This window comes from Orbicella faveolata, unplaced genomic scaffold (genome assembly GCF_042242905.1).
Source record: "Orbicella faveolata isolate gen_17 unplaced genomic scaffold, um_ofav_v1 contig_35, whole genome shotgun sequence".
NCBI lineage: Eukaryota > Metazoa > Cnidaria > Anthozoa > Scleractinia > Merulinidae > Orbicella > Orbicella faveolata.
The window spans coordinates 5,292,407-5,436,585 of record NW_028301564.1 but is presented as its reverse complement, the minus strand read 5'-3'; the positions used below and the strand labels follow the sequence as shown (position 1 = coordinate 5,436,585).

At 39.0% G+C, this 144,179-nt stretch overlaps 5 protein-coding genes, 3 long non-coding RNA genes and 2 pseudogenes across 11 annotated transcripts; 3 read left to right on the top strand and 7 right to left on the bottom strand.

Moving 5' to 3' along the window:
* Window positions 1-5,662: 5,662 nt before the first annotated feature.
* On the top strand, window positions 5,663-21,035 carry LOC110066600 (inosine-5'-monophosphate dehydrogenase 1b-like). The gene is made up of 15 exons (XM_020773828.2): window positions 5,663-6,077; window positions 8,710-8,758; window positions 9,356-9,431; window positions 10,157-10,182; window positions 10,917-11,103; window positions 11,507-11,601; window positions 12,762-12,849; window positions 13,655-13,771; window positions 14,595-14,721; window positions 14,989-15,275; window positions 16,170-16,256; window positions 16,792-16,846; window positions 17,766-17,909; window positions 18,875-18,958; window positions 19,453-21,035. The coding sequence occupies exons 1-15, from the start codon at window positions 5,980-5,982 to the stop codon at window positions 19,472-19,474; spliced, it is 1,542 nt and encodes a 513-aa protein (XP_020629487.2). The 5' UTR covers window positions 5,663-5,979; the 3' UTR covers window positions 19,475-21,035.
* A 5,168-nt stretch (window positions 21,036-26,203) lies between these two features.
* On the bottom strand, window positions 26,204-34,651 carry LOC149102744 (uncharacterized). Its single transcript, XR_016201871.1, has 4 exons — window positions 33,535-34,651; window positions 31,388-31,460; window positions 28,765-28,864; window positions 26,204-27,132 (listed from the first exon to the last, which is right to left on the bottom strand). It is a non-coding gene; the product is annotated as an uncharacterized LOC149102744 (long non-coding RNA).
* Window positions 34,652-36,745: 2,094 nt separating this feature from the next.
* On the bottom strand, window positions 36,746-53,347 carry LOC110066585 (guanine nucleotide-binding protein G(i) subunit alpha). Its single transcript, XM_089273757.1, has 9 exons — window positions 52,951-53,347; window positions 44,793-44,835; window positions 44,052-44,193; window positions 42,278-42,435; window positions 41,820-41,948; window positions 40,370-40,499; window positions 39,699-39,852; window positions 38,893-39,105; window positions 36,746-37,578 (listed from the first exon to the last, which is right to left on the bottom strand). Exons 1-8 carry the CDS (start codon window positions 53,066-53,068, stop codon window positions 38,915-38,917), a joined length of 1,065 nt encoding a protein of 354 aa, XP_089129883.1. The 5' UTR covers window positions 53,069-53,347; the 3' UTR covers window positions 36,746-37,578; window positions 38,893-38,914.
* A 1,590-nt stretch (window positions 53,348-54,937) lies between these two features.
* On the bottom strand, window positions 54,938-59,239 carry LOC149102743 (uncharacterized). Its single transcript, XR_016202071.1, has 2 exons — window positions 58,897-59,239; window positions 54,938-56,483 (listed from the first exon to the last, which is right to left on the bottom strand). It is a non-coding gene; the product is annotated as an uncharacterized LOC149102743 (long non-coding RNA).
* A 2,341-nt stretch (window positions 59,240-61,580) lies between these two features.
* Window positions 61,581-72,584, bottom strand: LOC110066580 (telomerase reverse transcriptase-like). Its single transcript, XM_020773808.2, has 6 exons — window positions 70,434-72,584; window positions 69,081-69,964; window positions 67,998-68,212; window positions 67,056-67,418; window positions 66,137-66,349; window positions 61,581-62,234 (listed from the first exon to the last, which is right to left on the bottom strand). Exons 1-6 carry the CDS (start codon window positions 72,552-72,554, stop codon window positions 61,918-61,920), a joined length of 4,113 nt encoding a protein of 1,370 aa, XP_020629467.1. The 5' UTR covers window positions 72,555-72,584; the 3' UTR covers window positions 61,581-61,917.
* Window positions 72,585-72,620: 36 nt separating this feature from the next.
* On the top strand, window positions 72,621-104,643 carry LOC110066581 (beta-mannosidase-like). Of its 2 annotated transcripts, none has more exons than XM_020773810.2 (22): window positions 72,621-72,930; window positions 75,834-76,147; window positions 77,164-77,198; window positions 78,514-78,581; window positions 79,308-79,546; window positions 79,854-79,956; window positions 80,584-80,652; window positions 81,438-81,579; window positions 82,451-82,544; window positions 83,563-83,642; window positions 83,996-84,044; window positions 84,494-84,635; window positions 85,425-85,604; window positions 86,234-86,331; window positions 86,599-86,667; window positions 88,100-88,134; window positions 95,949-96,009; window positions 96,595-96,696; window positions 97,420-97,521; window positions 97,615-97,797; window positions 101,752-101,901; window positions 102,911-104,643. In XM_020773810.2, exons 1-22 carry the CDS (start codon window positions 72,657-72,659, stop codon window positions 102,995-102,997), a joined length of 2,676 nt encoding a protein of 891 aa, XP_020629469.2. In that variant the 5' UTR covers window positions 72,621-72,656; the 3' UTR covers window positions 102,998-104,643. The 2 variants fall into 2 exon arrangements, with proteins under 2 accessions (XP_020629469.2, XP_020629468.2); XM_020773809.2 differs by having other exon boundaries at window positions 80,572-80,652.
* LOC110066616 (uncharacterized) lies at window positions 87,307-91,271 on the bottom strand (annotated as a pseudogene). Its single transcript, XR_016202070.1, has 3 exons — window positions 90,403-91,271; window positions 89,941-90,146; window positions 87,307-88,862 (listed from the first exon to the last, which is right to left on the bottom strand). The product of XR_016202070.1 is annotated as an uncharacterized LOC110066616 (transcript).
* LOC110066575 (uncharacterized) lies at window positions 104,374-115,812 on the bottom strand. Its single transcript, XM_020773805.2, has 5 exons — window positions 115,725-115,812; window positions 108,183-108,357; window positions 107,370-107,671; window positions 104,739-105,004; window positions 104,374-104,605 (listed from the first exon to the last, which is right to left on the bottom strand). Exons 2-5 carry the CDS (start codon window positions 108,337-108,339, stop codon window positions 104,560-104,562), a joined length of 771 nt encoding a protein of 256 aa, XP_020629464.2. The 5' UTR covers window positions 108,340-108,357; window positions 115,725-115,812; the 3' UTR covers window positions 104,374-104,559.
* A 3,252-nt stretch (window positions 115,813-119,064) lies between these two features.
* Window positions 119,065-132,757, bottom strand: LOC110066569 (uncharacterized; annotated as a pseudogene). The gene is made up of 5 exons (XR_016201915.1): window positions 132,311-132,757; window positions 130,793-130,824; window positions 124,521-124,671; window positions 123,837-124,138; window positions 119,065-119,334 (listed from the first exon to the last, which is right to left on the bottom strand). The product of XR_016201915.1 is annotated as an uncharacterized LOC110066569 (transcript).
* Window positions 132,758-136,441: 3,684 nt separating this feature from the next.
* LOC149102742 (uncharacterized) lies at window positions 136,442-139,274 on the top strand. Its single transcript, XR_016201916.1, has 2 exons — window positions 136,442-136,694; window positions 136,871-139,274. It is a non-coding gene; the product is annotated as an uncharacterized LOC149102742 (long non-coding RNA).
* Window positions 139,275-144,179: the final 4,905 nt, after the last annotated feature.

Below are 144,179 nucleotides of genomic sequence, written 5' to 3'. Positions count from 1 at the left end.
TATGAAGCAGTTTATTTGTAGGAATTGAAACTGAGTGATGGGTTATTTGTTCTGCTAGTCTTAATGTGTATTGTTGATCTGGTAGTTTAAATAAATATTTTTTCTTTGATACAGGTTTACCTTCTCCTGTTGTGCGCCAAAGAAATTCAAAACACTGCATAGTAATTAACTAGAACTTAAGACAGTTATCAACAGGTTTAATGACGCTAATTGCCCTAATTAGCGCACTAATTGTTTAGCTAAGCCACAAATAAACAAGAGTTGGCATGTTAGCGGTCGTTTTTATCCGTTTTGCTCAGTTGCCTTCTGTCACTGAACTTGAAAGGTAGGTTCGTGTAATGTGTTAACAGTCTTTGTCATTTTTGTGGTCAATTTCCTCAGAAATTGTGCGAGAATTACATCGCAACAGCAAAATTGTTTTTTTATTGCTTCTAACAACCAGTTTGTATCTGTACACACTTGGAAAGAAGAGAATTTTTTCTGCTCTGCGGTGACGTGGTAAATTTTGAAAGGTACGTTCAAATTTTTCTCCATTACAATTCAATTTTATCTAATGTCTAATCATAATCTATTGTTATTTGTTTTCGCGTAAACTTAACTGGGCCGTTGCCAGAAAAAGTTGTGACTGAGGCAATATGTATGAAAAAATTATGGCTGAGGCAATGTCCATGAAAAAATTATGACTGAGGCAATGTCCATGAAAAAATTATGACTGAGGCAATTTCAGTGAAAAAATTTATGACTGGGCCCATGTCCACGAAAAAATTATGCCTGAGGCAATGTCCATGAAAAAATTTATGACTGCATGAGGCAATGTCAATGAAAATATTTATGACTGGGCCATGTCCATAAAAAGATTATGACCGAGGCAATGTCCACCAAAAAATTATGGCTGAGGCAATGTCCATGAAAAAATTTATGACTGGGGTAAATTCAAGTGCCTCAGTTTTCCTGTTACAAGCTACGGCCCTGCTTGATTTCGCGAAAATGTGTCAAACAGGTAGTCTCTGCAGAATAGGAGCGAGAGGTATTCGACGTGACCATAAGAAACAAAATTCGCAACAAGTTGACAGGTTTTCAAGTGATAAAGCACGACTCGACACCACACTTTACTACTAAGGTCAACTGTTACGATGTGCATTAACGGTTAATTTCCTGCGCTCAAAGGAGGTTCAAAGGCTCGAAACGAAGCTTCAAGCTTTTAAAAATACAAGATGAGAACAAACACTACATATGTAAAGATACGTTAAGAAAATAAGAAAAGGTTTATGCCCGCGAATTAAATCTCTCGTCGTTAATTTTGCGATAGCTTGTTTTCGCGGGGACTTTTAATATCGTGATTTTTTTCTATCATCGCGAAAATCGGGGGAATTTGGTGCTGTTGTCTCTAAGAAAATTCAGGCAGTACTTACAAAAATTGATAATTGTATTCTGTAACATTTTTTACTCTCCTAGACAAAAATTTATCTAGTATCTATTAGTCGGAACACCCGAAAAAACAAAATACAAGGTGCTGATAGCATTTTTTAGTCAATGGATTCTCTATTGCATCTTCTGTACCAAGATTCTTACATCGTCGAAACGGAGAGTTCTTTCCTTGCAGGAGGAAACAACATATTAGAAATCTGAAGTTATTTGCTGAAGGACCAAGCCTGATCCTTCTACCATTTCATTTTTTTTGACAATGCTTTAATTGTTGATTTAGGTAGGGATAGCATTCGATAGACGTTGGAAGCTAAGTTCCCTCTAATCAAAGCGAAATGGAACAAAGACAAGAATAAAATGTGCAAAGTGACCATGACTTTTAAGACAAAGCAGTAGAATGTGGAACTCAATAAATTTATTGTGCGCCAAACAGAATATATATTTTAATCCGGTTGGATTGAGCAAAATAAATGAAATTCGTTTGTTCTACCTCCCAACTCAAATACGTTTTCCGATCGGAGGAGAACGTGTCACGTGTCGTGGGTCGTGGAAAAAATATGAACTTTCGACTTGCACGTGATCAGGTCGTGCTCCTTGAAACCACGGCAAATTTGTGAGCCAGCCGGCGTAAAGTAAACGATTTCTTCGCAGTTTTTTTCTACTTTTGAGTTGGGAGGTATAACAAAACAGTTCATGTCTGGCCCCGTATAAAACAGTGAGTTTTGTTTCCCGTCGACCTCAATGTTCCTCAATGAACATTGAGGGTCTCGGGGAAACAAAACTCACTATTTCCCTTGGGGCCAGTCATTAAGTGCTTAATATCGGAGTTCAAAATCAAATTGGTATATCGGTTCATGAATCTTTACTATCTGGTTTCGGTGTTTATTCACTCGGCGTCTAAACAAGAAAATATAGTTTTCATCAAAACGATTGCAGCCGGTACGAATTTACAACCTGTGTATTTGGATCAACAAAGTTGTTTTTGCTCTTTAACAATGGCCTTTGCGCCTTGTTTTCGCTTTCTTCTTTATTTGTTGTTAATTGGGTGTAATGACATTTCACCTTGTTATCCTAATTGGCATAATCACCTAATTACCCACCTTAGGGCTACAAAACGTCCTGAATATCGGCAGCGGATCTGTAGTATTTTTTTTTTCTACATTGGTTGCTCTGCTCTTGACGCTAAAATTAAGGTACAGGTAACTTCATCTTGTACATTGTACTTACTGGTCACTTTTAATTTTGTAAGAGTCTTATCGTATCGGCATCATTTTCTCGAAGGACAAAGTATTTTATCTTATTTTGGCTTTTACGACCTTTTATGCTTAGAGCGAAAACGGCAGAAATTTGTCAGTAGTACTAATAATCGCACTCAAGTATAGGTTCTTTCAATGATCGATCTAACTTCAGATTACAGTTTTGGTATTCTGGGACATTTTCACGGCGGCTATAGAGCGATCGCTGCTATCGCTGCTAAGGTCATGGTTTACGTTTTTCCTTCTTAACACGCTGTGAAGGCATCATGACCTCTGACATTTAAAGAGCGTGTGAAACTTAGTAATTGTTGAAATGTTTGGCTCTTTGGGTGTGATATTGAAATCAATATTGGCTTTTAAAAACTGCGAAATTTCCGGGTGGCAAAAGCGCTAATGGCCGGTATGTTTTTTTGGAAAATTTTTGAACCCGCGTCGCACAGCAAATATTCAATGCATCGGGCTCAAATTACTTGCGACAGTGTGTACCATGTCCTAGCCTTCAATATTCAGAACTGTTATTTTGTAGTTTGATTTAAAACTCTATGGCGTATGCTTCTACATCCTAACGCGGCAAATATTGGAAACAACGATAATTCCCCTGCACCGATTTTCTGGGGCAATGGAAACGTTTTGCACTAGAAAAGAAATATTCCTATCTATTACGTATGGGTTATTGACCAAGCTTGTTCGGTCAAGATGGCTGGATATTGGCCAAGTTCTTTTTTTGCGTGTTTATGGACCGAGACGGAGTCGAGGTCCATAAACTGGCAAGAAAAGAACGAGACCAATATCCAGCCATCTTGACCGAACAAGCTTGGTTAATAAAGGATTTATTATATAGCTTTCAGCGAAATTTTTCTTGCGGGACACGGCGGGTAGTCCCTAGCGGGCAAGATAGCTCTATCTTGCCCGCTCGGGTAGCCAATCACAGCGCAGGATTTGACTCATCTTGCCCGCTCACGGAGCCAGCCATATAATAAACTGGAATAAAGCGAAGAACGCTCTGTATTTAGAAAAAGAAGGAAAACACTGATTTCACGTGTGTCTATGTAGAAACACGAGTAGAGGTTTGACAGAAGGGGAAATGCTGTGGAAACATGAGCCATGCGCCAATGGCCAATGTTTCCTATACTGGGAGCAGTCTCTCTTTTGCTCGGAAATCCGTGGGGAGGAACGCAGAACAAGTGATCGTCCAAGCGTGACTGCGAGCGTGACGTGCGAGTGGCGAGCGGCGAAGCCTCGAGCCGTGAGTAGCGCGGGCATCGGAAGACGAGCGAAGTCGCGGACCTTAAGAGTCGAACAGCAAGAGACAAACTTTACAACAATTCGCTTCATGTCACTTATAAAAGTTACTGACAGATATGCGTCATAACTTCGTAGACCAACCAATGGTATTACTCCGTCACGAGAGTGCCGGGCCTCCTATTAAAATGTTGTATGAAACCATTGCAGCCTCTCTTTTCGCTCGTCTTCAAACGCCCGCGCTACTTGCGGCTCGCGGCTTCGCATATCGCGCTCGCACGCTGACGGCTGCTCACTTGTGTTGCGTTCTTCTTTGCGTTATTTGCCAAGTATTAGAGACCAAAGTTATTTCTACTTTTAAAAGATATTCTTTATATAGGAATCAAGAATCCAGTTCACAAAGAAGATAAGAGAGAGCTATGTACATACCAAGCTTTTTATTTTGGGGTCCTATCCGGCGCTACTTTGGGAAACTAAAGGTGGCTCTGAACCCCCTCCGGGAATTTTTTTTTTATAAGCTGCAAAACGTTGCATCTTAACTTGCTTAGCACATATATCGATAAGCGCTTAAAGCTGAAGTTAAGGGTATTTTAACAAACAATGATGTTGTGGTGACCAGTCATATGAAAAAAAAAAAAAAGATGGCCCCAACTTGAACTCGAATGGTTAGGCATTGGTGTGGTGCCGGTGTGGTGCCATTAATTGTAGTATTTAACACTTCAACATTGTTACAGTGCCCCCCCCCCCCCCGTGCGGTGCCCGCAGTTCGCACGTTACGTCTAACGCCCCATTTGCCAGTGCCCCGCATTACCAATATTTCCTTTATTATGATCCATTTGCTTAGACTTTCAAATAGTCCCCAATAGAGATTGCGTGATCAACAATAGCAGAAGCGTGACCTACCTGAGTGAGCGCTTTGAAATGCTCAGCCTTTCTGCCGATGCAGTCGTCGATTCATTTTACCATTGTAAAAGGCATCACAGGTCCCAGCAACTAGCTTTGCATTCTATCTCAGATTTTGAGAGCGATTGAAACGGGAAAAAAAAAATTAATCTGGCAAGTGTTCTGAAAATAAGGCAATTAAATTGCTTGGTTTCTTTTTAGATGTTGTTCTTAGTGTTTCACAAAATTCAAATTAAATGCAGCAACAAATAAGAATAAAACCAAAAAACAACCGCAAAAGAAAAGCAAAAACTACCTTCGTGTGGTTTTCGTGAGGTTTCGTGTTTGCTGGTCGAGTGAACTGCACAAGCGCATACAGAGCAGCTTCCGATGGACGTCCGGTGCCGCTTCCGGTAGCTACCGGAAGCTACTCTATCGAGGACACTTCTGGTATTTTTTTTAAACACAACAGAAGCTTTTAAGAATGCTGAAGGGAAAGCGATTTCTCATCAAATGCAACATTCTTTGACGAACTACGATTTAACCCAAGGGTGGAAACAGAGCTATGCATTCCTGTTGTGAAACCATGCCATTTCTCAAAATCTGACTTTTTAGAAATGAAATCAAATCTATGCACAGAGAAGCGCGGATTTAAATCAAAATATCAAATCAATGAAAAAAAAAATTGCATTAAGAACTCAGTAATAGACTCTAGGGTGGGGAATTTTGGATTTTTTTTTTTTGCGTGACTCCTGACGTCATCGTACGTAAAATAAAAAAATGACGATGTTACATGACGTTGTTAAGTGACAGTACATTTTCCTTAGCAACGTCTTAAAAAGATCAGTAAATGGATCATAAAAAAAAAAATACAGGAATAGTAGGAAATTAAGTAAAGATTCAGGTAAGAAAAGTGTCATATAACAACTTTTTGTGGCTACTGTCAGTTAGGCACTACTAGCCAAAAGGTTGCTTCCCGTGAAAAACAAAAGACGGAAACTACCCAGTCCTCTCCCACCAGGGATATTTTGGCGCACGTGCGCATTTTGCATGACAACTGTTTAGTTCAATGCCACACGAATTTGATTTTCGTTTTGTAGCTGCGCCTGACCGACATTTACCCTCTTGTATCGTTGATATTTAAGGTTCAAGCTTTCAGTGGCCCAGCAACAATATGGCTGACTATTTGATAGCTGGCGGGACAGGTTACGTGCCTCAAGACGGAATGACGGCCATGCAGTTATTTGGTGGTGGCGAAGGTTTGACCTACAAGTAAGTTTACTGAAATGTTCTTTTTGCTTTCTTAGTCCTTCGTGGAAATTCAAGGTCAGGCAATGTTTATTAAATTTTCTGAAGGTAAAGAACGGGCTTGAATTGCTGCAGTTAAGTCGCTGCTCACAAAAAGAACGCTCGCATGTTTGGCTTCAACAAGGAACCAAAAACGTGGTCTTCTATCCGTACGTGGCACGAAATAAATTTGGCTTCTTTCAATAAAGTTTCATGTATGGCCTCAGCGTCAGGTTTCAACGACCAGGGGCCGATGCAGTACTTATCTAGTTCTTTTCCGAGACCTCTGCACTGGCAAAGTGTCATATAACTTATAACCTTTAAAAATAGACAAATACACAGCTTGTAATTCGTATTTTTTTATGCTGAAAATTCGTGCGTGTTAGTCACGGAGGATGCCTTTTATTTGTGTGTTAAAGATCAATCATGCGCGAGATTTGAAACCAGTGTCGTCACTGAGTATATTTAGAGTCGCTCACCGCCAAATTTACACAATGACCGCAATGTTACACCGTTGATAAACACTGTGTAAACAAGCTGGCTCCTTCTGTTCAATCTTTAGATTTCCAGCAGTAATACCACCAAATTATCATGAAACGTTCTCCAGACTCTGCTTGATTACTTCATGCTCTGTTCTGCAAAAAGTAAATGTAAGATTGCACAAGAGGTCTGTTATGTACTTTTCCCATCTTTCCAGGCCAGTTTCATGGCTTCTTTCCTGAAAATAAATTTACCATCAAAATATAAGGTGCTTTCCCAAACTGATGGAAATAACAGCTTCGTAACTTACTGGCCGGGGCTGTTCCAAAGGTGGATAACGCTATCCACTGGATAAATCACTATCCAGTGATAGAGTAGTTTGTTTTGTGAACACTTATCCACTGGATAGCAATTTATCCGGTGGATTGCGCTATCCAGCCTTCGAACAACTGGGGTAAGAAGTGAGATGGTTCCGAGTTCCCCTTTCGTTGGTTTTTTTTTGCAGTGTTGAAATAATTCCGAAACAGCATATAGGTCAGCACACACGAGGGGACAAGTCCCTGCGACTAGGCCTTGCAACAAGTCGCGGGGACAAGTCCCATCGGGTGAACTGGCCATTTTTGTGTCAAAATCTAGTCCAACTTTCCTGCGACTAGTCCCACAAATTCAAACCAGTTTAAATTTTTGGGACAAGTACCTGCTACTTGTTCCTGACAAAACGCTTCGTGTAAACTGTTCGTGGGATAAGTCCCTGCGACCAGTTCCTTTGTGTAAACTCTTCAGGGGACTAGTCGCAGGGACTATTCCTTTTGTGTGCACCGACCTTATTCCAACATAAGCTAACATGCAGCATATACTAAAACTTGGACAATGGATGATGGACTCTGAATGATGGCAGATGGGTGTCGCAAAGTGATTAATAATTTGCGTGACACAACTGCAATATAAAATAGACAGCTTGTTACAGATTCTGTGACTAGGAAGTCACAAAGTGATTAATTGCTTACCATGGTATAGTCCATTGTCCATTGATTCAACAACCAAGGCATTCATATGCACCCAAACCATCGGCAACAGGTCCAGTGTGCCTGAAGAAAACTCCAGCAAGGAACCCATCATGATCACCATTCTGTTTAAAAACCGACGATTGGCTGACAACACAAGGAGTCAGCTACAGTCCTTGAGCTGCAAAATTGGCATGTGCATACAACCAGTGTTCACAAGCTGAAAAATCGGAGACTTTCAAAAACCAGGGAACAGAAACCAAAAACACTGAACAATGCATTGTGTACCATTGTAAATGTGGTCTGTGTGATATGGACTATGTTGGATACACCAGCCGACACTTACATCAACCTATTGTTGAACACAGTACCCTAAATTCGTCGATTCAAAAGCACATGTTTAACATGCACAGAATCTCAAAAGCAGTTTTAATTAATAACTTTTTAGTGTTGAAAAATGCCACAACAAATTTGATTGTCTTATCCACGAAACATAAATTATTCAAGATCTCAAGCCAACTTTGAACGTGCAAACTGACTCTATCCGCGCAGAACTATTTACATACTGTAATGTCTATTATACTACAGTCGAGCCTCTCTAATACGGACACCAAACGGATAGAGCGAAGTGTCCGTATAAGCTAGAGAGGTGTCCGTATTCAGGAGAGGCCACTATGATGTCACTTTAAGTCTCCACTGACAGTTTAGAGTGTTTAGTAACTAAAATCAGGCTTAAAAGTGACTTGTTCTGGTACTGGTATTGCTGAATGATAAAGTGTCAATATTTGTGTAACTGCCGACAGAAAATGGTACACACTGCAAATTATCGACTCTTGGTCCCCGGAGTGTTTATAATAAAGAGGTTAATTTTGCATAAATGTGCTCCTTAGGGCCGAGATTTAGTGTCTGTCGTCCGTTTTAGAGAGGGTCCATATTGTAGAGGTTTTTTTTGAGGAAATGTATGAGGATTTTGTCAGTACATAGGAAACTATCCGTATGGAGAGGTTTGACTGTAGTCCCATTAATTTATATTAACTCCGCAATAAAACTGTCATTTTTACCTTGATAAGGATGTCAGCAACATTGAAACATTTTAATATGGAACATAACTTACAGTCTTTTTTTGTTTTTAGTGACTTCATAATTCTTCCAGGTTTTATCGATTTCAGTGCTGATGAAGTGGTAAGTTTTTGCACGTCACTAATTATAGACTACATACATGTATAAGATAAATTTATACTAAAACAGTTAGACTACTCACCCTCGCTTTCTACGTGGACATTCTATGAGGGATAGTCAACTCGGCTGTGCCTCATTGACTATCAGCTTGTAGAAACTTTGGGCTTGTGGCCTAATAATTGTTAAATTATATAGTTTGCGAGAAATATGAGAACAACTGTCAGTGAGAATTATGCAAACCACAGATGAATGTTTCTATAACTCTGACAATAGAAACACAGACTGAAAGTTTTTGCTATTGCTTTTAGCAAACACAGCAAGAAAAAGAAAGAAAAATCAATCTTTTATCATGGTTATCAAATTGTAAATAATTTCTCCTTGCTTGAGCCATCAGTATGTCAACAGCTTGTGCTAGTTTTGAGTTTCTATCGAGTTACAGAAATAAAGCTTTCAGCATGCATTTTCTTATTTTTGTTTACCAGTGGTTATCTAGTACCATTTTACATGTAGATCTATACATAATGGACTACACCTGGTTTTGGGTGACTGATTTCATGTGATTTCTTTAAAATGATGAAGTTGTTTTTTCTCATGTTACAGGACTTGACTTCAGCTTTGACTAAAAAGATCACTTTAAAGACACCACTTGTCAGTTCTCCAATGGACACTGTCACAGGTATGACACAAATTGCATTGAAGTTGATAAAGGTACAGTAAAGTAACTGCTGTAGTGAGTTAGTGAAGCTGATGTTTTGAGCATCAGAGCCCTGACAAGGCTGTGCAAAGGCCTTACATTTCAAATTGACTAGCTTGCTACATGGTTTATTCATCTTGAGCAACTTCAAGTTGATAAAAAAGCTAAGCATTTACACATGTACATGTAAGTTGGCTGCTGATTCAACCCAGCAGTTTCTTTAGAAACTTAAACCCATAGGGGTGGTGAATGGTCCTTCAAAAGCCATGGGTGTCGTAAAATTTTCATCAAATTTTGTTGGTGTCACAGTCTTGTGTTTTAAGGTTATGTGCATCTTGCAGTCTCTATTTTTTTCACAGAGCTGTTGCGGGGTCTCATTTTTTTGCAAGGCCAAAAAAGTCTCAGAGCCTGTCATGATTTTTTTGTATTTATAAAATAACACATTTAACACTTTGAAGTCTTGGCCTCGGAATTTTAAAAGTCAAATGTCTTGGGATTGCAAACAAAAAATGCTTTTAAGTCTCACCCTCTCACAAAGTCTCCTAATCACCATTTCCTGCCCCTACCTATGGTAGCCTAATGGTTGTGCAACACTGTACTTCACTACCAGTGACTTATGAGCAAAATCATACATATGACAAGGTCATCCTAGTTTTCAATAATTCTATCATTGGTTTACAATCATAATGATGTCTATCTGTCCACAGAATCATCCATGGCGATAGCAATGGCTGTAAGTACACAGTGTTGATCAAATCTCTTTTGATTCCATATAACTTGAGTAACATAAAAAGGTTTGGCATTAAAAGGACTGAATTATAGTCAGAGAAATCAGCAAAAATAGTTGACAAATGCTAGGATTCTTTGAAACCTGGCTCGCAAACAGTCCCATCTGGTTGACAGGGATTCCTTGCACTTGCTCAATGGGCAAGGACCAAAACAGACCAAAAATAAAACAAAAAAGTAAACATAACTGCCCCAGGGTAAGAAAAATATTATTTGATCAGTTACTTGTCTGAAAGGGCAAGACAGAATTCAGACACTTTTTTGCAACCCCTTCTTGGCAATCAAAATCAAAACTTGTTGGCTGTGACAGATTATCACCTGTTATATTGAGGGAAAACCTGTCAAGTCATCGCCATCATCATTGTCAGTTCTTGTTGCATCTGTTAAAAACCCAGCAGCTAAAACTAGCAACATTTAGTCCTTATGCTACTTGTATGCCGAGAATGGGGTGGTCCCGCCAGATTCAGTTCTTGTGACAGACAGACAGACAGCCAGACAGACAGACAGGTCTGTCAGACCTGGTCAAGTGCTAAATACGTGTTTGTGTTCAGTAAGTAGAGGTTTTCAAACGTGTATCCAAATACATGTAGCCATACAGTGTAGACGAGTAAGTTTGTTAAGTACATGACTCATATTTATTGGCAAAAATCTTACTAACAATAAAATAACTTTTTTCTTCAGCTGAATGGTGGAATTGGTATCATCCATCATAATTGCTCAGTGGAGTTCCAAGCTAATGAAGTCAGGAAAGTAAAGAAGTTTGAACAGGGTTTCATTCTGGACCCATTGGTTCTGAGTCCAGATAACTGTGTTGGTGATGTGGTGGCTGCAAAGTCCAAACATGGCTTCTCTGGGATACCCATTACAGGTACATGTAACTGAATACTGTTGAAGCATCTGAGTTTCTTACACTTATTATCTTTACAGCTATGAAGATGATGTTCACTTGTGTATCAAGTTTGCAAAGAAGGATTTGTCTTCCTGTTAGATCTCCCTGTTGTGCAAATGGATGCTTTTACATGTATTGCTTGCCTAATGGGCAATTAGTGACATTATTTTTTAGGTTTAATTTTAAACAGGCATGTGAAGTAACAGACACTGTCAATGATTCAAAGTTACCTGATAATGAAATGAGAAAAAAAAAAATCAATTTCTCTGCACCTTGTCATTCATTTTGTGAACAGATTTACATTTGTATTTTATTTCAATTGGAAAAGGGGATTTCTGTACACTGATTGTTTTTTTAATTTTTTACCTTCCACTTTTACTAGAAAATGGCCGGATGGGAGGGATTTTAGTGGGCATTGTTACATCACGGGACATTGACTTTGCACATGAACCTGACATGTCCAGGCCCATCAAGGAGGTAAGAAGAATGTAACAAGCTTTCCCTTTAAACACCATAAATTATCATAATTTGATTACTTTGAGATAACTACAGTACCGGTCAAAGGGACTGCAGCATTACACGCGCATAAAGCGTGTGTAATACACACACATTACACGCAGTGTCCACACACCTTACGTGCAAATGCACGAAAATGCATGTAATTGCATGTGTGTAATTTCACGCAGTAAATGTAACATTGCACGTAAAATTACACACAGTCATTCAACTGGAACTCATTAAGTGTGGGCTGCTACAGACTAAGAAATAGTATTTGTTTGATAGGTGCTCAAGCTAGTCCACTAATTTAGCAATGCTTGTTGGCTTTTAAATTACTTTTTGTTGTGAACATTGAGTCGCACGTTTCGAATACGAGTTAGTAGTGGCTTTTTGTTATGCAAAATACACGCAACTGCATGTATGAATAACAAAGGTTTCTTCCTCCAATTAAAATACATGCATTTGCGTAAAATTACACGTAAATACGTGTAACTACTAGATCAGTAAATTTTACACCTGGGTAATTATATGCACCGTTCATGCACTGTCCATGAATACTAAACGCAGACTACTTGCATTTTACATGTGTGTAGGTGCTGCAATCCCTTTGACCAGTACTGTATGTGTTGTCCAAAAGAATATATACATGTAGCAGTTACCCTAGCGAGATTTAAAGTGATCTTGTTAATCTGTTACCATATTGTGGGTTCAAATGTGATAAAATGGCTGAAACACCAAGTGGCTTTAACTTCTAAGTGAACAATAGGGTGAAAGTAAAGATTTCCAACTAGAATTACACTATCAGTATTTCAAGTGTAAATCTGACTCGCCCTCTATCATGATTGGCCTTCTCTGATATGCTACTCGCTATCTATTCTATTGTAGATAGTGAGTAGAGTAGCAGTGAGCACTTGTTAACAAAATGACAGCCTCTTTGTGTTTTCGAAGTGTCTGTGAAGAGGATTTAGATTTAGAATGACCAGTAGATTTATACTAAAAAATTAGATTACTGGTATTCGCTGTTGATTTCTATGCGGGACAGTTGACTTGGGCTGTGCCCTCGTCAACTATCACGTGATAGAAATCTTGAGCTCATAATCTAATTGTTAAATATTATTATGCTGGTTTATCAATAAAAGGTGATGACTTGTCGTGATGACCTGGTTGTTGCTAAAGATGGCGTGACACTTCAAGAGGCCAATAGCATTTTACAAAGGAGCAAGAAAGGTTAGTCTAGAACATACACACTATTTCAGATGAAATTGTTTAACCTATATGACAAGACATTGGGCACTGGACTTAAGTGCAAACAAATTACAAGAAATTTCCCTCGCAAGACCTCTTCCTATCCTATGGCTTTTCCTTCACTGTTACATGGCTTTGAGTTGAAAATTCTTTTTGCTGCATAGTAGCTAAAAGAGACCTAGTATTTCCACAAGTCTGAGGAAAAAAAAAACCTTTGAAATTGCATTTGTCATGTAATTAAATCTCGCTAGAGTATTTGGTAAGTACATACAGCAGCTTTCTACTTGGACTACATGTATCTACACACTGGCTTTTGGTGTTGTTGCACAAGTTAAGGATGCTCTGATCTGACGATGTTATAGCTTATACTGGGAAAGGAGACACAGAGAAGACCAGTTGTATGTGTGAATGATGTGAAAAGAGGTTAAATTACAGAATGTGCAAAAGATCAGCAGTTAGAAAAAGTAATAGAAGTGCTTATATAATATGGGTACTTATTAGTTATATGATGGTGAGGTAACTAGAATAGGGGTGACTATTAAAAAAAATGAACTGTGGACGACAGGGCAGGCAGATTGAAAAGTAAGCCCACAACAGAACCAGATGGTGGACAGCTCCTTGGACCTTTGTTCCAAAGGGAGTGGTAGGGAATAAGTAACCAAGTATTTAATTAGCAAAAATATGTTTCAAGGGGATGAGTATTAGAAAGGGGGCTAACTTATCAGAAGGGGGTGCTAATTCAGTCGTTTAATCATTATGGTATAGGTTTTTCTCCTCTGTGTTTCAGGAAAGCTTCCCATTGTTAATGAAAAGGGAGAGTTAGTTTCGTTGATTGCAAGGACAGACCTCAAGAAGAATAGGAATTTCCCCCTGGCCTCTAAAGATGCTAACAAACAGCTCTTAGGTAATATGCCAGGTATTGAATTTTTATGGGGAGTTGAACTGTGTCTTCACATTGACACAGTGTTGTAAGCCATGTCCCACTTGAGTTGGGTTTTTCAAAAAATTTAATATATTAGATTTAGTTGCACAGTTTAGCAGAGCAGTACATGTATGTAGGAAAATGTGAGTCATTGTTACTTCTTACCTTTACGGGTGGGAAAAAATTTTGTTCTTTTATTTCAGAAAGTTAAAGTCAGCCAGTTTATCTAATGTTTACCTAAAAAATTGATAAAAATCTCAGAAAGCACCCAAGTTATTTACAAAAGCATATTTTAAAATAAAAGTTAATAAAACATAAGGGTGTCATAATCCTGTAAACGGCCAAAACTTCCCAGGATTTTTCACGGCAAATGCGTGTCTTGAAGCTCATACAGTATTGCATGGCCATTTGGTAAAAGCTCTCAGATGGAGAGCACACTGTCATGTGGAATATTCTTTTAGTTATTTTAAAATAGAATAATATTATTAGCTAGAACAGAATAATATTATTAGCTGTAATTACTATACACGTAGTTCTCATTTATACACATTTGTATTTTGAACTAGTTCTTAGCTCCTCAATGAAACTTAAAATAAATGATTGATTGATTGATTGATTAAAGAAAGTCCTTGGACAAAGAAAAAGGAAAAAACAAAACAAAACAAAACAAAAAAAAACAGGCCCATATAAGAAAGTCTGACCAGTCTGTTATACAAGCTACCCAGAGAAAAACTCTTAGTTGTCTTTGTTGTTTTATTTGCTTGGTGACTAAATTGGTGTACATAACATTTTTCATTGTCACCAGTGGGTGCTGCTATAGGTACACGAGAAGATGACAAGCAGAGACTAGAGGCATTGGTTCAGGGTGGATTGGATGTTGTAGTCATTGACTCTTCTCAAGGAAATTCAATCTTCCAGTTGGATCTGATCAGGTAAACAAATTTTATATTCACATACACAAAGAAAAACCTTTTTAATGTCACTAGCTGTATTAGTCAAGTGTTAGCTTAAGTCTAGCTTCTCAAATTAAAAACGTTAGCTGTGCAAACTCGCTACAGTTTGTTAACCCAGTGTTATAGTGTTAGCCATTGGTCAGCTTTACAAACACAAATGTCAACTGCACAAACTTGCTATGGATGTTAATTTATCTTTATCACAAAGAACACAGATAATCCAGATAATCCATGTTACTTCATCAGATTCATAAAGGAGAGGTACCCAGATCTTCAAGTTATTGGCGGTAACGTTGTAACTGCAGCACAAGCAAAGAATCTCATTGATGCTGGAGTTGATGGACTCAGGGTTGGCATGGGGAGTGGCTCTATCTGCATCACTCAGGAGGTCATGGCTGTGGGCAGACCACAAGGCACTGCTGTGTTCAAGGTAGCAGAGTATGCCAGACGGTTTGGAGTGCCTGTTATTGCTGATGGTGGTATTCAGGATGTGGGGCACATCTCAAAGGCTCTTAGTCTGGGAGCTTCAACCGGTAGGATCAGTGTAACCTTTCTTCGTTCTTGGTTAAATGTTTCAGTAGAGTTTTTCTCTATCTACCAGTTTATAATCCATCAAATATTTTGGCTCGAGCGCGATTGGTCTAAATGCATCATGTGACTGAATATGCCACAATTTTCAAAACTGTGCATGTTTTGAAAAATACTTTAAGGATAATAAACAGAACAGCCTCCAAAGCTTGCAGTCTCAAAGCTCACAGTTTTCCTTGGGCTACTCTCTCAGAAAACTGTTTGCATCTTGGAATGGATAATGTCCATGAACAAATATGCGAGCACACTTTGGTGCTAAATTGAGGCTATTGTTAATATATGCAATGTTGCATTGTACATGTCAGGACATCAATACCATGTTAACCCAGAGACTCAAAGGGAAGTAAGCAACCCAATGAACATCAAACCCAAACATCAATAAACTTATATATTTTAATATAAAAGTGTCAGCTTCTCCCCACCCTGACCCAGAAGAAATTACAGCTTGCATGTGTCTGTCTTTACATTTTTCTTTCATGTGTACATTACCAGGCAATAAACAGTTTTAATTCCCAAGTCATTTTTAGACTTGCCCTGTAAGGCTTAAAAAAAGTGGGACTTATGGTACCTCCAGTTTCTGTCACACAAAGCAACTAGAAGTATTGCAACCATTGGAGGCGAACCTCTCTTTTTGTCAGATCACCATAACTACACATTGACAGGCATCCTTTGTGGAGAGAAGCACTGTGAAGGAAAGTTTTTTACCCACGAACAAAACACATTGACCTCATTAGTTACAGCTGGAACTGTGGTGCAATGCACTGACTATTAGACCACATTGTTTTTTACTGAATGACAACTTTTTGCAATAATGAATTCATCATCCTTTTACATTTTAGTCATGATGGGATCGTTGTTAGCTGGGACCACTGAGGCTCCGGGAGAGTACTTCTTTGCTGATGGTGTGAGGCTAAAAAAATACAGAGGTAAGAACCCTAGCTTGCAAGTCCTCTCTATTAATTACATGTACAATGTTGCTACATCGACACTTAAATAAAGTGATTATTATTATGTAAGTGTTAAATAACGGTATTTTCCAACAAACACAGCTAACACGACTGTTAGTTTGTGTTTATTGGTCTTGTTTGGGAGGTTGGGCACTGTAGCTAGCTAGCAAGCCTGCATGCCCATGTCTTGATGGAATGAAGTGAACAGTGAGACAATGGATGTTCGTGTACTTGTTTTGCCAGGTAATGAGCAGTTTGGCAGCTTAGAATTAGGGTCAACCTAACAACAGGAAGGCAAACCTTGCAACTTGTATAGTGTGTACATTCTCAGGAGCCAGGCGGTTAACTGATCTTCTGATGAATTATACATGAGCTTAATCTATATTCCGTATGCCACTGGGCCTAACTGAGCTATTTTTGGATATGTAAAACATTAGACAATGAGACAAGTCAGACTTAGGTGTGCCACCAGTTGGGGTAGTTTATATAGAAGTAATAATCTCACTTGTTCCAGGAATGGGATCATTAAGTGCCATGGAGAATAAAGGTGGAGCACAGAGATATTTCAGGTAATTCATGGTGTTGTGGATATGATTCATAGTCAGGGTTCAATGTCACAGCAGTCACTGTCACTACATGAAACGGATTAAGGTGCTAAACTTTGTCCCCTTTCTATTGGACTCTTTTTTTTTGCACTATTTTACCTTGCGTACAGATGCATAGTGGATGTGCTGTGGCTTAATGGTTAGTACACCAGACTCTGGCCATGGATTGTGCAGTCTGGGTTCAAGCCCTGGCTGGGGTCATTCCGTAGTTTTCCTGGGCAAGGCACTTTATTCTGACATACATCCTCTCCATCCAGGTGTATAAATGGGTAGCGGGGAATTTACTTTTTTTTGGGGGGGGGGGGGGGTGGGTGGGTGTAACCCTGCAATGAACCAGCATCCTATTCAAGGGGGAGCAACAATATTCCTAGTTGCTTCATTCTACAGAAACGGGGTTGGCTATTTAGGCTACTGGCTTGAGGCAGACTAAAGTCGCACACGCTTTTAACTGGTTTCGGATCTTCCGTTAACATAGAAATTTATTTCACCCAATGGTAGATCGAAACACGGGAATGAACATAAAATAACTAACAACGACCGAACATGAAGAATGCAGAAAAGCGGCAAAGCGAAATAAACGAAGAAACTTACAAGACGAATGTGATGAACCAAAGACGAATCGAAAACCAGAGACGCTCACAGAACCCAATGACGCTACTAACTGAAATAAATTACACGCGAACCGAACTTATAGAGTATGCAAATGAACATAACATATACAGAAGGGCACAAAACAAAAGAAACTAATTACGCGAAACTTAAAACCAAACGCGAAGCTAGAAGCACGAACAAATGTCACAAATTCTGGCGCCTACACAGACTTAACCTTCTACAGCTACGTGCAAAAGAAGTTCTAAATGAATGATATTTATCTTATTTGCAGTGAACATGATAAAGTTAAAGTTGCTCAAGGAGTATCAGGATCTGTAGCAGACAAAGGCTCTATTCACAGATTTTCACCGTACCTTTGTACTGGGGTTCAACATAGCTGCCAGGACTTGGGAGCAAAGAGTCTAACTCAACTGAGGTCAGTTTCTGTTTAACAATTAGATTATGAGCTCAAGATTTCTATGAGGTGATAGTTGATGAGGCCGAAGGCCGAAGACCGAATCAACTATCACCTCGTAGAAACTGAGAGCGAATAATCTAATTGTTTTAGAAGAATTCTAACCGAAATAAACGCAAAATACGGTATCCAATGATTTCTCTAAGTGTTATTAAACTTTACGCTTTAACAGAATTGCACGGACTGAATTTTGTAATTGGAAATTTGCAGTTGTTGACGCGCGCGCACCCTTGTTTTCAGTAATTTAAAGTTTTTTATAGTCAAGAAACGGGTAATGTCCATCTTTTAGTCCTCTCAGGAATTTCTTTATCCATTTGCACCTAAATATTTCTTCAAAACTGCGCGAAAACGTAAAGCGGCGCCATTTCGTTGCCGAGTGACAGCCACTACATTCTAATAAACAATTAGATTATGAGCTCGAGATTTCTATGGTGTGGCGCCCTCGTCAACTATCACGCATAGGAATCGAGAGCGAATAATCTAATTGTTTTAGTATAAATCTACTAGTCGTTCAAAACTGTATCTAAAACCTCTTCTCAGACACTTCAAAAATGGCAAGAAGCGACCATCCTTTTGTTAGCAAGGGCACAGTGCTACGCTTCTCACTATCTATCACAGAATAGATAGTGAGTAGCGTAGCCAATCAGAGAACAGCTAAGAGATTTATACTAATAAAACAAAGGTTGCATAGGCCTCCTTGCAAATGCCGGTCTAGTGCTACTTAAATAAAGTTTGACCATCTCATTGAGTCTAGGAATACTTGTGATTTCTATGCATGGTGTAAAACCGGAGTGAAATCAAGCAGTGTAGGCCAGATGGTTATGATTTAGCACTCCGTATGGGTTTTTGCATTATCAGCTGTTGCCATCTTGTTATTTGTGTCATTGCACTTGTCTGGAGTCTAACTTCTTACCTCTTCGGTTTAGATCTATGATGTATTCTGGTGAGCTCAAATTTGAGAAGAGGTCAACCTCAGCACAGATTGAAGGAGGCGTTCATGGACTGCACTCGTAAGAATATACACATCTGTTGCCTCATATGATAGGTTTTACATAATGTAATCAGGTTTTTTCAGTAAAGCACAACTTGAACCTTGTCAGGAAATGGTGTACCAGAGAATACCCACACTTCTCCCCTCGTCTACCGCTATGAAACTAATTCTCGTTTAACTTCATGCTTTCTTTGAAAACTTTGGCTTTTGAAACTCCCCTTCCCCTCGGAATTTTTCAATGGTTTCTATAGCATTAAGCGACTAGGTGCATTTCCACTCCCTCTGGATGGGATGTTACTCCATCGCAGGGTTAGCCCCAGCATTAAATTCACTGGTATCCATGTAGACATCTAGATGGAGAGCAGCACTCAAAATAAAGTATATTTCCCAAGAACACAATATAGTGAGCTCGGCCAAGGCTTGTTGAACGCGGACCACTCAATCCGGAATCATGTGTGCCGATCATTACGCCAACTTGTTGTTAATCAGCCTCTGCATTGCCTTGTTTTTCAGGTATGAGAAGAGGCTGTTCTGAACTACAAAATAGGAACACCACTTATATCAATATATATTACCCCAGACAAGAAGTATCATGTTGATTTAAGATTTGTAAATAGCATACAGTAAAACTGAGAACTTTACAAATATAATATGGTATAGTATTCGATACCTTGGAGGGATTTTCAGTGACTTTCAAAGCTTGAATGCGATTGCCTTGTATAAGATGTGCTTATATACCTTGTGTTTATCTACCCCGACACAAACAAGGGGATGCAATTCATGGTAGAACACACATATGGTTTGCTTTTACTTTACTACCGTTTGCGTGCGGTTAGCATTTATATATTGTGTTTGCTTGCGGTTAGCATTTAAGGAGTGAAGGGGAAGGCGACTAAATGTGTCCTACCATGACTTATATACCCAAACAAGTATCTTATGCTTTCAAGCCAAACTTTGTGATTCCCCATACCTTACTATTAGAAGATCCGCAGGGCCAGGTTGTTCAAATCCCGATTAAGCTAACCCAGGATTAGCGAGAATTTTGATTTCAGTTTTGTACCTTCGCATTGAGGTTTTCTGTTTATATTTTTTGACCTTCAGGTTTGAGTTTGAATAATCTCAAACTACACAAAGCATAAGCAGTGAAAAACATTTTTATTTACGAAAAATGAATACTTCAGTTAACTTTTAATCCTGGAAGGGCATTAAATCTGGATTGCGTTTGACTGCCGTGGACATAAATCACATATACATATTTTTCTACGATATTTATGAATACTATTTTATTTTGAACCCAAAAAGCCCCCGAAAAATCCATACGTATCTATTAAATATTCGATATTCCATTTAATTCTGAAGTTTTCAAAGCTTCAGACGACGTTTTTTGTTCATTAATTGTTTTACTGGCCCGTCGATGCAGCAAAACAGTTTCGTTATAAAGTGTTCAATTTAAAGTCATTTAAAAATTCCTCCAGGTAGCAGATAAAGTGTCCCAGCTTAAAATAAGAACCGCTTGTTTCGTCGCTATAGTAGTCTGTTTAGTATTTAGAGGTATACTTGGTGTAGCAGAGAAATTATTATCATAAAAAGTCTTTAAACCGGTAGATTTTAAGCTGTTTCAACTGACTATAACAGAAAATAGTTGTAGCAAAGTCAGTTGTAGTATTTTATGATACATTTATTTATATGGAACTTAAAGTTTGCCGGAAAATTTAAACTGTATTTCTCTATATTGAACTGAGATAAATCAAGCTAGAAATATTTGACATTAACCCATGTCTACTTAGAACATTTTTTACTGTTACAAACATACAAGTAGCGAAAACGTAGATCCTTAGCTATTTAAGACTTACGTTTTATGTTTGTTTGTTTGTTTGTTTGTTTTTTTACATATTTCCTTCTAAGAAATTTGCTTACTTTCTTCGATTGCTTCTGTTTAAGGTGTCGTTAAGAAACTTGTGGAGAAGTAATGTTGTACCGTAAGTTTTTCCTTTCAAATGCCGAACGAAATTCTTATTCCTTGACACTGAACTTCATTCGTGCACAGCTAATGTAATGTCACAATAAGATGCAAATAAATGCTACATATATGTCAATACCTTGCCATGCTTTTCTTATAAGTTTCGTGGAAAAAGCTGTAAACATTACTTTTAAATGTAGTAGCGCCTTCAGGGAAACCTGTGGTCTACAAGACCAGGTAGTGACTTGATGGAACTGGTTAAATAAAACCGGACCGCTTTAAAAAAAGAGACGAACAGACTGACAGCTTGGCCTGGGTTGTTCGAAAGGCGGACAACGCGGCTATCCACTGGATAAATCACTATCCAGCGGATAGCGTGGTTTGTTTTGTTAACACTTATCCACTGGATGGAGATATAGCCGGTGTATAGCGTTATCCAGCCTTCGAACAACTGGGGCTTGGTTTTTATCCCTTGTAAGAGGGGTCTGATGTGTAAAAACAGCTGCCCAGTTCTAGTTCCCTTTGCGGACCGAAAGCAGTTTTGTTAGGGATGTGCGACGAAATATAGAGGCCTGAGCCTATGTACCATAAATCAGTGAACACGTGATGAGCAAAATGATAGAACTGGTTAAATAAAACCGGACCGCTTTAAAAAAAGAGACGAACAGGCCCAGGTTGTTCGGAGGTTGTTCGAAAGGTGGACAGCGTCCACACTACGCCGGAAAAATTTGAAAACGCAGCTTTATTTCTACGGTCAGGCCTAACGTCCACACTAATCCGGCACGAAAACGGAGCTGTACGAAGACGCACTCTTAAATCCGGAGGAATTTGAAAACGCCGGCTTTTCGTGTTCGTGTGGACGGAAAACATTTTGAAAACGGAGCTTTTTGAAAACGATAACGTCACGAGAATCACGTGATTTCCCTGACCGAGTTTTCCTCAAACACAAATCCAAAATGACCGCTGATTGTTGCGTTTTCAAATTTCTCCGGCGTGGAGTGGACGGAAAATATTTGATGCGTTTTCAGAGTGAAACCTCCTTTTGCAAATTCCTCCGGCGTAGTTTGGGCGGCGCCTTATAACTTCGTATCCAAATGTAATTTAAATATCCCGCACTTATTAGAACTGATGAGAAGACGAACCAATCAAATGGTTGCAATTAATCAGCCATGCGGTGCGTGGTCGCCAAACGTGTGCAAATTTAAATTGCAAATGATACATCCTTGAAGCATTTGCTGCCTTGAATTCCTCGGCCGTACGTCTTCCACAACCTCCAAAAATTCAACTGGCAGAAATTCAACTTCGTTCTCAGCCACTTCTAGGAAAAAAAGTACCAAGCTTTCATTTTGGACTGTCCTTTCGTTTGGAGCCTTTACGAAACACCAACACCTGCAACAAGAATTTACTTCAAGCAAACCTTGCAAATACGTGCTTCGAATTAAGATGGTTTTTGCGCCTTGCCAAGGTAAGAACATAAGTTAAAACCAATGTACTTTGTAGAGGTAACTTAGCCGTTTTCTTCTTCGAACGTTCTTTATGAATAGTTGTAAACATTTCAAAACAATTGGAACATTTCATATGTTACTTGTCCACTCGGTAATGAACATCGACATTTAGAACTTCTGATATCGGTGAATTCATTCGACCGATAGTGATTTATTGCGATGGAAATCTTTCAAAGGCTTGATGCAATTGAGTTCTTGTTCTCTAAAGTTGATTTTGAACAGTAGCTCATTTTACATTGTGCGTTCATTGTTTTTACTCGTTGCAATGCAACGAGATGACATGCTCCAAGTGTTTGTTACTTATTTTCACCAGGCGAGCTTTATTAGAGGAGGCCGAAAGCTCTAGACATCCCTGAAAAGTATAGGAAATAACTCGTGTCATTCTTTTTTAAAAAATTTATCCTTATTCCCAGGACTGAGAAACGACAATGAAACCCACAGACATCCCAGTGCAGTGGTGTTCCATGGGTGACATGCGTCAGGTAGGTCGACCCTTTCAGTCACAAGCTCAAAATTTACATTGTCCTTTTTGACTGTCATACATTTCTTTTAATGCCAGTTTTGAGAATTTAATAGTACAACCAGACGATATGCCCAAGTTTGAGAAACTCGCTTTCTCTCGTCACTAATTCGCTTCATGGCAAAAAACACAAACGCGGCCTTGACTAGGTGGTATCTTGGACACGAAAATGGGAATTGGAATATTTGTCAATTAGTTTCAGAATTTAGGGGGAAGAGATTTTCAGACTTTTTGATCTTTTTTTCCTCCCATGGCATTTGTGAAGTACTTTTTTTTTTTGTTAGTGCATGAATACTTTCTTTGCCTTTGTCCTATTTCCTATTTTTTCCTATTTTTTTCGATGTGCATTTTTTCCACCCTTCTCCCCCGCCCCATCACGTTCCTAATGCTAAATTGTGAGTCTTTAAATCCTATCACAGAAATTTTATTCAATACATCCCGCTAAAATTCCTTGGGACAGTTACTCATGCCATGCCACCTTTATATTCGGCAGTGATATTTTTGTACCTCGATCAGAAAGTGAATCACGTACAGTCAAACCCCTATTTACCCCGTTTAAAAGGGGTAAAGACTATAGAAAAACCCTCGTCGGGACGACCAAAAGGTGGCCGCGGCTGCTTAATAGAGGTGGCCCGGTTAATAGGATTTTATTTACAGTATTTTACGAACAATAATTTCGGGGCTTTGATAACTGGCCGCTTGATAAGGGGTGGCCGCTTAATAGAGGTTCGACTGTATTTACAAATATACATTTGTTTATCTTAACGCAATGTAGAAAAAACTTTGATGTCATAACTTACGTTCCTTTTTGCCTAAAATCGCTTTGTAGATTGGTGTTTCTGTGGCTCCCAGCTCATGCATGGTTTAAGAAAATAAAGCTTTAATGAACTGAAGGCGAAGAATGTCTCTGATTAACAATAATAGCGAGTTTATAAATCTTTATTTACCATAGTCGTATTTATCTCTGGTCAGGCTAAACACACTCCAATAGATGATGATTTGTTGGTTGTTGAGTCGTGATAAAAACCGTGACTATTAAAGCACGGACAACTATTCAGATTTCTGAGAAATTAGTTGAAATTGCCGGAAACCTCCGTCGAATCTCCGTCAACTTGTGTAGCAGCGAATAATCTTTGGTGACCATTTTTCTGCAAAAAGACATGAGCTTGAATAAGGCAACCTGATATTTCCAAGGACCAACTGCGATTCGTTGATTGCTTTTGCACTTAAAAAAATATCCTTTCGAGATTGCTTTGCGAGCCTTTGACAACTTTTACCAGAAAAAAACATAACTGAGATTTTCAAAGTCAATTTTAAACAAAAGAAAGATTTTGAGACAACATATTTGTCATGGACAGATAACTAACTTATCGACCTAAATTTTTTTGGTAGCGGGCCTTCATCATTGCACTAACGAAATCTATCCATATGAGAAAATACTTTCGCTGACCCAGAACTCTGAATTTTATACTCCCATCGGGATTTCAGTGACCTTGAATGACCTTCAAAAGGACGCGGTTTTCATTAAGCTTTATTATAATGCTAATTTATTAATTAATATTAGCAACGCGACTTCCAATCGCGTACTTTTGCAGAAATATAAGGGAAAAATAACTGACTTGGTAGAAGACAGTTCAGAGCTGGTATATAAAGGAATAATTTTTTTTTAACATTGCCTGTTGCTCTCCTAAATATGAAAAGTCGATTTTTTTTCAGAACGACCATTTTGATTCTTGGTGTTTTTGTCTTGTAGAGCGGATTTCAATTGAGTGTCGTAAAACCAAATTTATTATACTTACCAATTAGACTACTCAGCTAATCTTAAACCGTAGTTAAACCAAAACGAAAAGCTAACTAGCTTTATAACATGAAATTATTGCGAATGCATTCTAAGACTATGGAAACAAAATGCAAATTGTTCTGCCACAACAAGTACACGAGTATACTTATAATAATTAAATGACTGTCGATTTCTAGGGTGGAAGCGTTCAGACCTTTATGTGCATATTTACAATTTGTTCAATGGAATAACGATCGTAATTGCAGAAATATTGACCTGGTCTTTTTCTTTTATTTCCTTAGTAACTCTGATGGAATCTCATTGATGGATTTGCATGGACGGTAGATGCCTGCTGACATGAAGGAGGTTATGGATCATGCTTTCGTGATTTCTGATCTTGATGCTTAGTTTGGTAAAAGACAATATTTTAGATTCTTATATCGTAAGAAACCGTCGACAGTCACAATTTCTTTAAAAATCGGAACATTGTCAAGCAGAAGGTGACAAGAAAATCTGCATCTAAATCTATTGTCTTGATGTATCGCCAAATTTTCACCAGTTGCGCTAAAAGATCGTGTAGGAATTAGCAAAGATAATTTACACCTTGAACTCGAGACTAAAAGGATTGAATAAACGCGGATCCATGTTATTGAAACCACAGACTATAACAAATTTCTTGGAAGAAATTGTCGTGTGCTTGTTTACTGTAGTCAACTGAAATTGTCTCGAATCTCGCCACATTCCTCACTCAAATTTTGATTTTTTTTTTTGTCATTTCGATTTATATCCTGGATTTCTTTCGACCATGCAACTAATTTCTTTCTAAGTGGAAGAAATTGCTTGTTTACAGCTAAAATTGTCTTGAATCTCGCAAAATTCCTCTGATTGATTTCAGTTGAAAACTGCACTCGAAATCCTTCAATAAATCAAATTTTGAAAACTTTAAGCTAGTGGATAAAGAATGGTGTATTTCTTACCGTTTCAGTTTGTTACATGGATTTGTTTGGCCGACCATGCAACTTAATATTTTCCTTAGACATTTTCATTCGCTTGTTTACCATGAAGTCAGTTGAAATTGTCTTATATCTCGCCAGATTTTGCTGTTCGATTAGAGTCAAATTCGTTGTGCACTAACCTAATCAGCAAAAATCTTTTCTTTCAGCAACTGTTAAAAGCTAAGTTTGCCTATCAATTGTATTTTCTGTGGTTTTAATTTACAACATGGATCCGCATTTAATTTGCACCTAATGCTTACAAAACCTTCAACAAATATATTTGCGAAAATAACTATCACGGATTAAGTCGACGCAATTTATTTTCAAAACCAGAGCAAATGTTTACTTGAAACTGATGTAAAAAAGAGCTACGAGCCAGGTTGAATTTATTTCAATGTATAAGCAATAACTTCGAATACTCCGTAAAAATAGCAGGATTTTTTCACTTCTTGTACTTAGTTTCGATTACTCTATTTCTTATTTTGCGATTAGATTTTACAAGAATTATTTTTATTTCTGGCGATCCTTGTAATATTTTTTAGATGTTTCAGACTTGCTTTTTCATAGATTAGCTATTTCGTCTTACTATAATTAGTTTCTACAAACAATTTTCAGACTTTGATCTTTTTCAGCTTCTTTAATATGTAAACTTTTTTTTGTACGTAAACAAGTATACCTTAATAAAACTTGTAAATTACATCAGTATGGTTGAACAACAAAATATTTTACAACCATTGTTTGTTTATTTCTCTTTTGTTTTTCATTTTACGAAAGAAATAAAAAAATATTGCGCTTTTAAAAGGGGCCTGGAAACTAGTCGAAATGTAGGCTATCTCTTTTACTATTTTTTGACTATGCAGGGTTGCCAAAAAGAAAAAAAATTCTGCACTCTTGAACAGAGTCTAGCCAGAAATCAAACATACACTTTGACTTTGATGGGTCAAATCGGTTGCACAAGGCAAGATTTTTCCCGCCAAAAGACGTAATATATTTTTGACTCAAAAGCAGACACCATTCGAAAGCGCAGAATTTTTTTCCCAAAGACAATTTTCCCGCCAAAAGACTTAGTTTTTTTCCGACTTTTTTGGCCTCTTTTAAAAGCGCAATATCATTCACCAAGAAGCATTTTCCCGCCAAAAGACTTAGTTTTTTCCGACTGTTTTTCCCCTTCGCCTTGAAAGCGTATTTTTTGAAATCCAAGACAATAATGTCGTCAAAAAAGTTAGTTTTTTCTAACTATTTTCTCCTTCGCTTTTAAAGGAAGCGGAAAATTTTTAATCCAAGACAATTTTGTCGACTTTTTCCTCGGCTACCTTAAAAGTACAACATTTATCCCGTACAATTTCCTGCTAAAAAACATTTTATTACAATCTCCTTTGTCTTGCTTCGCTCCTTGGTGGTTCCACTGAGCTTTCTGATGTTTGTCTTTGAACCTAGAAGGAAAAATCACATATAAAGTGAGTCTTAAAGCATTTTCTGTACATACCGTTTCAAGCCAAAGGGTTACAGTGTATTATTCCCCTAGTTAAACGAAACATGAATCTCAGCTTGGTGAAATTACAACCCATGCGAAGGTTAATATTTTTATTGACTAGAATTGATGCTATTTTTAGCAACCTTCTTGTGTTCTTCAACAGCAAGTTTCAAATTTTACAAAGCAACATCTATTCCTGGCATTTCATATTATCGTAAAGCATCTAAAACAATCTTTTGAGGTTTTGTGCTAAATTAATTTTAAAGCTATTGTATTACAACGTAAACTAGCGCCTAGTTAATTTTGCGAAATTGATAGCTTTTGAATTTGAAAATCCTTTTTGAAATCTCTTCAAATTGACGAAAGAAATTTCGAATTAAATTGGGAGAAATCTTGAAGAACTCAAGTGTTGTCATAGTAACGTTTACTGAACTTTAACAGCAAAACAATGAAAATTGGTGAAAGAATTCTTCAGTATTCGCCAACTTGGAAATATCGCAAATGCGGTAGAGTTTATGAATTTTTCAAACAATTTAAATCGTTCAGCTAAAAAAAATGTATGGTGCCAGTATTTAAAATCTTTGCAAAACAGCTCTCCGAACTACCATGAACTGTCAAAAATTTTAAGGTTGATTTCTTGAATTTTTTTTGGTTTGGAGTAAATCGCCTGGCCTCCAATCACTGAGATGAGAGCGGAATTTGAAAGGATTGTAACTTCTCATTCCAGAGAGAATGTTTTCATTTTGATTCGATTGCCCGCAATATATAGTCTGGAACTATGCCAGTTCCAAGGTCAACGCAAACTTGTGACATGGAACACGAAAATTTCATATTACAATGAAGCAATGAACACAACAACAAAAAAATCCCTCCCATTTTAACAACTCTCTCCAGGGACAGTTTGCAAATGCTAAATGTTGGAGTGCCCTTTGCTGAGCACCACATTATATCCAGAATAAACCAAACTATTAGCCATAAGGATAATTTGTAAAAGAGTTGCATAACCCCAAATAAAAACAAATCACCTCATAAAATTATAAAAATTACAATATTAAAATCTTGCTAAAACTGTAATAATATTTACAATTTTGTTACAAATTTAATAACGACAGCTTTAAAACTTGTCAACACTGCATGCCGAATGGACCTCAAGAGGCAAACTGTAATTCTCATTCCAAAGGTCTTCAGGAGTAAAAGTGAAAGTCAGCGGAGTGAACCTTCTTACTGCCAATTAATTCAGGTGCATGTCAGTTTTTAAGACTATGGATCATTCACAGATCATTTCTGGAAATTATAATCACCAGGAAATCACAAATCCTGTTCCATCACAAACCGTGATTTACTTGCTTACGGTAAAGGTCTGTTCATATGCAGTGAAAGTATGTACGGTAATATTAGAGCTAGCCTTGTATAAGGAAAAAAGATTACTCCTTTGATCACAGGTTCTTGGCCCAATTCATACAGTAAATTTAAATAGTTTCCCAGAAGAATTTAGAAGATGATGGAACATAAAGTCCCCAGAAAAATAAATTTAAAAAAAATGCACTAGAAGATGTACATTTTACTAAAAAGAGAATGAAACTGTACTCACCATTTGCTAAGATAGAGATAAGGTCCTTCCCTGTTCCAATCTTTTTGTTAGTTAACTTTGCCTGACCTGACTGCTGTTAATGGAATCAGTCATCCAGAAACTGTTGGAAAACCCAAAATACAAGTAAATAAATCCTTGCTACACGTAGCCTGTTAAAGGAGATGACAATGGTACACTAAGGAACTGTACAGAATTGTGGTCCAAAACTTCAGGCAGCTGACTCGTATTTTTCTTTTAGATTCTTTTTAAACAATTTCACAATAAAGGCTGCTTCAGTCAACGCGGCTAAAAAGACCAGTTCGCTTTGTTGGGCACATGTCTGCATGCCAAAGTTTGTAAGCCATCTACATAATTGCCTTGCAATACGACAGCAAACAAATTTTAAGGAGAGTCAAATTTCACTGTTCTCAGAAGAAGCACTTGTTCAGCTATTCTCTATTTTTGTTTTTAATAGAAGAATGTTGCCTTTTTTTCAATTACTGGGTTAAGAATGCAGAATAACTGCATTGTAGGTAAAGGGGAAAAATTAATGGGATTTATGTCACTAGGTAGTTTGCTTCTTCTTAATTCCCATGAACAGATTCTTGCAGTGCACATGGGCACCTGGCATATAGTACAGAGGCCTTCCGAGGGTTAAAAGCCACAGGTGACACGACCCCAAAAACCAGCCACACAGGAATTTCTAATCAGCCACAAGGGAATCAAATGCATCACTAAAATTCAACAGCAACACATAGCACTAGAAAAGACAGCAACACTGACCCCTTTGGACTTTTTTTTCCCTACGTAGAAAATGTATTCTCTTATAAAGGCTGTAAATGTCAGAAACTTGATTGCTTTTCCATTGAATACACAGTTCTGATGGTGAAGTAGAGTTGAGTCAAGATGAAAAGGTGTAGTCCAGCTGGGTCGAGCTTAGTAGAGTAGGCTCAAGTTGGGTTGAGCTGAGTGGAGTTGAGCTGAGTTGAGTTGAGTTGAGCTGAGCTGTGATGGTGAAAGTAGAGTTGGGTCGAGTTAGGTTGACTTGAGTAGAGTTGAGATTGTAAAGTAGAGTTGAGTCAAGATGAAAAGGTGTAGTCCAGCTGGGTTGAGTTGGGTTGAGCTTAGTAGAGTAGGCTTGAGTTGGGACGAGCTGAGTGGAGTTGAGTTGAGTTGTGATGGTTTAGTAGAGTTGGGTCAAGTTAAGTTGACTTGAGTAGAGTTGTGATGGTGTAGTAGAGTTAAACAAGATGAAACGGTGTAGTCCAGTTGGACTGAGCTTAGTGGAGTAGGCTCGAGTTGGGTCAAGTCGAGTCCAGTTGAGTTATGTTGGGTCGAGTTGGGTAGGGTTGGGTCTGGTTAAGTTGAGTCGAGATGGTATAGTAGAGTTTAGGAGAGTTGGGTAGACTGCAATAGGGTTGCAACGAGTTTGGTACAGTTGAGTTGACTTGAGAAGGTACAGTAGAGTTGAGTCCGATTAAGTAGAGTTGTGCTGTTGTAGGGTGAGGGTTAGGGTAAGTGATCCCTTGGTGTAGTCTATACACGAAAGGCAATCAAGCTACTTGAGCATAAGAAAAACTGAATTAACTTCTGTGAAAATATTGTTAACTTTGGGTGAAAATGTTGACAAGCTATGTGCTTGTTAGACTAAGAGCAGTCCCTTGTTTTCCTCAGTCCATTGAGTGAAGCGAATAAAATAATATGGCTCCACAAAAATTGGGGCAAAGTGAGTGGAAATGAGTGTAAGCAAAAAGAGTCGTATTTTTGAGGGAACACTTTTGCTGGGCCATATTTTATTAGCTTAAAAGAGGGAGTTGTGTTAGTAAAGTCACCTGAAGCATTGAATAAGAATACAATCGCCACCCTTAATGGTCAAATTTTTAGCTGAAATTTCCAAAACAACAACAATATTATTTTCTTTCGAGATACCAGTATTTATAAACTTATTTAAAGGTGACACATTCCAAAGCAATTCAGTTTTTGATGCGAGTAGCCAATTCCAGCCTACTCAAATTACTTCTCTGTGTCACCCAAAAGGAGTGAAAACAAGCTGCTTTAAGGGAGAGCCTCTAAAGTTTGGTTTTCACTACTGACGCAAGCACAATTGCAAGCACAAGTGAAAGCACAAGTGCAAGCACAAGCACAAGCGCAAGCACAGATGCAAGCAATAGGGATGACCCAGGTGAAAACGAAATTTGACGCAAACACAAGCACAAGCAAAACCATCTGAACCTTCTGCAATTTTGGAAAACTGTTTAGGCACAAGGTAATCTGGATCCAGTATTTTCATTGGCCAAACCATAACCATGTGTGGTAAATATCCTTGTGCTTGTGTTATGCCTGAGTGGTATTTCGTTTTCACTTGTTGCAGTGCAAAGGCAAGCATAAGCGCGAGCACAAGAAAAAGAAAAAAATTTGATCCCTGTGCTTGTGTTTGTACTTGTGTTTGTGCTTATGCCTAGGTCGAGGCCATTTTCACGGTGAAATAAGAATTATTGTGTTTGCAATTATTGTCCTTACGCTTGTGCTTGCGTCGCTAGTGAAAACCGGGCTTAAGACTTCTCAGAACAAGAAAATCCAAAAATTCCACAGTCCCTCAGTTGAAGGAATACTAATTTTACTAACAAAAGAAAACTGTTCTCACCATTTGCTATCATGATGCCGCTAACTTCCTTTCCGATCTTGTTGTAAGTTTTGCCATTGTTAATGAAGTAAAACTGTTGGAGCAAACAAAATATAATTACATTCAATCATTTCAATGATGCTAAGAATTAGACAGGACAAAGATAACCTATGTTTATCAATTGATAAACATAGGAAATGGGACAGAGCCATGCATGTTGGTAGGACCAGAATTTCTGGCAGCTGATGTAACTGCATAAAGTTGCAGGTAACAAAACAATTCTTGATTGTACTTTAAAGATATACTGTAGCCCTTGTTTTCACACTTTAACTTTTCTCATTTGCATTACAATATACATGTATAATCAAGTAGGTGTGCAACTTGGTAATTTTGGGCTATTTGCAGTTTCAGCCTGAAATTGCCTGAAATTCACCTTGGATTACATTGTAATGCAAATGAGAAAAACTAACCGAGACAAGGGTATTTATCTCTGCTCAGTGCTGAAAAATGATGGCGGAAGTTTGATTTATGAAGTTGTACCTGTAGGGTCTGTCTTAGATGGAATAACAATAACAATGTTTTCCTTGAGTATCAAAAGCCTCTCTTATTCCCTGCCTATCTCAAGTTGGAGAATCACCAATTCAACTAAAAGAACATGAAATTGAGAAAACTGGAAAGATTGCAACTGCAGAGTACCTGCTGAAATTCTTGTAATCCACAGTGGCAAATTTCCTCTATGAGATAGGGAATCATGGTAGAGTTGAATCCCTATTAAATGGCTGCACCACTATTAGGTGGTCCTGGAGTAATCAGAGTCCCCATGAGAGCTTTTCTATTGCTTTTACCTACATTAAGCCACCAACCCCTTTAAGCAGTCACTAATCATTTCCCTGATTGTGGCAGTTTGACAGGGGTTGAACTGAAGTTGTATTCATCAAAATAAATATCCAGTCCCAGATGAATACAACTACCATGATTCCCTGGAGGTGCATCTCATAGAAGAAATTAGTCATTCAGAATATTAACTCCACTAAATAGAGCTAAATTATTCGCCACCCTATGTTGTAAGACAAAATAAAAATACTAGATAAAAAAAAAAGAAAACAATGTGTGTGAATAAACTTTATCGCTTTAAAAGTGAAATAATTTTCCAGTATGAACCAACAGATGGGAATGGCATTTGATAAACTGAAATTGGCTCATATAGCGACATATTTGTTCTCTATTGAATATGCAAATGTCAGAACCTCACATCCCTGGGGTTGGGGGAGAGGGGTATAAAACCCCTATGACCCAAGGTTTGCATGTAATAAATCCACAAGGGGGGGGGGGGGGGTACTCCCAGAAAAATCGGGTGGGGGTGTGCGGCCCACTTCATAAAACCCTTACCCTATTTATGACCAAAATCTGCGATATTCCCTACCCTATTTATGACCTGACCAAAAATTCAAAACCCTATTTACGACCTAACCCTTAAACCAAAACCCTGTTTCAGATCTGCGAAATAATAACTTCCCTAGTTCAGACCAATGTTAAATTACCGTAAACATAATTTGTGAAGGCTTTTGCTGATTTTCTTTTCGATAATGACAAAAAAGTGGCTTCTTTTTAAAAACATACCCATATCAAGGCTAGAGTGCAAAAACCATACCCTATTTATGACCAAACTGGCCAAAATCAGCTAAAATCGATACCCTATTTATAACCAAAACAGCTGAAAAACCATACCCTTTGGGGCCGCACATACCTATATGGCCCATATAAGGGAGTAACCCCCCCCCCCCCACCCCCACCGGGAATAAATCCGAGTGCACCCTCTTAAAAACCACAGAATACCTCTAAAAACTTCAAACCTATAATGAACAATGCTGCTTAATAGTACGGGGAAAAACTGGGCAAAAATGAGACTTTCGAATATGCCTAAATTGGCTGCGTTAAGTTCGCAAGGTGTTTATGGTAAAATGTACAGCGGCCATTCTTCTTTCGCATTGTACAGTAGTCCTACACCAAAACAAGTTTCCCACCCTTAATTTTTTAATACGCACAACTGAACGAATAAAAGGTTACATTAAATCAGGCCCAGCACGAGAAAGGAAACCATCCACAAGCTACTAAATTAAACTTTGGCGTTTCTGAGAGTTTGAAGACGATTCGTTTGCCAACCTTACCTCGAGCTTGCTCTTGTAAGCGGCACCGGCATTTCCAGTCGATGCAAATACAAATACAAACTACAATATCGTATTCAAAGCGAAAGGTTCTTCTTGATCTTCTGTAGCTTGTGAATTCCTAAAAATTTCAACTCTACGTGCAACACAAACGCTTTCCTAATCCATCTTATTTTGCTTGGTTTCACGTGTTGCAAATTTTGAATAAATTCATTGCGAGGTCAACGAAGAGCATGCGCGTTTTCAAGTAAACCGTCTGTTGGTTTAGGGTGTTTACCCGCGGGTACTCGTTGTAAGGGTTTTTTCCAAAATCAGCAAACCAACCGTTTGCAATTCGATTTCCCGTTATTGTTTTCTGTCGAATGAGAAATTGCAAACCGGGGAATTTAGCAAATGGTAAGGAAATTTCCGCCATTCCGTTCTGAACGGTAAACGAGGACTACCTCTGAGTAGTCTACATTGTCCGAACTGATTTTCCGGAAAATTACTGTACGTTACATTTGACTCTCAACCGAAATTTGTGGATTTTTTGCTAATTGGTAAGCACCCTCGATTTCCAGAAAAAAAAAAAAAAAAAAAAACAGTGACCAGAGCTAAAACATTCCAACTTTTGAATGCAAAAGGTCCAAAAGAACAAAAAACGCGGAATAAAACCTCGCCCGGGAATCATGTTTGTTAAAGTGACGAATGATCATCGCAGTAAATTTTCCAATTTAAGCAATTGGAAAGAAGAAGCCTGAAAAAAAAAAAAAAAAAAAAAAAAAAAAAAATCAGGGCTTCAACAGGATACGAACCCCTGACCTCCGCGATACCGCTGCGATGCTCTACCAACTGAACTAGGAATCCATACATTGGGACCGAGGTCAATTAAGGACGGTGCCTACTAAATACAAAGGTTTCTGCGCTAGGTTAGGTCCACGCGGAAAAAGTAGATCTTGCAAGGGCTACTGGAATCCCAGAAGAAAAATTGGGGTAGCCATGCATTTTTTCGAGATAATTAGCCTCAAATCTCAACAAAAATGCTGACATCAGCATTTTTCTGAAAAAAGAAGGAAAGGATATTTCTTCACAGATTTCCTTAGAATTCGCCTTTACAGACAGAAAAGCAAACAAATTTATAAAGATCGTAAAACTACATGTTAAATGGTAACATGAAAACCATTTTTGGTATGTTTTTAATAACAAAATCGTTGCAACGGCGCTTTTAGGATCTCTGACAGCCTTCCTCTGCTTCAGCTAAAATAGTCGAAATACCTTTTGCTCACAACCAGAAACTAATCACGTGTACAATAGGCTTGCCACTTCCATTTCACAACATAAAATGTAGGGGTAGCCACGCGTGTTTTAAAGTCATTAGGCTGATTTAGCAAGAGAACGGGAACGTCACTTGACGACGGCGCGCGCAGTACAAATACCCAAATATGGTCAAATTAGAACAGAATCCAGGTTATTCCGCGCGCCCTGCAGTCGTCATCTGACCATATTTGGGTATTTGTACTGCGCGCGCCGTCGTCAAGTGACGTTCCCACTCTCTTGCTAAATCAGCCTATTGATCTTTTTGGAAAACCTTTACGTTGCCCGTTACATATTTTCCTGTCACCTCCCCAGTAAGTAAAACATTTGCGTATCTCGAACTTGTTATGCGCGCGCACTAAGCCATCTGCAGGTACATGTTTACAGTTGGATTTCAGCTTAATTTGCGACAGACAACAGCTAGTTTTTCAGTTGGAAGACGTTAATAGTTAGTGGTCAGCGGTATGCTGTTATTCTGGTGTTCGTGGTTTAAGTGCAGGTTCACTAAACTTGATTTGATCACAGTGGGAAAATATTGCTTTCATTTTAGTCGTGTACTTGGTAGCGTAGTTGATTGCGTCAGTGTCAACCCCAGCGCGCGCGTGGCGCTTAAATCTGCCTTGCGTGATGCGCAGAACGTGTGCGTACTAACAAAAGTAGGCACCGTCCTTAATTGAGTTCATATCTTCCCATGAGGAGTGAAATGATGTGAAGTATATATGAAATAATTCATATTTGAACTGCGATTCAATCTCTAAGCCCTGATTTTTTTTCAGGTTTCTTCTCTCCAATTGCTTAAATTGGAAAATTTACTGCGATGATCATTCTTCACTTTCATCTACAACCGCAGTTCAAATATGAATTATTTCATATATACTTCACATAATCATGTTTGTGTTTAAAACCCTGAATGAACAGTTAAGATAAAGAAGAAAATGATACGAAAAAGTTAAAGGTCCAGGAGAAACTTCGTCCCGAGGGGTACTTCCAGAAAAATTGGGTGGGAGTGTGGGGCCCGCTTTCCAAAACCCTTACCCTATTTTATGACCAAAATCTGCGATTTTCCCTACTATTTGTAACCAAACCGAAAATTTGATACCCTTTTTATGACCTGTCCCTTAATCAATACCCTGTTTCCTGTTTCAGGCCTGCCTTATAATTAGTTACCAGTAGTTATCGCCTACCTTGAAAATTGCAATCAAAGCCAGACAAAAAGCGGGGCAAAGAATCGAAAAGAAGTTCTCTGACATTCCAACATGACAAGAGCTAGCAACGACTACGTACAACAAATGTAGCAATGGCTGCCTTTACTTGAAAACAACCACGCGAAATATTAGTACCCAGTCTACCTCTCAGATTACTCATTTACAATATCCCTTTAAGACAATCGCCGACTATATGGGATTATGCAATAATGGCATAATCCCACAAGAAAGGGAAAAACACAGCCACGATCCCGGACTTGGATTGGGAGCCGTTTAGGCTTATCCTCACGTCTGATGTTAAACCAAACAGAAGGGAAAGAGAGTTAGAAGTAAAAGAAACGAAATCTTTATATTTAAAACAAATCTCGAGTGATCGTACGGGATCATTCGGGAGAGTGCCCGGTCCAATACGGAGAGAGTATTGGACAGGCAATGACGCAATCTGATTGGTTGGTTTTAGTTATTGGCCCTCTGAACTTACTCAGTCGTGTATTAAGGTTGGTTATTAACCGTTATTGCTTACCTTGCAAGGCATTGACTACTCACAGATTACGCTGATTGCCAAAACGACCCGGGGCCTAAAGTCCCTGATTTCTGAAATGGTATCAAAACTCACCCTTCAAGTAATGGCAAGGGTTTCCAAAAGTCCAAATGACGTCTGCGTTAGAGTGCTTGGTCCACACAGTAAATAGTAACAAAGAACAACGACAAAGCAGTCTTTAAAATCATCCTTTTAATAATAGTCTCTTGTCGAATCATTCAAGATCCCTAATATACAGATAAGATCCTTTTGAATTATCACAGCTGCAGGTAAATAACAGTAATATCATTTCATTAAGTTAGAGAGACATTTCAATGGCATAACCTTAGTAACATAAAACATATTTCTCCTTTCTTCTTCCACCTATCTTGGCGCTTTACAGTTCAGTTATTAGTCACTCTCTTCTCACTACAGTAAGAAAAGTCTTTGGAAGCAATCCGACTTTCCATTATCTCTCTGGAGAGGATTTTTTTATCCTGAACGCAAGTGGAACCTCACATGTCTCGCTCATGTTTGAAGGCTGAAACTTCACCCACTTTTATCAAAACCTCGGCAGAAGTTCAAGTAGTTTAAATATTGTTAATTTAGCTTTCTTCATAAAAGTGTAAGTAATAGATCACGGAAATTTTTTTTTTACGACTTTATGCATTATAATATTACGAGCTTAACTAACATACAAAACAATGCTTCCAGTAATTCTAAGATTAACCCTCACAATGCCAATCTTTTAAATTAAATTAGTGGGATTAACTTCTCTTTTTACACTCTGAAATAGTTTTGGGTCCGATTTCATGATTCCTTCTGTTGTCTAGCAACAAGGAAATGGAGTACTGTTGTCCATATCGGATGTGTATGTCAATATTCATTGGTTTGTTTAACAGCACGAGGTCAGCTACTAGATAGAGCAGAGAGAACATCACTGGACATTTTTATAAAAACATCTGCCTAGGTCTGTACACAAAACTAATCTTCAGGACATCTTTTGTACAAATACACAATCCCTCAGACCTGAAATGAAAAGAACTTTGTTAAGATCTCGTGGAAATACTTCACATGACCCTTAGATGATCTGAGAAGAGAAGTGACCCACATTTAATTACCCATAAAATGAAAAATTATAAATTCAGTGCAATCACCAAATGAAGAAATATTTTTGAAATAGAAATAATTTTCAAAGTTTCTGTCAATTTTAGTATAAATCTACTAGTGTTCCATCACGAGTGCCGTCCTCTGATTGGCTACGCTGCTCACTATTTTGTGATAGACAGTGAGCAACGTAGCAGTGTGCCCTTGTTAACAAAATGATGGTTCCTTGGCATTTTCGAAGTGTCTTTGAGCAGGATTTAAATAAAGTTTTGAACAACTAGTAGATTTGTACCAAAACAATTAGATTATTTGCTCTCGATTTCTATGCGTGATAGTTGACTTGGGCTGCACCCTCGTCAGCTATCATGCAATAGAACTCTCAAGCTCATAATCTGATTGTTAAATAGAAACACAGGCTGAAGCTCAAGGCCAGGGTTGTTCAAAGCCTGATTATGCTAACCCAGGATTAGAAAGAATTTTGAAGTCATTTTTGAAACTTTTTGGTGGGGTTTTCTTTTTATATTACTTGTTCCTTTATTTGAGTTTGAATAATCTCAAACTACACAATATATAAGCAGGGAAGAATAGTCTTATACAAGAAATATTGATAGTTTGATTAATTTTCAATTATGGGTTAACATTAACTGTTTTTTGAACAATCTGGCCCAGGAGAATAAGAAATACTGTTGGAACATACTGTAAGCTCCAGGGTAGGTGATTCAAATTTACCCAAGCAAGCTTTCACAAGTGTTTTACATGCATAACTCAATAGACAAACAGCAAATGTTTTCCGTTTAGAAAACATTGCAAGAAAAAGAAATGAAAGTCATTCATTTATTTCGATTATCAAAATATAAGTTCTCTTTACTTGCACCTCAGGAGTCAGGATTCCAATTAAAAGAAAAACGAAACAAAACAAAACAAAACAAAACAAAACAAAACAAAACAAAACAAAAACCAGAACAATATTGTTTACTGCTATTATGGAGAGTTTTCACTCACGTGTCCAGCAGCCATGCAAACATATTGGAACAGAAGAGTGTTTACATAAGAAAACAGTTGAACTCCCACAGGATTGGTTTGGTACACCAACATTGCCACCAATTCATTGTTTTGGGACAAAAATATACATGGCTGCTGTGATGTCAAGTGAAAACACTTTTTTTTCAGAATGCTTCTAAGAAAAAATTAAGCAGATAAATATACAAACAAACAAACAAACAAAAGCTTGCTTACTGTTTACAGAGTATTGTGAAGTTTAAAACAGTCCACAGTCCTTGAGGTTGTTCTTGATAATAACATCTGTGACAGCATCAAACACAAACTGGATGTTGTTTGTGTCTGTGGCACAAGTGAAGTGGGTGTAGATCTCTTTTGTGTCTTTTCTCTTGTTGAGGTTTTCAAACTGGAGCTGAATGTAAGCAGCGGCTTCCTCGTATGTGTTTGAACCTAAGGTTAATTACAGGGATTTGTAAATGATCATTACAACAACTTGACATAATATGCAAGAAACTACATGCACTATATAAAAGCTCTTTAAACATCACAATAAATATAACTAAAACTTTCCTAACTAAAATTTCCAATAGCATTGGATATAAACAGTTCTTAAGAAAAACATAGCAACAGACTTTTACATGTACATGTGGAAAACACAACATGCTTGACAGTGATTGCCTAATATTCTGTAAACAACACCCTGATGGTAAGTGAATTTTTAAAAGATCATATAATTATTTGAAATGCAGAGAAAGATATGAAGGCATCAATGATCATGGCAGTAAAATATACAACTTAAGTAGCTGCGAAATTAAAGCCTAAAAAACATTCAGGCTTGAACAGTATGCAAACCGAAGACCGCTGCATCAGTATTGTAGAGGCCATAGGTTCGAATTCTGTTCAAGCCAGATTTTCTTTCAGGTGCTTCTTAAGTTGTGTACATATACACCGTAACTTGGATGATCACTGACGTCTTCATGACATCCTGATTGTTGTTCCCAATGTTCAAGGAAATGACTGTTTCTTGTTGCCAATATGTTTACCTGTGTATTCAGGGAAGCAGATGGTCAAAGGTGACTTGGTGATTTTCTCTGCAAACAGATCTTTCTTGTTGAGGAAGAGGATAATCGATGTATCTGTAAACCACTTGTTGTTACAGATTGAGTCAAATAGCTTCATGCTCTCCATCATACGGTTCTGGAACAGAAAAAAAAAAGGAATATTATCAAACACGATATTGATCTTCGACACAAGGAAACATATTGAAACATTGGTGACAAAAATAGAAAAGAAAATTACATTTTATGCTGTGGATTATAATGCCCTATAATTTCAAAAAAGTTCCTGAACATTTAAAAAAGAATGAGAAATAGAGAAAACAAAATTTTCAGAATTTTGTGACTTGAGAAGACTTTGCTTACAGTGCCACTACTTTGACCAAGGCCATTTAAGCAAATTCTTTGCAAATTTCCCCCGGGCATTTTAAAAGTTTTAAAATAGTTGCTGATCAAAATGACCACAAATCCGTTGTAATCAGCTTGCTTACAGTGTACACCAATAATTTGTTGGAAAACTATTAATAACCTTCATGATTCTTATTTGATAAATTTCTACAAAATTTTGCCAGGCAGCCTTGGTTAGAGTAGTCGTACTGTAAGCAATCACAAAAGAGAATTGAAGTTGGAGTGGTTAGCAATTTATAACTTAGGCTCACCATTTCCTCATCTTCAGCCAGTACTAAATCATATGCACTGAGTGCTACACAGAAGATAATGGCTGTTACGCCTTCAAAGCAGTGAATCCACTTCTTCCTTTCTGATCTCTGTCCTCCCACATCAAACATTCTGCAAAATGCAAACAAGACAGGAAATTAAAATTGATGAATTTACTGAGAGAAATCCCTGAATGAACATGCTTGTACCTAAAAGTGTCAAAATTCTTTTCTGTTTCAACCAACTGGATATGTACACAGGCATTTAGCCAGATGGGTGTCCAGGCATCCTATGGACACCCACTTTTTAAGGGAGATTGTTTAATCTTTCACATGTTGCTTTATAAATTGTTTGTTGGAGTAAACCCTTAGCACATTTTGGATGCCACTTTTCAAATTGTGGCCAAAAGCCTGTATACATGTATGTACATGGTATCTTTTTTTATGCTTAATATCTTTTGGCAATTCTGATTGGTCTATCATAATATTTAGGATTTACCAATTGGTTAAATGCCAATACCATGACTGAATTTTACTATGGTACTAGATAACTGTAATCCTACAAGGGACACACAGCCACTACACTTTCAACCACTGATCATAAAATGCAAAACATGCAAAGGTCAGGACATTAGCCCACATTTCACTAACACCCCTGGACCTGTACTGTTGTTAACAAGTTTTGCACCTTCTAAAATGTAAATCACAGTTTGGAACACCTTTCCTTTGTATGGATGAGCATGCAAACAACAAAATAATATTTCCAGCAGAGTTCTGTCACAAAATGTACCATAGGACTAGGGGTGTACATTAACGATTCATATTCCTTGCAATTTGATTCAATTTCGATTATTGCCTTTCCATTTCGATTCTTTCGATTCGATTATGTAAAATATTCATGTTTTTTAATTCTTACAATATGGTACACAATGTAAACAACCTACAACCCTAAACCCTCAATTTTAGGATACAATGAGCATGTCGCACATGGTTTGCCATATTTGGAAATTCTCAAGGAGTGTTAGAAGGGCAACATTTTTACCACGCAACACAAAATGGTGCATGAACTGCAAACGTCTTTACTTGTCAATCAAAAGCCAACATTTTAAAGAGTTCTGGATTCTGATTTCACAATATAATAACTCACTGAGGGCACTCTGAGAGAGGTATGCAAAAAATCCAACCAAAATCGAAATGTGGAATCAGAGAATCGTGAACCGAACTGAACAGTCATAATAGCAATCAAGCAAGAATTTGATTAATCATTAAACCACTACATAGGACGAATACCGTTTTGTTGGCTTGCAACTAGAAAGATATTACAAGATGCACTTTCCTCTTTTCTGTATAGAGATTTGTGCTATGCGCAGTGTGAATGCAACCTCTTGAAACGATGCAGAGGGTGATGATCAACAGTGTGCAACTACACTGGTTATACATCAATTCCGCTTACTTGAAGTGAAGATCTTTAAATGTGAAGTGAGTCTCGACAATTCCAGTTGTCTTGACTCTTGTTCTGAGCACATCTTGCTCTGTTGGAACATAATCTGGTGATCCTAGTCTGTCGAGTGCATTCAGGTAACTGGAGTAAAGAAAAATTATACTAACAGTCAAGAGGTGTCCACTATAAAAATACAATTCATAGGATAAAAAAATTGGTGTGCATCAACAGGGTCTCAAAATAGGTTTATCTGAGAGTGCTGATTAGTGCAAAAAATATCCCTTACCAGTCCATGTACTTGTCTATTAGACCTTACCCCCCCCCCCCCACCACCTTGCTAGTTGGCTACAAGACTGCCTGCTTCTAAGATGACACCAGTGCAATAAAATTAGGAAAGAAACACCCACTATTTTCAAATGAAAGACACTATGTTTCATTAATGCATGTTATGACAGTGTTAATCTACTTACTACGCTGCAGAATCATTTAGCTGATATTCTCTTGATCTTGCAAAACAGTTCTGTACTCCTGAATCATTCCATAATCTCTTCATAATAGATACAAGTTCTGGTGTGAACTTAACATCCTCCATGCTACCAGCTAAAGCAAAAAGCTCTCTGGCATCATCCTGCAAAACACCAAAGCTTAAACCCTAAGAAACACTTGTAAAATACAATTAAAAGCCTATAATATCACATTTAGTTACTTATACTTAAATCATTGCTGCTTAAGACTGGTTTCCGCTAGCCTGCGAGTAAGCTCACATTGGAGCACAAGCACACATTGTGCAGTACCAGAAAATATCCATACTCTCTCCACAGAAGAGATTGAAATTTCCTGGGGGGGGGGGGGGTGGGGGGTTCTCTAAGACCAAAAAATTTAAAGAAATGTATCAAGTTTAATTGGAATTTCCAGAGGGGTGGGGGGTCTTGGAAAAAATCCCTTCTGTGGGGGAGGTATGGATATTTTCTGGAACTACACATTGAAGCAGAAGCGCGCGCGGCATAGCTGCAAGCACAAAATCAAGCGGGCAAGAAATTGAGCCTGCTCTGATCTCAGCAAATTTTTCATTTCCACCCCAGAAACCGCAGAAAAATAAGCCAACTAATTTTCACCAGAAGTATGAACTTAGGCAGCTCAGATTTTTCAGGAAAATTGTAAATCTTTTTTATAACAACATGCAGGCGCGATATCCGCTGTTGATAAAGTTTTGCTGAAGAAAAACCGTCAAAGTTTATGTCCAGCAAGGACACACACTTGATTCTAAATGATCTTTCTTTGGCAGTCTGGTCTTTGATGATGCTGGTAAATGGGCAAATAATACCTGTGTGTTGTTTAGTTCCCTCTCTAGTCTGAACGTTAACCAGAACTGGACTGGAACTTTGTTAAAACATCACTAATAGGCGCACTGTGAGAACATTGTGAGAACGTGCGGTAAATTACCAACTCCATAGAGATCTAATCGCTCCTCATCAAACATAACAGATTGACAGTTTCTTGCCTTTCCCACTTTTCGACCAATGGCATTTCACTTCAATCAGGCAAAGCAGAAAAAAATTACAGAGATCAAGGCAGGCTCACTTTCTTGGCACCTCTTCACCAGATTCCTTCCCGCCAGATTGCTTTGCTCTTCACTGCTCGCACTTATGACTCAAAGGTGAGCCATTCAGAGTCTCTAATCAGAAGTGCAGTGCAATTCAATCTAGTGAAAATCAAACCAATGGAGTCAGAAGCAGAGCATCGATTCCGCTTAACAGAAGCAGATGAAACCAATAACAATGCTCAATTCCAGGACTCAAGATTGGTTTGGTCTTCCACTTCCGCTTCTGACTCTGACAAAGTAGTTCTCACTAGAACTGAGTTGTACATGGAATCATAGGAAAATAAAATCATTGTGATTCTTCTGATGCTGATTCCCTTATGCTCATGACTCTGTTATGTTGCTGATTTTCGCTTTTCACTGGGTCATAAGTGCTCTTATGACTGGGACTCAGACTCTAGAGAAAACCAGCCTCGAAGTTTGATGTTAAGTACATCCACATAAAAAGTAAACAAGTAGGTTGTTTTTCCTGCATTAAATTAACATGCAACATTTGAGGTGTCAAAATAAGCTAGGCCACTTGGGCGCTCAACTGATTTGTAACTGACTAATATAACTATGTATGCTTAAAAAGAAAAGCAAAACAAAACAAAACAACAACAACAACAACAACAACAATAAAAACAGGAAACAAATAAACTTACTGCTCTATCAGAGTTTCCAAATTCAACCTTCAGTGTCCCTAATGCTCTGATAATGGCAATCATTGACTGTATTGTGTTGCTATATACAACTTGTCTATACTGGGCACATTCTTCTTGAGTGTAGCCATGTTCATGAATAATCCTATCAGCCAAAAAAGTTGTTTCAAAACAATTTAATGTTAACTTGCTTATTCTATGGTGACTTGACAATTGTGCAACAGGCAATTACATGGGTCTGTGATGTATGATTACAATGTGCACCATAAAATATGTTATGAACATAATATCATGGGTGTCAAATTACTCCTTAATTTTGGCAAGAAATCTCAGCGTTAATTTATAATTTCACATGTGAAATGACAACGTTTTGCATGAAATTTCTTGATACAATAAGCAAGTACAAAAAAATAACCACAATTGTAAGTGCTCTTTGTCACCCACGATATTAACAGGTATCAAAATAGTATATCCATGAAATTAAGAAATAATTTCACTAGCGTTTTGTCAAAATTCAAATAATTTTCCGAGCCTTCAATTATTAGAATTTTGACAAAATACATGTGAAATTATTTCCTAATGTCACTTGTCAGCAATTGATTACCCATACTAATATGGGGAACAATATCACACAAATGGACATCATAACAATCATTCTAATTGTGGGAAAAATTTTACTTGTTTTTCCTCATAAGGAAACAGTAATCTGACATGATTTTTAAAAATTAACTGGACTGTACTCACTTCATCTGTTTCACAATGGTACTTTTCCCAGATTCACCAGCACCTGAAAAAGGAATATTAACCCTTTCAAATCAAGAATGAACACCAACTAAACAGTAGGTAATAGATATGACTATGAAAAGTAAGGGATATTACTCAAAAGCTATGATTAATATACAACTTGAAACATGTAAGTTTCAAGCTGTACAGTGTACACATGTACAGTATATATTACCAACCAGAGATGTGTGGTGCACAGAATTTAACAGTAAAATTTATCACAAACTACATTCCTTCTGGTGAATAATGGACATCATTTGTTTGTAAATGTAGGTGAATGCAAAGCCACAATCTGAAAAAGCACGAGGATAGAATGCAAGCTTGAGGTTTATCAGCCTTAATTTTTCAAATTTGCTATTTGCAATCTGTCTCAATCTCTCCAAATCTTAAGTTTCTTTTTTAAACCAATTTTAGGTATTTCCACCCATGCAAAGTTTATGTGTGATCATTTTTTTTGGTCCCTTGATTTGAAGGTGATTCTTTACATCACAAAAATGAAGCAATTTAAATCATATGATGACCAGGGGCCTGTTTCTTGAAAGCCCCAGAAACTTTGCGGGCCCACAAAGCCAGGTATATGTATACGCCTGAAACTTCTTGTGTGAAGGGAAGTTCTGGTCATATTATGAATATGAAAATAAAACAGCTCTCTAATCATAGGGTTTGAGATTTTGCTACAGCTTCCTGAGTGCGGAAACTTTTCGGGACCTTTGAGAAACGGGTCCCAGATCCTTTCAATATATGTGCCACCCTGCACAGTGCTACAGATGATGACTATCATTACTTCATACACGGTTTTATTTTCCTTCCTAGGGTACTACCAGTCAGGCACTTTCTCATTAGAGAAGCCCTTCAAAACATGCATCTCAATACCAATAGATCCTGGTGGTCAAAGAATTGGAATTCCACTGCTGCTATTTTTGATAGACAATTCCTGAATAACCAATCAGATTGCAAGATTGCGAAAAGTCAGAAACTGGGTTTCACCAACTGCTGTAAGACAACCTATAGCTGCTACAAAATAAGGCTGCTAAACTAGACCTTTGTATTATTCTGCAACGGAGGCACTTAGTCAACTCAGTTGGTTAAGCTTAGAACAATGGAGGTTCTTTCATCATTGCCTGTATGTTTATAAACGTGTTAATGGAATAACTTCCCACAGTATAGAACTACTAAGAAACAGAGATGTACATAGTTACAGTACACGCAACAAAGAAATCTTAGACTTCAATCTGTAAAACGAAATTGGGGACAGCAAAGGACTTGTTACCATGTGCCTTCAAAGATTGGAATAATTTAGATAGAGATTTAAGAAACTTGTGGACCATATCCAATTTTAAAAGTAAATTTTAAATGGAGATTATGTAATTTCTTTTTCTTTCTGCTTAGTTTAGTTTTAGAACATATTTTATTCCTTTAATTTTGTGACTAATGATATATTTAGAACAGGACCTCTCTGTTAATATCACTGGTAGGTGAGAGAGCTTCCTGTAATAAATATTATTAAGAGAGAGATTGCACTTATCCAATAAAATAACAAAATGTCTGTTGCAAACTAAATCCATTCTTATTTCAAAGTGGGCCTGTCAAAGTTTTAAAGTACTACAGGTTGATTTGAATTAAAACTGAATGCCATAATAGCAGAGTACTGTAGTGTGTAGCAAAAAACTGAGACTAACATTTTGAAGTCAACCCAAATCTTGCAGCATAAAATTAATCTTGCAATGAACGCAAAATTAAGACCATACATGTACATCATTTTAAGACATCTCACAAATCGTTAGGTTTATGCAATGACTTGTCAGCTGGCAAATCAATGTCACATTGCTTTTGTAATAACAATCATTTCAATGGCTATTTCATGCATGCATAGTTTCCCAATTTTATGGTTGCCGGGGCTTTAAACTTTTGCTTACTTTAATGAACAATTTAACTCAGGACTGATAAAAGCTGTGATAATTAAATTATGAACTTATCTGTAGAATTGCCGGTATTTTTTCAATTTACAAAATTAAAAGATAAGAAAATACAAAACGTTTTTTAAATATAGCCTATGTCTCTTGGAAATTTATGTAAGATCCCTACGACTATAGTCTCAAGTGTTAAATTATTTTACATAAATTGCAAATGTGACACAGTTGTATTCTTAACGAGAAAATATTGAAATATATATATATTTTTTTGAACAGTTAGAAAACCTTGCCTTGGCAACTTCAACAATTTTTACAAGGTTATTCACATGGTTTGGTCTAAGAAATATACAGTGGGAATTTAACCTGTTTAAGAGCAATAGTTAATCAATTTCCATTCTACATGTAGAGTAGTTTTGCATGCACAGCTGTGAGCTTCTCAAATTCCAATTTTTCTCTTTTAAAGCCACTGTAAAATCTAGTAGTTACTCTCTTGGATGTTTTCATTTCATAATAAAATTGGACCATTCACACTAACACAGGCAAAATCATGTCTTCAAATTTCATCAAGTTTCAATTTTGTGGAACTTAACATGTACACAGTTTAATTTATTTCTTGAAACCAAAATAGTTCAAGATATCAAAAAAAAAAGAAATTTAATCATTCAATTTGGTTTGGAATAATTTTTAGCAAACAAAATCTGCCCATTTTCAGCTTCTGTCTCATTCCCTGTTGATTGACAAATAAGACAAGTCTTTTCTGGAAAACTCATTTGACAGGTTACTTACAACCACACAAATTTTATTTGTTATATTATCTCATAATTATGCCATAGTTTGAACATGCGTATTGTACATAATTTTTAGAGGGCCACTGGTTTGTTAGTATTTTTATACTATTTTAGTGCTACCCTCTTTAAATAAAGTCTTTACTTACTTACTTACTTACTTACTAATTATATAACGCTGCTTTCAAAAGGTGGGAATTTAAAAATGCAGTTCATTAATTACAGCCTAAGATAGATGTACATGTAGAGAGTTTTTTTGCATACATCATTTCTCGAAAATGAAGTGCAAATCAACAAAAGCAATTACGCCACAATGCTTTTCATGTCAAAACAAATCAGTCTGCCAAAAATTAGCTCAATCCTGCAAAAAATAAAAATCAGCCCAAAATGCTATATACACCCTTTTTGTATGAAAGCCTTCACTCGAGATCCACACACAATGTATGTTTTATGGAGTGTGGGTTTCACAGATCATACGTGTGGATAACTAGCTAGTACACGTGTAGATGAGCTCTGCTCTGCAACTGTCAAATAGTAAATGATAAGCTTGCTGGTTCCCATGAAAAAGTGTTTATCTTTGGTACCCAGAAGGACAATAGCAAATCGCACGAGTGATGTTATAACTCAGACAAACTCGGACAAACAAAATGGAACGGTGGAAAATTTGAAGCTTTTTCAAGCGCGTAACCAAGTGTTCCTAAACCAATTTTAAAATGAAAATTTGGCATTCATTTTCCTCTGTATTTCTCTCAGAACACGCTTATGTTGTCTGAATCTCACGGGGTTCCAATAATTTGCATTCTATTTTTAGACTTTGCATGCTTCGTTATTGGGAATGAATAAACTTAGAGCATTGGTTGTTCGAGGAATGAGAACACATCCTAATTTCTTTCTGGTCTCTCAGCAGCCAGGAAAATGTTTGATTTTGGGCGAAGATTGCAAATTGGCCACCCCTGAAGGTTTTTTTTTTTGGATTCTGGTAGATCTACATGTATTGAATTAAAACAAAATCTTGAATGATCCTGACAATTGAATTTCTTTTGTTTTTCCAGTTCTTAAGAAAATCATATTTGTCACTAGTGAGAGCAGTTTGAATTACAAACTATGAAAAACTGTTCTCCTTGAAACTGGTAAACTTGAAATGTTTTGAAGCTGAGAGGCACATGACTGTGGTGTGATTACCATGAAGAGCCACCTGATCATCATACAATCACCCCAATAGTTCACAGTGCTACAGTATTGTACACTGTAGCTTAAATTTTAAAATATGTTGCAAAATTAAAATTTTCCAAATGGTTGTTGCCACTGTGTCTTGTGGTCAAATAGTTTGCTTTTGTTTTTAAAACAATGGTTACAGGATTATACATCTCCTAGTCTAAATCATTGCCATACTAGTATTAACTTTCTCTTGACATCTACCTGATTTCGTCAACCAAAGTAATAAACTGCAGGGCCCGGTTGATCACAGCTCGATTAAGCTAACCCAGGATTAACAAGAATGTCGATTTCAGTTTTGTAACTTTTCAGTGAGTTTTCTGTTTATACTGTTTGTCCTTCAGTTTTGAGCTTGACTAAGCTCAAACTACACAAAACGTGAGCAGTAAAAAACATTTTTATACAAGAAAAATTAATACTTCGGTTGACTTTTAATCCTGAGTTAGCATTAACCAGCTTTTGAACAACCTGGCCCAGATGTTCCAGTTGTAACAGTAATCTACATGTAACAAATTAAGCACTGGATGTTAATTTGCCTAATTTGTCTCGCTAGTATTTAGCTGGTCATTATGTTGAGCCCTTGGTTCAGTCCACATGCAACTCTCGCTTAAATTAATGATTCGGAACTTTAATTTGCCATACCTTGCACAGTTTCCAGACCACTGCTCTTTTTCTTTCATTAAAAAACTTAAGCTGAGGAATCTGTGAGAACATAACTGCAGCTTCAACAGTTTATGCATTACAGATTAAATTCCTCTGACTGGAAATAACACATGAAACCTTTTTGGAGTATGTGACAGTTCATTGCTTCCATTATTTGAGTTTTGTTACATCACCCTTTTAAGGGAGTTTAATACTTCCATGTTTTCTCTTTCCACATGTGTTTCACAATGAGCTTGGCAGGGGTATTCTGAAGAATGCTGAATGCACTGTGTGCTTGCGGTTTAGTAGTTTCACTCGTGTTTGCTTGCTGTTAGCTTTTGTTTGTTAACGACAGCATTATATTGCATATAGCCCTGTCCAACAAATAAAAGCTAACCACAAGCAAATATAAGTGAAACTAACCGCAAGAAAACAGGACATTCGGCATTCTTCAAATTACCCCCGCCACCGTGAGCTATCCCTTATAAACAGTCTTACCAAATGGCTTTGTAGTTCTAACCATAGGACATTTATCAAATTATTACACTAATTGTTATTTATCACAATATATCATCTAATAGAGCAGTTTTCCTTTGAGTGTCAAAAAGTAATTGGTTTCGCATTAACTACGCAACATGATTGGCTTAAAAAATTCGCGCCACAATCTCATCCAATCACAAGTAAAACCAAAACCAATCGCAACTTACGCGCACATGTTTTCCCGTGCTTTGCGTCAGCTACATGTAATTACTTCAGGGTTTGATTGGTTCACTGTATTGCCGGTGTCCTTGGTGATTGGCTAGAGTAATTACTTTGGTTTTACGACACTCAATTGAAAACTGCTGTATATAACATGTTTGATCAGTAAAGAAGCTACACATTTAGGTTGATAGCCAGTGTCATGCCATAATGACTGAACAAGACTAGTTAATAATCCATACTGACTTCAGAGTTGACATATTTTGAGAATGGTAAGAAAATTTGTTGGAATATGTACAGTCGGCTACTGTTACTCTTTGTATTAGAAAGCTTTGAGAGGTAAAAAGTTCTTCACGTAATGTGTTCTGAAGAGATAAGCAAATAAACCAGGAATAATTTCATGTTAAAAAGTAAATACAAATTCATAAAAACGACAAATATGACAGAAACATTGTGTTTGTATTATTTTTAAAATCAGTCATTACTTTTATTGAAATGGATACATCTTATTAACCATCCACAAGGATTGCACTAAAATACTTAAAAAGGATGGACTAAGAACAGTGAGACCTGTGTAGAAGTGATTAAACGTTGAAATTTCCCAATACAGTCCTAAACAAACAATTTATGTCGAAAAAACTGGACTAGCACCAAGGCATACTGGGCCCCTTGAATTGTAGCTGTCTTAGCCATGCAGTAATTAGCATTTAGGTCTACCACAACAAAACAACAAATTTCAAAACCACAAGACTGATAAGAACAAAAATGCTGTAAAACAGACATTGTGCCATTCAAACCTAACATCTAACATGCTATATCCAGTACAGCACACTGAGTGAGGCAAAGTTCCACAACAAAGCTTTACCTTTCCAATGCTTGCTGCACTTTAGAACATTATACAAAGTCAAGAGCTCACTCAGAAAAGTACACGGAGAGTTGACTACTTCCAATGATCACATTACATTGGTTCGGAATTCGATGTCAATTCTTTCTGATTACCAGGAAATGCCAGAAAATCCCACCAAAACAGTGTTTAGACAGTTACATCCCCATGTAAACTTCCTGAAAAAAGATACTTTTTGTAACTTAGCATAAAATTTGACATTGATAGCAGTAAATATTTTTCAAAGTTTTCCCTCTCTGTTTTATCTCCTTAAAGAACTGAATGAGAACAAATCTGTAATTGATTGTTGCTTTTCATAATCACTTGCATAACATATAGAGGTACTACAGTACTTGCACCAATTAAATTCATGTCCATCAAATGTTACTGCATGTGCTAACTTGGGTATATCAGTTGTGTTGAACTAAAACATCAACTAAATCTACTAATGCAACATAACTATACAACAAAACCACAACAAATAGATCATAAGATGACCATGTGGACTTTTCATATTGTCATCATATCATCCTTATCTTTTAAGATACGACAGTTTTTATCAGAGATAAATAAATTCCCGCAAGCAAAAAAACCAGATCTAACAGAGAATAAAAACAGCAAACAGACAAGGAAACGATATAAGGTCATTTACAAATCCAGATCGCAAAACATATTAGCCATGGACTTTATATAGTTAGTCAACACCTGTTTGTGAAAACATCAAACTTCCATGGAGACAGGACTCGAAATAACACGATCAACGCTCGTCACTTCACTTCCCGTTTCTTGTAAAAAAAGAAACACTACATAATAGTAACACTAGCACTTAGCGTTGCTTAAAGAGAAAATTGTCCACAATATTCGGACCTACAAATGACGTAGTTCTGTGATGATTTAAATTTCTAAGGGAAAAGAAGCCACCGAAAGAAATGTATTATTCACTGTCAAGAAAAGTAAAAAGAAAAAAAAAAAATTCGCACCGAAACAAAATTAAAGAATAGGTACAAAATTACTTATAACTACGTAACAAGTAACTTTCATTCTCAATAACTGGAACAAAATTTTCGCCTTCAGCTTTCCCCAGAGTTGAAATCCAACACCTACCATCTCTCCGCCGATCTAATATTCGATTTAAAATTCACACGTTCCAATATAGATACGGAACATTCACAGAGAGAGCAAGCTGAAATCTTTCCTATTACTTTCGCTAAAAGAATACAAAGAAAGTCTATAAGTTAAAACTGATGACGGATGTTATGTAGGATAGGCATTTTGCCAACCTTTTCAGTTTTTTTCAGCATGGGTTTCCCTTTCAAGACGACAATATAAAGTAATCACTGGTTTAGAGAGCGTTCGATCGATCATATGTGCTAGCGAAACTGCACTCAAATGGTTTCCACCCGTTATTGTATCGCAGCTTTCTCACACAATAACACTGAGTTGTTCCAGAAACCTCGCTACCGAAATTTTCCAGAAAAGCGCAAAATCAATTTTTGGAGCTTGATGAGAAAATATTATTCATACGTTCGCTTGTAATGGCGGATTATACTTTTTGCATTTAAGCGTTACATTCTACACGGCGAATCCAAACTACAATTTATCACGGCCACAAACGGCGATAAACTGAATTTTTTTAAGTGTGTAATGATTTATAAACAGAACTGCCATCATGAAATGTTGCTAAGGAAAGAAAACCCGACAGCAAATCCGCGATCTTTTTCAAAGTCGCAAGTAGCGTATTAAAACCCCCAAATGACGAAGCTTTTGTAATCGCACAAAGATTTTTCTTCCTCGTAACTAACCCGGTAAGGCGGCTTAACCATACGGCTGACTGTATTCATAACAAACACAAAGGCTCCGCATAAATATTCGAAAGTTCGTTGCGTTTGAACTATCCTACATATAGGTAAACCTACACACGTTGAGGATCGATCGATGCATCAGCTATGCTTCGACCGAGCGCACAACATCGCACCACTAACCTAAAAGGAGAAGCTTGACCTCTCTGGCTGCTCTTTCTCCGTCAGCTCGAAGGTTTTTATCGATCATCTTGCTCCTTTCCACAGCAGCTTTGTCCTCAGCACTGAGTGTGCAACCCATGTTGATATTTAGAGTTCGAAAATTTGAGTTTCACTCGCTAAGCTTGGCCGTTCGTGAGAACTTTGACAGTCCGGCAGTTGCGTAAACCACAAACAGAAGCCCAACTGTAATGATTGGATGCTCGAGGGGACTCTTACCCGACTAACATGCGTTAAAATATCTTACGACTTCGCCATGCATGAAGGTCGTTATCCGGTTTTCCAAGCAAGTTATGGCGTTCGAAGTTCGCTTTTATTACAACAACCAACCACAACCACGCCCGCACACTGAGCAAACCATGCGCGACACGACTTCTGGGAACGAAAAGTCCCGGATATCAAGCCGAGGGCTGCAATCTGCGCGTTCTCATATCAACATGTTCCATTACTCGCCCGTATCCAAAGCCCAAATTATCTCCCCAAAAAGTTGCTTTGAAATTTTATCGTGCTGATAAGTTGTTACTCAAAAAGCACCCGGCTTTGAATTAAAATGAAGCAATTTAAAAGTTCGGCTAAGTCACGTGATCAAAATATTTGATTCACTAAGTCATCAGAGACTGATATCGAAAAGCTCCGTCTAAATAGAAACCTTTGCAAGACACACATAAAATTAATTACACAAACGCTCGCACGATCTGGTTTTTATCGGAATATATGGATTGAAAGAAGAAAAAGCGACTGTTTTGAATGAAACTTCAGACGACTACGATAACTCCTCTAATATAATGGTTTTTTTTTCTGTCAGAACTTCTTGAGAATGTTCGACTTGCAGGCGGCGAGCTAGACTACGCGATTATATTAAGAAAGGCTATTTATAAACAGCTAAGCCCTATAGAGATCGTCATGTAGATATTCAGCCGGATGAAAGAACTTTTCACCAGTTAAAAGAAGTTGTTCGATCAGTTAGGGCTTGCAAGTCATTTCAAATCAATACAAACCGCGTGCAAAATTTTTGATACAAGAGGCTACAGGAAAAAAATGACGGTAAATTAACTAGGAACAGTCAATTTTGACAATATTGAAGCGATTAAAAACTTTTCGCTAACGGCCGATGGCAAAATAGTTTCTATAACCACGTGGGTGTCAGGATTTCTCTGACTGAAGGTTTCTTTATCTATGAGTGACAAAATAAATTTTTCGCTTTTCATGGTGAATTTTACTGAGTTCAACCTGCGATCAGTTGTTCTTTTATAAGCGTCACAGCTCGCTCTCACAACGGTTTCGAACCGTAGCTGTTGTTCTGACCCATAACTGGCGATTTACAAACAATGGTGCTAAGCTGCGAGTGACCATATGGAGCCGGTACACAGCCATGAGTTACTCGTTTTTGCATGGTTTTATAGGAGATTATTAAGTCTGAAAGTTAATGCAAGAGAACATCTGTTTACTTTATTGCTCAGCGTTTTATCGATGTGTTGATATTATGCAGGCTATAAATATAACTTTTGGTAAATAGTCCGGTAAATAGTTTACGGGATAACCCAGTGTTTAGGAAAGCGATGGTCATGTCGTTTGGCCAACTACAATTCGGTTACGAAGCAAAGGAAAACTTCTCTCTTTTTCTTCTCCATCGACACCTCTAACCTAACAATTTTCAAAATTCAATTTTACATTGGGCATTTTTTCGTTTGCTTTTGTTCCCTGACAATAAAAGAAAGCTCGGTAAATTTTTTTCGCTCTTCTGAACGTTTCTTAGTTCCTGCTAGCGTAGATACGTCAAATTCTGAAGCTGACAGGAAGGGAACACTCGAAACGGAAAATCGAGCATTTAACTAACTTTTATTTTTATCAGCTTTACTATATTTTCGATTCTTATATCCAGTCATGTTCCTATATATGCAAATATTTTCAAGTGTTAATTTTAATACGAAGTCGACATTTAAAACATGAGAACAATGCAACAATTTATTTTTACTGGATAAACAAAGTCCCATAACAACATTACTGTGTTGTTAGCTATAAATTTAGAAACAGCTTTAACCTGTCTTCTCCTACTTGGAGTACTCGAAGACGATCACTCGACAAAAAGTGCCAAAAAAGAGGGAAAGGGGCTCGAGAAGAGAACGCTTGTTCGATATAAAAGGAAATTCGTTTCGCGCAGCTCGGAGTGTTTTAGTCTAACTCGGCAAGGAAAACGTGAAACGTAATTTGTGAATACAGAGAGCTAGTTTTACTCTGCAAAACCTGCGCTGATTCCGCTCCACTTCTCATCAAAGGATACACGTCTTCACCGAGTTTGACCTCGCTGAGTGATATTTTGATCAGTACAGAGGAGATGAAAATAATAATAGAAAACGTAATAGTCAGTGCAACCCTAACAGGTATTACTGTATTGGCATTCAACTTAAATTTATTGGCTTTTTCTTGACGAACAAAAACAACAGACGCACGCAAACCTGGAGGAAATAAACTCAATTTTGTGATTGAATGAAACATTGGCCGCCTCGTTCTACAGCACGGCAAACTTGCTTGCCGTTCAATCAGCCGGTTTACCATAAGAAAGGCAAAAACCAATAATGGTACGGCACGTCCACAAGAAACGCCATCACGTACAAACGACAAACGGCAGACAAAAGGAATTATTTATGATGCGATAAATGACGGAATAATCTTTATGGTAAGGAGAAGAACGTGTAGCCGAGACAAAAAAGAACCAGAAAAAACACTTGGATGTAGAAATTGAAATATCAATCACAAGTTGTAGGATATTTTAGCTTGTAAAACAAACCTACATTGCCACAAAAATTGCAAAATGACGCAAACGTAAATTATATAATAGAACCGTTCTCTATAAAAGTTTTGACATAAAATAACGTAAGTTTGTTACAAACTAAATGTTATTATTGATCTCCGGTTTGTGTATTCCATGGGGTTCCAGTCTCTCGGCTTTTTTTTTTTTTATCGAGTGAACCTTGCATGTCTACCTTCCTAACTAAAACGTAATTCTGTGGGGTGATCCCAACCGAATTCGAGACGAACCGCTTCGAATTCAGATTTGGGTTTGTGGAGAGTATTACGACTCATCATCGGCTTATCATCGGCATATCATCGGCTTATCATCGGTGTCATGTGATGTCATCATCTGTCTCATCTTCGGTTTCATATGATAGAAGACTCCAGGTTGGCTGTTTTAATATTTTTTATGGAAAATAATTTACATGTACAGATACAAAACGTGCTTTGAACGAGCGACGGAGGTTAAAAACGTACCGCGGCTGTCTGGACTACCTTTTTTTTTCACCGAGCAAAATTTAACATCTTTTCCATTAACAGCATCACTGGGATTTCTCACGTAGGCTGCAAATTTAGCTACAAAAAGTTTTTATGTTTCCATAGAGTTATTGCCACACCAGTGATTGGATTGAGAGAATGGAAAAGGTTCTGGGAAGCGCCAGAGCAGTTTCTAGGTCTCAACTTCTACGAGTATTTCTTCAAGTCTGTGGGAACAAAGAGACAACATTTTCAATTTCCGGTTGTTGCTAATTAAACCATAAAAATCAGTTTTCTCTTTCCGCAAGGCTTATGAAACAGCACGGTATAAGTAAAGGATCACTTTGAGTCCCCGAGTGTTAAGAAAATGCAATGAAAAATGTACATATTTGGTTGCCAGGGAAAGGTGATGTAGAACGTTGATAAACAGGGTATTATTCAGAACAACATTGTTTTTCATAATGTTTTGCATTGGCATACAGGTGAAGGATTAACTGCAAACAATTTACGCACAGATGGCGTCACAAATGCGTCAGAACTATTATTTAGAAAAGCCTGGCCATTTGAAATACAAGAACAGTAATTCAAAAGCCAGTTTATTAAAAAGAAAAACAATTGCTTCTTCTGGTTTTGTTTTAAATTTATGATCAGTTAATTGGCAGGAAATGAAGTAGGCTTTCATCATTGTCTTACGTGTATTTTTTTTTTAAAACTTTGATCACACCTGCTTACCCCAAGACTTCACTCGCGCCATGATGTCCCTGCTAAAAAAAGTGATTCCACAGATATTTACACGCTCAATTAAAATTCTACGTCTGAAGAACCGAAGAATTTAAAGGCGAAAAGTTCAGAAAAAGGGGTTTCAAGACCGCATGAGACAGTTACTCCGGCAATCGGGATAGAAAAAAATAAATTAATCTAATTATGAGAAGAATCTAAAATTTAGTATTGAGCTGATGAAAGCCTGAAGAAGTGTCATGGCCGAAATGTTTGCTGTGCGACATCTTGTCTTCTTGGCACAATTTGATATCTATTTTGCGGGTTTAGATTACACTTTGTAACACAGTCTATGATTCCGTTTAAACCACCGATGTCAGTTTGAAAAATAATTATGATGTCAATTTGTTAACCCGCTTAAGGACTGTTCTGGGTTATCAGGTTACTGGAAAAGTGGACCAAAAATCCCCGTGTTAATGTTTTTCTTCCAGCGAGTCTAATTTTACTCCTTTCAAGAAGGCCCCACAATCCGAGGACCTCAAATCCGACAACAGGACTATTTCAATCTTCCGCACTGGTGACTTGCTTTTTCTTTCAGTTAAGGCTTGTTAGTATAAGTCTACTGTAGCGTTCTATCACGAATGCCGTTCTCTTATTGGCTACGCTACTCACTATCTATTCTGTGGTAGATGTTGAGTAGCCTAGCAGTGTGCGGTTGTTAACAAAATGGCGGCCGCTTCTCTGCGTTTTTGAAGTGTCTGCGAAGATGATTAAGATAAAGTTTGAACGACTAGTAGACTTACACTAAACTAAGTAGCTTATTCGATCTCGATTTCTTTACGTGATACCATGTTGACTCGGGCTTTGCCGGCCCTCGTTAACTATAGAGATCTACACAAGTCTCGAGCTCATAATCTAATTCTTTTGTGAACTACTTCTTGTTTTACGCCAACTTTAGCGTGATAATAGCTTAAAAAGTAAGAAAAGTACCAGGGAAGTGGTGAGTAATTATTACAAACGAGCAAAAATGGGCAAGATTGAAAAGGGATTATAGCTGTAACTCAAAATAGGATTTTCATGCTGCTAAACTCACTCAGGGGTGCCACTCCTTCAAGGGCTAGTGTGGCCGGGGTATTGAATCTCGGCGGGAGTTGTTTCGACTGATTTCGTTGCTAAAGGTTCTACTGCCTTGATCCGAGGGATTTTCTCCTGGTTCTCTCACTCAAATCCAACATTACCAAATTTCTCACTAAGCCACAAGTCCTTACTAGATTACAATAATCAGAAAGTCATTGTAATGGCTTTTAAATCTCCTCTTGAGATCTTCGAATTGTTTTAAACGTTATCTACCTACACATGCGCAGTAATAGCAATTATTTAAGAATGTTAATTGAAGTTTTTACATGCATCATCATCATCGTCATCATCAGTGTGCTAGAATTTCTTCAACATATCGTAGATTAAAACATAACAAGGTACTGCGCGAAAGCGCCTTGACGAGTGATCATTTTTAACCAGCAAATGCGTTTTAAAATACCCTTATCATTTCCCCTGTAATTTATCCACTGAGAGGATACGGATGTAACCCATTAACCTCAAATCAGTCAGCCATGTTGGTGACTCTGAACACAAGCGCCGTGTTTAGAAGACGGGAGATGAGAGAGTTTCCCTCTCCGGCTCTCTATGGGGTTTAGCTGAGAACTTGTTGATATTTTGATTACCAGCCCGGCCCTACACAGTTGAGGCTATCGAATTAATTTGACAGTTATTGCCTTATATGATCAAGATTTCAAAAGAGCCGTATAGTTGCCTGCACGAAGCCAGTAAAGTACTCGGAAAAAATACCAGATATGCATCTAGGCAACATCTATACATATCGGCAGAAGTGCGTACTAGTTCTGGACTGAACAAACCATAGCTTACGTAGCGGCTATTCCCTGAGACAACATCCCCACACATCTGAAAGATCTCAGTGCCTTCAACTTCTCTTCTCTTACTGTCGTCTGAACATTATTCTGAAGTTTCTCCATTATACATGCATGTACACACATCTTCTCTTTAGAATTCTCTGTTCTCGCAAAATTATATCCATATAAACTTCACAATGACTGGAGACTGACTAGAAAACTTTTGGGTTGATTCAGTCTCCAGACTCAAATGTAGATTATTTTTCTGTCCTGCTATTATTGTTGTTGTCGAGTACAATGAAGAGATCTCGCTTCATTTCAGTTCAGAAATTTAAAATAGCTGGCACGAACGGAATTTGATATTTGTATTTTTTAATTCAGTCATTATTTATAAAACTAGGAGAAAAAGTGTTTACGTAAATGAATACTTCTGCATCGGTATTTATTAATATAGCTGATATAAACTGAACACGACTAACGTCACCTTAAGTGTTATTTACGAAGTTCTTGCTATATTTAGGAGGAATATACCAGGAATTTTAAGTATTTGCAAGAGTATTTCCGAGATTTCTTTAACCTGATTTATATATGCCCGGCTGCAACTCCAATATCGAAATACACTCCTCACATCCTTAACGTGGTATTTTCATTTTTTGACCGAAGCTCGAGTTTAAGGGAAGGACGATATCAAGCCAGCCATTTAGAGCTTTCATAAAGATTCTTTTTTGTTCTATAAGCATGCAGCATTCAATTTTTAAAATATTGACTTTCCACAAGCTGACTGTGAGGGGTGTTACGGTTTCGAATAACCTGGTATATCATAGGGATTTATAAGTTTTTCAGTTCTCAAACATTTAGTCCTGAAATCATGCACACATTTCAAGAACTTGTATGCTGGCCATATTTTTAGGAGTACTGATTTTACTCCAGCGCTTGGAAGTACTTCCTGCTTCAAGGGTAGTTTCGCTTTTATTACATTTTCTTTGTTCTAGACGTGAAACATGCTCTATTAATAGAACATTGACCATCTTCTGATTGGCTAACCCCGAAGGCAAAATCAGAAACATTTTTCATGTTTGCAAATTCTCTCCTTTCGTTTCCGCTGTTTCCCAAATCAGTGGGTGAAATTGTTATGATTAATCCCTTCCTTGCTATAAAAAGGGTTTCTCTCGCAATCGTCGATCTCTTCTGATCTATTCTAAAGTTATGCAATCGGAACAATGGATAACCAGGCAAGTAGGGGAAGTTTGAAATTCCTTTGAGAATAAAACTTGGATCCTGTCACGTATTTCGGATTAGTTGTAAACTTTAACCTTTCCGCGCCTTGTTTTTGTGTATTTTGTTTTTTCGTTTTACTGCTGCCAAACTATTTTCCTGAGTGACTAACAGCTGTTTAGTTGCCGGTATAGTCAAAAGCCCGTTCACACGACATTGCAGTTGTAATCTTTCGTCTTGGCGAAATTCTTGGCTGTACACAGTATTCACGACTGCTTTATCTTGGTCTTCATCGTTTTTGAATATAGAATACTAATATTGATAGGTGATATGAGCACAGAGGACAAAAATAACCCCAGGAATGCTCTTGGAATGCTCACCTAAGCAGATTAACTCAAAGCCTTAGATTTATTGCGGCGAGTCAATTTTCATTCGTGAAGATATCACGCAAACGAGTTTTGCTTCTTAAATTAGATTTAAAACCGTCAAACTACGCCTTATGTTGAAATTATCTCAGACGGTGAATGGCTGTTTTTTGATACGGGCGGTTAACAGAAACGGACGTTTCAAGAACCCAATCGTAAATTGGCGTATATTCGATCTCTCTTCACGAGTTCATTATCAGGGGTGAAGATATAATTAAGTTTGTAACTGGCTTACAACAAGATAATGGATGAGATAAATTAAGATCACGCAATTGAATCAGTATAGCTTTCAAGAGTTTCAAGGTGGCTGAGTTACTTTGTCAAGAAATAGAGATTGGGTTTCCCACAGAAGAGGGATCAACCAGCATACTTAATATATTTTTCTCTTGCATTCATGCAACCTAACTTTGTTGCCAGTTTGGAACTAAGCCATTTTAATTCCATTTGGTAATTTTTAGATTGCGGCTTAAGACAAAGAAGACGGAAAAAAATAAAACCTCGAAATACTCTTGAGTACCGGGTTGACATCACAAGACCTGACGATGCTTTTGTACAGCGAAAAAGAAGTAATTATCGTCAACAAAAGATCTGTACTTTTTTCAATGAGTTAGTGGCAAGCTTACACGGAAAGTGTTGACAATTCAGCTGCCTTTCGCAATTAACGACGAAAAAGGCGGGCCAAACTCAATTACTTTTAGCAAATTGTCTGCACTAAAATTGCTTGTAGAAATGTCAGTCAATATAAATCAATGTGCCAGGTAAACTGAGTGACATGAACAGCTGCTGCAGTTCCGACCGCCTGACTCAAGAGGAAACATATGACTTGTACAGCAGTACATTGAGCTTACAGTAACAATCAGGTAATAAATATTTTTAACTTCACAGCAATTTTGGGGAGGAAAGATCAAATTCAGTACTGATTTAGGAACAACAAACGGGCTTTTGATGACGTGCGCTGTTCACTGATATCTTGCTTATTGATTTTTTTTTTCATCATTTTGAGTAAGAAATCAACAGAAACGTCCAAAAAAGGAAATTGAAACCACACATGAATACTGAGTTAAGAGATTCGAAGAGTATATGATTTTTCACGAAAAAAGTTCAATACCACACCACGTGATATTCTGATGGGTCCGATATAATAACACAAAGAATCTTTCCGAAAGTTTGTTGAGTGAGGGGTATGCAGAACATCCTTCTCTGGAGGATTTTTACAACGCACTGGCGGTCGTTGAACCAGACTGGCTGCATGTGTACACTGTTACGGAGACTCTTGGCGCCTTCTTGTCATCAGCACTTTGGTGAACACATTTGTGGTCAAACGTATCTGATGAACTCTTGGACAGTTTAAAGTGAGATGAAAGTGTCCCAATTGAGCACGAGGCTTGCATGTGCTTTCAATGGATGAGCTTAAAAACAGCGTGTTGTGAGGTATCTATATCAATGACTGCTTTGAAATCTTCTGCTGGCAAGCGTAGCTGCGACAAGCCCTTCCTGAGAAATTTCAGCAGTTCCCCATAGCGAGATTGCTTTTTACGCAGGCACGACTGGAACGCGTGAAAACAAAGCCACGTCACCTCGCGCTCGTCCAATGAAAACGTGACTTCACTGGGAGACATCTGGCGACACTTCCGAGAACTTGCTGAATGAAAATACTGCGCCAAATCAAGAATAACTCGGCAGAAAAATGGCGGGTTGTCCTTCGGTTGACCACCTGTGATTAAGATGAAAAGATAAGAAAAATAAAACATTGAACTTCACTTTCTTTCCAATACTGTAAACGTATCATATCAACTAACTCTTTTCTCATGAAAGACAGTAACAATCTGACAGATTTGAAAAACACCGCAACGATCTCAATATTACAAAAATTATAATTTATATTTCAGACTATATATAGAAGCATTCAATCTAATTTACATATGTAACCACCAAAAGAACTTAATCGTTTCTCTATTTCGCAAGTCACTAGTCGAGAACAAACTTGCTATTCACACCGCCTTTCCTGTTTTAACGAGATAAAACGCGCATGGTTCGCTTCGCCAGAAATGATTTGTTTTCCTTGCGTTGGGCAACATATGGTGAAACAGAATTAAGAGAAATACTTTGATAAAACTCATAACAGTAACTAATGAGGCCAGCAAGGTGCCAACAGGATTGACGCATGCAAAAACACCAGCAAAAAAAAAAAAAAAACGGCGAAAATTTGATTCACAAAGAAACAATTTGGCGATTTTATTAGTTTAGAAGTTAGTTGTTCGAAGAGAGTTCAGTACGTCGATCAAATTGAAGGCCGCTCTTCTGGAACATTTGACTAATGGAGTAATTACAAGGGTTCTTTTATTAGGCTGTCAGGCTGACACAATATATATTACGGTGTTGTTTCTGCAAGTTGTAGCGACCCTTATAAAATGCAGGTATATTACAAAAAGAACTGAACTTGTATTGACGGGGAGTCAAGCAAAATAAATGAAATGGCGACATCCTTACATGGTAAAAACGGCTGTAAATATATTTTATCAAAAAGGGGAATGTTTTTGAATTTAAAAAACGCGCGGTAAAGAAGGAAATGAGAAAAAAAAAAAAATGACCTACCCTAGTTAAACAACACGGTAAAAAAAAAAAAATAATAAATAAAAAATAAAAAAATAACGAAGCATGCGAAATATTTTAATGCCAAAAAAAGTCAAAATTATTTTTTGTTGAAAAGGAACATAGTCTATTTTGCATTGCTCTGCTTCATTTTGTGATAAATAATAAATAACTTAGCAGAGAATAACTTTGCTTGGCAAACTAAAGTGCTATGTTAATTTAAGGTTCAATTATGAGTGGTTGACTAATGGAAGAATATACTGTTTTCTGTGCTCGCACAAAGATCCGTCTACAAAGACTGGATTTACTTCTACACATTGTAAATCACTGATGTTCGAATTGGGAAGGTCACTCAGAGCCCTGCAAAAAGATTGAGTTCGATTGTTTCATTTTGTAACAACTCCTTCTGTTCATGGAAAGGCGGTCGCAGATACTGTCGATCTCAGTGGAATCTTTTGGAACTCGGCTAGAATGCACATAGCGATCAAAGATTCGTACAACCTTTCAGGACTTCGATAAAAAAAAAAAAAAAAAAAAAAAAAAAAAAAAAATAGAGATTAAAAAGTAATTGTCTGGAGATCCAGAGATACGGAAACTCGAACGGAAGCAGTTCAGAACAATGGGTGTGTTGTATGATCATAATTCTGAATTTTAATCCTTCAAACATTTTTAATTTGTGGTGATGTTTCTCGAATCTTCTGATAGCTAGCATATAGTCCAGTGTAACAAAATATTAGCAAGGTTCAGAAGGAAAAGCGAACGAAAGTCTTTCTCAGACAGGCAAGAGACGCCAATCTGTTGTTTTATCAGAGTTCAATATATTTTCAGTTTTATCTCATTTGTTGTATTTGTCGTAACACAGCCTTCAGTCGTTAGGCTTGTGATTAACAGACAATTCCAATTTGCAAACAGAGTAATAGCCATGCATAAACCTGATCCTTAATCACGTTTAGATTACAGTCTAACCTCACAAAGGCAGCATTATCATCATAAAAACACACACACACACACACAAAAATATTAGACCTGGGAAGATATTATACAGAAAAAAAAAAACACGTACAAGAACAAGAAATTCAGAGGTTAGAACCCATATGAACATGGCCGGTTACGATCCAAGTTGAGGTGAACGAGCTGTCAATTCGACGCTTGGCCTGCGATTTAGAACTAAATGTATTGCTAACAGATTAAACACAGGTTATACACCGTTGCTAAGGGACACTTTGTAATTTCTTATTATAAAAAATTAAATTTTTGAAATTCAAGTAACTGTCTCTTGAGACTAAACGAAAATAGAGAACCGTGTACTCCGAAAAGCAATAAAGGCGTGTACCTTTAAATCGCTTCCTTTGATCAAGAAGAATATTCATATTCACTAGTTACTAACGAGTTATGGTAACTAATTTTTTCTGGACAAATATGTCGATTACTAAACACACCAAACAATGAAAACATACGCCATATACCATACGGCTTTCGTTGAAAATAATTACAATTTGGAGTTTTCCACAAGTTCTTTACAAAATGGAAATTTGAATATTGCTTCAATTGGTAGAGTTCCCCTTTTCCGAGAAATTTCACATTAACACAAGTACACTTAGCGGCAAATTAAGTGTACTTGATTGATTTTAAATATATTCGAACAATAAAAGGCCATTAAGGCCTCTACGGTTTCATCTATTACGCTGTCATTCAAATGAAAGCTTCAGTTTTTTTTGATGGAAAACATATAAAGCCACATCAACATCAGACTTTTAATGAGTCACATCTGTCTTGCAAACTTCACTTAATATCCAGGCCAAGGATGTTGGTTTACAGGGCAAATACCATATGAACACAGATCTCACTGTGACAAAAAACCTGAATTTTTGTACCGCTAGTGTAAACGGCTTATAAAGGGAACAGCGAGAATTTACACGCGAATACTGCTAAGCGAAGTAAACACCGCGTTTTGAGAACTTTAGCCGTGCCGGATTGAAGCCAGGTACGCAACGCGGTTCGTCAATACCTGGGAATGAAAGAGATATTGCGCTTTCAAAAAAGACAACCAGAGATAATGATTTATTGGCAATTGATCGTCAAGCAGACAACAGGTGACGAGAATAAACCAAAAATTTCAAATAAAGGATGATATCCCTTTGGTGCAACACAGTATATTATTTTTGACAATCACTAACAAGAATTCATTTTATTTTTTCGACCTCGAGCTGTAGTCGGTACGGTTTAAGAATGCAGCTCTGTTTCATTGGTTGATATAAGACAAGCAACTGAACAAACTCGGCTGAAGTTTTCGGGAGAATTTTCATGTCAATTTTTTTATCCTTTCAATATTTGTTATGGCATCGGCACACCCCATTCACTGATCATAAACGCCTGCGATATGCTTTTTGATGTCTAGACAACTCCTTTCAATCTATAGTCTCAATAAAATATACATATATATAGAATGCAAAGAGTTTATTTGCTCCATGCAGCGCGGTCATTAAAAAACCATAATATGACGCCTCAAAATGGGAATCAATTTCGATCGACTGCGTTACTCAGCTAAGTTTCTCATGGGATTGTCATCCCCCCAAACGTGTCTTATTAACCTACCATGTAAAATGAATCAACACTTCTCTTTTATCATCTCTTAATTCTTATATTTGATCAAAGACAAATTTTAACACTCACAAAGGCTAAACCACAAAATGCTCACAAATGCTAAACCACATTTTTGCTGATGCTCGTTGCAACTGTTTTATTTTTTTTTCTTCAGCAAATGGCTTACCTATATGAACTTGCCTAGTTCCTAGGCGTTGATATTTGCCTCGGTCAATCGTTTTCGGGTCACGTGGTCCGAGGCGAAAAGTGTACTCCCGGCCGTTCCTCTCGGATACGTCACCGAAATCAATTAACCGCGAAGTTTTGGAGAAAACTGTACAGGAACTAGGCAAGGGTTTACCGTTATAAAAAGGCGATTTTTACATCATCTTTACAGTATGCGCATCGCAAATAATCACCAGCTAAAAAAATAGAACCTACCCCGTGGCAACTCTTTGACGTAAGTGTGAAACTTGTACGCAGTCAAGAGGAACACATGGTACACGTTGAGCAGGATTCTCTGACGTGTGTTCAGATACTGATCCAGTAGTAACGGATGGCACTTGGGGCGTACTGAGTATAGGAGCTTCCTTCTCAGGGCCTCACCAGGATGCGCATTTAAGGAGACCGTCAGGGTGTCTCTTAAGAGGAGCCCTTAGAGGAAACAAGCCACAAATAAGTGCCACTAATTTTCTGCCTAATATGAGTTAAATACAGGAATGTTAACTTAAAAACAGATATCAAACAGAGTAAGAAACCCTGAAAGGGCAACTTCCACACAGAGAATATTGGACAATTTTCGGTATTTTTTACTTCAAAGGCATTTTAATGCTCTGATTTTACGGATTGGATTCTTTGCGCAGTACCCTCCAGGAAACAAGCCGGCTCATATAGCAGCTCTCGTAAGGTCTCACATGAATGGCTTGAAATCCTTTGACAGAACAATAGAACAAACAACAGAAACAATGTCCCCCAGCCCCAAAACAATATCAGCTGCTACAATGACGACAAATAGAATTACAAGCTTACGAGAGCCGCTTCACTTCTGAACAAGCCTGTAGTGCATAATGGGAGATGCACCAAGCAAATACAAGCCCAGAATTTGTAAGAGGAAGTCTTTTTTAGAAGTTCGATTTATAGATGAAGCTGTTCGATTGTTTTAGGAAATACTTCATTTGAAGATCAGAATGTGACGGCCTCTGGCCCTGTGCCAGACGTACCATGATGCACTGCAGGCGCGCGTCATAGAGCGAACTGGGCATTGTAATTCTTCGCACGTTTAATTGATCTTAGCAGCTTCCTTTACTTTGAAAGAGCAACAAAAGACATACACTAGTTTAATATAATTACTGAGACTCACCGGTATACCGAGACAAGTCTGGAGAAACTTCAAGTGTCACTGTATCCAATAGGAATCCGCACCAGGGAAATCTCTCACTCGCCCCAACACTCTTCACCTTCCGACCATCAGCCGCGACTACGTCATAGTTGGTCAGCGTTTTATCGTGGTTGATAAAACAACCATACTCGGGTATCCCGGCATGCATCACATTGAGGAATTTATCAGCCAAGCTCTTCCGAGGGGTGATCACGAGAAAGTCGTCTACCCATCTCAACAGGAGGGAGTCTGGATCCTCGGATACTTCCGATAGGTGGGTTCTCTCCATCTGACTGTAATAGTAGCCGCAAAGCATTGTGGATAAGACAGAGCCCTGTGCTATGCCTAAATGAATAAGAGGGTAAATGAGTAAAGTCCTTACAAGAACGCAAATCTCTACTCCACACTAGTTAGTTCAAACAGTCCATAGAACAGGTCCCGTTTTGGAAAATCTACATTGCAGTTCTCTAAAAGATTCTTGGTGTTATTAACCAAAAAAAGATAGCTCGAGCAGTTGCGAGTACTTCGAAAATTGTCACGTCAGAAAAGGACTTTTAGCTCACCTCATGTTACCGAGACATTTCGGCGACGAAAAACCTCGAAGCATGCGGCAGACAATTCGTGCTGATAGAAATACGCTATCGACTTGGAATTGTTCCCAATTTAATCTCTGATTATGTAGGGCTCCATGCTGCAAGAAGACTTATGTAACAGGAACATGTTGCAGCGATGAAATCGTGATCTATGAGTTTTGGGAACAATATCTCTTACATGTTGCCGAGACGATCTCCAGTGCTTTCGTCCAATCACACGTTCGCTGACTTGATTGGCTATGTAAAATCTTGACGATTAGTTCAAAGAAAGTGTCGTTGTGTTGCAAACTAAAATTACGCGACAACTAAACATCTGCAATGTCTCACTTACCCCTCTCTTGTTGGTAAAAATTGTTTCCGATCTTGACGATGTTGTTAAAGATGTGTTCACCGAGTATGTTTACCAGCTTGTCGCGGTCTTCAGTCGCATACCACACATTATCCACAGCTATCACTTCCTTCAGCTTCCATGCGGTCACGAGGGAACGGAAGAAGTCTGGAAACGAACGACAGTCATCTGCAGTACTGACGTGTTTCAAAAACTCCCTACAAATTAAAGAACATGTTAAATTTTCGCGACTCTTCACTGAGCTACAATTATTTGAAACGTTTTTAGTTTTATTGTTAAAGCTTGCTTTTTCCACTTAGCACCCTTCGCAATAGCGTCATTTTCAGATGGTCTGAGGTCACTTGTTCTTAGTCCCTTCTCTCCTCTCAGAGGAGAGATTAAGAGCGAGCCCATTGGTGAACACGTTATCATTCTCGTGACACAATAGGTTACCATTGCAACAGTATGACCTGCTAAAATACCCTTAATTACAGCTTAAGGGGCTTATAATTCAAAAGCGGCGCGGTGAAATTTTTTTATATCATCAAATTTTAATAAGCATGATAGGACGCAACTTTTGGCAAAGTTTAAAAAATTCTCTACATGGACTTCAGAGCCACCTTAAATTTTCAAAACTTTAAGGTTGCTCTTAAACCTATGTACAGATTTTTTTAAAAACTTTGCCAAACTTGGGCTGTAGGAGAGAACTCAAATATAAAATTGGTAAGTACAACCCCGCCTTGGAATCTAATATAACTTTGAAAAATTCTGAAAGGCTAAGTGAAATCACGGGGAAACTGCCCCAAGCAATCGTAACTTATCCCTCAGTTTCTGCAGCATGAAGCGACTAGGAGAATTGCTACTCCCCCCTGGATGGCATGCTAATCCATGGCAGATAGTCCCCTCCCCTCCCCCAGCATTTTGTTAGATTGCACAAAACGTTTACCAATACCCATAAAAGACACAGACAAAGTGTTTTTCCCAAGAACCAGCTAGCGCTAGCACGTGGATCACTCAACCTGAAGTTGATACGCATCAGCCATTGGGCCATTGCGCCTCCTATATCACTTGTGATATACTTCTTACCTGTGGACCTTTCCTGCCGACATGCGCAACAAAGAGAACCGTCGAATGAGGTACTCCTCTTCCTCTAGCACTTGCTTTATGATATCAAAAAGCTTCTGATGCAGGATGGACTCGTAACAGTTCTTCACGTCCACGTGCACAAAGTACAGCGGCCTTCGCTCTAAACTTGTGCGTACGCGTGCCACAAACGGCTTCAGTGCTCTGTAAAGATCATCAGCTCCAAATAAGTTGGAACCCAGGTTCTTCGGGTTGCGCTGCCTCTCGAACTTGAGAACTTCAAACACATTCTGCAGTTTCCAGTTGACTGACTGCGGTTTCTGGGCGTTGATCGTTTCCTTGGACGTCGGGCAGTGTCGCATGTTAGTGATAGGGCGGACGGTGGAGCTCTTTGGTATAAACCTGAGCAGCGAGAAACCCAAAGAAGATGGCCTCCGAAGGAGTTCGTCCGCCTCTTTAGTCTTCAACGGTTTAAAAAACTCGCCACAAAACGTGTTCAGACCAAAGCGATGGATCTTCCTCCAGACTAGTTTTTTGTAATAAAACACTCTCTGGCGATGAGTGCCACTCTCGGTGACGTAAAAAAAGGTTTTAAGGATCACCATGAGGTACTTGGTAACAAACCACCAGATAAACTGAGCAAGCAGCTGCTGCTGTTTCAGGGAATCAGAGAGTGGAATGTGCTTCTTCACGCTTCCTTTGTCTTTCAGCCATTCGCAGCTAGAAACCTTGATCCCTGCCATCACCTGGCCCAGGGTAAATGTTTCTGCTCGATGGAGACGGATGAATTTGGCAAGATTCCGAAGAAACGTCGCTTTGTTTTCTGAGGATCCCCACAATTCTTTGGGAACAACTTTGTGGCAGATACATTGCAGAAAGCGCACAACCTGTAGCAGAAGAATCATTAGATTAGTTTTTAGGTAAGGCTAGAAGGTAACCTGCTCCCTGCGAAAGCTTAAACTCAGAAGAAATTCACTTCACGCAATGTAGGTAGTTAAGCGGCTAAACAGTCAGTAAAAAGTTATAGAACTAACCGCAACAAGTTGAAATTTATCGGGTCAACACTAATTTGCTTGCGCACTGCGACTCAATTGTCCTAGTCGGTTGCAGTTGCACGCTAGGTTTCACTGACCAGTCTAACAAATTATCGTTTTGGGAAATACCCTTCTGAGCGCACAAAAAGCTTTAGTTATTCAGAAATAACACCGTCCACTAGAAAATCCTCGAAGACAAAGTTCCCTCCTGAAAAGCTTTTCCTAGTTTACCAAAAACGCTCATAGTCTCCTCGCTAAATTAATATTACGCGTTCTGTTATTCTAGCCTAGCTTACTTTACATCTGCTGATGGTACACTCACTTGATCATGTTTGGTGTAATTGTTAACAGCATGGCGATATACCAGCGCGTCAACTTCCACGCGTTTCTTTTCGCGACGCACGAATTTGGTAGACTTTGTGCCAACCTTCCAAGATCGCTTGTGGTACATCATCTTGACGTTGAAAGGGATTCTTTGCAAGATTCTCCTCTTTTTGCTCTTCTTGTCTCTCTTCTGCACGTTGTAATAACAATGGTGTCTCAACAGAGTTCTAAACGGACACTTCTTATGCCTTGCCAGGAATTTCAGCAGAAGTGGTTGTATTTTCTTAAGCTTCTTTGGCAAACGTAATGGCTTTCGCTTCTGTGCGATGGGCGTTGCTGTTCTAAATACATCATGGTTGGTTAAGGTTGTAGTCGCGTTCTTAGCAGTTTGATCATCTCTTTTTTCGCTGCCTATTATCCCACTACTGTGTCCACTGGTAGTCAAACAGCTTCCTTGCAAAAAGATTTGCTGGGAGAGTTTGCGCGCTCCAGCCATACTTACAGGTGATGTTTCCATAACATGTTTCTTAGGAAACCTTTGGGAAAGGTTTGATGAGTAAAACAAACTTGCACGTGGCAGGGAAACTTCGTTCAAACGGATACCCTTCCTATTCTTCTTCGAAGCTGGGCGATCACTCTGCTGTCTGTTATTCTGTTTTGCTTGCTTGTCGCTTCGAACCCCGCGAGGATGCCTTTTAGAGTTAGTTTGTCCTGGTTTGGGTAGAAACTTTAACAGATAATCCCACGGTTTTCGTCTAACCTGATCTTTGTTTTTCCTTCCAGCGCCCTTGGAAGAGGATTTCTTTCTTTTTAAAGTTCCCACGCTTCTTTCTACTGACATCACACTTGATTCTTTCTCCTCATTTCGGTGTAAATAATTTTCGACCTCATCACGACATTCTTGATCAGCCGCATTCTCTTCTATGTTGTCTCGAAAGAGAGAAGTGGAAACATCATCATGGAGGGGAAATTCGATGACATTCTTTGCTGAATCGACATCACTATTCCGGACGCAAGGGTGGGTAGATTCCTGAGTAGACTTTCCACTACTTTCACCTGAAAACAACAATGGGGAAGCTTCAGTGGCAAGTTTCTCCACTGAACCACACTCTGGAGACTTATCTACATAATCGGGGGCATTGCAAGGCATCCTTGCTTCCTTAGCTCGAGGTTGTTCATCACTGTCATAGCTTTCAAGCTTACGTTTCTGTTTGTTTTGAGGGAAATCTACACACGCATCAAGGCCATGACTGCCTCCATCCATTTCAGCAGGATCTGCTAATACTGCGGGAGGATTTGGCCTAGCTGCGACCACATCACTGTCACGAACAGACTCCACATCATGTCCGGGGGTTTCATCCTCTTTATCGGGCACGTCCGGCAAATCTTCCTTTTCTTTCTGGCTCTGCGAGGAATTCTCGCGATATCTCCTTGTACGCTTACCGCCTCGTCTTGTTTTCCTCTTTAAAACAGTACTTACGCCATTTCCACCGCCGGCCGACTGTGTTACTACTGGCTTGTTGTGGAGTTGAGGAGTGGTGTCTGTTGTTGACAAAGGACTTAGACGACTAATGGGATAACCAGCCACTTGGAAATAACACTTTGCTTTAACCTTCACAAACATAGACACATTCTGAAGCAAATGTATCATTAAGTCGTCTCCGACGCGCTCATGGAGCATTTGCCACGCTCTCGTCGTTCTCAAATAACTCACGATCGTGTTAGGATAGCTGTTCTGGATTCCAATAGTCCCAGCCACCGTTCCTTTCTTTCCATACCCATTCAAAGACTCGAAGCCAAACGCTAGCACGTTTGCTTTGTTCGTTCGGCAGACGAGCTCAATGACTCTGTTGATGATCTCCTTCAAAGTAAACCACTGTGTCTGTGTTGGGTTAAATGGCTGTGTAGCTGACTCATCACTATCGCCTGCCACTATTGTTGATTTGAGGAGAACGCGATATTCCACGGGATCGCCATCTTGAATGAGGCGTAGGGCTTTTCTGTGCTTGACTTTGCGAAGATAGCGAAGCAGTGTAAAGTGTTTGGCGTAAAATGATTCGATAACCTGACGACTTTTGCAAAACTGACTTCGTTTCTCCTGCGCTCGTTTCGTCGCCATTTGCAATCAGTGTGTTTCCCGCAATTTTTTGCCCCCGATGATTGAAACCGCTGACTGTAATGCGGACAGGCTTATGTTGTTAATGAGATCATCACATTCAAGATGGCGATCAAGAGTAATGTTTTGGTCCTTCTTCTAAACATTGTCGCCTCTTGTTTTACTCTGATACGTTGTGACGTTGTCGAAGTGGATCTTGGAGGCACCTGGATTGTTACAAACGGAAATAAGAGCATCTCTGTGCCCGGAAATGTTCCCGGAAATGTCCATACAGCGCTGTACAAGAATGGAACTATCAAGGATCCTTACTTCCGGTTTAATGATGTCAACTATCGATGGATAGCTTATGACAACTGGACATACACAAGGTCTTTGGAAGGTGTGAAAATATTTATCTCATTCGTTGTTATTTGTTTTGCGAGGGAGTCGATAACAGATATAATTACCTGACAAAGTAAGTGTATGTTGTAGGTGAGAATGAAAGTCAGGTTAAAATGATTTTAACCCAGTTTGATTCTCAATTTCCTTTGTCTTCTAGCCCTAATTATTCATGATCCATGAATAATTAGGGTAAAGAGACAAAGGAATTTCATTTTAACCTGAATTTCATTTTGACCTGCAACATATATGTTTAATGCTTTTAACAAGCAGTTTGTATATTCTTTTCTGAACCGGTCAAGATTATTCTCTTTATGCTAATTTCCTCTCCCTCCTGTAAGACTACCACAGTCATGCATGCTTAACAGGGGTCAACAGGTGGCTGGTACCTTGGGGTTGCAGAATCAATGGGGCATGCCCACAAAATGTTGTAATTTGACAATTGCAACCTAATTGAAAACTTATGAGCCAGAATGCTGATAATGCCATAAGGTAGAAATTACAATGGGTTGCTAACCACCCAATCCATTCCATCTTTATCCACGCCTGCTTAATTAGATCAGTCAGTGTAAAATGACTGGAGACTGCAGACTGTAGACCATGGTTAGAATACAGACTGGGGGTAAAATGCAGACTGCAGACTTTTTAACTGAATTGTGTTACCATTTCTATCATTGAGAGCTAGATTTAACACTAAACAGATTTACCAGAGTGTTATTAAGGCTAACCCGAGTGATATACAGGCCAACAAGAGTGATATTTAAATTAACAAGTGCACTATTCAGGCTGCAGACTTTCACTCAGATTAGCCTGAACAACCCTGTTTACAGTTAGCTCTTGATAATGGAAATAACACAATGCATAATTAATATTAAATAAATATAGATTTAGCCAAGCCTAAAAGCAAAGTTCCTGATTACAATAGGTTTATCTGACTTGAGCCTACGATCCAATTGAAAACCAGTGCCTGGACAGCGGTCAACTTAAAAAAAAAACCTGACCTCAATGAGCTCTAAACTTGAGCCGGTGATATGGTTACTGTCATATGATACTGGCCAGTGGATACCTTGTTTTGATAGGTGTTAACTGACTATAACATGGATGTCCAATATCAACGATGTACGCCGTAAACCAAGGCTGCATGTCTCGGTCAACCTATTTGTCAAAGTATGGCTGCCATGTTGCGCAACTTTTTTGTCGTTGTCATTGTGCCTCCATGAGCAATACCGCTGGCCATGATAATCAATTCATGGGTTTCCTTTCTTTCCTATATGAGTATGGGGCTCCACTTGGTGGCTCTTTGGGTTGCTGGAGCTCTGCTAAAAAGTCTATTATAGTCTTCAGTCTGCATTTCAACTCTGATCTGCAGTCTGCATTGTACCCTCAGTCTGTATTTTATCCCCCTGTCTGCAATCTGTAGTGTGCAGTCCACAGTCTCCTTTTCACACTGACTGTAATTAGATTGTTAAATCAGTATTTGTTATTTGTGTTTGCATTTAAGACTGTCACCAAAGGATGCCACCTGCAACTGTCCTCTACCAACAACAACAACAACAACAACAACAAAAACAAAAACCTTTATTAACATGTCTGGGGTATTTAGCATTGCTGCTAATTGGGGACACACACAAAAAAGAAATTATCAATGTAAACAATAAATAAGTATATATTAAAAAAAGTTAATAAGTAAATATTAAAATATTAATAAGTAAATATGAAAGTCAGGTCAGGATAAACATAAGGGACAGTTTTCACAATTTTCCCCAAGCAAAGATGCTATGTCTCTTCTTCTTATAGTTGATATGAAAGAATGTAAGGTATCACTGTTCTTTTCATCTCTTGAAAGTCTTGGCCGCAAGTATGGACCCATGTATCTTATAGAGTGTTTCCCGTATCTTACAGTCCGAAATCTTGGTATCTTAAAATCATTTTCATTCCAAAGTTGGTATGTTGTTCTATTTTCTTCAAACATATTCTGTATGTAGATTGGTGTCAGTTTATGTTTAACTTTGTACATTAGTATTGCCAAATCTTGTAACCTTAGGTTGTATAGAGTTGTTAGTCCAGCTTTCTTAAGTAGTTCATCATATGTAGTAGATTTGTCCTTGAAAACAATGCGAAGAACACGCTCTTGAATCCTTTCAAGTTTCCTTCTATCTGATTTTGTACAAAAGTTCCAGACCTGATGACAGTAAGTTAAAGTTGGTAAAATTGCATATTTATATAGATGAAGTTTAGTGTTTGTAGACAATAGATTCTTTAAACGTGACAAGACTCCAACCTTCTTACTTGCATTTTTACAGATCTCTTGTATGTGTGGTCTAAAATAACTTGCCTCAATTAACTCCAAACCTGCCCTGCCTTTTCTTGCTTCACTGCTCTTCTCCTTGTCCACTTTGGTTAGTGCCTTGCTCCTTTAGTTTCAGGAGATCCATCCTCTGAATGTTAGCCTTGATTACTTTTGCTTACCAGCCATGTCATTCTCAAGATACATGATATTTCACTTCTGACACCATTGGTACCTTGACTTCTTGTATTGGTGTTAGTAACTAAAAGGATTTTGTTACAAGGTCAATATACTAGCCCCATGCACAATCCCCAGCCTGGTGGACCAGGATGCTGTCTTGTCTTGCCCCTATCCTGCAGACCAATCCAGTATAGTAGGACCTGCTGGGAGTGCATCCATGGCTCATGCCAGCATAGCTCTTGGGGGTTATAAGAGTACATGCCTGCCCACTACAATATTGCATAGCACCAGAAGAGGAGATAGTTACACGTCCCTTAATCTAGCTGTTTACGAACTATCATTGTTTTGTGTACCTAAATTATCTTTTCTGTACTGTATGTACTAACTTCCAAAAGATGACAATCATTTGTATTTTATTGCACTGTACTTTCTCACAGTTTCTAAAGATATCACATCAAAAAGACAGATCCTCCTGGTTTTTGAAGGACTGGATACAGTTGCTACAATTCTGGTGAATGGCATCCAAGTTGGCAAGTCAAAAAACATGTTCCACAGATATATCTTCAATGTTAAGGGGGCTCTCAAGACTGGTTTGAACACTATTAAAGTACGCTTCACCTCAGCAGTGTTGTATGCTAAAGGACAGGCTAAAAAGTCTCCATACCGTGTACCCCCACAGTGTCCAGTTTGTGTACAACGTGGAGAGTGTCATGGCAATTTTATCAGAAAAGAGCAATGCTCCTTTAGTTGGGTGAGTGGCAAGATCTTATTTCTTAGTCCTAACAGCAGGTAATGTTTCACTTGATGTGGATTTTAAACAAACAGGGAGGGTGGAGGGAGAATATTTTCCTTTTGTAAGAGCCATTGGAATCTTTGTCTGCACTACCATCTCTTGCATCTAAGTGTGAACATATGACACCGAAACATGCTCTAATTGGGTTTAGCAGACCCTGGAGCAAACTTTTGTGCTAAAAGTTCAGTATACAAAATGGCAGAAAGATTGAACATTGAAGACTTCTTCAGAGAAATTGATCCTGACCTGTGTCAATATACATTACGCCTTTTGCAAAAGTGGTTTTACTTCTAGTATAACCATGAAATATTGGTGGATACAAGACTCTCAGCCTGAAAGTTCGGGTTATAGTCTGCTAACCTTCAAATGTTTGATGACCAATTATGCCACATTTGACATCCAATAAGAGTATGTTTCAGTGTCATGTGTTCGTGCTTAGATGTAAGCGACTGAGTGTAAAACATTGTGTTTCTTTCTAGGTATAGATCGAACACATGTGGAAGTTGGGGGCAAAACAAAATGTTGTGGAAACACAGGTCTCTAGGCAATTGTGTTTCTACAGCTTTTCTGAGCTCTCAGACTACTCTCGGATGTTTGTAAATTTGTGCCACTGTCATGGTTTACTTATAAGGCCCTCCAATGTTGGCAGCTGTTGTTTTTGTTTTTGCTGTCCTTCTCATTTTATGTTACTTCAAAACTCTTCTACTTCATTGAGGTCTTCAAAGTAAGCTCTTCTTGCTCACAATCTCCCTCTGACTGTATTACACTGTAGCTTGGCATCCTAAGGGCTCAAAATAAATAAAGTGGCTTTGAAATAGATTTAAATAGCATGTCTTGAAGGGTTGAATTTTACCTCAGAGCACGTAATTATTGGTTGTTAAAGAAACAAGTACTCCGCAGTGTCTTAAGAAGCTCTTGCAATTGGCAAGATTAAAACAACCCTTGTCTCATGACTATTTTACTTTCTTTTGTAGGACTGGGGACCAGCCTTTGTTCCACAGGGGATTTGGTATGTTTTTAAACTTCATTATTAATCCTGAACTGCTGATTCAAATAACAAATAATGTTGAAATTTTTGTCTAGTCAAAGTGAAGTGCTTAAAACTGATGTAACATTTCAGTGTACAGCACATCTTGCTCTAAATTAGATTTTTTAAAATAATAGTCACCCATTAGTCATACTAACTAGTTTGTTTTAATAAACATATTTCTATGTTAATATTTAACAATTAGACTCGCGCTTGAGATTTCTATCGGTTGATAGTTGACGAGGGCCCAGCCTGAGTCAACTGTGTTGCATAGAAATCGAGAGCGAATAATCTAATTGTTTTAGTATAAATCTTTTAGTTGTTCAAAACTTTGTCTAAATCTTCTTCACAGACACTTTGAAAATGCCAAGAAGGGGCATTCATTTTGTTAACAAGGGCACACTGCTACGCTACTCACTATCTATCACAATAGTGAGTAGTGTAGCCAATCAGAGAACGGCTTTTGTGATAGAACGCTAGTAGATTTATAGTAATGTGTGATGTTCATAATCTGCTCTTTTCTTAACTAGACCAAAATTTATAAGGTTAAAACATTTCAAACATAAGGTAAATATTTTTCACTGTTAAAACTCTTAGCTTCTCTGGTTAGGCTGTATTTCCAGTCACTTTGTTAGTCCATGTTCCTTTTCTCACACTTTGGGTGTGACATTATCCATGGACAAGTGATGTGGACCAGTGATCCAGCCATTCAAGGAGGATGAGAACTAGGATAATGTGTACTAAAGGCATCCATGGTTGAGTGTCGATCGATATTCTCCTTGGACACTTGATCGATACTCAATTGACACTCCATTGACACCTCCATTGACACTTGATCGACACTTGATTGACATCTCGGTCTACAGTTGGTCAGGAGTCAACTAAGTTTTGATTGATGCATATGAGTGGGTTGACAGTTGGCTGCCTATTGACCAGCTGTTATCATCTGGTGTCGATTACATGTCCACCAAGTATCGATTGGGATGTCGATCGAGTATCAATCAAGATGTCAATCAAGGGTATCAATCAAGAGTGTCGATTGACACTTGACTGCGGTTTCCTTTAGCACACACATGATCTGAGAACTGAATTCACAAGGCTACTGGAAATTGAACCTAATGAAAACTGCAGTCTGAAATCCAGCACCTGAATGGTGTTTCTTGTGACTTTGTGTTCCGTGTGTGCTAGCTAGCTGTCACAGAGACTAAGCTGCATTGTTTCACAATACATTTACACCCTTAAATGCTACATATGTCAGATGATCTTCACATTAGTTATTAATTTGTTTAATCTACAGGCGGAATGTTTTGCTACAGGCTTATGACTCAGCTGTTATAAGGGACATCACAGTAACACCAACTAAAGGTTCTGTCACTGTATATCTTAACTTTGAATTTTGCAATGTTGTTTACTTTAATGTTTAACCTTGGATTGCACTGCATACCCTTACAATAGTTATCGTTTCAAATAATTTTGAAAATAATTGGAAGGGACATGGTTTATCATAGTTGATATTGCAAGAAATTATGAGGTTCCTTTACCTGATCTTGTGAAGGCGCGGTGGCCTCATGGTAAGTGCACTCACCTCTGGATAGAGTGGGCTGGGTTTGAGTCCTAGCCAGGGACACTGTGTTTTGTTCTTGGGCAAGACACTTTACTCTCACAGTCCTTCTCTCCACCCAGGTGTACAAATATCCAGGAGTACAAATGGGTACCACCAAATTTAATGCTGAGGGGTTAAGCCCTGCGATGAATTAGCATCCCATCCAAGGGGGAGTAGAAATACTCTTAGTCACTTTGTGCTACAGAAACCGGGATAAGTTCCAGCCTGATTAGCCTCTTGGCTGATATGCAGACGTAACCTTAACCTGGTCATGTGTCTTTTGTAAATATGGTTACCCATGCACTGTTTTCATTTTAGATAATTTTCTCAGTGTTACACTGCAACTTGTACCTAGCAAGGAAATGAGTTTCAGACAACTTCAGTATCAATTAACCTGCAGAGCCCTGTATTTGAAGGAATGGGAATCACCTTAAAGTTTAAATGGTGATACATATTTAATTGAAACATTCTGACTTGCTCTCTTTCAGGTTCCGTGAATGTTACATGGCAGTTATTAGTAACGACGTTTATTGATGCAGCTGAAGATGGCGTGACTGGTACACTCCTTCTCAGCCTTCCTCAGATGTCACGTTCTCAGAAACTTCCCATTAAACTGTCACAAGGTTTACAGAAAGTTTCTTTACCAGTCATGTCTTTTACAGAGAAAGATTGTGTAAAACCTTGGTGGCCTCAAGGTTATGGAAAACCTAATTTATACACTGTTAAGGTAATAATCACATCAACAACATAATTTGTAAAAGCAGGATGTCTGTTCTTATGTTTACTTAAAATGACATTTTTTAAACATAGTGTGTTACCTAGGGTCATTGTCTTGAGTTGTCTCTCCACCCAGGTGTATATTTTAAATGGGTACCAGCAAATTTCATGCCAGGAGGTAACCCTGGACTAGCATCTCATCCAGGAAGGAGTGCAATACTCCTCTTAATTTCATGCTACAGAAACTGGGAGAAGCTCTGGCCTGATGGGCCACTAGGTTCCAATGCAGCCTTAACCTCTTTTTTCCGTATCAACAGGTGGTGTTCGTGAGCTCCTCTGGTAAAGAACAGTCAAGTGTTAGCCGTAACATGGGCTTCAGAAAAGTCAATCTTGTACAGGAGCATATAAAGGATGCTCCAGGTTAGTTGAACATTGGTTGATAGGTGTGTTTAGATGAGAGTATGTAAACACGTTTGTGGTGTTTTAGATTTGCATGTATTTTTGAGAATTATTTTATGAAAGCAATAGAGCACTTTTTCCGTGTTTACATAGCCTCATCTAAACACTCATAGGGCTGGGGGAATTCTTGAAAGTTATGCAAACCCAAGACGTAGTCAAGGATTTGCATAACTGGCTTGAATTCTCTCAGCCCTCCTCGTGCTTAGATGAGGCTATGTAAACAGGGAAAAAGTGCCCTATTGCTTAAATATATACACATCTGGTAAAAAGGGTTAAGTCATCATTGCGGCAAAGTGTCCCATAGTGTCAGAGCTTGTCTCTAAGAGTATTATTTTCTAATCTCTCCTGCATGGGAGGCTGGTCCATCCCTCAGCATTAAATTTTTCATTAACCATTGCACTTCTTGGTGGAGGGAGGCACTGTGATAGTAAAGTATCTTGCCCAAGAACAGAGTGCAGTACACCCTGCCAGGGCATGTCAAGAGCACCCACTCTCCCAGTTTTTCTCACGTTATTTTAATTATGTAGTTCCTAGTTCCTATGCACTTCTGGGTTATTGTAACCATTATTAATATAGCTTCTGTTTCAGGACGGGGATTTCACTTTGAGATCAATGATTTACCAATGTTTCTAAAAGGAGCTAACTGGATTCCAGCAGGTACACATGAATCAAATTTAAAATAACAGGTAGCAATGTATGCAAATGGCTACAGCTTCCTAACTTTCTGTAAAAGACCCTCTGTACTTATTGCGTGCCTACAATTTTTGGTAAGGAATAGACTGTTCTTGATATCTTAAATTATTCAGCTTTTCAGCTAGCCCTACAGGACACAAACAAAGGAAATTGAGTGGGCATGTTTCTTTCTCTTCTTTGTGCCTCTGGAGTTCACTATCAAGCTGAAATTTAATGTATTGAAATTCGCCTATTATTAGAACTGATGTACAATTTCGTCAAACACGATAAGCTTGAGGCAACTGTGCGACATGAATTTTTTCATGTAAATCAGCCCTGTGAAGTTGTAGTTTTTATTTATATGGGAGAATTTGTGTTGAAGTTACTGATTTAATCAAATAATTTTAGAAATTTGTTTTTGTGAGGTAACAAGTACTCTGTTAAAGGGACACAGTCAGCTGGCGCACGTGCACATTAGATACCATTTCATAGCTAATTTCCACATCACAGAGACGCGATCCATACTGCCTTTAACCAAATATGATGAAATAATATCATAGGATGAGCAAAAGTACACTCAAAAACAGGTTTTTCAGTAAACGACTGAAAATCAAGCAAAACACTGCGAAGATTGAAGCGGATTTCTAGATGAACTCAACGAGTATCTTTGATTTCTGGTTGAGGTGAACTCTTTTCAAAGTAGTCCAGGTCAGCGTGGTCTCAAAGCTAACTGTGTCCCTTTGAAAGGTTGCATTTTGTTTTTTTCCCAGATGCCTTTGAGGACCGTGTAACCAGCTCGGTTCTCAGGAATCTACTGCAGTCTGCTGCTGATGCAAACATGAATGTCTTGAGGAACTGGGGCGGAGGGATCTATCAACATGATGAGTTCTACAGCATAGCAGATGAATTAGGGTATAGTTAACAAATTGACATCAGTTTTTTATGCGTCTGTCCTGTTATTGATCATGAATTTTGTCATAACATTGTCAAAGTAGCTGTGGATCCACAAGGTGATAGCCGAGCAGATACACAGACTACTTTGACAATATTATGACAAAATTCATTGTCAATAACAAGACACATGCATAAAAAACTGAGGTCAATTTGTTTTTTACGATAAATAAATATTCAAATTGTCCGCTCTCGCTTGTTGACGCATCGCATTAATTGTAAATTCATGTGTCTGTCCCCTTATTGACAATGGAAATTAGCCAATGAGCGTGCAACAATTTGTGCACTTATTGTAAAATAGAAGAGTGAAAATGTGTGCTTCAATAAAACAAGGAGACAAGCCAAATAGTCATTTACAAGGTCAAGTGTGCTTACGAGCCAAGTGGCCCATCAGGTCGGCACTTATCCCGGTTTCTGTAGCATGAAGCGACTAGGAGTATTTCTACTCCCCCCTGGATGGGATGCTAGTCCATCGCAGGGTTACCCCCAGCGTTAAATTCGCCGGTACCCATTTATACACCTGGGTGGAGAGAGGCACTGTGAGAGTAAAGTGTCTTGCCCAAGAACACAACACAATGTCCTCGGCCAGGGCTCCAACCCGGACCGCTCGCTCTGGAGCCGAGCGCACTAACCATAAGCCACCACGCTTGTCCTTAAAGAAACAATTAATTCTTTTATCCGTTCATTAACAAAAAGCAGCCGAGTTTACCAAGATTGGCGTTAGTACTATACGTTCTCACTGGTTTCCATTTACAGCCTGCCTTTCCCAAATGATCTCCACGACTCATGATTTTGTGGAAAAATGACAAACATATCAATATTTGCTCTGTAGATTACTTGTGTGGGAGGAGTTCATGTTTGCTTGTGCCATGTACCCAGCAGATCAGGAATTCTTGAACTCAGTCAAAGAAGAAGTGCGATATCAGGTAAAATTAACAAATTGACGCCAGTTTTTCATGCGTCTGTCCTGTCGTTGATCATGAATTTCGTCACAACATTGTCAAAGCAGCTGGCATGTGGATCCACGAGGGGATAGCCGAGTGGATCCGCCGACTATTTTGACAATGTTATGACGAAATTCATTATCAATAACAGGAGAGACGCATGAAAAACTAACTTCAATTAGTTTTTTACGACAACAAATTGTCAAATTGCCTGCTCTCGTTCATTGACGCCTCACATAAATTATAAATTCATGTGTCTGTCCGCTTTAGTATTGACAATGAAAATTAGCCAGTGAGCACGCGAGAATTTCTGTAGCTATTGTAAAAGAGATTAATCAATACAGCTTGGCTTTCATAATACATACACTGAATTAATACCCGTTCCTCAACGCATGATTAAATAGGCCAGTTCCGAGTTGCCTCGTAGTCTAGAGCGACATTCACAATCCCCCCTTATTCTGATAATTCAGGTTTTCGTTATTTCATGTGTACATAGTAGAATATTTAACCTTTTACACTGTATATTCTAATTTGAAACACCTTTGTTTCTCCTTACAAAACCCCACAAGTTTATTGCTTAAATTTCTTCTTGTTTAAATGACGGTTTATTCATTTATTGTATATGATACCAGTCAACAAATCGACCTCTTTTTTCACGATTTCCACTCGCATTACCTTGGTAAAGTTTACATGCGAGCCAATTGCCCCATCAGGTCGGAGCTTATCCCGGTTTCTGTAGCATGAAGTGAATAGGAATATTTCAACTCCCCCCTGGATGGGATGCTAGTCCATCGCAGGGTTACCCCTCAGCATATTTGCCGGGTTTTTTATACACCTGGGTGGAGAGAGGCACTGTGAGAGTAAAGTGTCTTGCCCAAGAACACAACGCGATGTCTCCGACCACGGCTCGAATCCGGACTGCTTGATCCGGAAACGAGCGCACTAACCATGATTTATTTTGCCAGCCGAATTATTATTATTTATTATTGTTTGTTTCCAGGTGAGACGCCTTCATCATCATCCATCAGTAATGCTATGGAGTGGCAACAATGAAAACGAAGCTGCTTTGGCTGAAGACTGGTAAACGAACTCCTCGCTCATTTTTCATTGCCTTATAAATATGAACCATTTCTTCCTTTCTTAGTGACATAGTCAGAGTGCTCAAAGAATGTTGAAAGTCTGCGAAGGAGGTTGCTTATCGTGTTAAAAGTTGAAAGGAAAACCGTGTTGCACAACTGTTCGAGTGTACTTATGTTAGAAGTGTAAAGAATCATACCGGCGTTTCGAGCTTTTAAGTCAACTTGTCTTACTTGCTAAGAAAGAAGAAGCATTATTTTATGTCATGTTCTTTTCAAAAGGGTGGGACAAGCGTTGCCACGTATGTCTTTGTACAAATTATAATTCGTGGATCTTGTCGCTTCAATTTTTTACAGGTACAACACGAGTTCCACGTTTAGTAGGTACGCCAACGACTATGTGAAAGTAAGTCCTCTTCCCTCTTCTTTAAAATGTATTTATGTGCATTATCCGGTTATTATTAGCTCGCATACGGCTAACATTTTAGAGTTTTTACGGGTGTCCGATGTACGGAGGTTTATGTTTGCGTGGCAGGTGTACAAAAGGCAGGGAGAAGGGAAATTTAGGTAGAAGTACGTGCGCTCTTTCCTTACACTTCTATTTTAAGGCTTGGGTTAATACTTCAGAGAAGAGGCTTCTTGAGACTGGTATCTATAAGGAGAGAGGTTATACCCTGTAAGAATTGTTCTGTGAGGGAGGACTTGTTTGATGGGCTGCCCGACTCGTTTAGTTTTACATGGTAATTTCGGTTGTTCCGCTCCCAGTTTTGCTGCTAATGATCATAGTCTATATTTCAATTATTGGAAGCCGTTTCGGGTGTGATAAATTGTTGTCGTCTTCTCTTTGTGCTTAAGCTTTACATTGACACTATCAGAGAGACATTGGAAGAAGAAGACAAAAGCCGACCTTTTCTTTCCTCCTCACCTTCAAACGGAGTAGACACAGAGATGGAGGGGTGGATAGCGAAAACACCAAGCAGTCCTTACTGGGGAGATGGTAAGTATTTTTCAGCGAAGTTAGGATGGATCTAAAAGTAACTTAATGCTGGATAATTATTATCTGAACTTTTGGTTTATTTTAATCTTTTGTTTCATTTTGGTTAATTGCGGGTGCAATGTTCAAACAAAGTTTTTTTTTTTTTTAAAAAAATCAAAATATTTGATTTAATCCTATCGCAACACTCGAAGAATGTGTGAAATGAATTCGCAAACAGTTTTGCTCATTTACAGCTATGAAGAGCGTACATTTCTTTGCAACATCCTGGCCCAAAATGTATCGTAAATTTGCGGTTCCGTACTGAGGATTCTTCAAACCACTACTACAACTGCTCTACCTATCAAGTGCAAATTCAAAACCACATGTAACTTTTCTTCCATGTATGTGTGTTTTCCCACCGTTTACATCACTTGCAAGTTTCATATTGCCTTGAACCCTGATGGGTTCATTGTGTTTTTATAGCGTTTTTTACTTGAGCGTGGAATAGTAATAGGTTTTGCATAACTACGCTGCACGATTGGCTTGAAAAAACTCACGCCACTTTGTCACCCAATCAGAAGTAAAACCAAAAGCAATCGTGACCCGCTCGCTCCCGTTTTCCCGCGCTTTTCCTCGGTTACACGTATTTCAGTTGTGATTGGTTCATTAGATTATCTGTGTCCTTTGTGATTGGCTCGGGTAAGTACTTTGGTTTTAGTTTTTTGACACTTCATTGTAAACCGCGTCATGATTAGAATTGGAAAACCATCCGAAAATGCCAAATAGATAGCTTCCTTTTTTTCCCCGCAGTGCATTTCTATGACTATAAAATGGACTGTTGGAATGTAAGTGGCTACCCCAAGCCTCGCTTTGCGTCCGAGTATGGTTTCCAGTCCTACCCTTCATTTGAAACCCTAGCTGAGGTGTCCGTGGAAGGGGACTGGACCTATGATAGTGCGTTCATGGAACATCGGCAACATCACGGAGACGGTCAGTGTCATGGCTACATGTAACTAGCACGTAACGCCCTTTACTTGAAACGCTGTAACCGCAAGTAACAAAAGGGAAAATGACCAGTTTTTGCTGACTAACGTAGCCTGCAACGATGTGGCATAGAAGGTGCAGATTTTAGGAACTTCGGGAGTAAAGGAGCAAATTTTAGTACAAATGTGGAGATACTGACCAAGGGTTTTTGCGCATTGTATTCCTCGTTTCTTTTCAATCAAAATCTGGACATTCTGGCTGTTGAGTATGTTTCTGAGATTTCAAAAGCTATAATACTTTTAAGTTGTTGCGATAAAAAATGTTTATAGAAACTCGTTTTCAACGCTCTTGACCAACACATACATTTATTTTTATGTGGGGTGGTTGGGTACAGTCGGACAATAATCGGGAACAGTAGGCCAAAACAATAGTTAGCCCGGCTTTCATGAAATAAAATCTGAAATAAAAAAGGTGACCTGCTGGAAGTGATTTCCGCAAGCCGGCTTCTCCGCTCGCTCATTTTGTCATCGCGTGCAAACAAGACTGCCAACTACCTAGGTTGTATCATGAAACAGGGATACGCTCCGGCTCTGAGGACCGCTCCAGTTTATTCTATGATCTGTTTTGCAATGTAGGTAATGAGCAAATGCTGTACCAAGCCCAAAAGCACTTTAAACTGCCCAGCTCGTCGGATCCTTTGAAGAAATTTATGGACACTCTATTTATTACTCAGGTATTGGCAAGTTACCTCTTGTGTCTCTAACACTGACCAAAGAATCTAAAGCAAGTTATCCATTGTTTGAGATTCTCCAGCAAAAAGCTTTTATCTGACGGGTTGGGATAGTCAATCAACACTTTTCTCCATCTTGGAACCTCTTGGCTAAATTTTTTGTGTCCTACTGCACGTTACTCTAGAGGATGTGGAGGAATTTACTTCAGTCACGCGGACAACACATTGTGGAATTAATATCAAGGGATTTAACACTTTTTCCTGCCACAGGTCACTCAAGCTCAGTGTATGAAGACGGAAACTGAACATTACCGGCGTTTACAGAGTGAATTAGTACAGGTAAGGTTTGTTCACTGTTACGTTGTTCAGTTTAGTTATGTAGACAATCTCGAAGGGAGTGGGTTGGAGGGAAGGCTTCACCATCATGGGAGAAGAGCTACTCTACGGGGGCTGGGACCTACAACAACATATTCCTTTGTACACCTTAACTATGCACTTTTAATTTCCAAGCCTGATATCAAAGCAGACAGTGATACCCTCGTGTTATAAGCAGCAAAATACATACTACATTCACAAAGGAAAAGGAAGAAAAAAGGAAATGAAAGGCAAAAATGCATTAACATTGAACTGGAAAACTTTTTGAAAAGATATAGCCCATCCCACACTCAGGACCTCGTGATCAGCCAGTTTAAAGCCGAGATCTTACCTAGATACGCGAATGGGATGTAAATAGAGGTGATAGGTTAGGCAGTTAATTTCTGTTTTTTTGCCTTGGAAGTGAAAAAGATCGCACAATCTGATAAACGCCTAGAAAGCGGAACGAAACTTTTCGGTGTGAATGCGAGAAATAACTTGGTTATCGCGCCCACTGAGCTGGCTCATTCTCATCTGAATTTAGGCACTATTCACACTGATACGGTTGACCAGTCATCCACACTGTAGCGGTAGAGCTAAGTTATTAAATATCTCAATCCCTCCTTGTCTCCAAAAATTTAATTGCAAAACGCATAATTACTTACACTACTTTCAATACAAGCTGCTTACATAATACTTAACTCACAATGCGATACTTGTGTTTCTTACATTCCTTACTTTAAGTTACATTACCTTACCTTACCTTACCTTACCTTACTTACAATGTGGCAACTTATGCTACTAACAATACTATATTCTACTTACGATTCGATACTTACACTACTTGCAGAAAACATTCAACTACGTACGTTACTTACAATACGGGTTAACGATGATAGTAACTCGAAACAGAGAAAAGAAAAAATATAGATATAAATAGAACCGTTGTACTCGCACACACAGCTACATCAGGGAAGCCTAAGGGAAGCAAAAAGAAACCTTGGTGGGGTTGGGAAGGCTAGGGATGTATAGTATATCAACTAAGCTTTTAACTCAAAGGAGAAAAGATTATGTTTTCCCTGCTGATTCACTGAACGTTGAAGCGAGGAAATAGAAAAGAAATATCTGGTTGAAAGGAAAGTGTAAAAAGAGAGACTTTCAACTAGTGTAACCAAAGAGAGAAAGATTCAATTTCTTTCTTATATTGTGTTAAAAACTTTAATAGTTAGAATTTATTTTCTTTGCTTCTACAAAGCCAGATGTAGAATCTTATCGACTTGAATGCATCAATGAAAGCACGAAAGTGTGGACGAGGTATTGACACAATAATTGAGTGTCGAGGCCCAATTCCATGCAGCGGAACTTAGATTATGTTTATAAGGGTCCTCACTCCTTGTTGACTTGTTTCTTTTGGCAGGGGAAAGGAAAAACCATGGGTACAATATACTGGCAGTAAGTGATTATTTTATGTAAACAGTTATTTCTAAAACAGATTAAGAATCCAGAGAATGCTTGTAAGTATTTCGAGCGGTTTTCAATTGATTGTCGTGAAACCAAGCGATGTTTGTTTTAGATCACGGCATCCTGTTTTATTGCACCAAATAATCCATGTGTTGTAGTTACAGAAAATCAAGTCACTTGTGGATATTTCACGGTATACTACGTGCAGTATGTAGTGAACTACCGCTTACATAAGCACACACTACACACCAGGTCTCACGCGGCCCTTAAAACTTCATTATTGCAATATCAACAAGGTTTCCCTGTCTGTTAATTGCTCACTATGCAGTCATGTAAAGTAAGAGTTTTCTCTCCCCTTTGAATCCCAGTCTGCCGTGCTGAACAGCCAAGTTATCCAACACCAACAAATGACCTTTCCTCCATTTAAATCCTACTGCGCATGTCCACGCGGTAGCCAGTATGTGCTGCAGTACTGCAGGCTCAATATCGCCGCCATCCCCATAATAAGTGTGAACAGGTTGTTTGTGATCGGGGATTTCAGTTCCCCCTGGAAGTTGCCGGTAGTACGAGCAATTGTGAGTAGTTACCTGGTTGAACCAGATTTTCTCCCCTGTCTCTGGGTGTTGTATACAGGCGGGTCTGTTATACCAGAAGTGTAAATCCCCGCTGTGATCCCATGTGATTTTGCTGCCTTGCTCTTTTACTCTTTTTTCCACGACCTTTTAAGAGAGGAATGAAAAATTATAGCGACAAATTTCTGATTATCGCGGGTAAATGCACTTGACTTCGGGCTACTATAGGCTAGCTAGTTTTCAGGTATGCTACTTAAGCAGACTGAACAAATATTACAAATAAACCTAATTAACATGGTTAAAAATCCTAACTGACATTAGGTTAAGAGTAGTTAATTCTTTTGACAAATGTTTCCAGTTTTGCAATGAAGGAACAAGCGCCTTTTTTAGCAACTCTTTTTGTCGAAACACCCGACGAGTTCCCATTTCTAATTATCCGATCCAAAAAAAACGCGAGCTCTGAAGAGTACTCTAACAATTGTCACGTGCCAGCAAATGCCATATTCCTGAGAACTTTGGCCAGTGATACAAACTGGGAGCTCATTCAACTTTGAGAGACTGGGATTAAAAGCGTACTTGATTTCCTGACCAATGGACTTTGAACTGGACGCGAAGAGACAAATAAGACCGTTTAGAGAACTCAAGGAACGGTGAAGCTCAAAATTTCTCCAGAGAAAAGCTATAAAAGATCGACACAACATTTAATTTGTGACAATCCTGAATTTGTATAAATTACTATTTTGCCAGCTGGGAGCAGAGGGTTGGGACCGGGTTTGAGGTGCGAGGTGTATATAGCTGCTGTTAGTAGGGTAAGACATTCTACGGCCAGCTTTTTCCGCGTGCACAAGTCAAGTTCGTTTTCTTTTCTTCGTTATGCAATAAAGCAGCTTTTCGTTTTCTTTTCTTTTTTTAGTGCTGTTATATTATTAGATCGTTGTGAGATCCCACATTTCATCAAGTGTTTGTGTACAAGGTGAAGGTGATTTGGACGCTCGCACTTAAAGTTTGATAGCGCGTTCTATAAGCTTTAATTTGATATAGGAGTTTAGGCATGAACAGTTTAAACCGGACGCGCTTTATCGCTTGCACGCGAGACACCTCTGAAGGTATATGTAAACCTTAAATCAGGATGCCCTAAAACCACAAGGGTGGCACCATTGTAGAAAGATAATCTGTGAAGGGCCTGGGTCCTAGGAGATGGGCGTGAAAAGATGTGCCTGCTTACCTCTCTGTCGTCAGTGTTATACACGTGTTGCCAGCTTAGTACTTGTTGTTGGATTTGTTTGGCATATATCTGAAGTAGCGCACTTGTTTCTCTTCAAACTTTCGCACAACTTCGGGGTCCAGCTTGGAGAGGAGTTCGCTGTTTTTAACCAAAATTGTTTCACCGCCACAGCCATCTGCGGGTTCTTTCAGGCAGAAAAAGAAAACCTGTTGGGGAAGAAGAAGTGGTAGCAATTAGTTGAAGGTTTACTTAAAGTTAACTCATTTGCAATCGATATCGCTTCCATTACTAATCCTCCACCTTCTAATGTGTTTAAGTTCTATTAACAAGAGACTATAAATCTCTTACTTTATTGTCCCTTGTACACAAAATAGCTTTCTATTTTGTTGCTCTGGATAGTGTATCGGTCACGACCTCGAGCATTTCACATTCGTGTATTCTACACTTTATCAAACTGCTTGCCTTGGAGGGGTAGACCTCAGTGTATGACAACTCGTTATGTGGGTCGATAGCCAGATCATCTGGGTCATCGTTAGCAGTGTAAGTTCCTGCACTTTTGTCAATTTTTTGTCGGAACGATGCACCACCTTCGTTAGTCATTGCTTTCCAAGGAATTTCTTTAGCAATGGTTGCAAAGTCTTGTGCAGTTTCAGCTGGAAGACCGCGGAACAAAATGGCGGGATGTTGTGCGTGGTTTTCCTCTACGTACTCCATACATTTTGCGGTCAGTTGAGTGAGGGAGGACTGGTGCGGATTAATAACTCGCACGCCATGTGGGAATGACTCTCTTGGTTCTCCCAGGAATTCTGGGAAACCTTCACCCGTTGAACCAACAGTGAACGGCCTGTCCTTGAGCCTCGACTTGAATTTAGTGACCAGTTCTTCCCTGGGTAGTGCCTGAAAAATTATCTTTGTTGTTGGATCTTCCTGACTTTTCTGGGCTGAATAACTGCAAATAATATTTTTGACATGGGCCTTTCTGGTTGCGGGAATACTGCACCTAGGAAGTCTCGAGAAAGACGCGCGAAGCCGCAGAAGTCGAGCTGCCATATTCTGTTAAGGGAGATAAATGATATAGGAATTACGTTTAAAGCGCAACCATTCATATTTTGAATTAGCCTGATTCCATGAAAATTTACTGTTATTGTTCTACCTTATCTAATAATCTTCCAATTATGTGGCCGCATTTGCATTACGGCCCCGCCCAAAGTTTTTTCATGTAGAACCGCAATTACAGCTCAATCCCTATTAAGCGGCTACCCTCGGGGAAATGGATAGTGGCCGCTCAAAAGGGGTTGGCCGCTTAATAGAGGTGAAAACAATAGCATAGCCCTCATCGGGACTTTGATTACTGCCCGCCTCATAGGGGGTGGCCGTTTAACCGGTGACCGCTTCGACTGTATATGGCGGGCAGGCAAGATGAACCAAATCGTGTGCTGTGATTGGCTACCCAAGCGGCCAAGATGTCGCTCTCTTGCCCGCTCAGGACTACCCGCTGTGCTCCGCAAAAAAAAAAAAAAAAAAAAAAAAACACACTCCCCAAAGGCCATATAATAAATCATTTGCTGACCGGGCTCGTGCGGTCAAGATGGCCAGATATTGGCCTTGTTCATTTCTTGCGAGTTTATGGACCTCGACTCCGTCTCGGTCCATAGACATGCAAAATAAGGACTTGGCAAATATCCTACCTTCTTGACCTGATGTTCCGTCAATAACCCATATCTATTAGCGAAAAAAGGAAAGAAAAACAACACGAGGCTGCAAAACGCGCTTTGCTTCACTCCTGAACTCTTTAACCTTGGTACCTTTTTTGTGCGTATTTGTATCTACTCTTGTAGTGTTTGGCAAATGGTCAAAAAAGGAGATTCTGCGGTTAAAATGGCTAGCAGTTAAGGACATTCGCGGCCAAAATGTTCCTACGTACATATTTGTTATAAACTTGCCAGCCAGCAAGACATATAAACTTTTGCCAAAACGCAAAACAAATGGGGGTCACCGCGCTCTTTTCCGATACAATGCGCATTGAAGACACTGCCGTTTTTGAAAACTTTCGTTACTTTCACGTACAAATTTTCACTGTTTTTTGTTAAATGAAGAAAATCAATAAAGGGAGGCGCGCTCCATGAAAAGAAAAGATGGGGTCGCCGACCATTTAAGAGAGTAAAATGTAGGTGAAGTTAACGGAACTGCTCATGACGAAGGTGAGTAACAATGACCTACAATGATAATCTTTTTAATACTCTAATCACCCTGAAACGATGATAAAATATTTGTAACTAATCTCATAAACACAAACACAACATCAGGAGCGGGCATCTAGTGTTTTTTTTGATACAGGATACAGCGAACGTTACATCGTCATGAAGAAAATACTGCAGTGAATAACAAATAAAAAATAAATAAATAAAAAGCAAATTTGAAAGAGATGCCTTCGAGTGGCTCTTGCATAACTTACAGAATCTTCAATAGCCTACTATCTCCTTTGGATTCAGGCCTAAAAGACCTCTACAGTTAACACAAATCATACGTGATGAACATACTCCAGTGTAATTAGCAAACCGTTACGAAATATATTTTGTGGATAAATATGTATTTCTTATCAAAATATTTTTATTGCTTGTATTATTTAAGTTAATTTTATTGTTTCCATTTGTTTAGCACGCACATGTTTTAATGAGTTTTTATTATTCCTAAATGTTGCGTTGGTATATAAAGGATTGTATTGTATTGATTGTATTGTGGTCTTTCTCTAAACTTTTGAGCCTGAGATATCTTGCTGAAATGCTCCCGAGTGCCGTTGTTCCATTCGTAAATCTCAAAGAAGTAGCCCATGGAGTGGTTTGTTTGTCTGAGTCACACCGGAGGTTAAATTTGCGACGCTATTCAGCCTCACTTCATTAATAACTTTATCATCTTCTACTTAAAGCTGGGAAGATTGCTAAACCAGGGATAGATACTGGAAATTTTATTGGTAGTTTTCTATTCCAGAGAGGCATCAACCGTTGAGGCGAACATGGCAAGTGCTTTTGGTGTGTCTTGTTATGTGTCCCAGTATTTATAGAGCGTAGGACAGTATGCTTGCGTGCGTGGAACTGAAAACTTAGCGTTATAGTATGTGTTGTCTTTACAACAAAGGGGATGCATAATTAACCGCTTGAGGAGTTGGCACGGAATCGGTTGTTTGGTCGAATAATCCGCCAAGGGCTTCACAAGCCAAAGTGCGAGTGGTTTGCTTTTTCTATTTTTTTTATGACTTCTTACTGTTTATGAGTTTTATGACTGCTTGTTTAGCGGTTGATAGCCGTTAGCAGAAATAAAGGATCACTGCAATGCTTTGGTTCGTCAGAAAATGCGAAAAAAATGTTCAAATGTTGTTTTTTTAAAGTGGTCAATGCGCTTAGCTACGTATATATACACCACTTAAACTGAAAGAAACAAGTATATCAACTTATCATAATAGGCAGACCAGTCATGACCGAGGAGGTGAACCAGGGTCTACCACGAAACAACTCCAGCTAAGGGTTCAGAACGGGACTTCAACCCGCGACCTCCGGATTTCAAGTTCAGCGCCCGAACCACTCGGCCTCGCTTCCTTCGTTTTCACTTCAGGAAAAAACTCTTTACCCTTTACTTGAAGCTGGGAAAGCTCGGTGAACCAGTAATACATACTGGCAAAGAATAGGACTTTGACGGAGCTTCGTAAATTGCGTAAAGTGATTTATGCAACAGTGATGCGATCGATAACTGCTGGTTGTTCTGGTGCCATCACTGTGTACTTAACTATTTGTTACAAACAAGTCGAGAAACATCGGAGGCAGCAATTGATTATGAACCAATCAGGTTCGTCGCGAGGCATGCCCGAACATGAGCAAAGCAAACTGTAAAACATGCCGAGAGACTTTTTCCTTTGGCTCACACCAAAAGCAAGGAGACTTCAGATGGCCTTTCGGAAACGAGCGTATTCCAAGAACCTAATACGAATATATGCTAAATTTGGTGAAGCACATATTTTGCCGTTTCAGTGAAAAGACCAGATGAGCTACACAAGCATACTCGGGTAGAATCGAAAGGAAACTTACCTTTCGTATCGGAGTCACCGAGATTGGGGTCAGACTGTTTGCGGGCGTACAAACATATGCGAAAGGATATGCATATCCGCTATGTCATTGAATGAATGATGCTCTGCAACTATTGGGTGAAGATTCAGTGTTATGATAAACACTAATTAGCAATTAGATTATGAGCTCGAGATTTCTATGAGGTGATGGTTGATGAGGCCGAAGGCCGAATCAACTATCACCTCTTAGAAATCGAGAGCGAATAATCTAATTGTTTCAGTAGAATTCTAACTGAAATAAACGCAAATAATGGTTTCTAATTATCTTTCTACGCATTATTAAACTTTACGCTTTGACAAAATCGCACGCATTGAATTGTCCGTGGTAAATTTGTTGTTGTTTACGCGCGCTCACCCGTTTTTTCAATAATTTCACGTTTTTAAAGTCAAGAAACCACTAATGTGTTGCTTTTAGTCTTCTCAAGAATTTAATTATCCATTTACATCTAAACTTTCTTCCAAACTTCGGAAAAACGATAAAAACTTCGCATTTTGTGAACGGTCGACAGTCACTGCACTCTAATGGCTGATAGTATACGAGTAGCTCAGCCAATCAGATTGCAGCATTTGCATTAGTACACTAGTAAAATTCTACTAATAATAGAAAGAACTTAGCGACCATTTCAAGTGGAAGGTAATTAAATGTTATCACGGGTTCGGTGATTTTCAAAGAAATATCCGTTTAGCTTCAAAAAACGTTGACTAAGGTTTTGTACTTGTTAAAGAAAGCCGCCTTTCTTTTGTGTGTTGTGGACTGTAAAGCGCCAATTCATGATTACTGATCCCTCGCGGGTATTCTACACGTCGAAGACATATGTTCTCTCAAAAACAAACGGAAAAAGGCGGATAAGAATTTTTTTCATGTTTCAAGAACATCAGTTATGAGGAAAGAGAAAAAAGGAAAACTCTTACAGTGGAAGAAAATACCGTCATATGAACAGATGAAAAGAGTTGAAAGTTTGAGGAGTAGTTTTCTATACTAGAGAGTTTTCTAACCATAAGGGCGGATTTTTGTGCAATAGATGGCCAAAGAGAGCGCTTGTAGTAATCACATTATGCAGACGCAGGGGTGTTGGGAAGTCTGGATAAAACTTTAAAATACCGGGACTCAGATCTGATTCCCTGAGGTGGGTGAGGACAGAAGTTCAAAAATGCGTTTTTTCGTCGACCTTTCGCCGACTTTCGGAAGAAAATGTACACTTTATTCAAGAGTGCCTTTTACCAAAGGGAAAATGCACCAGTAAAGGGCGAGGCCCGGGCTCCCTAGTGCCCCCCTCTCTTGCTAAGCTCCTGCTATCTGCTTCCGTGCGTCACACTGAAAGCTTAGTGTGATAGTATGTGCCGTCTTTACACCACCGGACACCCATAGGCTTGAAGAGTTGGCGCGGAATCGGTTGTTTAGCAGCCTGTAGTGTCTCACATCTCCTGAGTCCTGCCCTCAACCTAATCCCCGGGCGATTAGGCTGAGGGCGGGAGATGATTGACATTTCAGGCTAGTTGTTTGGTCGACTAAAGCGCTTAAGGTTTCACAAGCCCGTTGCTCTTTCTGGTTTTAAGACGTCTAATTGTTTGGGTGAGATTTATGACTGCTCCTCAGTGCGGTTTGAACACTTTCTTTACTGTAGTTGTCGCAGAAGTATTAAACATTCTGTTCTCGTTAGGTTCAGTAAATTCAGATCTCAAGGCGTTAACTCGAGCACATAACATGGTAATCCCTTTTTTGATCTATAAATGTTTACTTTTACACCATAAGGTTGTCTGTGCTTTCACATCGATCTACTAAACTGGATGTTATCACAACGTGACAGCTGGTGTAAATCGCATGCGTAGATGGGCGGAAGTCATTTGCAGTACTTGCTCACTTGTAACCCTCTTTGTTGACATTTTCTAGGTTGAACAGTATCTGGCAGGCTCCCACGTGGTCCTCATTGGAATATGGAGGCCGATGGAAGGTAAAACAGGCTTCTTTTGACTGCTAGGTTTGATTTGGGGCAGGGTCTCAGCTTCTTTTGTCTGTGATTGCAGTTTAAAATATTCGTTTATGTGTACAAGACCATATGCCTGTAAATTTTCAACTCAGTTGTTTGTTAAGTGTATTAAAATTCGTGAAATTCAGGGAATTGCCCGGTGCTGCGGAGGCTATTTAAGTTTAAGTTTATTGCTACTGTTGGACATCTATTACCATGGAACCTTATGTATGTGATTTGAGTATAGCTTTTTGCTTTTTGAATCCTTTTGCTTACGTCATATGATGGACGCACCATTCGTAGCTTACAACGCTACATTCTTTGAATATCGTAGGCTTAGAGGTAGCGTCTAGAACAGACGGTTTTGCGGGACAGAAAGCGAGCGCAAAGCGCCAGAAAGAAACGATTAAAAGTAACTAAAAGTTTAATTTTGGTCTTGCGTTTCGCGCCCATCTATCGCGCCTCGTCCTTTGCTCCGCTAAACTGTTTGATCTGCTTGTTAAGTAGGAGGGAAAATTAGTGTACACATTGTGGGGTTTTACTCTTAAGTGTTTCTTGTGTTTCTTCTAGATGCTTCATTACTTTGTGAAGGATTTTTTTGCTCCAGTGATGGCCTCATCTTATCAGGAGGGCGGCAAATTTAAGCTTTATGTTGTGTCCGATCTAATGAAGGTAATAGCTCTTGCGTGGGCCGCATGACTTGCTTAGCATTTGCATATTACACACACAGTTTCTTTGTTTCCCATTCAGTCGCTGTTAGTATGGAAACAGACGTGTTTCTGTTCTCTGCTTGAGCCATAACAATGTGAGAACAATAACCAACACATGTACGTGGTTAATGGCGAACCAGTTTGTTTTGGCTAATTTTAATTATCGGCCCTCAGATTTGTCCCAACTATGTAATAAAGGAGCTTATTACACGACAACTACAGCTGAGAGGACCGATAACTAAATCAACCAATTAGAGTGTTTACCGGTCCAATATTTTAATTACTGGACTTGGTAACATTTTCAAAGCACTTGTTCAAACATTTGAAGTCGTGATCTGTTATTAATATAACCACTCTTGCCGGGTACATGCTGGGAAGAATATAAACCTTGGGTCTTTTCTGTACGGGCCTCGCAGCCCTCGATCCGTGTTGTCAAGACCTGGGCTCGACGTTCTCCCAGTAAGATCGATGGTCTTGGTTAAGAGTAAATATCAGTATAAATTCGCCCTCTTCTGAACGTTTATTCTCATAATAGTGTTAATTACGTGGTATTCAATATGCACCCTTGCTCAACTAATGACTTACTTTCTGTTGGCCCAGTCTTCAATGGACGCCCGACAAAGTGCCTCGAAGTTGAGTGGAAAGCCTAGCTAAATCGCTTTTTTTCCCTTTCTTTTTGTTTCAGCCAATCACGCATGGTGCAGTGTCTCTCAACGCGTGGGCATGGTCTTCATTCACACCGTTGTACACCAGAAACATACCATTTCACATTGATCCACAGTCCTCGGTAAGTCAGTCAGATAGCTTCTTTTTTATCGCTGCTTTTCACGAAATTCTCCTGTCAGTTTGATAATAATATTCCTTTCGTTGTTTTTCATAGAAACGTGTGTACGCGGATGAAGTAAAAGATTTTCTGCACGCCAGCAAATGTGAAAGTGCGCAGCATTGTGTATTTACCATGAAACCTTTGAACCTTAGTAGTGGAAAAGACCTGGGACCAATAAACGTCTTTTACCCTTCCAACTTATCGGAAGCAGTGGGTTTAAAAGATCCTCGATTGAAGGTGAAAAACGTTTTGAGGGTCGGTGCTTTATAAATTATTTTAGGATATAGCAAAAGTGAGAAAGAGATTCTAGGAATTCGATGAAGACTCCAAGTTCCTCGTACCAACAGGAGATTTGATTAAGAAGCTAGTTAGTATTTTATCAGTTCATGGAACTGTGTAGAGAGTCATTTTCTGCTATGTCGCAAAATTATACGTAAATCGAAGCCTTGGGTGCGGCGACTTCGCCCGCAGTACGAACGGCAATAAGAACCGAACTGCCCTACCGAAACGAAACGACAGTAGTATTTTCCTTCGCAGCCAACAAAAATAAAGACAGTGGTAAAGTTTCTTTGGCCTCTTATAATACGTACTTTACTCGAGAATTCTGGGCTCAACTTGACGAGGAACAACACATTTTGTTCAAAAGAACACTTAATGAACTGCGAGTGAGGATCAGTGAGTTACCAGACCCGGCCAACCGATCCATTTTTTGGCTCCAAATTAAAAGCTTGAGGCATAAAATGTTTCGTATTTATTACTTTAAGACGAAATCCGATAGAAAATCGGGCAATTTCAGGTTTTAGTGGACAGAAATCTGGTACCAGAATAATTTTAAGTATTTTACAGTCATTTTTACATTTTCTTTAAGTGCCTATCAAGTAAAAAATAATTGCTGCTTATTTGAAAGGTTTTTCAAAGTAAAGAAGAATGGCGTTTTCCTTTCTGGAATATCTTTTTTCGTTTGAGAGATATTTACGTTTTTGTAAGGAAAGTGATGACGTCATAGCAGGGCTCGAAAAAACCCCCGTCCGGTCGTCCGGGACAAGTAGATTTTCCCTTCGGGCAAGTAACTTTCTCTGCTTACTTGCACCACGGGCAAGGACCCAGGCAAGCTGTTCGCCGACTAAATTTTTGATAACGATTTTGAGAAGAATAGGTAAATTTTAGGCTCAAGTGTAATCAAGTGTTTAGATGAAGCTTGATGAAAATTACAATTTACAGCGTTGTCTTGTTGATTGCGTGACGCGTGCTCACGGCTCAGAAGTAATTGCCTAGCATGTGATCAAAATCTACCGCGATCAAATTTCTTTCCAGGATAAAAATAGCCGCGTTGGGCACGAAAACGCTGTGTTTATTTCTTAAAATTTTGGCAATTTTCTGCGAACATTTTCCAGTTTCTCTGTACAAACTTAACTCAACAACGGTATATTAAAGCTGTAGAAATTGTCCGCGAAAAGAAGCCGTACATTTCAACCGTGAAAACGAAGTCAGCATTTTTGATGCTAAAATTCAGGTAAATCTCTGTTTTTGGCAAAACATGCAAGTTTGCTAGTGATAACATACTTGGGCGCTGCCTCGCGAAATGAAAAGTATTGTTATTGTTAAAAAGAAATGGAGAAGTAAGTCATCAAAATACTTTCAGAGTTCCTGGAAGATGACTTAAAATAGTGTTTCTTTCAGACAAAGATGTTTTCCCTCGACTGAAACTATTTTTCATTCACCGAAATGAAAAAAATATGCTCTTGCCGGATTTTCAAACTCGACTCTGTGCCTGTGTCAAAACTGAAGTGGGAAGGTCACTTGCTGTTAATTGTGTGTGTTATAAATTTCTCGCACTTCTCATCACAATGATTTCGTGGAGCTAGAGAAGATGCAGGTGAACATTCAAGCAGTCGAACACGATCTTCGACGAATTGAACAAATTGATTCAAGGCTGTATAACAATGAAGATACCCAGCGTGTAATACAGGAACTAGAAAGTAAGTAAGTAAGTAAGTAAGTACACGAACGAAAAACAACAACTTCGCAAACTTTGTTTCTTCAACTGGGAGGCACTGGCAAAAGATGCTGTGGGACAAATTTAATTCCTGATGACATTTTTTTTATCACGTTAGAAAATTCCAGGGAAAGTTGAATTTGAGGCCATAAAAACATCTGGTGATGGTAACTGCCTCTATTGCTCTGCCTCCCTTATACTTGTTGGGAACAAAGATCTCTCATTTTTCTTCAAGGTTGTAGAGAATTATTGAACAAAAACATTAGGGTGCCATAAGGCATATGAAAGCAGTCAGTTAAAAAAGATCAGTGACATTGTATTGGGAAAGCTGATAATCGTGATAGTATCTGACAATGTAGGGTACAAACTACTTCAATGTCATTATAACTGTGTTCATCCAATGTTAATCATTACAAACCATACAACTTCTTAAAAGCAGAATGAAGAAGTTATAAGTTGTGGAAGTATTACAATATAATGGTGTAAACATGAAAGTGATCAGCACTAAGAGGACTACAGTCAAGATGGGTTTATTACATTAAAACACGTCTGTAACTTTTGACTTCCATTTTTGGGTTCATGAATTATTAATGAGTTTGAAAACTTGGGCAAGTGGGGATGTTCCCTGGGCAAGCAAAATTTGAGAGTTACTTGCCCAACAGGCAGGGTGGAATTCAAATATTTACATCATAAAAGAATCGTAATGACACCCGTCGTGCCATTGCCATGACAACAGTTATGCCGCTGGTTCTGTTTTAATTAAGACTAAAATTCCCAGATTTTACCTTACAAAGGATCATCCCCTCCCAATAGTCTAATGGGGAGAGTTAAGACAACATGGAAACCATGTGTGTTCCGAGTAAGACCCCCTGTCCCACTTTAAAAGGTTGCAAATGGAGATATTTGGTTTTTCACAGAAAGAGACTGGAGCCAAGAGTGTTGCCATGGCAACAACATGGCAGGTGTCATTCTGTTTCTTTTGTGATGTACATTGCTGGTGTCAAGTTTGAAGAACACTGCTTTAATATTTCTAGAGTTATTCTCGATTTGAGTGTTAAGCTGTGTTAGAGGAACCACCTGTGACGTCATCACTTTTGTCATTTGCATAATACAAAAACGTGAATATCTCTAAAACGAAAAAAGATATTCCAAAACGGAAAACGCCATTCTTCTCTACTTTGAAAAGCCTTTCAAATAAGCAGGAATTATTTTTTACTTCTGTAGTGTATTGAGCCAGCGGTTGACATTATGAGCATGCGCACTTATGCACATTCTGTTCCATGTGCTTCGATCGAAATAAACCAAATACATGACAACTTCCTAGGCACTTTAAAGCTAAATACACAAATCATTGCCTGAAATAACACCGAAAACAATTTCCCATGGGAAGGAGAGAAAATAAATTGCAAGGTTCAGAGAACTTGTGCAAACACAGGCAAAATTTCGTCATCAGTTTCATTTCACCAGTACTTTCAAGTGTTTCATATCAAGTTCAACGTTTTCAACGTTTGGGGTTGCTAGAAATGATTTTTTTAATAAGATATTTAAAACAGTCGTACAGAAGTTTGCAATACGATGTAAATAATCTTGGTACTAGGTTTTTGTCCACTTGTTACTCGAACTTCTGGTGGATTCCGTCTTAAAATCTGATATGGTTTTTGGAATTATAAATCCCTTTTCGTGAATATTCAATGCCCTCCTCAGTGAGAAAAGTTGTCACACCTACTGTAATGCCTTTCCTGTTACATGTAACATACATTGACGTCAGGGCAGTACAGGTTTTCTCGCCTACCGGATCTTAATTGGTCAATTCAAATTTCAGCCGCGCCAGCTGTATGCAAGGCGAGGCTAAATAAAGCTGAAGTCCCATAATGCTGAGGTGGTATAGGAGTATGTTCCACGCAGATGATATGCTAGTCCATTCACAGGCTAAGTCCAAACATTTGCTCAAGTTACTGTATCAGGTCGCTGATATCCATTCATACTCCTAAGTGGAGAGAGGCTCCGCTGTAAATTAAGTTTCCCTGCGAGCGCTCAGACCCAGACCGCTCCATCAGGAGTTCACTGCACCAACCAACATGTGGGCTGGAAATCACGAATTAAGCACGAGTGTTCACTTGTGAACTGGCAAATTGCAACCGTTTCTTGGCAACATTGGTTGATATCACGTGACTATGGTCTCTTTATTTTTTTAGATTGCCAAAGTTGCCCGGATGTCCAAGGCAGGAGAGTTCAGCGTGTCTGTTGAGGCACAGTCTCCCGCTTGTTTCGTGTGGCTGGTGGCCAAAGATGTCCGAGGCCGCTTCTCGGAAAATGGATTCCTATTAACAGAACCTTCTAAGACAGTATGTAGTTATTTCACCCTTCGAAATAGGAGCGTCTGACAAATACATAAGTTCTTCCATTCTGAGTACTACGAGTCGCTGTTAGACGTCAGTTTTATGTTCGATGACATGTATGTTAAGTTCCTAGCTCTTATTTTCATACGCAAGTTAATTTGAAGCACTTGAGTGGAAAAAAAGTTGATAAAGTTATCGTCTCTGATATGAGGGATGTGCACATATAAAAATTACCAATTAGATTATGAACTCGAAATTTATATCGCGTGTTATATCATTAAACCTTCCAACTCAAAAAGGTTTTCCATAGAAGGAGGAGAACGTGTCATGGGTCATGGGTCATGAGTCAAAACTCACTAACTCCCAAGGGAAACAAGAACTTGAGCTTTCGACTCACACGTGATCAGGTCGTGCACCTATAAACGGTGGAAAAGTGGCAGCCAGTGTTAAGCAAATGATGTTTTTTTTTTCTGTTCGTGAGTTGGGAGATATAACAAAGCAGTTAATGACTGGCCGCACGGGAAACTTTCCTCTTAACCCAGGCATTAACTGCTTATTATTCTCGCAGTTTGATTGATTCTTACTTATGATCTATTGGAAGACAGACGTATAGATGACGTCATTAACATTTTGCCTTGCTTCTTTTCAGAAATAGATCAATAAAGACGTCAAAATGTGGTAAGAACATTTAGTGACACACTCGGCTATCGCCTCGTGTGCCACTTTTTGTCCTTTGCACATTTCGACGTCATCTGTGATCAATTACTGAACAGACGCACGGCAACATGGAATCTATTTGTTAGATTATATATACATGAACAACAAATGGGATTTCTAGTACACGCTTAGGGTTATGTGTAGTTAGAGAGACGAACAAATTAGTCAGCATGAAGTTATCCTAGGTGACGACTATCAGTAAAAGCCTCACATGATTGTTTTTTTAAAACTATTTTTGGATGAAAATAATTTTTGCATATATTATTCTAAGGGATTGTTACATATTTTTTTGCTTCAGGTGGTGTTTCACAGCTGGCAAGATACAACGGAGGAAGTCCTGGAGAAAACTCTATACATCAAGTCTCTTTATGATGTATACACCTAAACAGCTGGGTGATTTAGTAACAGAATTGTCTATCGTGCGTATGTTTTGATAATTTTAGACTGCAATCAGCGCGAGCAATTTGCGTAAAAAACCACTAGTTCCTAGAAACTGGGCCATTTTTCTTTCTCTCACGTCCTCCTCCTTTTTTGGCAATTATGGAAGAGAAGAACAGCAAACAACGAAAATACAAGTTCGAGAAAAAATCAGATTAGGTTGGTGCATAGCGCTGTCTTGTAGTATAGGAAGGTAAAGTAAAGTTATTACTGGTCTTCGAGTCTTGCACGATTACTTATGAGTGGAAATTAATCCAGCATGTCTTCTCCACAAACCTTCTTGTCAGTTTACTGAAGGTTTGAGACGATTAGTTTGTAATATAAATTGTTTAATTTTTCTGCGCGAAATTTTGTAGCACATTATTTTAATAAAGAAATCACAGCCCATCTTTGCTTTCGCTTTACAAAGGTAGCCTGATTAACCGTAACGTTATGATAGTAGCGATAAAACTTCACGTTTCTTAGCAAATTCTGAAAGTAACGATAATAGACAGTTTTCGATATATTAAAATTCAGCTTGGCAGTGAGGCCTAGAGGACACAAACAAAGGAAATTGAATGACCATGTTTATTCATTTCTTTTGTTTGTGTCCTCTAGGCCTCGCTATCAGGCTGAATTTTAATATATCGCAAGTGGCCCATTGGTCTTGGCCTCTCTCTGGTCTCGCTTGGTTTTAAGGTGGCTCAAAACAGTTTCCAGCAGTTAGATTTTGATGTATCGTTATAACCACTCTTTATCACTTGATGCTACAATCATGGTATCAAAAACTAACTGGTTCGTCATTGGTAAACACGTTGTTATCATTTTCTTGACACAATAGGTTACCATAGCAACAGTATGACCTGCTATAAACATCCTTAATTACAGCTTTAGGGGCTTATAATTCAAAAACGGAAGGTGAAATTATGTTTTTAGCATCAAATTTTGATAAGCATGATAAGACGCAACTTCTTGGCAAAGTTTGAAAAAAATATGTACATAGGGTTCAGAGCCACCTTAAAGTTTTGAAAGTTGAAGGTTTTGGAATTAATCTGGGTTACGGGTGGGGTGCTTTTTTATGGCGATTCTGTAGGTTTCTTTGTGATATGAGAGTGACGGTTAAACGTTTAGTTTTAACGGTTAAACTGGTCCATTGAAGTAAGCACTGTTCACCTCTACACTGGGTACGGACAAATTAAATGAACGTTATTGTTTTTACTAGACGGCTTTGAAAAATCTAATAACTATAGCACAGAACTGAGAGCAGTAAAGTTTGCAAGTACGGCTCATAGAGGATCAACCTTCACTCCATATTTCCGAAAGAAACGAATAGACTATTGCATACAAAAAAATGATTTTCTTCAAATCAGCTGACAAATATGCGAGAGAGTGCAAATGACCGACAAAAATCTCCTTGTAACCAAGCATCTCACTGTAACCATGTTTATGTTCGATTAAAACTGTGTTCCGCCACCTTAAAGCAATTATATATCATGGTGGATCGCAAAAACAGATTTGCAAGCGTTCCATTTAAACTCTCTTCAGGTAGCCATTCATGTTCCATGTTGCATTGTACCTGAAAAAGATTAATAAATAGGCTCAAGTTAATGTTCAGTTCTGGCTGTCAGCATTGTAAGCACAGGTTTCGTCTCTCAGTTAGACCCCTCTGTCCCTCCCTCTCTAACCAATAAACCTAACAGTTTTCTCACCCGAAAAAGTCGGTGTATCTCTGATCCACAAGATATTTATCAGAACGACCCGTTAAGAATTTCTTTAGAGCGTTCAGCTTAGCGGGACCTGCCTCTGTATAACCGAGCTCGTCTATAAGACCTTGATTGCTGTCGAAAGGAAGACCCGGATGTGTGTCCTCGACGCATATGTAGTCACCAGGCTCCGTAAATGCATCAAAGTACTCGAACACCTTTAGCATATTCACGTGTGAATCCTCCGTTAGGTACCATGGGTGAGGCAGATCCTGTATTGGCAAATCATTTACAGTCAAGTCAAGTGATTTCTTAGCAACAAAAACAAATGGTTATCAACTGGTCCTTTTTATATTAGATACACAGAATCGGTGCAGACGAATTACGCGCTTCTGTTTATGCGACTAGTGTGTAGATGGGACACACTATATCACTGCTATATGGTCTTCCAAAGCATCTACTTTCAAGATTATAATCCGTTCAAAATACCGCAGCTAGCTTACCGTATATGTAAGGACCATACCCAAGTTTATTCATTTTTCTGGCAGTTAACATCTATATCTCCTTCATTGAAATTTGAAAAGAACCTACTGTAAACGTCCGAAAGTAGCGACTCCCGGAAGTAACGCCAAAAAATTGTGCCCCGCTAATAAATCCCCAAAAGTAGCGATCCCCGAAAATAGCGAACCCTCCGTAAGTAGCGGGCCCAACTCCCCTACCCCCCGTCAATGAAAATAGTGAGACTAAGGTTCAGTAGCACATCTATTTTTCCAATCAATAGTCAGGTGAAAGTTACCGTACAATAACTCGATTTATGGCACTCTGCAACAAGGGAAGGTATCGCTTATGCCACGTAGCGTTATGAAATGTCAATTTGTGCTTCGTCAGTGTGCTGTCACAGTTAAAACAAAACCGTAGAATTTTCCTCTAGTAACAGGAACGTACAAACAGGAGCTTTTCGGTAAATCAAAATTGACAACTCTTTATTATTTCAGCAGGTGCGTATTAAAAGGAACGTTTCTTCAAACTTAAATTGAAAACTCGACCAACGCACAGCGATATTGTTACTTTAGAACTCGTAGGGAGTCACTCGAAGTTACTTCCGAGCTTGCTCCGAGTCATTCTGAGTCACTCTCGAACCTGCTCCGAGTTACTCCAGGTCACCGCTAAAGAACTTACTCTGAGTTGCTCCGAGCTACTTTTGAGGGAACTCGTTGGCTCTTTTGTACATCTATCAATAGATAATTATTTCCTTGCAACTGTTTTGGGCTTAACTGTCTTAAATGACTTCGTTATTTCTTAACCACTTCTGTAACAACGATTAGTGAAAAAGATGACAAGAGCTCCGACAACGTGCTTATTGTAACAGCGGAGTGTTTTTATCAACTATTCTGCATGAAGTGGTAAACCTTAATAGCAAGCTTTTGTTCACCTGCTTTTCACCTGATTGATGGTATGATAAAGATTTCATTAAACAGTTATTTACGCCAGTTGTTTTTTCATGTTTTGCGCTCGCCAATTTGAACTGCTCTATGTAATACAGTCTAACCTCCAATAACGGCCACCTTTCTGCAAAGACCACTATTTTTTGGTCCCGGCGGACAGTCCATACATTCACTCTTATTTTAACCCCTCTACAACGACCACGTCTCCACAACGGCAACGGCCACTTAAACGCGCTCCGACTGCCAAAATTAGGGAGTTTAAGAAAACCACGACGGTAACGGCAACGCGACCGTCGTTAAACAAAAGGTTTAATGAGCAGAACAATAGCTGTGCACGTGCGTTATAACTCTTGGTGCATTTCTTTGCCGTCCTCTGCAAAACAACAACGTGAAATGACCAAAGTCTGCGTTGTCCGTAGAACGTGAACCACGACGGCTATTTTTTTTTTATTTCAAATGTTTCGCCTTGTCCCGGATTCAGTTTCGTGATAGTTTTGACACTGAGAAACAAAGCAAACTGACATTAGAGTATCTAGAGATTCTTCGGTAAAATATAAAATCATTTTTTAACCGACGTTGTCCTCGGCGTCGCGTCCTGGTTTCTTAAACTCCCTAATAAATTATAACCTCTCGACAACGGCGAGTTAACAAGTGACTGACGAACGGTGTATACAGGTTCCATTTTTTTTTGTGGTAAAAGTCACCAAGATTGATCTGTGCCACGTGTCGTTGATCTCTGATTCTGTTTAGTTTCTGTTTTATTTATATATTTTGATTGTGGTAAGTATTTATATGCTAAAATAAGCATTTTTTAGAAACGAAATGCCGCATCCTGAAAAAACAGGTGTCAAGTTAAACCCCTACCTCCCCGTAACGGCCACTTTTCTCTGTCCCCAAAGTGGCCGTTGTGGAGAGGTTCGATTGTAAAAAGAGTTGTTTTGAACGGGAATAATCAAAATTGCATTAAAGTTATCATCGACATCGACATTCAAACAGAGCGACTTGAATTTACATAAAAGGTCAATCAGTCAGTCAATCATGCTAAAGATACAAAATAAGAATTTGCTTTGAAGATACCTAAACCTTGCGAATTTGTTTTTCAGCTTGAGGAAAGTGATTAATTTTAAGGGAACTACAATAACCTTAGTTAGAAGATTTCAAGTAGGTACCAACTCTGCGGTTACTAATTTACCTTCAGAAAGTCTGCTGGAAAAAATTTTTCCACATAAAACAAGTCTCCCTCAATGAACTCCACATCCGGGGACGCTTTAGGCAAAGCATCCAGCATGGAAAGGTTGATGTCGATGGATATCACACGTGACTTGCAACCAAACAGTTTTAACATGTCCGCCATCCACAGAGCTGAGCCTCCCTTGTAGGCGCCAAACTCAAATACTGTTTGAGGTTTGAGTTTCCATAGTAACTGCTGGCTTGCTGTCAGAGATAAGGGATCTTTCATGATTGGCACGCCACGCCAGAACGTCATGTATTTTCCTTAAGAAATAAATGGTAAATGAGATTAATCAGAATATGTGTTCTTTACTTTCTTTTCTTGAAAAAAAAAAAAAAGAAAGAAAAAGGGAGAGAGAGAGAGAGAGAGAGAGAGAGAGAGAGAGAGAGAGAGAGAGAGAGAGAGAGAGAGAGAGAGAGAGAGAGAGAGAGAGAGAAGAGAAAAGAAACTCCCTTGCTGAAGAGCTGCGCGAGTGAATCATGATTACTGAAAGAGCTGTGATCACAACTGGTGCCTGAGGGGGCCCTCGAAAGTGACGGCCTGTTGTTCATATGTTCTTCTCCCTAACTTCTCACGCGTTATGCAGTTTTGATGCTATCTGCATGTTTAAGGAATTAGTTGGGCTACACATATGTAGTTGTTATCGTTTCCTCAGTATTCTCGTAATAGAAATTTTTCACCGGCGTAGTTTTTTATAGCGCACTTTTGCAGCCTTGAATCTGCTTGCTTTTGCTCAGTCTTATTAGTAGGAGTTAGCTATCACACATGTCTTACCATGACACAAGTTCCGAAGAACATCAACTGATAGCACAGAGGTGTCTCGCCTTTCTTCCATTGGAACAAATCTGTTTTTGTCATTCTGGGATAGTTCCTCTTTAACTTGTTCTGCCAGTCCCGGGTAATACGTCTTATCTTCAATTTTGCAATCCATGTTCCGAAACGAATTTTACTGAAAAGAAAGGAAAACAAAAAGCTATCATAACGCCTTATATTTTCGCGCTCCCCTGCGGTTTTTCCCCGCTAACATCAATACACCATATAGAGCGTTGTCATGGAAAGCTTAGTATTTAGAATTAAAATTATTAAGGTGTGATCTTATTCATGAACTAACTGCTTAATTACTTCCCATAGGATTAGCGTTTAAAATTGTATTATTCTGTAGCACCTATTACGTAACCTATATTCTTTTATTGCGTAACCAGTTCTGTTCTATGCCCTTGTAATCAATCTAAATTCAATAGTTTTCTTTCCTTTTCTCTCATTTTACACCTTGCGTTTGCATATTTAGGGTTTTGGGGTGATACGTGTTGTGAGGTTTTTCTGTGTGTAGAAGAAGAAGGTTGAAGTGTAGTTACGAGCGAGGTTAGAGAGTGGCAGGAACACGTCCGGAAGCACATTTTTATTACCGAGAAGCCATCAGTAAACCATTCCTAAATTCATGACAAGGAGCCATTTTCCGGGGAACGCGAGTGCTAAATAGCTGGTCGAAGTAATCGAAGGACAAGCGTAAAGTTCTATCGAAGTAGTCCGTTGTAAACCGAACAGCTGGAGTAAACCGGAGAAGAAAAGTTGCAGTATACATGACTGCGTGAAGACGTAACCGGAAGAAGTAACTTGAAAAGTGGGAGTAATAAACGGGAGTTTGGTTCGTTGTGTGTGTCACGTGTTGGTGGAACGTTGTTGGGGTCAAGTTCAAGGACAAGGACTTCAGACGCGCGCAGGGTGAACTGAACTGAACTACTGAAACGCTTACTTTTTTTAAGGAATTTTCTTGTGAATGGATTAAGTGTGCTGAAGTATTTAGCTTGTTTGTTGTATTCGTGTAAATAAATTAAGGTTAACTATTTAGCTTATTGTATTATTGGTAGTGACCCTATTTAAAGTATAATGTTATTTTAGTATAATTGTTGTAATAAATGCTGTAGTTGTTGCGTGTTTTCTCGGGTTTGTTTATGCTTAGTGTTTCTTTTTTTTGTTAGAGAGCGCCCACCTTAGCTTTGTGGCGCGGTTTCGTCACAAGCGAATTCACTCACGTGTCCAGTAGCCATGCAAATATATTGAAACAAAAGGAAGTGTTTACATAAGAAAAGAGTTGAACTCCCACAGGATTGGTTTGGTACACCAACATGGCCGCCGTTTCAATGTTTTGGAACAACAATATGGCTGCCATGACGTCAGGTGCATACGCTCCATAATGACCTAGAAGCCCGACGCAGTGTAGGCCGCATTGACGTAACGCCATCTACAACATTTTTCAAGGTTTTGGCTTAAGAGTTACCTAAAGTAATTCGATTTAAACCCAAAACATTTTTAGATTTTAGTCAAAGAATAAAGGCACTAAAATAGGAAAGTTTAATGTGTTACTTGCGCCAGCAGTCAGCCAGCGTCAGAGGTTTCCCGCTATTTGCCATTGAGAGAAATTCTGCCATCGGTGTGGAACGCTAAAAAGATGTGAACAGGAAAGTATGTGGTACAGGATTCGCTATAGAACACTACCTCGAAAGGGGATTTCTTTACGAGACCATTGTTCACTTTCTGGTAGAATACCATGGGATTTCTATCAACGCGAGGCTTTGAAGAGAAGGCTAAGGAAGTAGGAGTTGCGAAGCCGTTGATTCAGAGGGGTCAGAGGACACTGCTCGGGAGATAATTAAACGTAAATTTGAGTTTTATTTATATTTAGCGCTGCTTTCTGATCTGGATGCAGCAAAATGTATAGTCCTCTTTCCTGCTGGAAATTGGTCATGATCAGGCTCCAGTTGTTCAAAGGGCTTATAACGCTATCCACTGGATAAAATCACCACCCAGTAGATTGCATAGTTTGTTTTGTCATAGACTACGAATAGTCCCTCTTTCGCTTAGTCCGTCGTACGTGACGCGAGAGAAAACCGCGCGAAAAAATGGCCGCGCGAACTCATGGCGACGATTTCACGCGGCCATTTTTTCCTCGCGGTTTATTTAAGGTCTCGCTCGACGGACTAAGCGAAAGAGGGACTACTCGTAGTCTAGTTTTGTCACGATTTATCTACTGGATAGTGATTCTGTTCTGTGGATGGTGTTATCTACTCTTCGAAAATCAGGGAGACTGCAGAATGGGTACAAAATACAGACTGAGAATAAAACTGTTCTTTCGTCTTATGCATCGTACGGGGTAACATGCAATTGACAATTAGAGCGAGAAATAACTTTGGATAAGAATCTTGGAGTAAATTAAGGAATGTTGAATTTCTCTGCACATGAAATGTATCTTATATTTATGTAAATGAAGAATTGGCGAATTTAGAGGGAAAAGCGACGCGTTGTTTTGGTGACTGGCCATTTGTTTACTTTGACTTGTGGCTTTATCTTGATTCTGTTTGGTTACTCAAGTTATTTATATGTGAAAATCAGTCATTGCGTTCACTCTTGAACACCGAGAATGGATTAAGACGAGGGAATAGTTATGGTCTCAATCTGAATTCTGTCTACGAAGTGAACTTGACTGATGCATTAGGTTAAGGGTGTCCTTCTTAACTACAGATTTAGCAGTTGCTAAAGGATTGCTGAAGGCGATACTTAGAGGAAAGCTACTTTGGAGCGTTTTGCAGCGCTAAATGATGAACTTTTAGTGAGCGAACGTTTGCTTTGAAAAAATATGACTTCGCGTGCGAAACTAGTGCCAGTCCCAAACCGCTCGGTAGAATTTTAAATCCCAAAAACTTACAAGAAAAGAGGACGAGTTTCCATTTTCTCATGAATCAGAAATAACTTAGCCTTCTTTATAATCCTACGTATGGAATTACTGTTTACACGCAAAAGAGGAAAGCAACTGTAAAAAGTCTGTTAATACGGGTGTTTATTATCCCATATTATATGGCTTATTTTTTTTAGCCGATACAACACGCACTCTGATTGGTTAATTCTAGGACATTATTCTCCTGTAACGGAGGAGCGCACGAAGATGTAAAAAGCAGGGTAGGCAAAGCCAGGCAGGCCTTTAATACCCTAAGACCAATGTGGAACTCGACATCAATATCCATAAAAACCAAGCTACAAATCTTTACCACCAATATGAAGTCAGTTCTTCTACACGGTTCCGAGACCTGGAGAGTGACAAGATCCATATCAAACAAGCTGCAAACCTTCACTAATCGATGTCTGAGAAAGATCCTAAAGATATACTGGCCAGAGAAAATCAGCAACAGGGAACTTTGGGCAAGAACAGAGCAAGAATGTATTCCAGCAGAGATCGCCAGACGCAAATGAAATTGGATTGGCCACACATTGCGGAAACCAAAATCTGATACAACCAGACAGGCCCTTGAATGGAATCCGCAGGGTAAACGGAAGGTAGGAAGACCAGTTAAAACCTGGAGGAGGTCAGTGGAAGAGGAGCTCAAAGAAGCCAACATCACCTGGACTACGGCAAAAAGAACAGCCGCGAACAGAGTCCGCTGGCGCAGCATTGTAACCGCCCTTTGATCCACCAGGAAGGTAATGGCCTAACTAACTACTATTCTCCTGTAATGCCCACGGGCCGATTACGGGCTTGCAAAAACAAAGTAGGAGACCATATAATAAACAACTTATTAACCTCGAACGTTTGGTCTTCACGGGAAAATCTCAAACCTCAGCTTTGCTGTATTGACCTCGCTATCGCTCAGTCAATACGGCAAGGTTTGGGTCTGAGCTTTTCCCGTAAAGACCTCACTCTCGGTTAATAAGTAGTTAATAACGTTTATGATAAAGCGAGTTTGATAAAACCCATGCGTAGCATTAAGCACGCGGATAGCAATCTTGTCAAAATGATCTTGTGCTGTCACTCTTGTTTCTCGAATATTTATTTATATCAAGGCAGCGCATGTGTTTTACCACAAAAAAGGGTCACCTCTCAAGGAAGTCTTTAAGCGTGAGCTTTGCTTGAAATCTAGTCTAATTAACAATTAGATTATGAGCTCGAGATTTCTATGAGGTGATAGCTGATGAGGCCGAATGCCGAATCAACTACCACTTCATAGAAATCGAGAGCGAATAATCTAATTGTTTTAGTAGAATTCTTACTAAAATTTACATCAAATAACGGCTTCCAATTATTTCTTGACGTATTATTAAACTTTGCACCTGAAAAAGGTCGCACGGATTGAATTGTCATTTAAAATTGAAGTTGTGTGCGCGCGCATCAGTTTTTTCAATAATTTCAACCTTTTTAAATGCCAAGAAACCGACAATGTCCTTCATTTTGACTTCTCAGGAATTTAATTATCCATTTGTGTCAAAATGTTCCTCTAAAACTTTGGAAAAACGAAAAAAATGTCCCCATTTCCTAGACGACCTCCAGCCACTGCACACTAATGGCTGATAGTGTTCGATGGCTCAGCCAATCACATTACAGCATTTGCATTAGTATACTAGTAGAATTCTACTAATTGCCGATACGCGAGATTAACTTTATAGATTTGCTCAATCTGACAACAGGTACCTGGTACAACCTTCACCAACGGAAAATCACGCGAGAACAATGCTTTGACATAAATTACATTATGTCTGGTCATACATGTAATGTCTGCTTTTAATACCGACATTTCACAAGACAAGAAGACTCTGAAGGCTTGAAATTCTATTTTATAACGACTGGCCTTGACGCTTCGTTCAAAGATAAGGAATATTCAAGGAATATTCCCAACTAATGAAAACGTTCGAGGAAGATGGCCTAGAAAAAGCGACTGAGTGACACTATAGCAAAGCTTTAATATGACATCTGAGTTATGGCCTATTTAAGGACGTCTGAAAAAAAAAAACGGATTTTATTCTCAATTTACATCCTGCAGTCTGTATTGAGCGATGTCACCGCCTACGATCTGTATCCAGAAGAGATAAAGGGGCCACTACTTCACGTTTAATTATTTAAATTGATTAATATTTACAAAAGCTTGTCGAGGAATGTGCGAACCAAAGCAGGAGTTTACTCTCGCAATCGCCAGTGACGAGAAGAGTCAAACTTGTGCTGTTCCTGTACGGACAGTCTGTACACCTGGTACATCATTTTTACACCCTAATTAAAAAAATTATCAATGTATTCCAACATATTCTTGAACGTTTAAATCATTGAAAACGTCGTCATTCCAATTTGGATACATAAATTTTAATTAACTGTTACATAATGCCTTCTCACTTTAATGCTTGTTAAGTAGGATGAAAATGTTGAAAAGTGATATTTGTATGTCGAGTTGCTGTATCTAAATTTACAGTATATACATGAAAATTGCAGTCTTTATCTATATACCCGAATTGGAATCTATACTTCCAAGGTATTGCTAATCTATCTAAAGGGATATGTAATATACATTCAATAAAGCACACGAGTTATAATATGGAATATGGTCTGCAAAGAGGGTCGTACAGGGAAGGGAAGGGAAGGGGGGGAGGGGGGGGGGGTGTCTCTGGTACGGTTCACGAACGGAACCGGATCACGAATATAAAAATTTCGTTTTCTCGAATCACGAAAATAAGCAAGTAAGTACTCTTTTTAATAACCTGTTCTTACACTAGAAAGAGTGTTTGAAGAAAGAAGAATCGTGAAAGGCTAAGTCAATGCTCCATATTGCAAAACTATTGATCTTCCTGAGATTTTAATGATGTATAACAGCAGCTGAAAACTAATCTTCATACACATTTTCGCTCCGAATGGGTTCTTGGTTTTGTGATACACTACGCTTGAATTTCGAACCATTTGCGTGACGCGGCATTTACACGACGGCGTCACGATGGTTAAAAAAGTGACTTATTTCGGGGAATTTGGCTATCTGAACAGTTCATGTCTTAGAAAAACTATTATTTTAATGTTTTAGAGTTCCTCGAGGGATAAATTCACGCTTTTGTAGCAAAACTCAGTAACAGATGTTTCTGTTAGTTTCCGGCCGCCATGTTGGTGCCAATACGGATGTGCACCAGCATGGCGTCTCCAAACAAATCTCTATAAATTTGGTTAAAAAATTTCTCCGCATATCTTGCATAAGAAAAATTTCTGTGACCAGAATCTTGGCGAGAGTCTTTGCATATTTACCTTCTTTCATTTCCCAGATTCTGGACTTTATCTATTGAACCGTTTTGATTTTTATTTTGATCTATTTTGAATGGCGTGACACTGAAAACCAGCAATAGAGTGGTGAAATCACAAGTTCTTCACCTGTCACGCAAAACCTTTAGGTCACGGATCACGAAGAATAATTTCCTAAATTCTTGTTCACGGAAAATAAAATCAGCTAATCACGCATCACGAGAATACCCCTGTACGACCCTCTGCAACTATTGAGCGAAGATTAAGCGTGCTTTCCTTTAGGGTGATCTGGATCAGGATCAGTGATCCCAAGATCACTCTGATCATAGTTCATCAAAGGAACCGATGAATCCGTGACCAGAGTGGATTCATCGGTTCCTTTGGTTCATTTACAGTTCACCATGACCTGAGTGATCTTGAATCACTGACCCTGATCCAGATCACCCCAAAAGAACGCACCCTAAAATGTTGCGATAAACACCATCGATAGAAAGAACTAAGCAACGATTTGGTAGGCAATAAGTTGTTTTTACGGGGTAGTTTTCAGTGGTTGGTTGGGTTCAGTGATTTTCAAAGAGATATCCGTTTCGGTTCAAATCACTGAAAAGGTTTTAAACTTGCGAAAGAAAGCCGACTTCTTGATTGTTTTCTCGTTGACTTTTGTAGACTCTAAATTATCCCTCGCGAGTATTCTCCATGTCCTGCACATATTTACTCTAAAAAATAAACGAATAAAAGCCGACAAACATGTCTTACATGCTTCAGAGCTTATGACTTCACTTGCGTTTATACGATTCTGACTGCGACTCCGTCGTTGCTGAAAACCAGCTTTAAATGAATTAGCAGTGAATAAAATATTACTACAGTGCTTCCGACGCTTTCATTTCATTCAAAAAATAGTCATTCTTTACTTAAAGCTGGGAAGCTTGCTGAACCAGTGATTTATACAGGCGGAGTATAGGACCTTGATAGAGTCTCGTAAATGGCTTAATTAACGTTTATGCGACAGTGATGCGATCGATAACTGCAGGCTGTGCTCGTGCAAGTTGAGGAGCGTGGGGCGACCGTCTCCATAACAAGGTTAGTCGTGAGGTATGCCAGGTCATTAGGCAAGCAATTTACTGTACAACATGCCAAGAGAGTCATTTCTTACTAAAAGAATACTTCATAGTCCTACTATATGTTAAACTTCGTCTGGCTCATATTAGCTATTTCAGTGAATTAAAAGACCAGATGAGTTACACAAGGACACCTGAGTACAATAAAAAACAGAAACGTACCTTCGGGACGGACAGCGTTTGGGAGCAGACTGTTTGCGTGCTATTATATCTAAAGTTTATGCACATTCCGGCTAAAGAACTCTGTTAGTAATTACGTGGTTTGCAACTATTGGTCGAAGATTTACTCAGGAACAATGGACCTCTTATACCGATGTCACGCAATATCAACAATATTTCATACTCTTTCACAAACAAAACAACAACCTCCATAGGTCAATTTACCCCGTCATTAGCCAGTTTAGGTGCCCCTCGCATGTATTTCTTTGTAAAAATTTGCAAGTTTAAGGTCCCATATTTCCATTCCCTTGCAACGGATTCTTATTAAACTTCGAATATTTACTAAACTTCGCTTGATAAATCGAGTAGCCACGCTTGTTTTTTTTTGTTTGAATTACTGTTATAATAATTCTTACTTTTAATGTGACCATAGAGATGAGTGTTTTACTGGAAAATACGCCTTTCGTAAAATTTACGCGAAACTACATCCGGGACCCTCATAGCGAAAATAGTTTCCAAGCCAAATCACTATATTTGGAAGCTCTTGTAAGCGACCACCTCTCGTAAGCGACCGCGACCACTTTTAGAGCTAAAATAGCCTGCGAGCAGGTTCACTCTAGATCACAAGCTACGCCGCTCTTCACCAGACTCCCTACCGCCCGATCGCTTTCCTCTTCGCCGCTAGCGCGTGTGACTCAAAGGGTCTTCAAAGGTGTCAAAGGTGAGCCTGCTCGAAGGCTAGATCTAAAAGTTTGAAATTTTCTTTTGTCAGTTAGCCTCCGATAATCGACCACTTCACAGAATACAGAGCGGAAATTTTATAATATGGTGTTGTAACATTATTGTATTCCTGGGTAGTACAAGAGACGGAAATATTTTAATGGGATCGAAATGGGAAGCCGAATTTGTTCTCGAAATTGACTTTTTACATGAATAAAATGTTTAAAAACATGGGTAAGTCTCTGCAGTTACACTGGTCTAGGCTACTAGGAACGGGCAAACCAAAATGGTTTCTTTTTTTTCAAGACGGCCTTGAATAATCTAATAATTATAGCACAGAATTGAGAGCAGTACAGCTCGCTAGAACAGCTTATAGAAGATAAGCCTTCACTCTATATTTTCAGAAGAAACAAATAAGTGATAACATTTATATACAAAAACATGGATTATGCATTAAAATCTTGGACGGTTCCTTGGCCGGGACAAAACGAAAGCGCTGCGTCAGACCAATGTATTAGCACAAGATATACTGTCAGCTTTTATTCTCAATTGAAATTTTAACTTCACAAAATCAAACAACGCACATCTGTCAAAAAACATCCATGGCCAACACCGCTCAAATTAAAATGTACACAAGCCTACGTGCTGGGATAAAGGGACATAAACTCATTTTCTTTCTTCACTTTTTTTAAAATATTCTTTGATACAGTCGCACAATTATACACACATTACAGCATTATCTTCAAACTAGCTAACAAATAGGCGTTAGATTGCAGACAAAAATCTCCTTTTTTCATATCTCGTTGTAACCATGTTTACATTCGATTCAAAATTTTCTCGGCCAGCTTAAAGCAATTATAATGGTTGATCGCAAAAACAGATTTGTAAGTGTTCCTTCTAAAATCTCTTCAGGTAACCATTCATGTTCCATGTTGCATTGTACCTGAAAAAGATTAATAAATAGGCAGAAGTTAATGTTCAGTTCTGGCTGTGATTGTTGTAAGCACAGGTGTGGGCGGAATTCTATGCATGATATATAACAAAGGCATTTTTCTGCGCTTGAGAGGGAGGAAGGGAAGGGTATGCTCCGGAATCCGTTAGACGCCGAAACAAAACGAAGGGGAAGCCGAGCCGGAGACTTTTACTGAACCTCACAGGTAAAGCCTCTAGAACCCAGGGTATGGACGAAAAGGTAGACACGATTTCAGCTTTCAATTAGCCTGTTCCAGGTTCTCGTTCAGTGAGGACGATCGAAAAGCGGGAGAGCAACGAGCGGGATCTCAGATCGTACTCGTCGCCAGCCGGCTCTTTTTGGAACGTCCCTAATGGCCGAGAGCATGAAACAGGCTGGCTACCGGTTAGCTCTGTACGTCGACCAGACCTTAGCTTGAATTGCTCGAGTCTGTAACACAGCGAGCTGGGGAAAAGTATTTCTTCTGCTTTCATGATCGCAGGCTTTTCCTAACAAGCTTTCACATGCCAGTGAAACTTAGCCAGAAGACGATAGCAGAGCTCTTGAGTGCCGAAGGCACGTGAGCGGAGCCACACTGTTTAGAAAATTTGGTAGCCCATCGAGTTAAAAAATTTTCGTTGTCACGTGATTGTCCGTACATCCGTACGTACGCCTCTTCATGTAAATCAAAATGAAATGACACTCTGCAACAACCTCGTTTCCAGGGCTTTTCCCTTAGAGATAGGGAGGGGCGGGTTTATAGCGTACATCTTTGAAATTCGCGGCATCCATGTTCTGTTCTATTGTCATCTGTTAAAGCAAAGTATCCGCTGACCAGTACTACGTGACAATATCGCGGGCTCGTGTTAACAGCTCATCGAGGTCACCTTTTTTTAAGTTGCCCGCTCTCCAAGCACAGGTTTTCGACTGGATCGCAGGCTCAAGCCAGGTTAACTAATTGTAATCAGGAGCTCCGCGTTTAGGTTCCGCTAAATCTATAAATTACATTTATACATAAAAGCTGGTAAAGGAATAAAAGTGTTCACCGTGAAGAAGGTCTCTTTAGAAAACTTCCAAAATTGCCGGTTTTTCAATCAGATTTTGCCACTCCATGAGAATTCAATGGAGAATTAAGTTGACGTGGATGCGAATTCTCTTATTGAGTTTATATTTTGAAGAACTGATAACTCGACGCTCATCGTCTAGAACACTGTTAACTTTAACCTAAAGACCTATGCATCCAGAGCATTTTCTGTCTCAGCTCCAGAACTTTGGAACAAACTACTTAATGGTATACGTTCATGTGATAATCTAAGTCTTTTTTAAATGTAAACTTAAGACGTATCTTTTTAAAAATCATTATTTTAGCTAGAAATAATTTTAAACTTATTTTATTTTTTTTTTATCATTGTTCTCTGTATTTTTATCTCGTAAAACTTTCTTTTTAGCTCTTTTACTTTTGTAAAGCGCTTAGAACAGATCTGGATTCTTTCATACTCAATAATTATGCTAAAAAAGTTAAATCACCGTTTATCTCTTTATTGGTGTAAGGTCTTCTCTCTCCACCCAATTCGTCTAAGTTAGACCCTCTCTCCCTTCCATTCTAACCAATAAATCTAACCAGGAGCCATAATCGGGGACCCGATTATGGCTCCTGATCTAACAAATTTCTCACCCGAAAAAGTCGGTGTATCTCTGATCCACAAGATATTTTTGAGAACGACCCGTTAAGAATTCCTTGAGTGCGTTCAGCTTAGCGGAACCTGTTTCTGTAAAACCGGGCATGTCTGTAAAACCTTGATTGGTGTCGAAAGGAATACTCGCATTTGTGTCCTCGACGCATATGTAGTCACCAGGCTTCGTGAATGCATCGAAGTACTCTAACACCTTTACCATATTCACGTGTGCATCCTCCATTACGAACCACGGGTGAGGCAGATTCTGCAGTAAAAAGTCATTTACGGTCAAGACCAATCAAGTGATTTCTTAAAAACAAAAACAAATGGTCATATCGTGGACAAACGTCCTTGGGACAGTTATGTAATTTAACGAATTGTCTGTGTTTTACTGCTGAAGTTTGGAAAAAGCGATGCTTTCCTTTTAAAAACGCGTTACTGTTCCCCCTCCCCACCCAATACGATGTTGAAAATCAGAAGAAATTTCAGGTACTACTTTTCAACATTGTATGTGGGGTGGGGGCGAGGTTAGGCAGGTGAAGTTGTATTCGCGTCTGGCGTGTGCGCAAAAGCGCCAAAGGTGCAAATTTGTCCCAAGACTTTTGTCCATGACTGTAGATACGCAGAATCGATGCAGACGATCGAATTACGCGCTTCTGTTTTTGCGTCTAGTGTGTAGACAGGACCAAACTATCGCACGCTAGTAGTAAAACCCGTTACCCCAGAACGCAAGGTCAGAAGCGAGCTTGTCACGTCTTAGTCAAGATGGAACTGCTGAAAAACAAAACCTCAGGGGCAAGTTAGCTGCTGAATGCCGATGTCAAGCAATGCTTTAATGTCATTGTGTTTATTCTTGTTCAAAGGTAACTTATTCTGCCAATCTAGCGAATAGAATTCTTGAGAATATTATCGCATCAGTAGTGTCCATAGCTAGACTTCTCATGTTTTACTTCTTTGCGGACGTTTGTTTTTCTTCCTCCCTGGTGTTGATAGTTTATTTTGCTGTCACCTCTTTCGGCGAACTTTCATGTTGGAGTTGTTTTCTTCTTTGACTAAGTGTTCTTGGCCGTGTGCTCCTGTTTCTCGATAACTACAATTCAATCCAATGTTTTTACTATTTGTGCTTTCTTACTTTCTTCATTACGCCACGATTTCCTGAGTTAAGAAGATCGGGTGGGGATTCGGTTTGAAAAATGCCGTCCACCCTTCAGTACTGTTTTTACCGTTGGGTCAAGGGGAAGAAATATTGCAATTCTTGGTTCATTTTATTCCAAAAGAGAATTAAAGGTGAACGAGAGTGACTCAGTTAAATCATTCGACACCAGATGAGTGACTCAGCTCTCTAATGACGTCCTTGTGTACATTTCAAGACGGGTGAGCGTTGGACGAAAGCCATCAGTATGTTGGCCAACTCTGTCAATTCTGTGACAGGCCTTTAAGTCAGTTACAACAGAGGCTGCCACCAGAGTCGAGGTTGATTTAAACATTTAGAGGGAAAAGAGGCTAGTGTTTCAAATCAAAATTCAATGGGTGAAAATTCTCGAACATTTATTCTGATGTACAAAGAGCAGAAAAAGTTTAACATGACTATAAGGAATAAGAAGGGCGATACCAGAGGGAAGGTACGTCTACAGAGGTTACCGAGGGGAAAGCGTTTAATTTTTTTCACCCCTATTTCGTTATTTGTTATTTACATTATTAAAGATGGTTTCCAGATCTTTAATCACGAAGAGAAACTCTGCATCAATAGCAAATGACGCTTTTATAATAGGTAACCAATCAGATTGCTGTATTTTTTGAATGGACCTTGCAGAGAGCCGCACTTAACACACGTACCCAAAAAATAGTGTACTTGAAAAAATGGGATTTTACCCAGGAATCGTCATATAAAGGCTGCATTTGTGCACGGTGTTTTAGATGGACTTGCGTTTCTGCAATGAGAACAAGGTCTAACGAAATTGAATAATAATAACAATAACAATAACAATAACAATAACAGTAACAGTGACAATAACAATAATAATAATAATAATGATAATGTTGATGATGATGATGATGATGATAATAATAATAAAGAAAATGACAGCCCAACATGAAAGATTAAGCTAAGTAGCACCATGGACTAAATCAGTTATGTTCCAGACATAAAAAGAAGCATATTAAACAATGGAATTGTTATACTCTTGGGCGAGCAAAGTCCTACAAGCACCAACACAGCGGTCAAACGTCGGGCATGCGCAAATGGGTACATATTTTGGCAGCCGCGCGCCAATTTCCCGCGCAAAAATTTGAAGGAAAACATTGGAAACAACCGTTGTCACGTAAAATTTACGAAAAAAATTGAAAAGTTCATAGAAATCTATAAAAGGAAAAGAAAGCAGGTAAAAGGAAAACTTAAGACTTTTCAGATACAAAGTTTACTAAGTTACCGATATTCTGTTGATTTACCATTTTGTTTTGAGCTTTACCAAAAAAGTTTATAAGTCTTGAAAACCCGTGTCATGCTACGAGCCGACGGCGTAGTATATTTTTATTTGTTTTTATTAATCATACGATACGCGACGCCGGAAACTGACGACAAACAGTGTGTAAAAGAACGAAAAATGGGAGAAGAAAAAGACAATTGCAGTGATTCGGCTTTGCTCAGACGCGCTGGAAAAATTTTGGTAAGGACTGTGGGGATTCCTTCCGGATCCTAGATTTGTCTGAAGCACAGGAGCGAGATGAATCGAAACGACAAAAGATGTTCATGTCCATCGTCATGAGGGCATAGCTGGCCAAAATACCGATCCCAAACCGCCTGTACCTGGTCTTTGACCAGGTGGGAAAATCTTTTCTAAACTACAAACCTGGGAAAAACTGGTGCACTAAATGCAAAGTCCAGGCGAACAAAAAATTCAAGGAGCACGGAAAATACATACAACGGAAAAGAAGGACCTGCAACAAGTAGAAGGTAGAACAATTTTTAACTCTTATTTCTGTTAGCTCTCGTTGTACAGGCTAAAACATCAACAAATATATAAACAACGAGGAAAATGTCATTTATAGCATGCCGATGACCCACCAAAAGAACAATGTCATGAAAACATTTTGGCCGCCTTTTAGTTGCTCGATTGCTAACACATGCGCAGACGTTTGACCGCTGTGTTACGAGCACCATGGAGCAAGAGGTGGGAGGAAGCGGAGTTAACTTTGAGCAGGAAAAACTTTCAGAAAAATAATTCTCTCCTTCCTCATTCGGGGCTTTTTTCCACCCTATTTTCTTAATATTTATTCCAACCTTCGTTGCTTTCTGACTGTGATCCACTTGTAATCTGGTCCAGTCTCAGGCCCGTTCTAAACGCCGCTCCAATCATGCGCCGAACCTAACTGATGACTTAAGTACGGCAGAAGAGCGGCGTTTGAATCAGTTTGGTTCGGCAGGTTAGGTTTGGAGCGGAAAACAACATTAACTGTCGCACTTTGCGACGTTGGAGCGGCGGCTGATTCATGCGGTGCTCTCCTCGTCTGCCGAATCTAAGGCATAAATTACTGTAATTTATTTTTTCATATAACGGCACTCGTAACTGGTTCAAAATTCAGAGTGGCGTGACAAGTCATGCATGAAGCTCGAAGTCGTCGCTAAAACTAAAGGTAAAAAAGCTCCGTGGCGTTTCGGAGCTCCCGTTATGTCTTCGGTTTATGAGAATCGGGACTGTATAAGCGAGTTTCTTTGGCGAAAATTCATTTTTTGCTGTTTCTTCATGATAATAGCCGAGATTATAAGATTTCTCATTAACAGGTCGAATTTAGCGGGAAAGAACCTTTCTAGATAGTACAACCACTGAACCTTGCGATTGAATTTTCTTCCCTAAATATTGCTATAACAGCAAAATATTAGTCACAGCTTTTCGATTTGGACAGAGTTCTTGAATCCAGAGCACATATTTCTCACCGAAAATTGTTTACCATATTTCTCACCGAAAATTTTTCCGGGCTAAGAGATGCGCAGTGCAATACTGAGGAATCACCTTAATCGACTTTGGCTCGGTACATGAGTGGAACGGCGTTTGGACCGGGCTTTAATCTTAGTTACTCTTGATCTTGCTCGGAGTTGCTCTGAACTACCCCAAGTTACTTTGGAACTTACAGGGAGTCACTCGGAGTTACTTTCGAGCTTGCTCCAAGTTATTCTGGGGCACTCTCGAACTTGTTCTGAATTTATCCGACATTTTCTGAGCTATCCCAGAGTCGCTCTCCACAACCTTTTGGGATTGACTGCCATAAATGACTATCAGTGAAAAAGATGAATAGAGCTCACTCAACGTACTTATTGTAACATCGAAGTGTTGTCATAGACTATTTTGTACGAAGCGTTAAACCTTGATATTAAGCTTCACCTGCTTTCTATCTGTACGTTTTTGAACCTGATTGATGGTATGATAAAGATTTCATTAAACAGTTATTTATATCAGCTGTACTTTCATGTTTTACGCTCGCCAATTGGAACTGTTGTTCGTAATAAATGGAGTTGTTTTGAACGAGAGTAATCACAATAACATTAAAGTTGTCTTTGACATCGACATTCAAACAGGCCAACTTGAATTTACACAAAAGGTCAATAAGCTAGTCCATCATGCTAAAGATACAAAATAAGGATTTGCTTTGAAGATACCCTAAACCTTGCGAATTTGTTTTTTCTGCTTGAGTTGAAAGGTGAATAAAACAATAAAATAACCATAGTTAGAAGAGTTCAAGTAGATATCAACTCAGCGGTTACTAATTTACCTTCAGAAAGTCTGCTGGAAAACATTTTTCTACTTGAAACAAGTCTCCCTCAATAAACTCCACATCCGGGGACTCTCGAGCCAAAGGGTCCAGCAAAGAAAGGTCGATGTCGATGGATATCACACGCGACTTGCACCCAAACATTTTTAACATGTCCGCTGTCCACAGAGCTGAGCCTCCCTTGTAGGCGCCAAACTCAATTACTGTTTGAGGTTTGACTTCCCATAGTAACTGCTAGTTTACTGTCAGAGATAAGGGATCTTTTACGATTGGCACGCCACGCCATAACGTCAGACATTTTCCTTAAGAAATAAATAATAAATGAAATTAATCAGGGTCTGTGCTCTTTGCCTTCTTTCTCTGAAAAAAAAAAAGAAAGAAATTTCCATGTGGTTACATGCCACTACGGGAAAAGTCTAGTGGCCAACAACTGAAGACAAGATAGTCTATGGGATGATACTTGACATCGTAATATTACTACATATAAGCTTTCAAACTTAGTTGTTGGGCTAATGTTTGTTAAATATTTGCGGGCAACTCTAAGCTCATAGGCCTTCGATATATAGGAACGGTCTACTTTCTATACGTTGTTTTCCTTAAATTCTCATGCAACAAATGAAGCACTGGCCCCGCTTGCTTCTGCTCAGTCGTTTAAGTTGGAGTTAACTATCACACATGTCTTACCATCCCATATGTTCTTAATAACGTCAACCGGTAGCACAGAGGTGTCTCGCCTTTCTTCCATTGGAACAAATCTGTTTTTGCCGCTCAGGGATAACTCCTTGCTAACTTGTTCTGCCGACGTGTCATCTTCAGTTTTGCGCTCCGCCATGTTCTGAAACGAATTTTTTAAAAGTGCAGCCTAAGGAACCGTTAACAAGTTCTGTTTTGTCACACAGATGAAATGGCCGATAAAATGTGAAACTTATGTTAAAAACGATGATGTTTCGACGTTAGAGTCATAGTCAAGTTGTGTGATAATAGGTTTTTTGTCCTGGAAAAGTACTTCTGTAAAAACCTGGGGAAACTCTCTTGCTGCGGGGATCAGTATCGGAATCTGTTACAGGGAATTATCTTCAGAGACATCAACAGCACTCAGAACTTAGGTCCAACGAAATCGTTTTAATCCAAGAACACAACCAGAATGCAACCGGAACATAACCGGAATGCAACCAGAATGTAACCAAAGAATGTTTTATAAGGCACGACTATTTAAGCCGAAAACACAATTCTAAAGGACATGTTACGTAAAGCTATTAAAAAGTCATAACTAAACATTATCTCCTGCATTTCAGAAGGCTCGATTGGCTATAACGGAACTCATCGTTTACAACATTAATAACTTTCAAAACAATACAGGTAGATAACAGTTTAACAAAAGACTATTGCAGGTAGTAATTACAGTTCAACGCTTATTACAGTTATGATCGTACACAAAATAGCAGGTGTTTGTTACGGTTAATGAAATGGAACAGTTCTTTAACTTAGAAATGCAAAACGAACTAAAACAAATATATCTGTGTTGGTTTTCTATATTTTCTGATAACGAAAGCGAATATGTAAAACACACTTAATTATCTAATTTTCTCTCCTCACAGTTGTCATAATCAAGTTGCAAGGAGCCTGAGTCAAGTTCGAATCAATTTTTTTCCTCTCACTTATCCTTTTTTACGATATTGTTTGACCATAATTGGAATTGCAAAAAAAAAAATGTTTAATAGTTAGATTTGCCTTGAAACAGTTTTCCACATGCAGGCGCGATTACTCGTGAAAGTGTGGGAGAACTCGAAAAAGCTGTGAAAACACTCGCCCACGGCTAGTGTTCCTACAGCATTTCTCGTTCTCCCAAACTTCCACTCGTGTTTCCATTTAACAATTAGGTTATGAGCACGAGATTTCTATGAGAGGTGATGGATAGTTGATGAGGCCGAAGGCCGAATCAACTACCACCTCATAGAAATTGAGAGCGAATAATCTAATTGTTTTAGTAGAATTCTTACTAAAATTTACTTCAGATAACGGTTTCCAATTACTTCTCGACGTATTATTAAATTTTGCGCCTTAAAAAGATCGCTCGGATTGAATTGTCTTTTAAAATTAAAGTTGTGCACGCGCGCACATCATTTCTTTTTCAATAATTTCAACTTTTTTTTTTTAAAGTCAAGAGTAGTATACAACAGACAGTTCTGCGAAAGGGACACTGGGACACAGTGACGTCACAATATCCCAGAGGTTGACGTCATCAAAAATGATGACATCGTAATCTAAATATAGGATAGTGACATCATCGGGATGGAGGGGTGTAGGGTGTCATTGGAGGTGTTACGTCATAATCTGAAAATAGGTAGAATGATGTAATAGACTTATTTTTAGTAGCAGAAGTCATGTGGTTTTCCCATTATAAAGAGGTGAAATTTTAGGAGTGTATTAGTAAGCTTAACATGGATCTCACTGTCTCTGCTCGTCGAATACGATTTAACAGCTACCGCTTGCTGGCTAGAAATCTGATCACTCCTATAAGTGAAATAGGTTTGCTGAAAGAAGCATTATGTGGTCTACCAAGTACCAAGCTTTCCAAGTTAAAGCCGGCGCCTTCATTCTGAAGAACCCCTGCCCAATTCGGCGCATTATTGAGTATAGAATAGGAAGAAATACATTTCAGCAAGGTAATTTAGTAACAGAATAAAATATACTTTATTTCTATTACGTGTACTTAATTTTCCTAACTGAAAAATATTAATTATGTGTAGGCGACATGGAAATTGCTTTTCCGTGTTTGGACCGACAGTTTGTATTTTCACTTTAAATAGACGCTAAGCAGAAAAGACATTTCCTTGGACATGATTACTGCCGGCTTTAGCGCCTTGGGCCAAAGTCTATATGAATCTCGGTTGCGCCTTATACACCTCAGTCATTACAAAAATCTATGATTGCGAATAAATCGATTTCCATTTGGTCTGTTAACGTACTAGACAGAACAAAACAACTCTGTTTGTTCAAATACAATGGAGTTTTCCATTGCTTCTTTGTTATTGCAAAATAATCTCCCTGGGGTCATTAACGCCTAAAGTTATGCAAGTAGACAAGACCGAGAAAATGAGCGAACAAATGTTTTTCAAAGACGTTTATTGCAATCAACTACTCTTTAACTATTTACAACTCTCAGAGCTCTAACTTGTCAAGTGATCATTACAAAGTCCTACAGTTTGTTCTTTTTATCCGATCATGATCAAGTACACTGAACCATACTTTGTACTCAGAAGCGTTTTCGATAATTCTGTTTTCACTGGCTGCGAAGTTATTAGTCGTTTCTTTCAATGAATCTTCTCAAACGTAAGAACGTGAGAAAAGTAAGGGGGATCTTTTTATTTCATGTCATATTACTCTCTTGGTTAGTAAAGCTATATTGTTTAATCTTCTTCCTTTGATAGATTACCTTTTGCGTGTAAGATTTGTTTTGCATTCGGCCTTTTCGACTACTTTTTTTTTTTCTAAAAGTAACTAAATATCCATCAACTGAAGCATGAATCTGTCCAATTCAAATGCAATTATAAACTCACGTTTCTGTTAATCCGGTCTCGTTCGGGTCGCACTAGAGCCAATTTTGTTTGAATAAGTAATAAATCTCAGTGTCAACAAGTAGGGTAAAATAAGTGCGACCCCCAGTTTCAAAAACTTGCCAATTTTTTGCGGATTGCGAAAATTTCGCCAATCTTCAAAGAAGCCGAAGTGCTGCCTCGGCAAAGGAAACAATTTTGTTTTTTCAACCATTTAACTGTCAATTTTTTAAAACATGTCTGGATAAAACTACGGCGAGGAAAATAACTTTGACGGCTAGTCCAGTTTGGCGCGTGCGATGACGGGACAAAATCATTGTTTACCCGGTCCATCTGACGCTTTTTACAGTTATTTCAGTGCAAACGAGGAATACGAGAGACGTTTTTATTCAAATTCTTATGACTCGTACCCTGGATTCCGTTACTGGCAGAAATTTGAAGAGATGACCTAAGGGAGACAATCTTTTTCGATCGCAAGTGGTGCAAGCAACAGCACAAACGCAAGCAAAAACTGCTCGTCCAATTTCACGAGTTGCTAGCTTGACTTATAAACCATCGGGAGATTGATGACCATTGATCGACGTAAAATCACACACGTTGGTATAAACGGCAGAGTGCCAATTAGTGTTTCCCATTTTCATGATCTGTTTGTGATTTGAAGTATTCGGTATTGATTTCGTCCAGTGCTTGAAGTATAAGTGGGATAGATGGTTTTGGCGGTGGGTGGGCGGCTTTGCTGAGAAGAGGGCTTTAGTAATCTTTGCGCTGGTGCTGGTATTATAATTACAATCAACGATTATCATAATCGGCTTGGAGGTGTAAAAACTTTGTATGTCACATCACACAAAACTGGATCGTTGGCTGGAAGATCTATAGTAATAAGTTGTGATAATAGTTCTAACAAAGCAGAGATATTAATGTGACGTAAATTGTTATCTCGTAGTAAAATCGAAGTGTAGTTCTCAACCCTTGTCTGTGAATCTGGTATGGATGACATACCAACACTTGTACAGTCGATAATCTACTTCTCGAAGCAAGCGTTTGTACCGCATAAAATAGCTGGCAGAATGAGAATGGATAAAGACATCTTGTATTCTGGAAAATGCTTGAGAAATTCGAGATTTCCTTTACCGGAAATTATTAACTGAACTATCATCTTTACTATTAATTTTTCGTTAGATACGAAAAAACATCTCTCGAATGACACGCGCGCGCTTTCGTCTCGGGATCCCACGCGTGCTACCAGAGAAAAATACAAGTGTGATTTGGTGCCCTAGGAGCCTTTTCTGCCCGTTGTGCCCTATACATTTAGCGAACGAAACAAATTTCTTCAGTTTTAATCTAACTTTCGTAACGTAAACATGAAGAAACTCAAGTGCAAGCACTGTCCGATTCCTGGATGTGGCTTGATTAGCAAACCATTTAAGTCAAGTACACGAATTCACAGACATTGAGCGAAAATATTGGCTACAGTTTGCTAAGTTACAAACAACCGACATGGTTCGTGTTTATGAGAAAGAGGCTGAACCTAAGACTGCTTGGGAATAGGTTCTAAATTTGAAGCATACAGTTCAATCAATCATTTAAAAGTATGGACCCAAGCCTTAAACATCCCTTCCCGGCAATTGTCGCAGGACGAACCTTTTGTGGTAAAAGTCAGTTTGTAAAACGTTTACTTGAATCGGGGAAGGATCTCATCGACGGAGCTCCTGGAAATGTCATTTGGTACTACGGTATTTACCAACCGGCCTACGATGATATGTTGGGTATGTTGACAACTACTCCAAACATCAACTTCGTCGAAGGAGTTCCTAGCGACTTAGAATCTATGATTGATCCCTCCATCAGAAATTTGGTAGTCATCGACGATTTAATGCAGGAACTCAGTAACAATCAGCGAATTACCAATCTGTTCACGAAAGGTTACCATCACGTTTGAGCGTGATATTTATACTACAAAAAATTTTTCACCAAGGAAAGGAATTGAGGGATACCGTGCTAGTTTGAACTGTCATTATTTGTATTTGCGTTCGACGAAGTGGAACGCAAACCTAATTTTGACCTGTGGCTTCTCAGAGTTGGTTTCCCTGTACGGTTATAGGCCGAAAAACCCACGTTCCTGTAAGGACACCAAAATGGCCACCCCGCTTGATTTTTGCAGGGGCATGTCACGGCCAGTAAACTGGTACCGTTTAATGCTAAGACATGTGATGAGTCATGTGGCGAACATGTGAGGATGTGAGTAGGCCACGTGAGTTCGTCTTTCCGATTGATCGTTCTTTAACTTCTTTCCATTCAGTCACCGTACGCTTCGCTATTGTGAGCTCTCAGCGTTAGATTTTGGCGAGCAACTTCAGAATACCCGGCCACTTTATTTACATGTGCCGGTGTGCTTTCAAGAACGAGGTATATGACAATAGTTGCTATCCTTATTCAATGAGATGCTAAAAAGTGGCCGGGTATTCTGGAGTTTAGCTGCGAATTTGAACTCTTCGACGGTAGCATTTATCAAAATCTGAGGGAATTGTCCTTGTTTATTAACACGACTTGGCTTTGGGATGATAACCGTGGGAACAGCTACATTTTGATTGATTAGTTCAGTTGCGACGGATAGCTCAGTCTTTATCCGGACGAAATTTTATTGTTTGGAATCGGTGGAAAAGTACTCTGAAGGCAAGATCCATAAGACCACTTAATTCATCAGGGGAAATACTCAAATTAGTTGCACGGAGTTTGTTTACGATAAACGACCACGCGAAACGACCACGCGACTGCAAATGCTAGCTTAGAATGATTTAAATATTCTATGAAACTTGAGAGTCTACAGAACCTGGCAGTGTCACGCAACGTATCAACAAATCGTGACCTCTTCACTAACGTGGACTTTGACACTATGCATATCTGACTGTAAAAACCTCGGTTGCTGCTGAAAAATGTTGATTTTGGCAATAGACAAAAACTGAAAGTCAGCTGGTGAAATCATTTATTTAAGGTATATATATATGTTAAAGTGAGAACGTCGAACGCACTCTCATAATCTCTGATTACTACTAGTTCTAGTTTTAGACGCTCGCATTATTCACCAAAATTCCAGGTATTGCACCATCTCTTTAAGAGTGGTTAGCGATGACCTTATTCTTTTAAAAAGTTTTGACTGAGAAACTTATCTTTGAAAAAAGTATTATTACTTTACACAAAGTGCATTTGGTGCGGTGCTTCAGCATTCCCGCCTGTCACTGGAAATGTCACAAACATCTAAAGAGTCACAAATAGGAAAGCGGCGCAACTTCTCAACGTATAATTAGAGTCGAATTAAGCATTTGCATTATTATATCCTCAAGTAAACCAATCAAGTGTTAAAACGTTAAAACATTATTTAAAACAACATTTACTACATACCAGTGCAAAACGTAGTTGACAATGTTCTCGAGCTGTATGGTGGAACAAATGAACGGAAACGTAAAAATCAGATGTAATCTTACGCAATAAAACAATAGTTACACCCAGTCGACTCCGCTGGATTTTCTATATATTGATTAAAAGTGTTAGATAGTGATATAAAGTTCGCATCGCCCCAGGGAATTAGCCATGATTGCCCAGAATTGAATCTATCGGAATGTGAATTCATGCAAAAAAACCTGTCAACTTTGATTTTGGCATCCGTCGAATAAAAGATGCCTGTAAGTATCATGATCAGGTAAATTTCCACTCTTGTAAGAATCAAATTTTTCTTTCATTACTTAATCGTTACATTGCAGACTTTGATCAATTCTTTCAGTTCTCATTTCTTATGTCTAAAAAGTGTGTTGCTTATATAAGGAGGGATTAGATGTGGATTACTCCTGGGATCTACGTAATCACATGTAAAAGTTAATAAACAGTGGAAATGAAAAACTGGATTACTGTGTGTTCGCATACCAAAGACTCCCCGAACGAAACCGAATTAACAGAAACGTGAGTTTATAATTGCATTTAAATTGGATAGATTCATGCTTCAGTTGATGGATAATCAGGTAAGCACTCGAAAAGGCATGATAATAAAATTAAGAGTTTGTTATTCTTGGTCAATTCACGAGCTAATGTAGTTACTTTTAGAAGAAAAAGCAGCCGAAAAGGCCGAATGCAAAACAAATCTTACACGCAAAAGGTAATCTATCAAAGGAAGAAGATTAAACAATATAGCTTTACTAACCAAGAGAGTAATATGACATGAAATAAAAAGATCCCCCTTACTTTTCTCACGTTCTTACGTTTGAGAAGATTCATTGAAAGAAACGACTAATAACTTCGCAGCCAGTGAAAACAGAATTATCGAAAACGCTTCTGAGTACAAAGTATGGTTCAGTGTACTTGATCATGATCGGATAAAAAGAACAAACTGTAGGACTTTGTAATGATCACTTGACAAGTTAGAGCTCTGAGAGTTGTAAATAGTTAAAGAGTAGTTGATTGCAATAAACGTCTTTGAAAAACATTTGTTCGCTCATTTTCTCGGTCTTGTCTACTTGCATAACTTTAGGCGTTAATGACCCCAGGGAGATTATTTTGCAATAACAAAGAAGCAATGGAAACTCCATTGTATTTGAACAAACAGAGTTGTTTTGTTCTGTCTAGTACGTTAACAGACCAAATGGAAATCGATTTATTCGCAATCATAGATTTTTATAATGACTGAAGCGTATAAGGCGCAACCGAGATTCATATAGACTTTGGCCCAAGGCGCTAAAGCCAGATGTAATCATGTCCAAAGGAAATGTCTTTTCTGCTTAGCGTCTATTTAAAGTGAAAATACAAATTGACGGTCCAAACACGGAAAAGCAATTTCCATGTCGCCTATACATAATTAATATTTCCCAGGTCGGAAAATTAAGTACACGTAATAGAAATAAAGTATATTTTATTCTGTTACTAAATTACCTTGCTGAAATGTATTTCTTCCTATTCTATACTCAATAATGAGCCGAACTGGGCAGGGGTTCTTCAGAATGAAGGCGCCGGCTTTAACTTGGAAAGCTTGGTACTTGGTAGACCACATAATGCTTCTTTCAGCAAACCTATTTCACTTATAGGAGTGATCAGATTTCTAGCCAGCAAGCGGTAGCTGTTAAATCGTATTCGACGAGCAGAGACAGTGAGATCCATGTTAAGCTTACTAATACACTCCTAAAATTTCACCTCTTTATAATGGGAAAACCACATGACTTCTGCTACTAAAAATAAGTCTATTACATCATTCTACCTATTTTAAGATTATGACGTAACACCTCCAATGACACCCTACACCCCTCCATCCCGATGATGTCACTATTCTATATTTAGATTATGATATCATCATTTTGATGACGTCAACCTCTGGGCTATCGTGACGTCACTGTGTCCCAGTGTCCCTTTCGCAGAACTGTCTGTTGTATACTTCTGTCAAGAAACCGTAAATGTCCTTCGTTTAGTCTTCTCAGGAATTTAGTTATTCATTTGTATCAAACTTTTCCTCCAAAACTTTGGGAAAACGAAAAAAACGTCGCCACCTCCTAGACGACCTTCAGCCACTGCGCACTAATGGCTGATAGTGTGCAATGGCTCAGCCAATCAGATAACATCATTTGCATTAGTATACTAGTAGAATTCTACTAAAACTCGACAGAAACACGGTACATGTTTTCTATTTCTTAAATATATTGTTAGATGTTTTGGCGTGTATTATCGCCGTATATTTTTACAAGTCGTGCCGAAAAATAGCAAAAATACAAACAGCTGCTGCGGTGCTGTAGTCAAGAAATTTATCAGCGAGAGAGGAATAGTGTGACACTTAAATTTAGCGACACACATATATAAGGGGGTTTCTGTTACATTTTGTGAGAGCTTTAATTTTAAGAAAGAAGGAAACATTTTACGAAAAGTGTGCCACCCTGGGGCCCTATTTTCGTAAAATCAAAAGCTCTCACAAAATGTAGCAGAACCATCTCTTATATATGTCTTTGGGTTTGGAATCTCGGCTCAGCGTGGATCACGAATATGCAAATTCGAGGTTGTTTAGCCGGGCTGTCATAAAAACGAGACACGCATGGCTGCGCGATGGGAATAGCTCGCGGGTAGGCCATTGTTCTTTCTTTGCGTGATCGAATATCGGTCGCAGAATTATTTTTCTATTGAAAAAATATTTTACCTCCGTATAAACAGCATAATGGCTGCTTGAAGATTCTCATCTGACGTGCTGGAATTGTTGTACGGATCAATTTCGCAAGAAGAAAATATAAGACAAAGGGACATGAGAGAGAGAGAGAGAGAGACATCGATTTTGAACTGCTTAGAAATAATTTTAGTGGATGGCTTCGTGTATGGAAAATGACTGTTCCAGAAGGCTATCCATGCAAAGCTGATCTTCTTAAATTTGCACAAAAAACAGAAACAAGATTTACTGATTTGGTTGAAAATGAAATTGCCAGATTGGCGAGTGTTAAAACACAATTTGGGTTTCTTGTTAAGTTTTCAATCAATCAGAAACAATGAGACACAATACATGGAGCATTATTTCAAACAGAATGAGCCTGTCATTCTTAACAGGAACAACGAAGCAAAATGTAATGATAAGCGAATTCTTTAACCGCTTCATTGATCAAGACAAAGGTGAAATAGAGGCATGGTCGCAAAGGGGTTCAGGTTGGGTTATTGAAGGGATTTTGGGTACATTTGTTCATGTTGCTCTATACGAACCATTTCGTGGAGGGAGCTGTTTTCCTCTCCCAAAAAAGTTTTAAAATAAGAAAGCAATCATTTACATCCAAAACAGAGACAACCAGTGTCTGCTCTCTTTCCAGCACCTAGAGGTAAAAACCCGTTAAGACCGGGGAGTCACCCCTCGGAAAACGGTCTTGATTCCAAAGGTATCGACTTCACAATACCGGTATCACAAATTGATAAACTCGAAAAACAAAACTCAAATCTTGCAATCAACGAGTTTGGCTGGGAAAATGACCATGTTATTGTTCACAGAATCAGTGGAAAAGACGGCGCTATTACACGAATAAACCTGATGCTAATACAGCAAGGTGAGAACAAGCACTACAGCTATGTAAAAAGGCTTACCGCTAGCTCTCTTGTATGATCACAACAGGCATAATGAGAGTACGCATTTCTGTGAACGTCGTTTGCATGCATGGATACGTACCAAGGAACGGATCTACTTGAAAGGCACAAACCTAAGTGCAAGGGTTGTTGGAAATACCAACAAGAGTAGAAATGCTAAAAGGGGGCGAGAACAAGGTGTCTTTCACAAACTACCATAAGCAGATGAAAGCGCCTTTCGTAATATACGCAGACTTCGAGTCTTTGTTAGGAAAGATCCACGGCTGCGATCTGCCAAAAACTCAAGGAAAACGTTTACCGTAAAAACAGAGATGCATGAGCCATGCGGGTTTGCTTAGACAATCGTAAGAAGCGATGGTGAAACGTATGGCCCCGTTAAATACAAAGGAGAAGACGTTGTTTTTGCGGTCGAAGCCGCAAAAGATGTTATTACGAGGCAATCCGATAAAAAAAAAACTTTATTGGACCACAAAAAGAAAGAAAAGTAAGAGATCAAATAGACCAATGGATCGCAAACAACCAGGAAACGTGTTTGTTCTACGCAGAGCCTTTGTCGTTGCGAAACCACGAAGACTCAGTGACTGGACCATTGTTACATTACAGGAAAAACTCCCTGCCCCAAAAAGAGGTTGGACTTTGCCTGGACAGGATTATACCGGTCCATACAATCCTCTTGAACAACAATTAAAATACAATCCAGAAACAGGGAGAAATTATTGAGATATATCAACAGCCTACCGACCCAACATCTATGCCTCACGACGTGGATTACGCTAGTTGCGCTTTTCGTAATCAAAAATATAGCGAGAACGAGAAAAAAAATGTGAAAACAACGCGGATGATTCAATTCCGTGGAGAAATAGACAGTGGGGGCATGCGCTCGCCCGTAATGCCATAAATTCAAAACAAAAACTTGGCCTGGGTTACATACAACAACAAAAAACTATTGCTTCGGTCAACCCTAACGCTTCCCCGCAACAGTATTTGCGTGACTACTCTACAGACACGTTTATAAATAGCATCACCCCCAGTGTCAGAGATGAAAGTGACTTTTTAATCAGCCAATCAAATTTGACGGATAAGGTCAACGCAAATGCATATTGTAAATGCAAGTTTGCTTTGCGTTTGAGTTAGAGTTTTGCGTACGTTGCCGGTTAATGTGAAGAGTTTGCGTCTTTCTTTTTTACTCGTTTTAAAATGCCGACTTCAGTGAATCAACTTATCCAATGGCTTATTTACTTAACGCATGGTTTCAGTTCATTGTTGCCTTCCACGTTATCGTTTTGTTAATTGATGAAATTTGCATACGTCCGTTGGAAAGAAAAGCTATATTCATCACTCGTAATGTCATCAAAGAATTGTTTTTGGAGGCGAAAAAATAAACGAAGCGATGGAAGAGGTCAGAAACAATAAAATAGACTCCAACTAACCTCTTATTGTGAAGTATATATGAAATAATTCATATTTGAACTGCGGTAGTAGATGAAAGTGAAGTATGATCATCGCAGTAAATTTTCCAATTTAAGCAACTGGAAAGAAGAAGCCTGAAAAAAAATCAGGGCTTCAACGGGATTCGAATCCGTGACCTCCGCGATACCGGTGCGATGCTCTACCAACTGAGCTATGAAGCCACACATTGGGAGCGAGGTCAATTAATTGAGTTCATATCTTCGCAGTAAATTTTCCAATTTAAGCAACTGGAAAGAAGAAGCCTGAAAAAAAAAATGATCGCGTGACATTGTGTGGGCGTCTTGGTACTGACTGTTTTATCAACTTTTTATCTCCTTTTTACCTCTCTTCTGATACAGAAATGATACACTTTTTATTGGTTAAAACACAAAAGGTGACGTCAAAATAATATTTTTTTTGAGTTAAGAACTTACGGCTAGAGAGAGAAGGAGGGTTCCCTCCTTGACGTCACTGAAGTTACAGGTTAACTCTTAACTGTGTTGGTTTAATGAGCAGCCATGGCGTATGACAGCTCGGCTCAACAGCCTAGAATTTGCATATCCACTCTCGTGCTGCGAATCGTGACTCTGAGCCGAGATTAACACTTACATAATGAGGGTTCGTTTTACCCAACAATGAGAGGCGAGATTCATTTAATCTCGCCTCTTATTGTTGGGTAATGGAACCCTTATTACCCATACGTGTGTGTTTGCTGCCAGTTCGGATTGGAAACATGCGACAGTATGTCATCCACGGCCAAACCTTCCAGGTAAGTCTTATTATGTTAGCTTTAAATTAAAGTGTCTATTGAAAAATAACTCACATTAATATATTATACATGTATGTATGTTTGGGAAAGCACGTAGCAATATTTCACAAACACCAAACCTGATTTAATTTAAGTCGAAGTATTGAATTTGTCCTCTCATTTTTCGTTCTTTTTAGCTCGGTGATGTTTTGGTCAAATGAACACGAAGTGTTGTTATGCCGAGAAGTGGTAAATTTAAACCCCTTTACTTCCAAGAAAGGATCCACTCAAAGAAGCGGGATGTGGGAGAAGATAGCTCAAATTTTGAATGAATATACCGCACTTACATTCAGCGTGGATAAGTGATCGGTTCGCGACCACGTTGAAATTCTCGTTAACAAGCATAAAATGAAGGTCAGAGCGGAGGGAAAAGCATCCGGCATAGCGCTCGACGAGCCAAGGGCTTCACAAGCCAAAGTGCGAGTGGTTTGCTTTCAGGCTGCTTTCCAAAACTTAGTAATTGTTTGTATGAGTTTTATGACTGCTTCTGAATATGTACAACATGCCGAGACAGTGATTTCGTACTACACGAATACGTAATAGTCCTTGAACCGAAAGTTCAGGACACTGCAGATGACCTCCTGAAAATGAGCGAACATATGTTAAATTTGGTCTGGCACATATTATGCTATTTCAGTGACTCGAGATCAGATGAGTTACACAGGCACACCCGAGTAAAATAAAATTGAAACTTACCGTTGGAATCTGACACTATGAGTTTGGGAACAGACTGTTAGCGTAATATTATATCTAAAGTACATGCATATCCACTAAAGCACTCTGTTGGTAAAAACGTGGTCTGCAACTATTGGTCGAAGGCGCATTTAATGTTATGATAACACTACTTATGCAAATTAAGGTATCATGGTAGATGAATTTTTACGAAAAATGCGAAAAATCTTCTTTTTTTTTTTTTTGCTGAGATAAATATTTTGCAGAAAGGATGGGAAATAAAGCTTTCTTACTTTTTAAGATAAAGAAAATAACTATTTTTGAATCTCATTAACCACTTACGGCGCGTTGACACCAAATTGATCGCCAGTTGTGACGTGTAAAGCGAATTGCGTGATATTTTGTTTGTGCACGCGAACTGTTCTCGATCATATCTGGTCCTTTCATCGCAAGCATCAGGACGACAACGCAAGAAAACGTCTTCCCATTTTCGTCTTCGAAGAAGCCGAAGAGGCGAAAATTTGGTGGAAACCACAGGTTCAGCGTCGAACAAGATCTTTGGCTCTGAGCGACCGTGGGTCGCACTGTAACCAAAAAGAATGGTTGAAGGAACTCGCCGACACTAGTCTCGCCAGTGAAGCTGAGGACAAACTGCAAGGACAAACTTGTCCCGCCAAGGACAAACTGCAACAAGTGCTAGTCGCGCGAAATTGCTGGAGAACGGACGCGATTCCGAAACGTCCACAACGAGAGAATCAAGCGCAGATGTAGATGTAGACGATGTAGACCTCGACATTTCCTCCTTTGGCTTCACGAGGCATGGTTTCAAATATGTCTGGAGAACGACGAAGCCTAAACTTGAGCAACATAATACCAATGCCGCCGACGAAATCTTCTAAGTAAAAGAAATTACGGTAGTTTAAATACATATATCTTATTAGATGTTTTGGTGTGTAGTATCGCTGTATATTTTTATGGGTTGTGCTGTATTTTGACGAGCCTGAAGGGCGAGTCAAAATACAAACAACGAGTGAAATATAAAGCGATACTACACACCAAAACATCTAATAAGAGATTTATTATCCAACTGCTGTAGTCAATAAATTTATCAGTGAAAAGAGGTAGAGTGAGACAGTTTTGCGTGCGCGCGCCGACCTGTACAATAAACAGGTTTTCAACCGACTGTACAATATCGCTGTGTATTTGTACTGTTATTTGGACGGTATTCGCTGCAGTTAGATAATAAAATCCGGGATTGAGTGAGTGAGTTTATAAAGCTCTTCGTAGTTTGTGGTAAACTGACCCATGCTGACATCTGTCAGTGCGGAGGGGATTTTTAGCACCTAATCATACCAATCTCATAAGAAGTTTTTCGTCTTTTTCTCGATAAAATAAAACTGCATGAAAGGGTGAACATTTTTAGTTCGTTTACGCGCGTGTTCCGACGGAATTGGCTGAAAATCGGCAGGTATGTTCCAGGATACCTCCTTCGAAGAAGTGTGTCGGGCTTTGTTTAATTTCGCTTCCGTTTTAAAGTTATGACCTCTTTAGTAGCAGCAAACGTCAGCTTTGAAATTATCAAACTTTAGGGGGGTGTAGGAAAAAAAAAAAAAAAACTACATCTGGAAAATCGCCGACATCCTTTTTGAGGGTGATGTGTGAGAAAACATTTCCGATGTTAATCGTGCTGCTCTGATAATTCACTCGCAGAGGCGAACCAGTTTAAGCGAAGCAGTGTTTCGGCCGTCGACAAAACCAGGAACATGGATCATTCCGGAACATCCTGGAACATCGAATAATTATCATAATTATGCGAAAAATATGTAAAATTAAATTTTTAAAACTAAAATAAACAAAAATGAACTGGTATCAGCTTGAAATATAAAAAGGTATTATTGGGGATAGGGGAGTCGGTAACAGAGGGGTAGGGAGCGTTGGGTATTCATTCAACTGACCACATTGAGTGCAGGCTCCTCTTCTTTCCCGCCAATTTCGTCACGACGCTTTTCAGCACTCTGTTTTTCAACACAGACATGGACGATTCTGACGATGAATGCCAGGTAATTCATTGCGTCTCCTTTTTTGATCCCTGATTTCTTCAACATCTGAGGTGTTTTTCTGAGCATTATACAGTTGCTTGTTAAGTCAGTATTCATAGTTTTGTCCCTATTCCATCCCCATGATGATATTTATCATCCCCAGTTTTCGCGCCGCTACGCTACGGAACGCCTGGCACTATGACCCACTAAGTGCAGACTCGGCCTTTCCGGAAGCCCGAGTAACAAGCAAGTTATTATTAATAAACTAGTGGTAATCGAAGATTTATAGAGCAGCGCGTTCACGCGCGGTTTTCGCATGTCTGGTTTACTTTAGTGGTGTTCGAATGGCTCGATAGAAAACTAAGTTTGATCGAATGTTAGATAACGATCTGCACGTGAAGTTGAACTAGCGATGAATAGATTATAGCCTGCGGTAAAAGTATTTTTAATTAATTAAGTATTAACTTGTACTGGACAATCATTTCCCAGGAGATGCATTTGAACTGTTGGCGACACTTAGAATTCAATTTCAGATCGCCAACACTTGTAACAAATATTTCTAGAGACAAAAAAGTTTTGACCAACGACCCCGCAAGACAGCGCGCGCGTCGCTAAATGTTTTTAAATTTTGTGTTTTATTTGTTTACACTGTCATCAGAGGTCGAGCAGTCCCAACTAGTTTAGACAAGAAACTCGATGCCGAAGAGTTTCTATTTCTATCTCATGGAGAAACTATTTCTCCATGAGAAATCGTGTATACGCATATCTTTCTATTGACGTAATGAATTAAATAAAGAAATCACACTCGTGTACCCATACTTTTAGGTCTGATTAAGGAGTTCGAACGCCACCACCTTAGTTTTCTGTGAAGAACGAAATCTGGGGATAAAGGACAGTCACGTGATTTAACTGACGTTGAACGACTGAAAGGAATGGATTACTCTTCTTAGCTGCTTGCCTTCACTCATTGCAGTCACTTTCATTTTTCTTTCTTTTTCCCTTTTTTTATGTTTTTGTTTTGTTTCTATTTTCCGAGCTGATACCAGTTTATTTTTGTTTGATTTAATTTCTTAAAATTTTATTTTACATATTTTTCGCGTAATTATGATAATTATTCGATGTTCCGGGATGTTCCGGAATGTTCCGGGATGCTCCGGGATGTTCCGGAATGTTCCATGTTCCTGGTTTTATATATCGACGGCCGCAGTGTTTGTGGGTTTTTCTTTTAATATCACTGCGACAATAACTTTTCTGAAAATTTCAAAGATATGATTGTATTCTATGACTATTAAGGTTTCAGAAAATGTATAGGTTGATGTGGGTTTTCTTTCAAAGCACTAGCGTAAGAGCGCGATTTCCAAACACTGTCAATCCACCTGCCATGATACCTTAAGTGAATATATGAAAGATGATATGATTGAACTGCGAAGAAATATAGAAATAAATTAAATGAAGACATAAATGATCATCGCAGTTGAATACACAACTTAAAATTAAGCAGCTGTGAAATTAAAGCCGGAACGGGATTCGATTCCATGACCTCTGCGATACCGGTGGCGTGCTCTACCAGCTGAGCTATCAAGCCAACTAGGAGTTGGTCACGCTATGAGTTCGTAAGATATCAGAGAGTTCAGAGATATAAGAGCTCAGTCACGGTTTGCGTATAATGAAAAGTTTAGCCTCAATTTTTCAAATTCTTCGTTTTTAATCCGTGTCAATCTTCTCCATCCTTGTTCCTTTATGGTTTATTATTATCTCTTTGGTGTTTTTCTATCTTATTAAACTGTTATTTTCAGGTTTCCTACCATTTAAAAGTAATTTTGTATGTGGCCAAAATAACTCAAAATACCGTGACTGAGCTCCTTTAAGTGTTTAAAGCGAAAGAAAATATCAAACGGGAGAGCATTTTCAACACTTCGGTCACAGTTTCTCACTGATACGGACCCCGCTGCCGAGAAATAACATATATATACACCTCGTTCTTTAAGCGTGATTAGCCTCCGCAACATAGGGAAGGGGTACGGAAGGAGTTTTTTTTGCCTCTCGCTGCCCCTTGCCCGTTTACCCGTGCAACGCAGGCTCAGCGTGAGCGGAAAAATGACGCTTTTATAGCGAAAGAAAATACTGAACGCAAGTATACATGTATAAATCGTTCTTTAAAAACGTGAGCCGCACGGGTTTTATTGCTAAAGCTCGTTCTTCAGATGATGCGGAAAAGCAAAAGAAAGTATCAACTGGGGGCTACGAATTGCTGTCTTTGAATTTTGCCAGAAGTGCGTTTCGCCCGAAAAAAAAGTCGATTCGTCCGGGCCAAAAGTCAGTTCGCCCGCCCGAAGTTTTTTCAATATGATTTAGAAAGCAATAAATGGTTAACTTGAACAAATCAAACACTGTTATGATCCTTTCTCGTCTTACTGGCGAGATAATCATTGGCAAATGTTTGATAAAAAGGTTTTACAGAGTGAAAATAACGATCGGCCATCGATAGGGTCTAAAAGTACTTACGAGTGACCACGAGTGACCACGAATGACCACGAGTGACCACGGGTGACCACGAGTGACCACGGGTGACCACGAGTGACCACGGGTGACCACGAGTGACCACGGGTGACCACGAGTGACCACGGGTGACCACGGGTGACCACGAGTGACCACGAGTGACCACGGGTGACCACGGGTGACCACGGGTGACCACGGGTGACCACGAGTGACCACGGGTGACCACGAGTGACCACGGGTGACCACGAGTGACCACGGGTGACCACGAGTGACCACGGGTGACCACGAGTGACCACGAATGACCACGAATGACCACGAGTGACCACGAGTGACCACGGGTGACCACGAGTGACCACGGGTGACCACGAGTGACCACGAGTGACCACGGGTGACCACGAGTGACCACGGGTGACCACGAGTGACCACGAATGACCACGAGTGACCACGAGTGACCACGGGTGACCACGAGTGACCACGAGTGACCACGAGTGACCACGGGTGACCACGAGTGACCACGGGTGACCACGAGTGACCACGAGTGACCACGAATGACCACGAGTGATCACGAGTGACCACGGGTGACCACGAGTGACCACGGGTGACCACGAGTGACCACGAGTGACCACGAATGACCACGAGTGATCACGAGTGACCACGGGTGACCACGAGTGACCACGGGTGACCACGAGTGACCACGGGTGACCACGAGTGACCACGGGTGACCACGAGTGACCACGAGTGACCACGAGTGACCACGAGTGACCACGGGTGACCACGAGTGACCACAAGTCACCATGAGTGACCACGGCTGAGATTACGTCAAAAAATGTCAGTGATGTTATCATGGCGTCATTAAGAAGTCATTGTGAGGTCATTGCAACAAATAATGACCTGACTAGTGACCAAAGTTAGGCTATTTACTAGTGTGGTGATCAAAGTTGAGAGCACTGCCTGTTCGTTCACAATTCGATTTTTTTCCTTTGTAATATTGGCTCTTGAGGGCTGACGTTCTCTTCTTTCATGCGTCATGTGTGATCTTTTTTCAATTGTGAAAGTAAGAAAATCCGAGCGATTTTATTAAACAACTTCACTCGCAGACTGCCTGTTTTGTTTGATCGAATAGCAGATAACGATCTGCACGTGAGGTTGGATTAAACTTGTCAAACTATAAACTTTGTGAGGAACTATGAACTTCCAGGAGAAGCATTTCTTTAAGATTTGTTTCCGAAACTGAACGTTCAATTTCAGAACGCAAGGACTTATGATAAATATTTCTTGAGAAAATAAAGTTTCGGCCAGCCGACCTGCCAGACAGCGCATCGCCAAAAAATTTTACCTTGCGTTTGTATTTGTTTAAATTGCGCGAATTTACGTCTTGTTTTCACAATTGAAGAATGTTGACCGTGGAACGAATAAACCATTTTGACCACAAACCAAGGCCTTTTGGTAAGCTACACAATTCGGGGGTAAGTTAGTTTTCTGACAACAAATCATGGCCATTTGCCTAGCTACAACTCGCAAAATGTATTTTTTCAACTTATTTTCAATTTATATTGATATTTTGGGTTTCCCTTTCATTCCAGATGACATGCAATCTAACATCTATGGTCCACATACCACGATTTTAAACATCTCCGGGGGCAAGGAAATAGAGGAGGACATAAAGGAGACATAGGGCAGACATAGAGGAGACACACCTCCTTTATATTGAGTCGTTGCTAAAAATTAAGAAGTATGACGTGTTCTAGTTACACTAGTTGCGTTCAATGTGGTGTAACGCAATCCTAGTCCAGTCTGTACGAGATTTTCCACCTGGTTTTGTTGGTTACCAAAAGGCCGTATTTTCTGGCTAGTCGATAAAAGTGCCGTTTTTTGGTTTATCTGTTATTCGATCAAATAAAGCATGCAAACTGTCCGCGCGCAGTTTTGAGCGTCTCTTGGTTTAGTAAAATCGCGCGAATTTTTCTTCACTTTCATAAATAAAAAAGCAGCCAATATATTTGAAAACGAAAAAAAAAAAAATTGTGAAGCACGGCCACTACTCTAATCTTTGACTACTACACCGGTAAATAGCCTCAGTGTGGTGGTGATATTCTTGATAAGCAGATAGTAGTACTAGGCTAGGCCTTTCCGCACAATGGTCAGGTTTAGATATCGACGACATTCCGACGTCGCAAATCTAAAAACAACGTTATCAGTTTTGGTGCAAAAACGGTGGTAAAATGGTCCACTACGC

Bases quoted from the DNA above. Each gene is read 5' to 3' on its own strand.
- LOC110066575 (XM_020773805.2), bottom strand. From the start codon at position 108,339: ATGGATTGCAAAATTGAAGATAAGACGTATTACCCGGGACTGGCAGAA. The intron at 107,672-108,182 runs GTAAGACATGTG...TTATTTCTTAAG, and splicing joins TCTTCGGAACTTGTGTCATG to GAAAATACATGACGTTCTGG. The intron at 104,606-104,738 runs GTGAGAAAACTG...AATCTTTTTCAG, and splicing joins AGATACACCGACTTTTTCGG to GTACAATGCAACATGGAACA.
- LOC110066600 (XM_020773828.2), top strand. From the start codon at position 5,980: ATGGCTGACTATTTGATAGCTGGCGGGACAGGTTACGTGCCTCAAGAC. The intron at 11,104-11,506 runs GTACATGTAACT...CACTTTTACTAG, and splicing joins CTCTGGGATACCCATTACAG to AAAATGGCCGGATGGGAGGG. The intron at 16,847-17,765 runs GTAATTCATGGT...TCTTATTTGCAG, and splicing joins GGAGCACAGAGATATTTCAG to TGAACATGATAAAGTTAAAG.
- LOC110066585 (XM_089273757.1), bottom strand. From the start codon at position 53,068: ATGGGTTGCACACTCAGTGCTGAGGACAAAGCTGCTGTGGAAAGGAGC. The intron at 42,436-44,051 runs GTAAGTTTATTT...GGTGTTTTGCAG, and splicing joins TTGGAAACTCTGATAGAGCA to GATGATGCCAGAGAGCTTTT. The intron at 39,106-39,698 runs GTAAACATATTG...AATTAACCTTAG, and splicing joins CTGCTTCCCTGAATACACAG to GTTCAAACACATACGAGGAA.
- LOC110066581 (XM_020773809.2), top strand. From the start codon at position 72,657: ATGGCGATCAAGAGTAATGTTTTGGTCCTTCTTCTAAACATTGTCGCC. The intron at 80,653-81,437 runs GTACACATGAAT...TTTTTTTCCCAG, and splicing joins AGCTAACTGGATTCCAGCAG to ATGCCTTTGAGGACCGTGTA. The intron at 96,697-97,419 runs GTAATAGCTCTT...TTTTTGTTTCAG, and splicing joins TTGTGTCCGATCTAATGAAG to CCAATCACGCATGGTGCAGT.
- LOC110066580 (XM_020773808.2), bottom strand. From the start codon at position 72,554: ATGGCGACGAAACGAGCGCAGGAGAAACGAAGTCAGTTTTGCAAAAGT. The intron at 67,419-67,997 runs GTAAGTGAGACA...TTATTCATTTAG, and splicing joins TTTTTACCAACAAGAGAGGG to GCATAGCACAGGGCTCTGTC. The intron at 62,235-66,136 runs GTAGGTTCTATT...TCTTAATCACAG, and splicing joins CGTCAAAGAGTTGCCACGGG to GTGGTCAACCGAAGGACAAC.